The sequence below is a fragment of the Oncorhynchus kisutch genome, linkage group LG24 (genome assembly GCF_002021735.2).
Source record: "Oncorhynchus kisutch isolate 150728-3 linkage group LG24, Okis_V2, whole genome shotgun sequence".
Lineage (NCBI taxonomy): Eukaryota > Metazoa > Chordata > Actinopteri > Salmoniformes > Salmonidae > Oncorhynchus > Oncorhynchus kisutch.
The window spans coordinates 7,971,050-8,109,701 of record NC_034197.2 but is presented as its reverse complement, the minus strand read 5'-3'; the positions used below and the strand labels follow the sequence as shown (position 1 = coordinate 8,109,701).

General features: G+C 42.4%; 3 protein-coding genes across 7 annotated transcripts; 1 reads left to right on the top strand and 2 right to left on the bottom strand.

The window, feature by feature from the left end:
• Window positions 1–5,941: 5,941 nt before the first annotated feature.
• Window positions 5,942–20,260, top strand: zgc:158263 (ceramide kinase family protein). Of its 2 annotated transcripts, none has more exons than XM_031804322.1 (13): window positions 5,942–6,473; window positions 7,436–7,534; window positions 8,661–8,798; window positions 9,147–9,275; window positions 9,492–9,555; window positions 9,836–9,981; window positions 10,254–10,328; window positions 10,967–11,119; window positions 14,977–15,082; window positions 15,926–16,029; window positions 16,316–16,512; window positions 16,720–17,030; window positions 19,792–20,260. In XM_031804322.1, exons 1-12 carry the CDS (start codon window positions 6,347–6,349, stop codon window positions 17,008–17,010), a joined length of 1,629 nt encoding a protein of 542 aa, XP_031660182.1. In that variant the 5' UTR covers window positions 5,942–6,346; the 3' UTR covers window positions 17,011–17,030; window positions 19,792–20,260. The 2 variants fall into 2 exon arrangements, with proteins under 2 accessions (XP_031660182.1, XP_020315202.1); XM_020459613.2 differs by having other exon boundaries at window positions 5,944–6,473; window positions 16,720–17,006.
• Window positions 20,261–29,969: 9,709 nt separating this feature from the next.
• On the bottom strand, window positions 29,970–46,975 carry LOC109869613 (polypeptide N-acetylgalactosaminyltransferase 6). 3 transcript variants are annotated; one of them, XM_020459865.2, is made up of 13 exons: window positions 46,675–46,877; window positions 43,920–44,013; window positions 42,588–42,822; window positions 41,591–41,874; window positions 40,827–40,999; window positions 37,436–37,585; window positions 36,039–36,273; window positions 35,635–35,752; window positions 34,806–35,006; window positions 33,085–33,216; window positions 32,519–32,620; window positions 31,939–32,097; window positions 29,980–30,803 (listed from the first exon to the last, which is right to left on the bottom strand). In XM_020459865.2, the coding sequence occupies exons 3-13, from the start codon at window positions 42,792–42,794 to the stop codon at window positions 30,690–30,692; spliced, it is 1,875 nt and encodes a 624-aa protein (XP_020315454.1). In that variant the 5' UTR covers window positions 42,795–42,822; window positions 43,920–44,013; window positions 46,675–46,877; the 3' UTR covers window positions 29,980–30,689. The 3 variants fall into 3 exon arrangements, with proteins under 3 accessions (XP_020315453.1, XP_020315454.1, XP_020315455.1); XM_020459866.2 differs by having other exon boundaries at window positions 43,920–44,049; window positions 46,675–46,804; XM_020459864.2 differs by lacking the exon at window positions 43,920–44,013 and having other exon boundaries at window positions 29,970–30,803; window positions 46,675–46,975.
• Window positions 46,976–50,689: 3,714 nt separating this feature from the next.
• On the bottom strand, window positions 50,690–130,756 carry LOC109869150 (adenylate cyclase type 6). Of its 2 annotated transcripts, none has more exons than XM_020459062.2 (23): window positions 130,530–130,756; window positions 123,218–123,357; window positions 121,910–122,855; window positions 72,427–72,576; window positions 72,004–72,125; window positions 70,922–71,033; window positions 70,553–70,680; window positions 70,241–70,399; window positions 69,741–69,882; window positions 69,279–69,416; window positions 67,356–67,384; window positions 66,696–66,843; window positions 66,313–66,410; window positions 65,906–65,993; window positions 65,537–65,653; window positions 65,111–65,269; window positions 64,826–65,001; window positions 64,431–64,499; window positions 62,831–62,963; window positions 61,395–61,658; window positions 55,778–55,982; window positions 55,017–55,141; window positions 50,690–53,486 (listed from the first exon to the last, which is right to left on the bottom strand). In XM_020459062.2, exons 3-23 carry the CDS (start codon window positions 122,849–122,851, stop codon window positions 53,349–53,351), a joined length of 3,642 nt encoding a protein of 1,213 aa, XP_020314651.1. In that variant the 5' UTR covers window positions 122,852–122,855; window positions 123,218–123,357; window positions 130,530–130,756; the 3' UTR covers window positions 50,690–53,348. The 2 variants fall into 2 exon arrangements, with proteins under 2 accessions (XP_020314651.1, XP_020314653.1); XM_020459064.2 differs by having other exon boundaries at window positions 121,910–122,852.
• Between the last annotated feature and the right edge of the window lie 7,896 nt (window positions 130,757–138,652).

The following is a 138,652-nucleotide window of genomic DNA, read 5'->3' as shown; positions in this document are numbered from 1 at the left end:
GGGTTTCCAATCTCTCCAAAAGTATGTGGTGATCGATGGTATCAAAAGCAACACTAATGTCTAGGAGCACGAGGACAGATGCAGAGCCTGGGTCTTTGTGCAGCTTCAAATGTCGAATAAAGTTGGAAGTTGTTGCGCCTCCGTCTGTCATTTTCTTCCCGCATGTTTTGTAAGTTGCAATCCGTTTTTTGTTGATACAGTGTAGTCTTTATATCCGAAAATAATAATTTGGGGTATCATCTTTCCAAGGGCTCCATCTGAATTCACCCGCCGACGTTCCTCTGCACTGTCACGCGCAACTTTTTCTCAGCGGGCACAATTTGATTGGCTGCTGTCCGATTCAAACTAATCCGTGAAATGAAGAGTTGATGCGCTGCACACTTTTTTTTAATAGCATCATTTTTAATATTTGGGCTTGGGGAGGGTATCAAGTCAGGTCAAGTCAAAAGGCTCAAATCCAAGTTAAGTCACGAGTCACTGGTGTTGAAGGCAAAGTCGAGTTGCAAGTCATCATATTTGTGACTCGAGTCCAAGTCATGTGACTCGAGTCCACACCTCTGTTCTTTCGGGCATATTTTTTTAAAACTAAGTCGACTAGAGTTCTATTGAACAATATTAATTCAAGCAAATATATGTTATTAGAAGGGCTGTCACACCTTGGTCTTAGTATTTTGTGTTTTCTTTAATAATTTGTTCAGGCCAGGGTGTGACATGGGTTTATTGTGTTGTCGTATTGGGTTTTTTGTAGGCATTGGGATTGTGGCTGATTAGGGGTGTGTCTAGCATAGGCTTGGCTGCCTATGGCGGTTCTCAATCAGAGTCAGGTGATTCTCGTTGTCTCTGATTGGGAACCATATTTAGGTAGCCGGGGTTTCACTTTGTATTTTGTGGGTGATTGTTCCTGTCTCTGTGTAGTTTCACCAGATAGGCTGTATTAGGTTTCACGTTCCGTTTGTTGTTTTGTATTTATTAGTTATTTCATGTATCGTTCCGTTTTTTCTTCATTAAAGACATGAGTAACCACCACGCTGCATTTCGGTCCGACTCTCTTTTAACAAACGAAGAACGGTGTTACAGAATCACCCACCACACACGGGCCGAGTGGCGTGGTAACAGGCAGCAGGAGCAGCGAAGGGAGGACGTTATGGATAGCAGAGGCTTGGAGTATACGACGTGGGAAGAAATAGACAGGTGGGCGGCCGACCCAGAGAGAGTGCCTGAGCCCGCCTGGGATTCGCTGGAACAGTGCGAAGAGGGCTACAGACGAATGGAGTCGAAAAGGAAGACAAGGCGGCGCGGAGCGAAAACCGAAAAGCAGCCCCAAAAATGTATTGGGGGGGGCTCAGAGGGAGAGTGGCTGAGTCAGGAGATAGACCTGAGCCAACTCTCCTTGTTTATCGTGAGGAGCCAAGGAGGAGACCAGAACCAGATCCGGTGTTAGAGGTGAGCGAAGCAGAGACTGTGAAGGAGTTAATGGGGAAAGTGGTGTGGAGAGTAATGAGGGAGTTGCTAGCTTGGTGCTATAGATACCATATTCGTCCGAAGGATCGTGTCGGGGATTTGATGGCACCTGAGTTAGCGCTCCATACTCGTCCTGAGGTGCGTGTTAGTCGGCTGGTGAAGTTGGTGCCAGCCTCACGCACCAGGCCTCCTGTGCACATCCCTAGCCTTGCACGTCCTGTGCCAACACTACTCTCAAGATCTCCAGTACGCCTTCACGGTCTAGCCCATCCTGTGCCACCTCCACACTCCAGTCCTCCGGTGGCAGCTCCCCGCACCAGGCTTCCTGTGCGTGTCCTCGCTCCAGTATCACCAGTGCCAGCACCACGCATCAGGCCTACAGTACGCCTCGCCTCTCTAGCGCTGTCGGAGCCTTTCTCCTCTCCTGCGCTACCGGAGTCTCTCGTCTGTTCAGCGCTATCAGAGCCTTCCTTCCCTCCTGCGCTGTCGGAGTCTCCCGCCTGTTTAGCGCAGCCAGAGCCTTTCTCCTCTCCTACGCTGCTGGAGTCTCCCGCCTGTTTAGCACAGCCAGAGCCTTCGTTCGCTCCTGCGCTGTCGGAGTCTCCCGCCTGTTTAGCGCAGCCAGAGCCTTTCTCCTCTCCTACGCTGCTGGAGTCTCCCGCCTGTTTAGCACAGCCAGAGCCTTCCTTCCCTCCTGCCTGTTTAGCGCAGCCAGAGCCTTTCTCCTCTCCTACGCTGCTGGAGTCTCCCGCCTGTTTAGCACAGCCAGAGCCTTCCTTCCCTCCTGCGCTGTCGGAGTCTCCCGCCTGTTTAGCGCAGCCAGAGCCTTTCTCCTCTCCTACGCTGCTGGAGTCTCCCGCCTGTTTAGCACAGCCAGAGCCTTCCTTCCCTCCTGCGCTGTCGGAGTCTCCCGCCTGTTTAGCGCAGCCAGAGCCTTTCTCCTCTCCTGCGCTGCCGGAGTCTCCCGCCTGTTCAGCGCTTCCAGAGCCTTCCTCCTCTACAGCGCTGCTGGAGCCTCCTGCCTGCATGAAGCAGCCTGAGCTGCCAGTCTGCAGGGAGCTGTCAGTATGCATGAAGCAGCCAGAGCTGTCAGTCTGCAAAGAGCTGTCAGTCTGCAGGGAGCTGTCAGTCTGCAAGGAGCTGCCAGTCTGCAGGGTGCTGTCAGCCTGCATGGAGCAGTCAGAGCTGTCAGTTTGCATGAAGGAGCCAGTGCTGTCTGTCTGCAAGGAGCTGCCAGTCTGCAGGGAGCTGTCAGTCTGCAAGGAGCTGTCAGTCTGCAAGGAGCTGCCAGTCTGCAAGGTGCTGTCAGCCTGCATGGAGCAGTCAGAGCTGTCAGTCTGCATGAAGCAGCCTGAGTTGCCAGTCTGCAGGGAGCTGTCAGTATGCATGAAGCAGCCAGAGCTGTCAGTCTGCAAAGAGCTGTCAGTCTGCAAGGAGCTGCCAGTCTGCAGGGTGCTGTCAGCCTGCATGGAGCAGTCAGAGCTGTCAGTTTGCATGAAGGAGCCAGTGCTGTCTGTCTGCAAGGAGCTGCCAGTCTGCAGGGAGCTGTCAGTCTGCAAGGAGCTGTCAGTCTGCAAGGAGCTGCCAGTCTGCAAGGTGCTGTCAGCCTGCATGGAGCAGTCAGAGCTGTCAGTCTGCATGAAGCAGCCTGAGTTGCCAGTCTGCAGGGAGCTGTCAGTATGCATGAAGCAGCCAGAGATGTCAGTCTGCAAAGAGCTGTCAGTCTGCAAGGAGCTGTCAGTCTGCAAGGAGCTGCCAGTCTGCAGGGTGCTCTCAGCCTGCATGGAGCAGTCAGAGCTGTCAGTCTGCATGAAGCAGCCAGAGCTGTCAGTCTGCAAAGAGCTGCCAGTCTGCAAGGAGCTGTCAGTCTGCAAGGAGCTGTCAGCCTGCATGGAGCAGTCAGAGCTGTCAGTCTGCAAGGAGCTGCCAGTCTGCAGGGAGCTGTCAGTCTGCAAGGAGCTGTCAGTCTGCAAGGAGCTGCCAGTCTGCAGGGTGCTGTCAGCCTGCATGGAGCAGTCAGAGCTGTCAGTCTGCATAGAGCAGCTAGATCCGCCAGTCAGCCATGATCTTCTAGATCTGCCAGTCAACCAGATTCTTCCAGATCAGCCTGTCAACTAGAATCTACCAGATCTGCTAGTCAACCAGAATCTTCCAGATCTGCTAGTCAACCAGAATCTTCCAGATCTGCTAGTCAACCAGAATCTTCCAGATCTGCTAGTCAACCAGAATCTTCCAGATCTGCTAGTCAACCTGAATCTTCCAGATCCGCCAGCCAGCCAGGATCTACCGGAGCCTACTACCTACCTGAGCTTCATCTCAGTACTGGGCTTCCTCTCAGTACTGGGCTTCCTCTCAGTACTGGGCTTCCTCTCAGTACCGGGCTTCCCCTCAGTCCCGAGCTGCCCCTCAGTCCCGAGCTGCCCCTCAGTCCCGAGCTGCCTCAGTCCCGAGCTGCCCCTCAGTCCCGAGCTGCCCCTCAGTCCCGAGCTGCCCCTCAGTCCCGAGCTGCCCCTCAGTCCCGAGCTGTCCCTCAGTCCCGAGATGCCCCTCAGTCACGAGCTGCTCCTCAGTTCTGTGGGGTTCTGGGTGAGGACTATTAGGCCATGGTCGGCGGCGAGGGTGGATTATCCCAGGACGCGAAGGGGAGGAACTATGACATTTATGGAGTGGGGTCCACGTCCCGAGCCGGAGCCGCCACCATGGACAGACGCCCACCCGGACCCTCCCTATGGTTTTGAGGTGCGTCCGGGAGTCCGCACCTTGGGGGGGGGGGGGGGGTTCTGTCACGCCTTGGTCTTAGTATTTTGTGTTTTCTTTAATTATTTGTTCAGGCCAGGGTGTGACATGGGTTTATTGTGTTGTCGTATTGGGGTTTTTGTAGGCATTGGGATTGTGGCTGATTAGGGGTGTGTCTAGCATAGGCTTGGCTGCCTAGGGCGGTTCTCAATCAGAGTCAGGTGATTCTCGTTGTCTCTGATTGGGAACCATATTTAGGTAGCCGGGGTTTCACTGTGTATTTTGTGGGTGATTGTTCCTGTCTCTGTGTAGTTTCACCAGATAGGCTGTATTAGGTTTCACGTTCCTTTGTTGTTTTGTATTTATTAGTTATTTCATGTATCGTTCCGTTTTTTCTTCATTAAAGACATGAGTAACCACCACGCTGCATTTCGGGTCCGACTCTCTTTCAACAAACGAAGAACGCCTTATTTCTTTTTGTATTCGGCTACACCATTGCATTGATGATAACTCTCTTGTCCAAATGTGTTGTATCGTGTGTGTTTGTCTGTCTGTTTGACTATTGTTAAGTACATTGTCCTCAGTTCTTATGGTTGTCTTGTCCTGTCATAAAATTATAATAATCATTAAAAAAAGATATACTAAAATGACTTAAAGTAACTGATGTTGACACAAGATGGAGGAAAAGTTGGAGCATAACTAACAGTTAACAAAAATGTACGCTTAATCCAGTATAAACTAATGTATAGAATTTATTATACAAGAGACAAAATTCACAAATTCTCCAGCTCAAAGGCAGAGTCATGTCTTAAGTGTAAAACTAATAATGACTCAATAGTCCATGCTTTCTGGAAATGCTATATGATATAAATATATTCATCTGAACCCTCATTCTATACAGTCCTTTCCTAAGACTCACTTACTCATACGTGTTGCATGGGCTGGCGCATATGGTAACTACTGTCGCCACACACTACTTGAGAACTGAATAGGAACAGTAAGAGGGACTACAGAATTCACATTTCCATGGTGGTAGTCCATTGTACTAGATTAGGCACCTACAACATTCCACAGGTGAGAAAAATGACACAGTAAACAAGAGAAAGTACAAACAAATGAATTATGCTTTTTTGGGAGGGATAAAGAAAATATGCATGTTCCCGCCAGTGATGTGTTTCCACCAACAACAAAAAATCAGTGCGCGATGAAGTAATACACACAAAATGTCATTTTTAGCTTAAGTTTTCATGTACCGTGGTTAATGTCATGGAAATATAGCTATTGAATGTAACAGGGAAAACTGTGTGACCTGGCGCAAGCAGGATGAGCTACCATAAATCAAGTGCAAATCAAAACTCTCCGCAATCTATGCACAATGCTCATTCAAAAATGGCATTGGCAATAATCAGTGCAATACCAACGTATTATGTTGATTAAAACATGTAAATAGGCTTATTAAGTCAACATCATAGGCAACTTCTCAATTCAATGTGCATTCAAGTTCAGACAGTTTGGGCAATAAAGACTAGACCTGGCTTTATAAAGAAAACAGGCTTATGAAATGTATTAATTCATACAGAGCATTTAAAAGTGGCTAAAGAGTCAAAGGAATCCAATCTTTTGACATGACAATTTATGCGAATGAACCTGCAGTGAATTAACCTGCAGGTTTCAACATCCAATCAGAGAGCAGCATGCAAATGTTGCAGATAGGTGAGAGATGAGGAGGGGTGGATATTTTGGGATATTTCTTTTAGAACAGTAGCCTACCTGTCACAGACAAACTTGTTACTGTAAAGGGAAGGACTTTACAGATACTGAGAAGTTTTGCTGGCGGGTCTAGTTCCCTACCTTATTGGTCTTATCAGAACGTTATGGTATCTGAACAACACTTAAGATGTAGGCCGTCATTGTAAATAACAATTTGTTCTTAACTGACTTGCCTAGTTAAATAGAGGTACATTTAAATAAAAAAGATAACGAGACATTGTTCTTAGAATGGAGCTGTTATCTTGAGAGTTCATCAATTGCATGGAATTATTGGAGTAATGTGTAGAACACGTTGTTTTACCCTTGCCGACATTCTTCTGCGATAGTGAGATAGACAGGATTATAGTTCTCTATATATGTTTATAGAGATACATGTAGTATGGACATAGATCTAGTACGGTTGGAGTCCAGTCTATGGGTCGGTAAGAAACGTTACCGGGCAGCACTTACTGGCTGGCACCTCAACTGGACTGAGCTTGATAAGAAGAACCGCGATAAGAAGACCGGTGAGTGCCTTTGATCCTTTTATCAATCACTTTCATCGTGCACGGCATCTATGCGACTCCCTCTCTTGTTTTTAATGCGCACATTTCATTATATACATTTCGTTAAAATAAAATTGTATATAGGCTAGGCTTATATAAGATTTAATCTGAAATTGCCTGGTAATAACTGCACAACAATCTCTTTCACTCTGAGATTAAAGGAAATAAAAGGAACACTTGAGTAGCCTCATATGGTATGATTCCATCACACCAGCGTTACCAATGCTTGTAAGTAGAGCGAATGTGTTCTATGCGACACTAACAGAAAGTTACCAAACCTGTCTTGGGGACAAGTTATACAGCACCAACACGAAACACAATTTACAGATAATTTAACACGGTCAAAACAAAGAAAACACGTGCACATGCACACACACAAATCAAGAGTCACCATGAGCCTTATTAGGTTAAAGCTTTTTGGGCGACCCGATCAAATTCACATAGAAATATGAGCTATAGATCTGCCATTTTAATTGAAAGCAAGTCTAAGAAGTGGTAGATATGTTCTATGTGTGATATTTCTATGCTTCCCATTCTTAAAGGTGCATTATGCAGAAATTGCTCTGCCATTTCCTGGTTGCTAATATACTAATAGTTTTCCTAATTTCAGTTCATTGTACCATCTAAACCGTTGTGAAATATATTTTCAATAAGCACGTGAATTTGGTAGGGTCACTCAAAAAGTTACCTATTGCAGTAAAGTTTCGTTTTACTTTCGGTTTTGTACACCAGCTTCAAACACCTGAAAATGGTTATGTAAAAGTAATTTCACAGCGGTTTAGATGATACAATGATTCTGTACAAAATTACTGCTTGTTTTGTCACCAATTAAAATTAGTCGAATTAGGCGATTTCTGCATATTGCACCTTTAAAGGCAAAATATCATAATGGTGTGTGTCTGTCTGTCTGTCTGTGATCACAGTTTCAGTACCAGTATCTGAGGTTATTGGTGTGGAGGAAGGGCGTGTGCAGGTTCTACCCCAGAGGTCAGTAGCTAAAGACACAGACAGAGAATTCACAGGTGAGTTATGTTACTACCCCAGGTCAGAGACATGAGCGAGGCCAATATTAAACACAATACAAATTCCAACTAAAACAAGTTCTTTGTAGGGGGGAAAGTCAGTAAAATGTCCATATAAAGAGTCAATGGGATAATCAGTAACAATAATAATCAAGGGTAAAAATAACCAGACAATGGACAATGACAATAATAATGGCATAGAGGACATGTGCAGGTTGGTCTGTCAGACACTGTCCCTCATTTTATGGCAGGCAGCAATGTAGGGCACTGCCAATGCACAGCTCTCTGCATCTTCCCCCAACAGGACAGGTAACCTATTCTCATCAGAGAGGTCTTTGAAACCTTGAATAAAAGCTTTTACATTTGGGGAAAGGACACTAATTGTTTTGTCAGGAAATGCAGCTCTATCTCAGGTTCTACTGTGGTGCAGTGGTTGCACAGCCTTTCTTCTACAGGGAGACAGGTTTTCCCGTGTCTATCCTTCTCCGTGGCAAGGTTGTGCTCACTGAGCCTGTACTTTGTCAAGGTTTTTCTGAAGGTTCTGATCAGTAACCACGGTCAAATGGTTTGCCATGGTGTACTGTCGATTTAGGGCCAGATAGCACAGCATTTTGCTTTGTGCTTGTGCTTGTGTCTCCCAGTCGTTAAGGTACTTTTATTTTGACTGTGTTGTAATTTGGTTTATTTTGATTGATCTTTCTCGCTCTCTCTGGCTGACTCTCTCAATTCAAAGGGCTTTATTGGCATGGGACACATACTGTATGTTTATATTGCCAAAGCAAGTGAAATAGATTATAAGCAAAAGTTAAATAAACAATCAGAAATGAACAGTAAACATTACACCCACAAAATATTATGGCTATGTACAGTGTTGTAACAATGTGCAAATTGTTAAAATACAGAAGGGAAAATAAACATAAATATGGGTTTCATTTGTTCTTCACTGGTTGCCCTTGTGGCAACAGGTCACAAATCTTGCTGCTGTGATGTCACACTGTGGTATTTCACCTAATAGATATGGGAGTTTATCAAAATTGGATTTGTTTTTAAATTCATTGTGGGTCTGTGTAATCTGAGGGAACTCTCTCTCTTTCTCCCCCTCCTGACTGTGTGTCCTGTTCTGCAGTGTTCTATGTGAAACGCAGCAGCAGCGGTAGTCCCTATGGGTTGTTATGGCGCCTGGGCAGGACCCAGTTCTGCTGTCCCAGTAGGGACCTCAGAGACCAGTGGATGACCCAGCTGAGAATTGCCCTCAAAACACACAGTAAGGATAACGTCACTTGTCCCGAGAAAGGACACCAATTAAATCAAATTTAACAATTCAACTGTATTTATTCCCTTAGGTTCAAAGGCAATGCAAGATCATGTCCTCCAGTATTAACATTGTAGTAGGATGTCCCTTGTGGGCATTCGTACTTATCCACTACATATAATCCACTATGTAGCCTGACTTTATGGCTCATAAACACAGGCATACTTTTATTTACACATGCTTATGTAGTGTGAATGTCTGCCTTCTGTCGTTTCTCATGTTTCCTCCTGTCTGCCTCTACTTTTCCTTTAATTTGCTCTCTTTCTACCGATCTGTCCAACCTCTCATCTCCTCTCCCAGGCCCCTCTCGTCCTCACAGGCTGTTGGTGTTCATCAACCCGTTTGGAGGAAGGAAACAAGGGAGGCAGATCTATCACTCTCTAGTGGCCCCACTGTTTGAGCTGGCAGGTATCAGCTCTCATGTTGTAGGTGAGACCCGTGTGAGACAATAGTCATGCCGAAAATTCTGTGACTTACTTCAACTGGTATAACTGGTAGTTAAGTGTATTTTGTGTTTTGTCTATAGAAGGTGCATTGAAAACTACATTGTGTGTTGATATTGGCGTGATATTGGCATGATTATGCTCATACTAACATGGTCTATTGCTGTGTTTCTAAAAATGCTGATTTGTTTTTGTCATTTAGTGACAGAACGCGCCAACCAGGCGAGAGACCACATACTGAAGAAAGACCTGACTGGTTTCGATGGGTACGTCAGATATTACAATGTTGTCATGTAAACAGTAACACTATGGCAGCCAGTCAGATCCACACAAAACAATCTGTTAATAATATTAAACTGGGGGTATGTCCCATAAGTCTACTATTTGGCACCCTATTCACTATATAGTGTACTACTTTTGACCAGAGCCCTATGGTGGGTTCTGGTCAAAAGTAGTGCACTGTGTACGCAATAGGAGGCCATTTTGCACATACCTGGGATTGGATTTAATCACATCACTGACTGTTAATGTTTGTCTCTACCTCAGTGTGGTGTGTGTGGGCGGGGACGGAATTTTCAGTGAGCTGCTGCACGGTGTTATTGGCCGAACACAGCAGGAGGCAGGGCTATCGGAGCATGACCCCTCCGTAACGCTACAGTCATGTGATCTTCACATTGGCATCATTCCTGCAGGTGAGATAGACATTATCAGTTAAAAATTAAAGGCATTTGGTTGATATAAACATTTCTGACTCAATTTCTTGCATCTCTCCTCACATCTTCTCCCACCTCCTCAAAACTGCAGAAGGAAGTGTATGTTCTCTTCGTGTCCTTCTGAAGATTTGAGGAGGCGGAGAGGAGGGAGGTCACAAGGAATCGTGAAAGACTTAAGACTTAAGATTCACCCTGACTATAGAGTTGTGTCCTATATGAGACTGATATGAGTCTGTGTGTTCTCTCCTCAGGCTCTACAGACTGTGTGTGTTTCGCCACTGTGGGAGTCAATGACCCAGTGACCTCTGCTCTGCACATTATCATTGGTGAGATATGATCATAAATGAACACATTTATTAAAACATAATAACACATTTTAGATGACATTGTAGTTGACTTTGTTATACAGTATCTATAGCTCTGGTGTCACTTAAAATCATTTTAGCCAACTAAACAGAATCGCTTTACTGGAGCCATATGCAACCATTTTGGCAGTCATAAGCAGCAGCATAATTTTACAGGGGCAGAGTTGTGATGTTCATGCCAATATTCAAAATCATGATCTAAACTAGGGGTGTCAAACATAAGGCTCGCTGGCTGGATCCGGCCCACAAGGGGGTCCAAACCAGCCCGCGGTCGTTTGAGGAGGGGAAACAAACTCAATATCCTTTAAAATGACTAAAATCTAATCGTATCTGTGCAGAAATTATAATTGAACTTACAGTTTAACTGTCCAGCTCGCTAATAATCTCTGAAAGGAAAGCTAGAGAGTCAGGGAATAATAGAAAACTCCCAAAATGATGGATAGAGACTAGTTATATTTGATTGACTCTGAGGAAATATAACGCATTTTCAGTGCGGCCCTCTGGACCTCGTTGAAGAACGAATGTGGCCCCTGGGGCAAAATGAGTTTGACACCCCTCTAAACCCTCCTTGTCCTTCACCTTCCCACAAACCATTGCAGGAGACTCTCAGCCTCTGGATGTGTGTTCTGTCCACCATTGCTCGTCTCTGGTGCGTTACTCTGTGTCTCTGGTGGGGTACGGGTTCTATGGTGACGTGCTGGCTGAGAGCGAGAGACACCGCTGGATGGGGCCTATCAGATATGACTACTCAGGTACATATGTAATGGAACATTAAAGCAATAATACTTGTTGAGGAGGTTTGCTTTCATGTGATTATTGGCACAATGTGATGCGGTCACTATGTATGAAGCGAAGCTGAGTGTTCTAATATTGCAGACATATCATAGATGGTGCCTCACAGACAGGACAACTAAGTTAAACTGTATATGGAATGTGACTCAAGTATATGGAATGGAACCTAAAACAGAGACACGTCATTATATTGAGTTGTTACTGCAATACTTCTTAAAGGGATTGGTAATTCGGGATTTCATTGAATTGGCTCACGAAACTGCCTCTAACGTCCTTCATACTGGACACAGAGACATAAAATGGGAATCCATGAGTTCATCTGACTCCGGAGAAGTAGATAAAGGGACCTATTGCCAAAATCCCTAAGTATCCCTTTAAAGGATAAGCTCTAAGGAGTAAGTCATGTCTGTTATGCTGTATCAAGACAGTATCAAGCTGTATCAAGACAGAATATTCAAATATATACAGTACCAGTCAAAAGTTAACACACCTACTCATTCAAGGGTTTTTCTTTATTTTTACTATTTTCTACATTGTAGAAATAATAGTGAAGACATCAAAACTATGAAATAACCAAACAAATGTTAAACAAATCAAAACGTATTGTAGATTTTAGATTCTTCAAAGTAGCCACCCTTTGCCTTGATGACAGCTTTGCACACTCTTGGTATTCTCTCAACCAGCTTCATGAGGAATGCTTTTCCAACAGTCTTGAAGGAGTTCCCACATATGCTGAGCACTTGTTGGCTGCTTTTCCTTCACTCTGCAGTATAACTCATCCCAAACCATCTTAATTGGGTGAGGTCAGGTGATTGTGGAGGCCATGGCATCTGATATAGCACTCCCTCGCTCTCCTTCTTGGTCAAATAGCCTTTACACAGCCTGGAGGTGCATTGGGTCATTGTCCTGTTGAAAATCAAATGATAGTCCCACTAAGCACAAACCAGATGGGATGGCGTATCACTGCAAAATGCTGTAGTATCCATGCTGGTTAAATGTGCCTTGAAATCTAAATAAATCACTGACAGTGTCACCAGCAAAGCACCATCACACCTCCTCCTCCATGCTTCACTGTGGGAACCACACATGCGGAGATCATCCATTCACCTACTCTGCATCTCACAAAGACATGGCAACAAAAAATCTCAAATTTGGACTCATCAGACCAAAGGACAGATTTCCACCGGTCTTATGTCCATTGCTCATGTTTCTTGGTCCAAGCAAGTCTCTTCTTATTACTGGTGTCCTTTAGTAGTGGTTTCTTCGCAGCAATTTGACCATGAAGGCCTGGTACCCGCAGTCTCCTCTGAACACTTGATGTTGTGTATGTTACTTGAACTCTGTGAAGCATTTATTTTGGCTAAAATCTGAGGTGCAGTTAATTAACTCTAATGAACTTATTCTCTGCAGCAGAGGTAACTCTGGGTTTTCATTTCCTGTGGCGGTCCTCATGAGAGCCACTTTCATCATAGCGCTTGATGGTTTTTGCAACTGCACTTGAAGAAACTTTCAAAGTTCTTGAAATTCTCCACATTGACTGACCTTCATGTCTTAAAGTAATAATTGACTGTCATTTCGATTTGCTTATTTGAGCTATTCGTGCCATAATATGTACTTTTACCAAATAGGGCTATCTTCTGTATACCACCCCTGCATTCCAGGTGACTACCTCATGAAGCAGGTTGAGAGAATGCCAAGAGTGTATATTTTGATTTGTTTAACACTTTTTGGGGTACTACATAATTCTATATGTTTTACTTCACTATTAGTCAATAATGAAAAAAATTGTCATAAAAAAAAGAAAAATCCTGGAATGAGTAGGTGTGTCCAAACATTTGACTGGTACTGTGTGTATGTATGTATGTATGTATGTATATATGTGTGTATATATATATATATATATATACAGTGCCTTGCGAAAGTATTCGGCCCCCTTGACCTTTGCGACCTTTTGCCACATTTCAGGCTTCAAACATAAAGATATAAAACTGTATTTTTTTGTGAAGAATCAACAACAAGTGGGACACAATCATGAAGTGGAACGACATTTATTGGATATTTCAAACTTTTTTAACAAATCAAAAACTGAAAAATTGGGCGTGCAAAATTATTCAGCCCCCTTAAGTTAATACTTTGTAGCGCCACCTTTTGCTGCGATTACAGCTGTAAGTCGCTTGGGGTATGTCTCTATCAGTTTTGCACATCGAGAGACTGACATTTTTTTCCCATTCCTCCTTGCAAAACAGCTCGAGCTCAGTGAGGTTGGATGGAGATCATTTGTGAACAGCAGTTTTCAGTTCTTTCCACAGATTCTCGATTGGATTCAGGTCTGGACTTTGACTTGGCCATTCTAACACATGGATATGTTTATATTTGAACCATTCCATTGTAGATTTTGCTTTATGTTTTGGATCATTGTCTTGTTGGAAGACAAATCTCTGTCCCAGTCTCAGGTCTTTTGCAGACTCCATCAGGTTTTCTTCCAGAATGGTCCTGTATTTGGCTCCATCCATCTTCCCATCAATTTTAACCATCTTCCCTGTCCCTGCTGAAGAAAAGCAGGCCCAAACCATGATGCTGCCACCACCATGTTTGACAGTGGGGATGGTGTGTTCAGGGTGATGCGCTGTGTTGCTTTTACGCCAAACATAACGTTTTGCGTTGTTGCCAAAAAGTTCAATTTTGGTTTCATCTGACCAGAGCACCTTCTTCCACATGTTTGGTGTGTCTCCCAGGTTGCTTGTGGCAAACTTTAAACAACACTTTTTATGGATATCTTTAAGAAATGGCTTTCTTCTTGCCACTCTTCTATAAAGGCCAGATTTGTGCAATATACGACTGATTGTTGTCCTATGGACAGAGTCTCCCACCTCAGCTGTAGATCTCTGCAGTTCATCCAGAGTGATCATGGGCCTCTTGGCTGCATCTCTGATCAGTCTTCTCCTTGTATGAGCTGAAAGTTTAGAGGGACGGCCAGGTCTTGGTAGATTTGCAGTGGTCTGATACTCCTTCCATTTCAATATTATCGCTTGCACAGTGCTCCTTGGGATGTTTAAAGCTTGGGAAATCTTTTTGTATCCAAATCTGGCTTTAAACTTCTTCACAACAGTATCTCGGACCTGCCTGGTGTGTTCCTTGTTCTGCATGATGCTCTCTGCGCTTTTAACGCACCTCTGAGACTATCACAGTGCAGGTGCATTTATACGGAGACTTGATTACACACAGGTGGATTGTATTTATCATCATTAGTCATTTAGGTCAACATTGGATCATTCAGAGATCCTCACTGAACTTCTGGAGAGAGTTTGCTGCACTGAAAGTAAAGGGGCTGAATAATTTTGCACGCCCAATTTTTCAGTTTTTTATTTGTTAAAAAGTTTGAAATATCCAATAAATGTCGTTCCACTTCATGATTGTGTCCCACTTGTTGTTGATTCTTCACAAAAAAATACAGTTTTATATCTTTATGTTTGAAGCCTGAAATGTGGCAAAAGGTCGCAAAGGTCAAGGGGGCCGAATACTTTCGCAAGGCACTGTATGTATATGTGTATATATGTGTATATATATATATATGTATGTGTATATGTGTGTATATATATATATATATATATATATATATATATATATATATATATATATATATATATATATATATAATGTGTATATATGTATATATATATATATATGTATATATATATATTACATACTAATTATTAGATAAAATCTATCCTCTCTCCCTCTGTGTGTTTCGGTCTCCATGTGTTTACAGTATGAGTTTGAGACATATGATGGCTGCTAACCCTACTCTTCAACCCAGGTGCTATGGTGTACCTAAGTAACAGGAGCTATGCAGGCGTAATTCAGTACCTACCAGCAGACTCCCAGCTCTCCAGCCCCAGGGACAATACACGCTGCCTCTCTGGGTAACTACTAACTATATTTCTTAGAGAATAAAGACACTCACTGCCTGGTACAAAGATTCAAAACAACAAACTAGTAGTTACAGCAGATGAGGCTGATCAAGGGACAAAGGAAAGGATGGTCCTTTTTATCTGTTAAAGAAGTTGCACATGCTCCTCTGATTGAGAGAGTGCGTTCTTGACCACATATTGATAAGCTTAGAATTAACAACTCGCTGATGGTAACAGAGGGGGTTCTGATATCGCTACCCATCTCAAATATAAGGTCCTGAAAGAAAATAATTGCCCTTGATTCCATGGTACCTCAACCATCCCAGTCCAGTGGAGAGAAACTGTTCTGGGAGCTAGGATACATCATCAGAAGGCGAAAGTGACACAGCCTCAATTCACTCAGTTACAGTCACTTCCACCTGCAACAGAGACCTTGGTGTTGGGTGTACATCTGTACCTTAAGGAGGACAGTTTCCATGCCAACGTAGAGCAAGCTGATCTGGAAGAAAGGAGAGACAGCACCTCCTTGGGAGAGGATAGAGACTGTGAAAGAAGAGTGTAGCCTACCTCTGTGAAAGACTATACCCAATGTCTTTTGTCTGAAATAACTGCCCCACGATCTGTGAAGGAGTGTAAGGGACTGTGAGATGCTACAGTACAGGACGCTGGTGTCTTTGACAGACTCTTTTTGTATGTGATTGATAGTTACCCCCAAGGGAGTGCGAGATGATGATACACATATGAATGGAATGTATGGCTGTCAGGAACATGTGCTGTTGTTATATCACTGAGTATATTACACTATACCTATGTCACGTGTAAAACAGGTAATAGTTGGTAATCTGTGTGTTCCAGGTGCAGTGTGTGTTCTAAAGGCACAGAGAGACTGTTCCCCCACTCTCCAGGTGCTAGTTCCCTCTACAGCTCCCACTTCAGTCAATTCAGCAGTGACACTGAGGGTAAGGCCCTTACAAACAGTCTATAAAAAGTCTACACAGACACTAAAGTCTACACACAGTGTACACCCAGTCTACACACATCCGATGTAATGCATGGAGGTGGTTCAATGAACCACACTGTGGTGGTGAGTAACTTTGCCTGATACTGGAAGTCTTATGTTAGCTCTCAGAGTTAATTCCTTGGCTTTAGCTCAGTAGGCTAACAGTCTTGTGGCATGCTGGAGAGCAGGGTTCAAACCCTGGTGTGTCACAGAACTTCCTCTGCTCTCTCTGCCCCGTGCTGCAGGTGAGTGGGTGAGTGTGGAGGGCCGGTTCAGGGCTGTGTCCCTCACCTGTATGTCCAGCTCCTGTCCTCGCAGTCCCCTGGGCCTGTCCCCCTCCGCACACCTGGCCGATGGGACAGGTGACTTGATCATCGTACGGGACACACACCCCTTAGGGTTCCTTACCTTCCTACACAGACACACCAGCACACAGGACCAGGTGAAGACCACCTCAGCGAGGCCACAAGAAATGTAGCCAGACTAAAAATCCAAACTCTGCAGCCATGATTGCTAGCTACATTTCTATTGTACGTGGACTGGCTTGCCAGGCTTCAAGTACTGCACTGCAGTATGGAAATATCAGTTATCTGAGACAGAAATATTTCAATAGATGCATAAAATGTCTTTCCTATCTGCTGTATTTTAGTTTGACTTGCCGTTCGTGGACGTCCACCGAGTGAAGGCAGTACGCTTTTCTCTCCCTACCGGAGAAGAGGAGGACAGGGATGAAGAGTGGGAGAGAGTGAATGATGGAGGGATGACGGAGGAAGGAAAGAGACCAAGCCGAAGCGGTTCCCACAAGCACCTGGTAGAAAGAGGAGAGGAGCGAGGGCAGAAAGACTTCCTGTGTGGTTTGTGCTGCAGTAAGGCTCCTACAGTGTCTGTGTGGAACTGTGACGGAGAGATACTGCCTCACACTGAGATCTCCTGCAAGTAAGGGATGACTCATCAGATCATGTAAATCACTAATTATTGTCTTACCTGACATTAAAGATTCAGTGTACATTTAGTAGTCTGCTTTAGGCATTATCTGGAGACTCTACTACCCCTTTAACCCTCTTGACTCAAAGTCTAGCTCAAACTGTTCAGAGTAGACAGACAATTATGTGAAAAGTAACTATTTTGGCATCCTCTCATGTGTGACAAACACAGGGGCTGACAATAGCCTATCTACCGCATATGCGAACGACCGATAAAGGAGTTTGGACTGTGACGCAGTGGACTGTCACGCAGCCCATGCAAAAAAAACAGGAAGTCTCTAGAGTAAACACACAGGGTTTGTGATCTATTATATTAACAAGATGTTAGACTGACCGCTCTAAAAATTTAAATGTATGTCCGCAAAGGCAAAAGGCAGGCAGGAGGAGGCCAGATCAGGTGGGAACATTCTAGCCAATGAGGGGGCAATAACACGTGTGAACAACAGGTACAACTCCAATATAAAATAGTTTTTCTAAAAGTTACCAGAATGTCATATCAGTACACTCGTAACAAACTAAGCATTATGAAACTTCTATTAAAAAAAATAAGCCTCACCTATCAAAATGGTAATTCACTTTTATCTTGACCAAATTCGACAGTCTCTCATTGGCCCCCATAGTAAACCTCAGAGTTGACCCCTTGCTTAAAATCAAATCAAATTTGATTTGTCTCTTGCTTCATAAACAACAGGTGTAGACTAAACAGAGAAATGCTTATTTACAGGGCCTTTCCAACAATGCATAGAAAGAAAATAAAGAAATAATAGAAAAGGAATAACACGTAATAATAAATACATGGGTTACGATAAATTAGCTATATACACAGGTTGACGTGCAAGGGTACGTTGTAACTTGAGGTAGATATGTACATAAAATTAGGAATAAAGTGACTAGGCAACGTAATGGGCCGTACGCATTACCCACTGTAGTGCCTTGCAGTCGAATTCCAAGCAGTTGCCATACCAAGCGGTGATGCAGCCAGTCAAGATGCTCTCAATGGTGCAGTTGTAGAACTTTGTGGATCTGAGGGCCCATGCATAATCTGGTCAGCCTCCTGAGGGTGTAGAGGAGTTGTTGTGCCCTCTTCACGACTGTGTTGGTGTGTGTGGACCGTGATAGATCCTAAGCGATGTGTACACCGAGGAACTTAAATCTCTCGACCCACTCCATGATCAACTCCTTTGTCTTGCTGACGTTGAGGGAGAGGTTGTTGTCCTGGCATCACACTGCCAGGTCTCTGACCTCCTCCCAATAGGCTGTCTCATAGTCGTCTGTGATAAGGCCTACCACCGTTGTGTCGTCAGCAAACCTAATGATAGAACAGGGTGTACAGGAGGGGACTAAGCACGCACCTCTGAGGGGCCCCCGTGTTACTGGTCAGTGTGGCGGATGTATTGTCGCCTACCCTCACCACCTGAGGGCGGCCCATCATCAAATCCAGGATCCAGTTGCAGAGGGAGGTGTTCAGTCCCAGGATCCTTATGATGAGCTTAGAGGGCACTATAGTATTAAACACTGAGCTGTAGTCAATGAACAGCACTCACACCCAGGTGTTCCTCTTGTCCAGGTGGGAGAGGACAGTGTGGAATGCCATAGAGATTGCATCATCTGTGGATCTGTTGGGGCGGTATGTGAATTGGAGTGGGTTGAGGGTGTCTGGGATTATGGTGTTGATGTGAGCCATGACCAGCCTTTCAAAGCATTTCATGGCTACAGATGTGAGTGCTGCAGGGCAATAGTCATTTAGACAGGTTACCTTGGCGTTCCTGGGCACAGGGACTATGGTGGTCTGCTTGAAACATGTAGTTATTACAGACTGGGTCAGGAAGAGGGTAGAAAATGTGATTGAAGACACTTGCCAGCTGGTCAGCGCTTGCTCTGAATACGCATCCTGATAATCCATCTGGCTCCTGCAGCCTTGTGAATGTTAACCTGTTTAAAGGTCTTACTCACATCGGCTACGGAGAGCGTGATCACACAGTCCTCCGGAACAGCTGGTGCGCTCATGCATGGTTCAGTGTCGCTTGCCTCGACAGAAGGCATTTAGGTAGGTTCACATCACTAGGCAGCTCGCGGCTGGGTTATCCCTTTGTAATCCGTGATAGACGGCGCTGTAGGATTCGATTTTAGTCCTGTATTGATGCTTTGCCTGTTTTAATGGCTCGTCAGAGGTCATAGCAGGATTTCTTAGAAGCGTCCAGATTAGTGTCTCGCTCCTTGAAAGCAGCAGCTCTAGGGAAGGATATACATAGTCAGTTGCACAACTGAATGCATTAAACCGAAATGTGTCTTCCACATTTAACCCAACCCCACTAGCCTTTAGGTCAGTGTGGATTTTGCCTGTAATCCATGGCTTTTGGTTGGGATATGTATGTATAGTTACTGTGGGGACTATGTTGTCGATGCACTTATTAATGAGTCCGGCAACTGATGTGGTACTTCTCAATACCATTGGATGAATCCAGGAGCATATTCCAGAATCACCTCTCCCCCTCTAGTTTTATGTAATAAAACATTATTACGTCAGGACACTATTGAGGGCACTACGGAGCTGAGCAGTGTTGTATTTCTCTGGCCTGGTAATTCATACACCATAGTAGCTGAAATCGTGCTGGAAAGGACTTTGTGAGATTATTTTTTTTTGAGCCAGCACAGTATTGTTAGGATCAGCACGATCCTAACACTCTGTCCTCATTTCTCTTGTTGTCCTGTTCCTTACTTCCCTCCCTCCCTCCCAGGGTTCATGGTCAGCTGGTGCGTCTGTATGCCCGGGGCATTGAGGACGGATCAGCCACTCCCACCAGGAAGTGCCAAGACGGACACAGGAACTGCAAAGGGAGATGTGTCCTCAACAACTGAGGAAGGCTGTGTTAGGGTCCATTCACACTACTTGTAGAGAAAAACACTATGCCAGAGATGACGACATTAATGATTGGAATCAATGATTTTGCCGGGTACGACCAATGAAATGGCTTCCTTTCTGTTTCCAGTGTGAGTATTTCAATACCTAAGTCTTAAGATGGAGGTATGAATATGAAGGCAGTTATAGGAATACTTTTTTCTACATAAAATGTCTTGATGCCAGTAGCCTATGACATCTTCTGTGACGTCTTCTGTTAACATGTTATGTTCACTTAAGCAGTTTTTTGCAGTTATGAAAATGTTGTACACACAACAATTGAAAACCTAATAAACCTTTTAACTCTGCAGAATGTCGAGCTTCCACATGATTTATTGTTTCTCGTAGAACTGACTGGAATCTGGAATCTGTGGCTTTGTATGTATACAATAGGACAAACCTGTTTTTCTTGAACCTTAAGATCATCTCCTTGAAGCACAGTGTTGATCTAAGTAGCAGAGAAGCAGGGCAGATGAACCAACCAACAAATATTCCATTCAGTGCAGCTTGATGAATCAGCCACTGTCATTGTTAAGGTAGTAACATACATTTGGGGTCTTTCAGTCCTTCTCCTTCCTCTGGCCCTTCCAGCCCCAGAAGTCAGTCAGTCAGTCTGTCTGTGTCTGTTTATTGTTGAAATGACTGGAGCAGTGTGTGTGTTGTGTGTGGGCTGTAGAGTGAAGGAATACTCAGAGCTGGCCCATATACCTGGAAAGAGAGGAACAGAAAATAGTGTCAGTCATCAGCCAATCACAGCGGAGCAACTTACGCCTAGAGCAAGCCTGGACTGAGTGATAGAAATGTAGGAACAGTAGATGGAAATATAATTAGTCAGGTTTCTAGTTTAGAAAAGAGTGCAAATTTGGATGGTGTTATCTGATTATATCCCAATATGATTTCATTTTGGTTAAAGACAACTAAGTGATTTTCAAAGGGGGGATATGAGTAGACAGTAGAGAACTTTCTACCTTGCTGGGTCATGGTTTGCACTCTTCCCACCGGGCACAGACGTCAGTTCAACATTTAGATACAATTTTTGTTGAGTTGTCAACTAATGTGAATTCAACATGAAATCAACTGAACATTTCACAATAACATAGGATTAAGGTAAAAGGTAAGGTAAGGTAAAAAAAATCTAAATGCCCTTACTTTGATGAGTTTTTGCAAATCCAATCAGTTTTACACATTGATTCAACGTCATCACATATTTATTTTGTTGACATTACATGGAAACAATGTTAATTCAACCAGTTGTTCCCCAGTGGGTTATCTCCTCTGCTCAGGCTCTCCACTGTGTTTTGGAACACAGCCTCACAGGCATTAACATAGCACCAAGAACCTGTCTGTCTCACGACTTCTGCCGAAGTCGGTCCCTCTCCTTGTTCGGGCGGCGTTCAGCGGTCGACGTCACCGGCCTTCTAGCCATCGCCGAACCACTTTTCATTTTCCATTTGTTTTGTCTTTGTTTTACACACCTGGTTTCAATTCCCCAATTACATGTTCATTATTTAACCCTCTGTTTTCCCCATGGTTTTTGTGCGTGTTTGTTTTCTGTATTTCGGTCCTATTGTGTGGGCTTGGTATTACTACATGTATTTGGTAATTTTGAGTAAAGTTACTTTTATTACTCATCTCTGCTGTCCTGTGCCTGACTCCTCTGCACCAGCTACACCCAGACCTTTTACAGTCTGTCTGACTGTTTCCTGCTTTTCTCGCACTCTTTACCCTTTGTAGTGTGTGAAACTACAAAATGTCTTGCGGCAACCTGCACAATGTTATTACAATACATTATTTTGATACATTGTAAGAAATGCAGTATTTTCCCACACTCTACCCCAGCCAGATGCAAATTGGGCAAGGGACACAACAAATACATAGCTTTGCATGTGTGGCTCCTTGCCACAATCAATCAGTATGGCAAAAATAATCTCTGCTCAGAGGGCCTAGAAATAATTTTGTTAGAGAGAGAAGCTAGTGTGGAAGGAGTGTCTTCCAATTTGGAAGATTAAGATTTTCAGAATATCAGGATCATGTCTCACAATTTGGAGACTGTCAGTGAGTTGGATGAAGAGGAGAAGATTGACCCTCAGCCAGTTCCAGGACCAGCCCATCAGCAGACAGCCCCAGGACCAGCCCGTCAGCAACCAGCTCATCAGCAGCCTGCAAGAGGAGAAATATGGATGTAAAAATAATGGTGAAATTGAATGGTCTTCTTGCCTAAGGAATGAGCCACCCCACATGGATGCCAATGTGATAAGGATGCAACCAGGGCCGACGCGGATGGTGGTTAAGTTCTTTTGAACTGTTCATCGCAGACACCATCCAGATAATCATTCTGGACTGCACTAATTTGGAGGGAAGGCGTGTTTTTGGAGAGAGATGGAAGGAGTTGGACCAAACTAATTTACATGCATACTTTGGGGTTCTTATCCTTGCTGGTGTTTTCCGATTCAATGGGGAATCCACAGAATCCCAGTGGGATTCGCCAGAGAACTTTTTGCATCCCACAGGGATTCCCCATTGGATCTGAAAACTGTCAGAGAACTTTTCTTTGCTACAATGTCTCTGGAAAACGTTCACATTATTTCCAGGACTATCCGCTTTGATAACCGAAACACCAGACCATCTCGGTGGTAGAGAGACAAGCTAGCTGCAATCAGGTCAGTGTGGGACAAGTGGGTGGACCGCCTTCCCCTCTTTTACAACCCTGGGCCCAACATTACTGTTGATGAGCAGCTTATGCCATTTAGGGGCCGCTGCCCCTTCAGGCAGTACATACGGTCTAAACCCGCAAAATATGGAATCAAGATCTGGGCTGCCTGTGATGCTGCTTCATCATATGAGTGGACCTTGCAAATGGGGAACTGGGGAAGTCAGATGAAGGAGCCCCTGAGAAGAACCAAGGGAGGCGGGTTGTCCTGGACGGGACACAGGGACTTCGTAGCCACAACATCACATGCAATAACTTTTTTACTTCGCACAAGCTGGGACAGGAGCTCCTCAAGAGGAAGCTGACAATGGTAGGAACAGCACAAAAAAACAAGCCAGAGCTCCCACTTCAGCTGTTTAATACACAGAACAAGCCTACCAATTCCTTTGAGTTTGTGTTCATGGCCCACATGTCTCTAGTGTCCTAAGTGCCAAAGAAAGGCAAAAAGGTGGTACTCATGAGTATGCTGCATAGGGATGGGAGAATCTGTGGCCAGGAACATAAAAACACAGAAATCATAACGGATTACAATGCCACAAAAAGAGTGGTGGACAATTTAGACAAGCTGGTGACTGGCAACAGCTGCAAAATAACCCTACGCTGGCCTCTTGTGATATTCTTCAACATCTTGGACATCTCGGTGTACAACGCGCTTGTCATCTCACATGGGCTTTCGCCCTTCATTCTGCTTACACATGTCTAATATTTAAACTTATTTCGAAAATCTCCTACAACACATGGCCAAATCTTTTACATTTATGACACTGAAAGGGCTTGTGCACAAAAACTCTTACAGGGTATCTCATGAATCCCAACTTTATATGAGAAGAGATTGACTCATCAAAGATCAGTAGCATGGATGAAGTTAATTTATTTTCTCCGTCCACCATACAGGTCAGTCAACGTGCACCAACCACTCCATCGATGGCTTCAGTTACATCTTTTGCCTTTCTTTCTTGCGCCACCCCAGAAATAACCTCTTGCTAGGCGCCCTGCTACGAACATCTTTACAGGTAACATTCCACTCCGATATCTTTTCGAGTCTTAAAACGCGCTTCTTCTTCTCCGCAGACACAAACAAATCTAAATAAAGACCACTTATTGTGACTCTCGCACTCTCCGACTCCACACTTTTCATCAACACATTCCAGATTGTCCTGGAGACATTAAATGGATTTTTACAAGTAGCATTGATCCAAAACCTTCACTCTGACTAAAAACGAGTATATTGGTTTCCAATTTTCCAACACAGCTTTATTTCTCTTGTTTCCCTTTTTCTTCCCCACTGTAAACCCATTCATTCTCACTTTCTGTGCTATTAGCTTCAATCGACACACTAGCAGTTTAAAACAAAACCTGTTTTCTCCATCTTCCATATTCTTCTTCTGTGGACTTTAAATGGCGGTTGGCAACCAAGGTGCAATGCCACCACCAACTGAACTGGAGTGTGGACCTCATTGCAAGAGAAGTGACAATTTCTCTAGTTAATATTTCTTGCTAACATTAATTTCTTTCAACTAAATATGCAGGTTAAAAAAATAAAATCGTGCAACGATTGTGCTTTTTTCGCGAATGTGCTTTTCTTAAATCATCCCCTGTTTGGCGAAGTAGGCTTTGATTAGATGATAAATTACCAGGCACCGGATTGAATATATGCAACGCATATAAAAAATATGAGTGTTTTATTTTTCATTAACAAAAAAAAAAAAAACGTAGAATTTTTCTTCCACTTGAATGTTAGTTTTGTGTCGAACATTGTGTGTGCTTTCGCCGTAAAGCCTTTTATATTGGGCAGGGTTTCTCTAAACCAGCTTCATGAGTTAGTCACCTGGAATGCATTTCAATTAACAGGTGTGCCTTGTTAAAAGTTAATTAATGCGTTTGAGCCAATTAGTTGTGTTGTGACAAGGTAGGGGTGGTATACAGAAGATAACCCTATTTGGTAAATGACAAGAGTCCATATTATGGAAAGAACAGCTCAAGTAAGCAAAGAGAAATGACAGTCCATCATTACTTTAAGACATGAAAGTCAGTCAATCCAGAGAATTTCATGAGCTTTGAAAGTTTCTTCAAATGTAGTCGCAAAAACTATCAAGTGCTATGATGAAACTGGCTCTCTCATGAGAGAGGACCACCACAGGAAAGGAAGACCCAGAGTTACCTCTGCTGCACTGGATAAGTTCATTATAGTTACCAGCCTCAGAAATTGCAGCCCAGATAAATGCTTCACAGAGTTCAAGTAACAGACACATCTCAACATCAACTGTTCAGAGGAGACTGTGTGAATCAGGCCTTCATGGAAGAAGAGTTTCACTTGGGCCAAGAAACACGGGCATTGGACATTGGACTGGTGGAAATCTGTCCTTTGGTCAAATTTGAGATTTTTGGTTCCAACTGCCGTGTGTTTGTGGGACGCAGAGTAGGTGAACGGATGATCTCTGCATGTGTGGTTCCCACCGTGAAGCAGGGAGAAGGAGGTGTGATGGTGCTTTGCTGGTGACACTGTCAGTGATTTATTTAGAATTCAAGGCACATTTAACCAGCATGGCTACCACAGCATTCTGCAGCAATACACCATCCCATCTGGTTTGCGCTTAGTGGGACTATCGTTTGTTTTTCAATAGGACAATGACCCAAAACACAACACCAGGCTGTTTAATTAAGGGCTATTTGACCAAGAAGGAGAGTGATGGAGTGCTGCATCAGATGACCTGGTCTCCACAATCACCCGACCTCAACCCAATTGAGATGGTATGGGATGAGTTGGGCCTGCAGAGTGAAAGAAAAGCAGCCAATAAGTGCTCAGCATATGTGGGAACATATGTGGGAAGACTTTTGGAAAAGAATACCAAGTCAAGTTGGTGAGAGAATGGTGGCTACTTTGAAGAATCTCAAATATAAATATATATTTGGATTTGTTTAACACTTTTCTGGTGTGTCTAAACTTTTGACTGGTACTACGTGTCTTGTTTTGTGCTTCCATTTATTTGTGAGGGTCTATTTTCTTTTAAACAGTTTGATTGATATGCATCAAGTCTGGTAAGACTTCTGTCATTATGCTTATAAGCATTGTTATTATTTTGTCACAATTTATTACATTTATGGGTCTATAATCAGCAGGGGACTCTTCAGACTTTCCTGGTTTTAATATAATTGACAAATCTGTTTGACACATGGAACTAGAAAGTGTTGAATTGAGTGACATGTAGTCATTTCTGTAAATAGGGGGGCTATTTTGTCCAAACATTCTGAATAGAATTCTATGGGAAAGCCATCCATTCCAGGTGCTTTTGTCCGCGCAATTTTTTTTACAGTATCTAGTATTTATTTGGCGTCACTCCTATCAACTCAGATTGAGAGCATATGTCATTGACAGAAACAACTTGAATTGTTGCATCTCCCCCACTGTCCTCCAGTGGCTAGCTAGCTAAAATGGTCCATTTCCTAAATTAGTCATGGATGGAGATTTGGACTTCTGGTTTTACTTAATTCGCCGTATTGGCCAATAATTATAACGCCGATTACGATCCAACCATGAATTTATACATGGTGCCCCGGGCCTGAGAGGGTGGAAGTTAAATATGTAGCTAGAAATAGAAGTCCAATGTTAACTAGCTAAAATTGCCTATGAATGAAAGTTAGGCAACCTATGCTTGCTCACTAGCCTAAGACAACATAAAATAAAAGCGTGTACTGTATGACAGAGTGATAGACCGTTTTGTCAACATAAAAGAGAGGATGGCGGCATTGGTGTTTCTCTACAAGTAGGTTGAGTCAACATGTTTCGTCTACTCGCACGAACTCGCACACACAGAAATCAGAGACATTGACAGACACATCATATTTAGCTTACTTTGATTGGACAACATTATTTTTGGTGTCTTTTAGTTGTCACTATATAAGACTAAGCATAGATGATTTGATGATGTTGAAATGTTGAAGTTAATTTGATTGACCACGCTGAAGGTTATGTAACTGTAGGTTTGTTACATGTAATATCCTTTGTGGACTTCACCGGACAGAGGTTGCTCTCTGGTTTTGTGATGAAACAAGTTGTGGTCATAACACTGTCATGACCCATATAGTTACACTTGTTGTGATATACAGTGTATTGAGTTATTTTATGGCTGGTTATGACACCTACATAAGGAGTGTCAAAACCTTTTTTTTTCCTCTGCCAAGAAGTTCGCTTTCGTGTTATGATGCTGGGTGTCAAGTAAAGTGTTACCGGTTCCACATCACAATATGTTGACGAATTACGTTGAAACAACGCTGATTTAACCAATATGTGCCCGGTAGGTTGAGATGACAAACCTTGACCAGCATTTAGGGGCAGTCATAAATTAGAATGATGTTTCAGAGACTAGGGACGTAGAGAAGCAGTTTGCTAATAACTAACAGAAAACATCAGACAACACACAAACATCTCACCCACCATAGTGTAGGATAAATATTCTTCTTGGCATGATCTCCCTGAATGGATAGAAGTTCAGACAAAAATGTGCTTATAATGTTATGTTTGAAAGTACTCCTCATATTTTCTGTCTCCTATTGGTGCAGTGAAAAGCATGTACATAACACTGAGTCTGTCACATGAGCCAAGTCCAATATCCAACCAACACATTACCTACCTACTGGAGTAAAACTATAAATTGACCTTAGTCAACGTGGGTCATGTTGTGAGTCGTGGATATGTGGGTCATTTAGACACAACATTGACGACAGTCAAGAAGACTTACAGCATTGCAGCGCAGGTATTTTAAAAATGAACCTTTTAATGCACTCAACTGTAGAGAATGAGGATCATCATTTGTGATAGGCAGACTCACATAAGTGGACAAACATTTTAAGTCCTAAACTTCAGCACTGGATAAAGGTAGATGCAGCACATTTCAGTCAGTGTGTGTTCACTCCCCCTTCTCTTCTTTACCCTCTCTATCCCCCAGTCGGCTTCCTGGCTGTCACCACACTGTGCGGTTATACGTATTCCCTATTGTATCACTGACACACACACACACACAGTTAGTTAACCCCATGTTTGGACTTAAAACCAGATGGAACTATACGAAGAGAGGCACTCCCAATAGATATACTAGTTGGGCAATTACAACAAGCAAGATGCCACGTTTCCATAACAGAACTCACAAAGTAGCCTAAATAGTAGTGTGGTTGCTGAGCAGAGTAGGTCATGCAGTTGGTCTTAAAGCATATCTCAAAGAAACCCTTTTCTTATCAGACAGTGGAATTAGTTCAACAAGTCATTAACTTCCTTTTACATACTGTGAAACCACAGTTATGTTCCAACATTAACACTAGCATACTTCCAGCAATGAAGCAATATGCTGCGCATGCAATCAAAAGATGTGGTATGCTAATATGTGCATTGAATTGTACTTAATGTATCCTATGTGTCTGCAATTGCAGAACAGAAGTGAACACACAGTTGAAGTCGGAAGTCAGTTTTTCACAATTCCTGACATTTAATCCTTATAGAAATTCCCTTTTTTAGGTCAGTTAGGACCACCACTTTATTTTACGAATGTGAAATGTCAGAATAATAGTAGAGAGAATGATTTACTTCAGCTTTTATTTCTTTCATCACATTCTCAGTGGGTCAGAAGTTTACATACACTCAATTAGTATTGGTAGCATTGCCTTTAAATTGTTGAACTTGGATCAAACATTTCGGGTAGCCTTCCACAATAAGTTGGGTGAATTTTGGCCCATTTCTCCTAACAGAGCTGGTGTAACTGAGTCAGGTTTGCAGGCCTCCTTGCTCGCAGACGCTTTTTCAGTTCTGCCCACAAATTCCCTATAGGATTGAGGTCAGGGCTTTGTGATGGCCACTCCCAATACCTTGACTTTGTTGTCCTAACTAATTTTAATGACTCCAACCATAGTGTATATAAACTTCTGACTTAAACTGTATCACAGGAAAAAGGTGCAATTCTGTCATCACGGCACAGCAGACATTGCAAAGTGAGGTAATGCTGCCACCCATTATTGCACAGAAAGAATGTCTGACTTTGTCACTCAACACATTTCCTTATGGATGTGGTTTCCATACAGTTCAGACTTGGCATGAAAGTCAACTCCCAACACATTAGCTACATCTCCACATTTCAACAGGCCTGTTTTTTTTTGTTTGTTTTTTTACCTTTATTTAACTAGGCAAGTTAGTTAAGAACAAATTGTTATTTTCAATGACGGCCTAGGAACAGTGGGTTAACTGCCATGTTCAGCGGCGGAATGACAGATTTTTACCTTGTCAGCTCAGGGATTCGATCTTGCAACCTTTCGGTTACTAGTCCAACACTCTAACAAGTAGGCTACCTGCCGGCCCTTTTCATTTCATCCCAGAAATACATAGGCCTACTCGGTCTTCAACTTCCTTTTTTCATCCTTAGTTAGAGTCGCGGTCTAAGGTGTGAGTTTACAATTACAGAAATAAATCCATGGCTTTTGTTGAACTTTTTCAAGATTAGTCTTAGTCTAATTTGTACTAAGTTTTCATTAATTATCTAAAGGAACAACCTTAAGAGTACCAAACCACTCCTTGCATAAACATTAATATTGCGCAAAACAAATGGTGACCAAGATATTCATTGACTAGCCTATTCAACAGCTCACTCAGTCACACGGAGGAATGTTTATTATTTTTGGAAGATCTTCACTATGTAGGGAATAGGGTGCCATTTGGGACGCCAACAGTCTCTTATCAGCATCTAGCTTCCGATATGAACCAGGGTCTTACCTCCAGAGTAATAAAGTTGGACCAATATCAAGCAGCACTAGCGTCACCGCTGTGGATACGTAGGAGTGTGCACGACCGCACATAATACATACCAGGCGGTGTCAAGAGGAAGACCCCCAAAAATGTCAAAGACTCTCTGCTATCGAACGGCAAGCGGTACCAGCGCACCAAGTCTGGAACCTGAACAGCTTCCACTCCCAAGCCATAAGACTGCTAAATAGCTAATCAAATGGCTCCCAGGACTTCCTGCATTGACCCTTTTTTGAGTGCATGATGTTAAAAGAAAATAAGATCTCTCAAAACGTACTAATTCCATTTCTATCATATGTTTATAGTAATGGTTTTCATTATCTGAGAATATCTCTTTTAAAAGTAAAAGCTATTTTGTGTCATTTAGCAGATGCTCTCCAGAGCGACTTACAGTAAGTAGTGAGTACTTACATTTTTCTACTGGTCCCCTGTGGGAATAAAACCCACAACCCTGGTGTTGCAAGAGCCATGCTCTACCAACTGAGACACACGGGACAAGTCATTTCACTCGTATGACAAATAATCCAACTGTATACAGATAAAACTTTATTTAAAAAAATGGACACCTTTCCCTTTGGCAGTATTGTCACAGAAACAACATTCACTATATCTACATTCATTACCTGACAAGATAAGTTAAGACAAGCAAAACTATGATAAAAAAAAGAGAACACACTTCTAGGTTGAGGTCCTAGTTGTCTGGAAGAGACCTCCTTCCTGCCACTCCAGGGTCGTGTCCAGTAGGGCACACAGTGGCAAAACGTTTTGCAACAGAAAACTAAGATATGTGCTCTTTCTGGATAAGTTCTCCCCGTTTCACTCCATTCCAAAACATTTTCTCCCTACTGAACACAACCCAGGCTGCAGAGTCCACTGTCCACACACTCCACGAGAAGAAACCTTCATTCGTGAGTCTCTATTATCATAAATATATAGTTAAAAGTGGTTATCCTGAGATCCTTCACTTAGGTGTGCACTGCCATAGCACAGTCAGCACTCTATATTCAACATGTCCACTCCACTTAGGTCATCAATGGTCTCCAGTGCAGTATGACTCATGTCCTGTCAGGTTCAGCTAGTACTGGTGCTAGTACTGCCTGCTTGACCCAGAGTCTATAGGTAGATTGGTAGGGTCTATACGTTTGTTAATATCATCTATGGGTGGATGGGCTGGCGGGGTGGGTGGGTCAACGTCTAGTGAAAGCTTCAGTTCTGCTTAAGGTCAGGGGTCGAAGGTTAGGGGTCAACTGAATGCCCAGTGCTGGTTGAGGTCAGCTGCTTTACAGTCGTCCATCACTATCTGGCCCCCTTTCAGGAGTAAGCACTTTCCACTTGGTGGGTTCTTGAGGAGATTCTCCTAGAGGGGGCAGAGGGTTAAAAAACCATGTACTGCAGTGGGATAACACTGGGTCTGCTGTGGACAGATTAGATCTAGAGCAATAACTTCTCTTGTGCGTTGTGAAAGATCGTTAACAGATAGTTACCTAAACAGATTAAATGTACTTCATTGCGTTTATTTCATCAGTCACACATGCTTTACAAAGGCACTCTTCAAGAACGAGGAGTCTAAAAAATGTCTCCCAGCAGATCTAGAAATGTGTATGCGTGTGTGATATACAATGCCTTCGGAAAGTATTCAGACCCCTTCTCTTTTTCCAGATTTTGTTACGTTACAGCCTTATTCTAAAATGGAATACATTGGGGAAAAAAATCATAATCTACACACAATGCCCATTAATGACAAAGTGAAAACAGGTTTTCTAGAAATAAAATACCTTGTTTACTAAAGTATTCAGACCATTTGCTATGAAACTTGAAATTGAACTCAGGTGAATCCTGTTTCCATTGGTCATCCTTCAGAATTCAAAAGGCACTCGCACATCTGACAAATCTTTTTTTGCAGGTGCATGGCAACAGTTGAACAAGATGAAGGAAAAAGGAAACCTCACACTGCTCTTGATAGTATCACTGATCTTTAATAAGCTTACGTATCGGCTTCATGGCCTTCGTCAGATCTTGAGTTTAAAAAAAAAATTGCACCCTTATGTAGACCTAGCCCCACCCACATCCATTCCACACATCGAAAGTGGTTGGAGGTCGAAGGAAAAACAAATAAGTGCTACCAAATATAACAATATGCTTTTCATAAATATTTGAATAAAGTGTGTAAATAAGACGTATTAAACACATCTGTAAAACCACAATGAGGACATAGCAAGTTTTCATTAATCATTGGGTACATCGTAAGAAAAACATCAGAGTGAAAAGGGTCTGAATAATTATGTAAATTAGATTTTTATTTTAATACATTTGCAAAAAATACTAAAAAACTGTTTTTGCTTTGTCATTATGGGTATTGATGATGAGGGGGGAAAAAACTATTTAATAAGGCTGTAACGTAACAAAATGTGGAAAAAGTGAAGGGATCTGAATACTTTCTGAATGCACTGCATATGCGTGCGTGCATGCTTGTCCAGGTGATGCTTCCTTACCTCTGTAAAGAGCCACTCCTGTTGTGGGGCCACGCTAGTCCCTATTCCTTTTAGTGTACAGAGCTCAATCTTAACCTGGTCTGGCTGGGTGTTGGCCTGTAGACACAGTTGCTTCCCTATGTTGTGACGCAGTTCCTTATGAGACGTGTACTCAAAGTACTGGGGAAACAGCAGGAGAGATAAGCATATGTAATCAAACATCACTTTCATATGGTGCTGGGGACTTACTATTGAAGATCATCGGGGTTCACTTGAAAAATACATGTCAATCTCAATGTGATTTAAATAAAAGCTAAACAAAAACTTTGCCTATAAACCTGAATATGAAATTCCAAAAATTGACTGAACATACTGTTGTTGAATGCGTATCAATATCAGAATATCCCTCCACACAACCATAGAGTACAGCGGAGGCTGGTGAGAGGAGCTATAGGAGTGCAGCTCATTGTAAGTCAAACATGCGTTTTCCATAAGTTTGATACCATACCATTCCATTTATTCCATGCCATTACAAATGAGACAGTCCTCCTACATATCCTCCCAACAGCCTCCTCTGACAGTGTGAGTGAATGTACAGTACCTGGTTACCCCCCATATTGTGGCACGAGTACATGATCAGTGTCTTCCCTCCTTCATTTTTCTCTCCCACATCCAGACAGCTCTGAGCACCAGAGTTCTTAATCTGCACGCACACACATTTAACAATGAACACTTATGCATCGCCATCATGTACAGTACTTTCCTAGTCACACTTTATGTAGATGCTCAACAGATGGTCATACTATCAACAAACCATCTGTCGATAAGCAACAGCTTGCTAAGGTTACGGTTAGGTTTAGAATAACAGGTTGGGTCAGTGTTAGGGTCAAGTTTAGGGTTAGTAGATATTTATTTGAAATGTTACTTATAGAGCATCTATAGATGGACTATCCAACACAAAAAAAAGTGTTACCTCAAATACTTGTAGCATTTGTTTTGGCCTGCCTGGCTAAACCCTGCATTTAGTGAGCAGGATTTGCACTTTTGAGACATTTCTATTATTTTCATGGCAACAGGCAAGCTCAATCATGCACAGCTAAAGAATTTCAAAATACTTAAAATAGTACTTGAATCCAGGTCTGTACACCTGAATGCAACAAAACGTACCGCTCCGAACTTGGTAGGGGTGAGGTCTGGCACGAACGCCTCGGGGTAAATAGTATTCAGATACCAGGTGAAGTTCTTACACTGCAGCCTCTCCCTCAGATTCACACGCTCCGAGATGTCACCAAATCCTTTCTGCAACACACACAGAGTAGTGGAAAGGAGTGAGACAGGAACAAGTGACTTGCTCAATCCTGTGCACTGATAGTTAACTTTAAAGTAACTGTCCAGTGAAAATCTGACATTTCTCTAACTCATACCCAAATAATGTTGTTGACTTGTCCGATACTCGTATTTGTGGCCAACGCATAAATTTGAGAAATATATATAAAAAAATAATAATAATAATAATAAAAAATAAAAAAACACTTTAAAAACCCCCACATCAAATTTGTATCTCAAACAGACCATTAAAAAAGTATTGCTATTTCCTCAGAGTATGATGTCATAATCCTGAGGAGGATGAACTGGCCAATCAGCGGTTTACTTGCGTGAATATTTAATGACCGGTATACACCTACACCATTCTGTTGTTGGGGTACGTCCACACTATTCCAACACAGAAAAGCTGCTTTTCAACATACTTAAATGACCATTTCTTGGAAGGAAAACTATTATTTAATTCATATTATAAGTAATTAAAGGTCATATTTCATAGAAATCTGGAAAGACTGGACAGTTACTTTAACCCCATATAACGGTAGTCATGTCAAATCAAAAAGTATTGGTCGTATACATAGATTTGCAGATGTTATCACAGGTGCAGCGAAATGCCTGTGTTTCTAGCTCCAACAGTGCAATAATGTCTAGAAAAAAAACCACACAAAAAACAATGCCACAGATGTCTGAAGTTTTGAGGGAGTATGCAGTTGGCATGCTGACTGCAGTAATGTCCACCAGAGCTGTTTCCAGAGCATTGAATGTTCATTTCTCTACCATAAGCCACCTCCAACGTTGTTTTAGAGAATTTGGCAGTACGTCCAACTGGTTTTACAACTGCAGACCACGTGCATGGGGTCGTGTGGGCGAGCGGTTTGCTGATGAAGAAGTGGTGAACAGAGTGCCCCATGGTGGTGGGGGGGTTATGGTATGGGCAGGCATAAGCTACGGACAATGAACACGTTAAGGGAGAGGTTATTTTCCTGGGGCCACTCTGTCAGGGCTATCACTTCCTCCCAGTAGGCGGTCTCATCATTGTTGGTAATCAGGCCTACCACCGTTGTTGTCAGTAAACTTGATGATTGAGTTGGAGACATGCATGGCAACGGAGGGGGCTGAGCACGCACCCATGTGGGGGGCCCTGTGTTAGGGATCAACGTGGCACAAGTGTTGCTGCCTACAGTATATAGGCACTCATAAGAACATATTTATTGTAGTTTAGCCTATTCCAGATAAATAATAATATCTTATAATAAACAGATTGCAGTATGCGCAGGCCGACACATTTTGCACAGTAGTGTGTTGTCTAACAGTTAGCCTTCATTCAGCCTTTCCTTCTGTGTCGAACGAATGTGAGATTACCAAGTCTGGCAACACAAGATTATCTACAATTATTATGGAACTTGGAGTGAACGAAAACATGCCATAGGCTTAACCCTGTTCTCTCACCACTTGTTACATTTTAGCAGCGTTCTGGTTGCGTCGGTTGTAGATGTTTAATGCACAGCACTATATCTAACAGTACAGTATATGAAACTTTGAGTTGATTGAGAACATAAGCCTACCTCCTTGGCCATCTTGGCAGCGTTACTGTTGCGTCGGTAGTAGATGTGTTTGTAGTCATCCATCCAGACCTCTGCGAGTCGTACCTGGTTCCTTGTGATGACCTCAGTACCTTTAGGGAAGGTGTGGGGTGACTTGGTACGGAACACGTGACCCACCACGGAACACGGAATGATCTCCAGCTGGCCGCCACACTGCCACACCTAGGAGAAGGTTTATTGAAGTTAGCTGGCTAACTTAGTGACCTGCTTTGTCAATGGAGGCACAAGGACACCGATTATTCACTGTTGAATTGTATTGATGACATTCTGTGAACAGTGTGATTCTGTAGCAGCTGACAAAGTTAGACAAAGTTGCTTTGACTTCCTACAAGCATTTTGGGCTGGTGTTTACAGGACATTTGGTGCTGTCTGATTAGGATATATAGGGCCTGTCTCCAAGAGGCCAGATAGACATTTGCTCCGCTTCTGTGCTGAGTGGGGTCTTCTTGTTGCAACTTGTAATAAACCAGATTTTGTTTAACTTTACCTACGGCTGTGGTTGTTTTTGTTCACCCGGAAATTCCTACTACAGATACACATGCTCACAAAAACAGGTTAACAAGATTCCTAAGACCTTTTCTGAGATGCTTTGTAGATACAGGCCCAGAGTCATATACAACATCGAGGTCACATGACACCATTCAACCAATTGAATTGAGGTAATAATCAACTGAATGTCTTTGAGAGAAACCATAATCAGCAAACTCTCTATATATGGCTCTGTTTTAGACTAGCTTTAGATAGATATTCCTTTATAATAACATTGTTCGAGGAAAGAGGGGAAACTAACCCTAAAGGACATCTCCACATTCTCACCCCCCCAGATCTCCATCTTGTCATCGTACGTTCCGATGTGTTCAAAGTACTTCTTGGAGATGGAGAAGAGACCACCGGCAAACGTTGGAGTTCTGAATGAACAGACATGCAGAGGTGAGTAACAGATACTAGATGTCCAATGCAACATTATGGAATATACATAGTCTGATTGCCGAGTAGTGATCTGATACATATTTAAAGTGCAGAATATAACATATGCTGAATTGTAAGATGAAAAAAAATCGGAATATATTGCAAACAACTTCAGCAATCACAGCATTATATTCACTACACATACTCTACCCGAAGGACCTCTCCACTAGCTGTCGGAAGGCAATGTACTCTATGAAACATGTTAGGTGGGTCCTTAGCCCTTACTTGACGGGGTAGGTCTCGTCTTTGCGTCTGTTGCTCTCATGCTCGGGGATGCCTTCCCAGCCGAAGCTGAGGCTCCAGTCAAAGTTCCCTCTGTTGCGGGCCTTAGCGGTGGCTACAGGCTTGTTGAAGGTAAAGTCATTCAGGTTGATGGTAGTGATCTCTGGGCTGACCACGGCTGTTGGCTCCTCCACGATACGAGCCAGCAGGGGCTCCAGCCAGCCATGGAAACACTCACCTGGGGACGGGAGAGGAGGGTAGAGTTCAGCAGGTGTAAAAAGTTTTCAAAGTACAAGAAGTCGGTAGTTGGCAGTTGGCAAACATTGTGAAGCATTACAGATTGAGATACAATGAATGGAGCTTATTTGGCAAACATTGCGGAGTTCAGTTGGCAAACATTTGTGGAGCTGACACCACTCCCAATTCTACACAACATAAAATCCTGTCTATTCTACACAATACTTTTCTACATGAACATTGTGTAACTCTGCATCCTCCTGGCCTCAACAGACCCCCAGGATGAGTCCTGAGCATTCTGTCAATGATGTGTAATCTGTGTTCACAATTGTCTGACAACATCACATTATGCAAACGCCCTTGTCGGGATGACCCTGGGAATTCACAGTATTTGTATATGTTTTATACATCACTGCAAAGCCTTTATCTCCAGTACATTAGTATCTATTGCCTTTCGTCTGTACGTATAGCCCCTCGTCACTCCACTACATTGCATATCTCTAAGCTTACGTGAGTGGAATGTGGTCATACATCTAGTTCTAGCAGGGAAACCCGAAGAGCAGGTTTCAACTGTTCACTGCTTGAAAAAAGAACCGCAGGTAGTAAATCTGTTCTAAACATTTATGCAAATAAAGTTGTAACACAATGGTTGTAATTGGATTGATCACTTGGGAACCATTTTACCCACTCCACCTATCCTTCCTTGTGGGATAGCAAAAAGGGATGGGGGGGGTCAACAAGGAGTTAGTTGTGTTGCTCTGGCCTTGTGAGCTAGCTAGTCACAGTGCATCAATCCATCTCCTATCGTATTGTTTGTGCTTTTGAACAGAAAGTACAGTAAAGGTACAGTAGGAGATGGAGAAGGTCGAGTCAAAGGGCAGAGGGCTGTATTCAAATCCATATAGACTCTGGCATACATCTGTGCCATAGGCCAACATATATGTTTTCCTAGTTGGCTAGCTAGTCACATTGTGCATCCAGAAAGTTAGGTCTCTCCCTGGGCCCCCGAGTATTAATGAATGAATCCATCCATCCCTTGTGGGCTAGTTACTGAAAGTGAGCATTCAGGAAAGTGAGTATATTTCTCTGTGTCCTCCTGGCCCCTAGGAGCTTGGCTGTTATCAGGCACTCATTTATTCATCCATCATGGGCTAGCTACTCACAGTGAGCATCCAGGAAGGTGAGTATCTCTCCCAGGGCTCCCCGGGCCCCCAGGAGCCTGGCAGTGATCAGGCCCTTCCTCTCCTGCTGTCTCACCACCTTCACTATCTTTAGCTGCTTCACATACTCATCCAGCCGAGTCCCCAGGTGTTCTGGTAGAAAGGAGAAAACACATACCTGTTATGACATTCTTTTCTTAAGGTGAGCTGGAGCATCGGAGGGAATCGCTTAAAGGGATAGTTCACCTAAATTACATTGGTTTCCTAACCCTATAAGCAGTCTATGGACAATGTATGATCCTTGCTTTTGGTTTTGTTCACCTGGCCACTCTTTCAAATCAAAATTGTTTATATTTGTGGCACAATCCAATGCAAGTCAATAGTAGCATTTTTGTTCTTCATGTACAAACCTATAAGTAACTTAATTCCGTTATACAATCCATTCTCTTAAACCTAAGGATGATTTGGACATTAAGAGAGGAAATGCTAATATGGGTAGCATTGACTTGCATTGGATTGTGTCACAAATTCTAAACAACATTTGAAACAGTGGTCAGGTAAACCACTACAAAGCATTGATTACAGTCATACCTTGTCCATAGACTGATTACAGGGTAATGAAACCAATATATGTAATTTTGTAATTTGGGTGAACTATGTAAAAACTAGACATCTATTAAACACAAACACGAAACTTCATGTTTAGTTAGGAATGTGGCTGGCTCTTCAGGTAATACAACATTATTTTCATCAGGTGAGGGTGGAGCGGTTAATGACAGGAGGTCAAGACCAGCATCGCTAGGTAACTGACTAACAGAAAGCAGGGGTGTGTTCAGTGACATGTACATAGGAATGTAATGAATAGAACTGACACAATTCTCAATACTGCCAGACAGTCATATCTGTTCTACATATTACATTGCTTTCTAAACGTGATGGGACAGGACGGTAACTATAGTATTCTCTCTGGTATGCAATCTGGTTTCCGCTCAGGTTATGGATGTGTCACTGCAACCTTAAAGGTCCTCAATGATGTCACCATTGCCCTTGATTCTAAGCAATGTTGTGCTGCTATTTTTATTGACTTGGCCATAGCTTTAGATATGGTAGACTATTCTATTCTTGTGGGCCGGCTAAGGAGTATTGGTGTCTCTGAGGGGTCTTTGGCCTGGTTTGCTAACTACCTCTCTCAAGGAGTGCAGTGTATAAAGTCAGACAATCTGCTATCTCAGCCACTGCCTGTCACCAAGGGAGTACCCCAAGGCTCAATCCTAGGCCCCACGGTCTTCTCAATTTACATCAACAACATAGCTCAGGCAGTAGGAAGCTCTCATCCATTTATATGCAGATAATATAGTCTTATAATCAGCTGGCCCCTCCCCGGATTTTGTGTTAACTGCTCTACAATAAAGCTTTCTTAGTGTCCAACAAGCTTTCTCTACCCTTAACCTTGTTCTGAACATCTCTAAAACAAATGTCACATAATTTATAGATCGGCAGGTAAGGAATATTCTGTTAAAGGTCCCCAAAGCACACACATCCCTGGGTCGCTTGTCTTTTTATATCGCTGCAGCTAGCGACTGGAACGACCTGCAACAGACACTCAAACTGGACAGTTTTATCTCAATATCTGCATTCAAAGACTCAATCATGGACACTCTAACTGACAGTTGTGGCTGCGTTGCGTGATGTATTGTTGTCTCTACCTTCTTGCCCTTTGTGCTGTTGTCTGTGCCCAATAATGTTTGTAATATGTTTTGTGCTGCTACCATGTAGTTATGTTGTGTTGCTACCATGCTGTGTTGTCATGTGTTGCTGCCTTGCTATGTTGTCATCTTAGGTCTCTCTTTATGCAGTGTTGTGTTCTCTCTCTTGTTGTGATGAGTGTTTTGTCCTACATTTATATATATTTTTGTTTTACATTTTCAATCCCAGCCCCCGTCCCAACAGGAGGCCTTTTGCCAGGCCATCATTATAAATAAGAATTTGTTCTTAACTGACTTGCCTAGTTAAATAAATGTTAAATAACACCCCCCCCCCCACACACACACACACATCCAGTTATATTTAGAACAGACAAGACCGTAGAGGTCTGAAATTGTGTCACAAGTTTCAGTTTAGTATTAATAACACACACTGTATGCAATTCACTGGCCACAACAGACATCACACTTCTTCCACAGCATATTTTTTTAAACCATGTGATAATGCAGCTAGCTAGTATACAGGCGATTGTTAGAACACAGCGCGAGATTAAACCAAACTATATGGCTAGGAGGTTCCAAGGTCCAGAAGTAGATATTGAACTAGGTGTCAAAGCACATCCTCTTTTAGTCTTGATTAGTGAAGCGAGGCCAATGCAATTTCTTGTTTATTTCAACAGTACCCTTAGTTTCAGAATGACTGACGAAACGTTTCGCTGTTGGTGTGCCCTAATGTACAGTTCCCCTTTGCTTTTCCCTTAGCCCATGGTTAGTATCAGGCTCCATTACCTAGACTGGGTTGCGTCACTGCGTGGTATGGCAACTGCTAGGCATCTGACTGTAAGGCGCTACAGAAGGTAGTGTGTAAGGTCCAGTACATCACTGGGGCCAAGCTTCCTGCCATCCAGGACCTATATAATAGGTGGAGTCAGAGGAAAGCCCATAAAATTGTCAGAGACTCCAGTCACCCAAGTCATAGACTGTTTTCTCTGCTACCGCACGGCAAGCGGTACCGGAGCGCCAAGTGTAGGACCAAAAGGCTACTTAACAGCCTCCATTTGTTTTGTACACCGCTGCTACTCGCTGTTTATTATCTATACATAGTCACTTCACCCCTACCTACATGTACAAATTACCTCAACTAACCTGTACCTCCGCACACTGACTAGGTACCGGTAACCCCTTGTATATAGCCTCGTTATTGTTATTTTATTGTGTTACTTTTTATAATTTTTTACTTTAGTTTATTTGGTAAATATTTTCAACTCTTCTTGACCTGCACTGTTGGTTAAGGGCTTGTAAGTAAGAATTTCATGGTAAGGTCTACACTTGTTGTATTCGGCGCATGTTTACCTCCCTAATCTTACTACATTTGCACACACTGGAGAGATTTTCCTATTGTGTTATTGACTGTACGTTTGTTTATCCCATGTGTAACTCTGTTGTTTGTGTCGCACTGCTTTGCTTTATCTTGGCCAGGTCTGGCCCAACTGGCCTACCTGGTTAAATAAAGGTCAAATAAAAGAAAAAAAAAATGTGTCAAATAAAGTTGGATTTGACTTGATTTAAAGTCATCATGCCCACGGTAGCCATAGAAATATTAAAGTCCATGACGCCACAATGGGTAGACAGGCGGCCATTTTGAGTGAACCCATAGAATTTCTTTTCTCTGTATTTTATTTTCTCTTCACCTGCGGTGCTGGCGTCGTCCACCATGATGATCTCAGTGAGCAGAGCGGCAGGGGAGGTGTGGAGGACACTGTAGACGGTACGCAGCAGGGTGGACCAGGCCTCGTTGTGGAACACTATGATTACACTGGTGGTGGGGAGAGGAGGACAGTGGCGGAACTTACGCTCCACACACCTGGGAAGCAAAGGAAGAGCAAGACACTGTTCGTCATAAAAAGGAAAAACTGTCAATATTATCTGCCCTGTGTTTGAGTTCACATGTGGGGTGTTTGTGTCTACGTAGATGCCCTAGCCTTATATAAATACAATATATAAAGAGCATCCCTTAGCAAATATTCATACATAAACCAAACTGATTGTGCTTTTCATGGCTATCAAGGTTTTGAAATGTTGATTAAATAAAGAAAAAGAAACATCTGCAGCAATACAGTAGTAAACAATAGAGAATCTTGCTAATCTAGGACAAGTCTATTGAAAATGCATCTTTGAACAAGACTAGGAAACCACCCCCAAGAATAATATGATACCCATCCCTTTCATCACCGTGGTTACAGTTAAGACTGAAGCTTTAGGGTGCATCCCAATAATATTTTGTTTCTCCTAAAAATGTGCACTCATTCACTACAAATCTAAAAGCAATAGATTGGTATAGGCATGGGCCAGTGGTAGCTTCCACCATGTTCATTATACCCGTCATTTCCTTTCAAAAACAGTGAATAAGTGCACCTTGTAGGATGAAGGAGAGATAATTGGGACATAGTCTTACTCTGGTGGCCGGGTGTCGTCTCCTAGGCTACGGCTGAGGGAGATCCTGTCGGAGGAGAACTGGTTGAAACAGTTAACAGTCATCCCCTTTTCCTTCTCTTTCTCCTCCTCTGGTGTCATGTTCTTTTTCTCGTAGCCCCTCCCATCGGCCCCAGGCCCTTGGGGGTCCTGTGGGGGCCTCTCCAGGGCCGGCTTCAGCTCTGCCTGACTGTAGTGACCTGGAGGACAGTGGCGGTCTGGGGTGGCCTGCTGCTCCTCTATTGAAGGGGGCTGGGGAGCTCCGATCTGGAATCCCAGGTTATTGTTTCTTTATTTTATCATTTTATTTAGATTTCTTGTATACTTAACAAAAATATAAACAGAACATGTAAAGTGTTGGTCCCATGTTTCATGAGCTGAAATAAAAGAGCCCAGAAATGTTCCATATGCACAAAAAGCTTATTTCTCTTTATTTTTTATCTACACATGTCCAGTTCTTCCATGGCCTACATACTCAGACATGTCACTAATTGAGCATGTTTGGGATGCTCTGGATCGATGTGTATGACAGCTTGTTCCAGTTCCTGACAATATCCACCAACTTCGCGAAGCCATTGAAGAGTGAGACAGCATTCCACAATAAACAGCCTGATCAAATCTATGCGAAGCAGATGTGTCGCGCTGCATGAGGCAAATGGTGGTTACACACCAGATACTGACCGGTTTTCTGATCCACCCCCCTTACTTATTTTTTTTTTGAAGGTATCTGAGATCAACAGATGCATATCTGTATTCCCAGTCATGTCAGATCCATAGATCAAGGCCTAATGAATTTATTTCAATTCACTGATTCCCTTATATGAAATGTAACTCTGTAAAATCTTTGAAATTGTTTAATTTTGCATTTATTTTCTTGATCAGTGTATAATTATATAACAAACAAAAACAATAAAGTCTGTTCATTAACTCCCCCCCCCCCCCAACCCACCCACCCACCAAAAGGACCCATACAGCTGTACCTGGAAGCCTAGGTTGTTGACTGCTCCTCGAACCATCACCAGCACCCGATCCTTGCGTTCCACCAGATCCTGAAACCAGGGGTCCTGGGCAGAGTTGGAGCCGGAGCCCACATCCTTCTGTAGGACCACCAGGACCACCATGAACAGAGTTCCCCCAGCCAGGGCCAGCTTCAGGGGGGATAAGCGCCGACGCAGGAACAGACGCATGGTGGGTCACAATTCAAAATGGCCACCGCTGAGAGAGCGAGATAAAAGAGAGTTCAGTGTTTCCCCTATATTAAATTTATGCAGCGGCACAACTCTCTATCCATAGGGTTAGCTACACTTCCAGGATTACAAGCTAGCTAGCTAGTTAGCTTGGAGGATTTTTTTGTACATATCTTCCTTAGATTCTTATCAGCTAGGGTAAAAACTATGGTGGAAAATGATTTCGGGGATATCAATGTTTTGACCCTTGTTGAAACACTCTTCCCAAAACCAATTAGTCTTTTCAATGTGTAAACTGATTTTTTAAAACCTGCTTTGTGGTTTATGTTGTAAATGTTTGAAACTGTATGCTGCTTTTTTTTGGCTAGGTCTCTCTTGCAAAATAGGTTTTGAGACTAACCTGGTAAAATAAAATGTCATCCTGGAAGTGTAGTCAACCCTATTACTAGACGTATGTTATAATTGTTAGTTAAGATACAGTAACGTAATGCTAGCTAAATAACTTTTGGGTTTAATATAGAATTGGCCGGTGATGTCATTTAGATTAAGGGATCCTAGGAGAAACACTGGAATTATAAATTAACTGGAGGCATTACATAGTAATAGCAGTGAAGAGCTGGAGTATGAGACTATAATTGTCTTAAATAGACACTGGACTCAAACCCGTTTCGGAATAGAACAAAACAAACAGAAAACAGACTCAAATACTTTCTTTACCTGATGCAAAGGTGAATCTATGGAGACTAAGGAGACATTTTAAAATGCAGTTCTACCCAAAACCAGATGACTATAATAACTACATGCCAAATGTCAAAAGGTGTGATCCAGTCAGCTCTTCTAAACCAGCATGTACAGTCCCTGTGTACCTAGCCACTCCCATAACACTTCTCTGCTGTCATAGCTACTCTCCCTCCGTCTCCCTCTCGCTCTCCTGAGTAGAGGTGGAGCCCCAGAGGAATAGCCTCACACACACACACACACACACACACACACACACACACACACACACACACACACACACACACACACACACACACACACACACACATACAGAGGAAGCAAAGTGAAAGAACAAACAGAACACACCTCTCGGTAAACAACTTGGAATATTGCACCTGTATTCACCTTCTCTAGCCAAGAACACACCCGTCATATACCCATCTGTTCCACTCCTTCCCGGATGCACATGTCAACAGGTTGGCCTTCCCCTGTTGGCTGACTTAGCATGACCCACATTCACATTAATGAATGCCACCTTACATAGACACAAACACCAGTAGAATGAGTATGACTGGACTGATAACAAACACAACGGACATATTTCGCTCCACAACTAGCCTGAGTCCCAGATCTGTGTCCCACTCATTAGCGCACATTGAAGTAAAATGTATCGAAACATTTCGCAACAGAAAAGGAAAACAAGCGTTTCTCATTTCTTAAGTTCAGGTGGTCCCTCCCCGTGTCAGCCCTTTCGCGTCCAGTTAGTTCTTTGTGAATACAACCCAGTTTGTGCTGTCATGTGAACTCCATTACGGTCATTCAATGGAGTTGGACACACGTCACAAAACAGATCTGGGACTCAGGCTATTTAACAATGACCTGCTTTATTAAGAGGGATATCAAATCACAATAAATGATACCCTTAGGTGAACACTGCTTAGGGCCTCAAACTCTTAGTTTGTCATCATTAATTTAAGCCAGTCCTCTCAAGGAAATCCTACCTCCTTCATAATTGATCAAAGACACTCTCATGCTTCCAGAGCCCAACAATGGGCACACAGTGCACTCTCCTTGACTCAAATGTCATCTTAAGTTGACAACCTGTTTGGCTTGTTCCTATACTGGGAACAGACATTGGTAATGTGTAGAAAGGAAGACTGGCAGGTGAGAGGCTTGCTGCCTCAACTCTTTCTAGTTCTACCAAATGATATGGAAAATGTTTTCAGAAGAACTTTGGATTAAATGCCATGCCCTTCAATTAAAAATGTAATTAATGTATAATAATGCCATAAAAAAAAGAAAGTCAAATGCAGCCCTTTTTATCTCAATATAAAATAATTTCTGGGTAACAACTAAGTATCTTACTGCGATTGTTTTCAATTAAAATGGTCAAAAAGAAACTTAATAGCTTCTTAGCAAAGAGCAATTTCTGAAAGCAAGAATTTGACTAGGACTGCCTGGGAGTGGTCTGAGCAGGTAGGGGAAAACTGAAAACGAGCTATTATTGGCAGAAAGGTTTGGAAGTCTATTTCTTATTGGTCTATTAACTAATTACCAGGCAGGCCAAAACTCCATCCCACCAAAACAGGCTGAAATTTCAGGCGGTCTTTTCAGACAGCTCTTACACTAATTTGGGCATTATCATGTTTCACAATATTATTCTAACCTCACTGTTTATTTATTTATAAAACACAGGAAAATAACATTTGACTGCACTGGGCCTTTAATATTTTGTTGAAAAGTTTATCGACAAACATTTCTATTTGCTAATAATGGATGGAATTTGTACCATAACAATTCTCCACTTCAAGGTATTCCCTTTATGGCTATCAGTGAATGCAATGCTAAATATAATTTCACTATGCAGTGAGAATAGGAGGGACACCCATAAAACTGGTTTACCAGGTGGAGTGACTGATATTTGTGCATTGAACTTTCTCACTAATTTCACGATTAATTAAGGACTATACGTAATCACCGTAGCATCCACATTAATGTAGAAGTGTTAAGAAACATTCTATTGTTATTTTTTTTTTTAAATTAAGTGACTCAAATGACAAATACATTATTTACCAATCATTTCTATTGGGCACAAAATAATCTGAAACAATCCAAAGAAACAGCAAATGCAGCTAACACATTTCTAGAGTCACAAGCTTGATGTAGGCATTGCGTGCTATGAATATTGGACCAAATACTTAACTTACTACTACTTTAATACACATACTGTATAATTGAATTTGTCCCAATACTTTTGATCCCCTAAAATGGGGGGACAATGTACAAAAAGTGATGTACTTTCTAAGCGGATGAAAATACCCTCAAATTAAAGCTGACAGTCTGCACTTTAACCTCATAGTCATTGTATCATTTAAAATCCAAAAGTGCTGCCCAAATACTTTTGGAGCTCCCTGTATAAGGTCCTTGGACCTTAAAGAGTAATGGTAGGACATGACGTATGAGTACAATCTTGGGCTAGACAGAAACTACACAGAGACACGAAGTGAACATCAAAACCGCAGCAATGTAACACTACTAAACTAAATAGGATTTTGAAAGTAACTAACTACCGATTAATGGAAGGCAATGTATACCCCGAACTGAACTCCAATGAATTCAATTTCCAAGGAAAACGTTGTAGTTTTTAAACGGTCCGTGCCAAAGCGGCTCCTTGGGACCTTAGGGTAGGGACGTCCCAAGGATGCTCATTCCTTGAAACCACTGGCCGTTTTAAAAAAGGTTGCCTCATCAACTAAGAAGATCAGCTCGAGCGTGTAACATGATGCAATTTAACAGGAAATTGTTTGTGACAAAAATATCAGGAAGTATGAGAGTATGGCCGATTAGAAATGACTACAGTTAGTAAATATAAAAAGTGTTAAAATACAGGTGTCCCTTTGATTTACACAATGACAAAAATAACTAGTGTATGACAGATAGGATACAATAGAATCATAATATGTCACGATCTTTATCGTGTATCTCAATTGATTTATCTTTATCTTTATCTTTATCCAGTGCCTCACAGGAAATTACAGATAGTTATATGAAAACGTAAAGGCTACATTGTTGCAATATAAATTCACCCTATCTAGTGCAACAAGAAATAACACAATTCCTGATAAGATACAAGAGGCGCAATGATGCGTTGTCTTCTTACCTGGAAAACTGTTCACAAATTTGAAGACTGCCTTGCTGTGTCTTTGCGACGCTCTTTATTTAGTAACGCGAAGGCGCTAGATGGACGTAAATATTAACTTCAAAAGCCTTTTACCAAGCGCAAAAAGGATACACTAACACCACCAATGATGTATATACACCATAGAGCGCCACCATCGCGGCTTCCCCTTTGAACGTAACAGGTGACATTGCTTGAAAGTATTAACTGCAGTCTCCAGGGTCCTAAAGAGAACCTGTTCGGTCCGAACATTTCAAACAAACATCCCACTGGGCACAGACATAACTTCAACGTCTGTTCCACGTTGGTTCAACATAATTTCATTGAAATGACGTGGAAACAACGTTGATTCAACCAGTGTTGTCCTAGTAGGATGGGCTACTCGTTTTTTTGCCACCAAGAATATAATATAAAATTTGGAGCATAGATTAATTTAACTCCATATCAAAATCACTCTGATTTTCAAGACAATTGAATTTGCTTTTGTCAATGGGAAAAAATATTCACATTGTATAATTAATGTTCAGCACAGAGTACTGTAGCCTAAGTTAACACAACCATTACCTCAACAGAGTTACATTATTCATGTCAAGAGAGTAAATACCATCTCCACGACCGCTGTCTTGAAACCGTAGAGGGATTTATTCAGAGTGGCAACCTATTCCCTACATGGTGCAATACTTTTGACCAGAGCCCACAGGGTTAAGTGTCCATAAGTGTCCATATAGGGAACAGGGTACCATTTGGGATGCAACCCTCAGACATTGAGAAGATACTCTCAAAAAGACACATGCTGGGCTCCATCTATCAGATATTGTCAGAAATCTCAATTTTGATTAGAGGCTATTGATTGTCAAGTTGCTTGTGCAAATATGACATCCCAGGAACAACACAATACCAAAACCATGCCCATGTCTCAAATAGCACCCGATTCAATATGAAGTGCACAACTTTTGAACAGAGCCCAATGGACACGGGTCAAAAGTAGTGCACTGTACAGGCAATAGGGTACCATTTCGGACGCAACTAATGTGATATTTAATGTCTAAAATTTAATTGTTAAAAAATTGCTTATGTGGTCTGTCAAAATTATAAATAAATACAAATGGAAACAATTTATTATTTGAAAAAAGAACAAGAGACAAAAGTGTGGTCTTTCACTTCCCTCCAGTGGCGCTAGCTAAGTACTTCCGTATGGTGTGTTGAGAACAGAGAAATTGATAGAGATCATTAATTGGAAATAACTCGTTTCTGCTTGGAAATTACCATTGAGGACTTGCATTCTTTTAAATTAGTCAACAGGGTTGGACTTCCTATGGGTTAAGGAGGTCATCAGGAGGGATCAGCCGATGAATTATACTCGTGCGGGTTGTCCCGAAGCCACTCCTGCATTGTCTTGGCTGTGTGTTAAACTTCTCCCCAGACTGAGGTCCTGAGCGCTCTGGAGCGCTCTGGATCTCTCTGTACTTTGCTCCGTTCATTTTTCCCTCGAACCTGATGAGTCTCCCTGTCCCTGCCTCTGAAAAACATCCCCACAGTATGATGCTGCCAAGACCATGCTTCACCATAGGGATGGTGCCAGGTTTCCTCAAGATGTGACGCTTGGCATCAAGGCTAAAGAGTTCAATCTTGGTTTCATCAGACCATAGAATATTGTTTCTCATGGTCATAGAGTTCTTTAGGTGCCTTTTGGCAAACTCCAAGTGGGCTGTCATGTGCCTTTTACAGAGGAGTGGCTTCTGTCTGGCCACTCTACCACAAAGGCCTGATTGGTGGAGAGCTGCAGAGATGGTTGTCCTTCTTGAAGGCTGTCCCATCTCAACATAGGAACTCTGGAGCTCTGTCAGATTGACTATCGGGTTATTGGTCATCTCCCTGACCAAGGCCCTTCTCCTCCGATCGCTCAGTTTGGCCGGGTGGCTTTCGAGTCTCATAGCAAAGGGTCTGAATACTTATGTAAATAAGGTATCTGTTTATTTTGTATTTTTAATACATTTGCAAACATTTCTAAAAACCTGTTTTCGCTTTGTCATTATGGGGTATTGTGTGTAGTTTGACGAGGATTTCTTTCCCCTTTTAGAATAAGGCTGTAACATAACAAAATATGGAAAAAGTAAAGGGGTCTGAATAATTCAAACACACTCCCGGTGGTAGTATGGACCCTTTCCGTTTGTTAACCAAATCATTGAAGTAGTAGAAATTGACTACTTCAAAATGGAGATAATCTCAATGGCACTGCCCATGCCCTCAAAGATGCAATAATGGGAAAGATAGAAAGATGTGTCGTCTAACTAAGTCTATGGTTGAGAAATAAAGAACATACATTATATATACAAAAGTTTGTGGACACCACTTAAAATGATTGGATTTGGCTACTTCAGCCACACCCATTGCTGGCAAGTGTATAAAATCGAGCACACAGCCATGCAATTCTCCATAGACAAACATTGGCAGTAGAATGGCCTTACTGAAGAGCACAGTGACTTTCAACATACAGCACCATCATAGGATGCCACCTTTCCAATAAGTCAGTTCATCAAATTTCTGCCCTGCTAGAGCTGCCCCGGATAACTGTAAGTGCTGTTATTGTGAAGTGTAAACGTCTAGGAGCAAAAACGCTCAGCTGCAAAGTGGTAGACCACACAAGCTCACAGAACAGGACTGCCGAGTGCTGAAGCGTTTAAAAATTGTCTGTCCTCAGTTGCAACGCTCACTACCGAGTCGCAAACTGCCTCTGGAAGCAACGTCAGCACAAGAACTGTTCGTCAGGAGATTCATGAAATGGGTTTCCATGGCAGAGCAGCTGCACACAAGCCTAAGATCACAATGCGCAATGCCAAGCATCGGCTGGAGTGGTGTAAAGCTCACCGCCATTGGACTCTAGAGCAGTGGAAACGCGTTCTCTGGAATGACGAATCACGCTTCACCATCTGGCAGTCCGACAGACTAATCGGAGTTTGGCGGATGCCAGGAGAACGCTTTGTGCCTTAAATGCATATTGCCAATTGTAAAGTTTGGTGGAGGAGGAATAACAGTCTGAGGCTGTTCTTCATGGTTCAGGTTAGGCCCCTTAGTTCCAGGGAAGGGAAATCTTGACGCTACGAATGTTCCAACATCTAGTGGAAAGCCTTCCCAGAAGAGTGGAGGCTGTTGTCGCAGCAAAGGGGGACCAACTCCATATTAATGCCCATGATTTTGGAATGAGATGTCCGACAAGCACATACTTTTGGCCATGTCATGTACCTAGGTCTACACTATACCTTTAGGCCTACTCACATCTAGTCTCCAGGGTTGGGGTCAATTCCATTTAAATTCCAGTGAATTTAGAAAGTAAACCTTAATTATAATTCCACATTTTCCTCCTTGAAAAGCATTGAAGATAATTGGAATTGGATTTTCAGTATACTTCCTGAATTGACTGGAATTGAAATGGAATTGACTTCCAACCCTACTGACCCTTATCCACCATCCTGACCACTGTGCGCTCATTTAGTTTCACTTAAGGGACAAGTTCACTTTTTTTTTTGAACCAAATCTGTATTTTGGATGTATATCAAATGTTAAAGGGAAAGAAAAGGGAAATGGGGATTCCTAGTCAGTTGTACAACTGAATGTATTAAACTGAAATGTGTTTTCCGCATTTAACCCAACCCCTCTGAATCAGAGAGGTGCGGGGGGGGGGCTGCCATAATCGACATCGAAGTGTCGACTAGCCCACCAGCGATAGACTTCTCCATTTACATCCAAAACACAGATTGGTAAAAAAAAGAAAAGAAAGAAAAGAAAAGTCATTTAATCCATATAGCGAAACAGAATGTTAGCTCATAGGATCAGGATTGTGGAACGAGGCTAACTCCCATCCTAAAACCAATCTATTTACATAGAAATTCCTATACAGCTATAGTCTTGTTACTGCAGTTATTATTACTGTATAGTTACATAGGTATAGGGGCGATTTAAGGCATGGTACCCATTATTATGAACATGACATTACCAATAGCGTATCCAACTTATTATTTTAATAAAATGTGCATTGCAATGAAACAACAAGAAAAAAACACAGGCCTAGATTGCACATTGATTAGGGGAAGACACTGAATAGTAACATTATAATAAATAAATGATCATCAATAACACAAAACAGTAATGTATTGATTTCGTTTTAAGGGGAAATCAAACCATTTAATTTCTTCAATTCTGCTATATTGTTATTTTTGGAATGGAAAAACAAACAAACAGTATTTTGTTGGCCTTTCAACTCAAATACAGTAAGAAACTAATGGGAAAAGGATGAAAAAAAGGAAAAAAAAAGAGAACAAAACAACTTCAATCACAGATCCATACCTTCCTACACACAGGTTGCTCAGGATCAGCAGGCTCGCTCGTGTTCATTAGGCTCGTGTTCACAGTAGGAATCCGTTTTGCCACAAAAAACCTAAACAAGCCATTTCTTATTTGACAAGTTCAGGTACTGTAGTACCTCCCTGTTTCACTTATTTTCTTCCGTTCCTAATGCACATGACATAGGTCGATGGAAAAAGATAGATAGCCAGAGACCACAAGTCACCACGGTAGGGCCTACATACTGTAACCTACTCCCTGGTACAGTACAGTGAGCCTCAGTATTGGGGGGATAAGTGGGATCAAGGGACATAAACCTTCATTTCTATTCAACAGCAATAGTACTTCACATAATACAGAAGTAGCTCTTTCCACGTCCCTGTCCTGATCTGGGAGCCTGTATTGGCACCATTAAAACTAGTTTTCTGGTCATTTCTTTCAATACAAGCCAGATGATGTTTGTACCACAAAAATAATAATAAGTAGTAGTTTCACCATAGACATACAGTATATTTTGTACATTCATAAGATGAGTTTCAACTACTCCTTTGGGGGGTAAAGAGCATCTATGTGCCAAATACCAATACTATCGGATGGTGTCAAATACTATGGAGTACAGATACTGCCATTATATGTACCTCTTATTTAAAGTTAACAGCTAGTGTTCAACCAGATAACTTTTGTGTATTCTCCTGTGCATGTTGTACTGTAGGCTATAGGCCCACCGTGTGTGGATAACCACCTCCTTTAAACACAATCCAAAATCAATTTGTGGGTTTTTAGACATTAATGGTTGGAATGGAATTGTGATCATATTCACAGTAAAATAAAAGGCATGAAGTAAAGGTGATTTAAATAAAATCAACAAACATAAAATCAGGAATGAACACACAACTCCAAAGTATAATATATAAAAACTACACGCGTAAGCCTTGCAGCATCAATTTGGCACGTGTGCGTCTAAAATGGTACCCTATTCCCTATGTAGTGCACTACTTTTGACCAGGGCCCTACAAAAGTAGTGCACTACATAGGGACTAGGGTGCCATTTGGGAAGCAAACCCACTTGTCATACAGAATCTTTAAAAACCTCACAGTGAAAAATGATGCCCCTTTAAAGATAAAGAACAGCATACACTTAGCCTCACACGCACACACTTATTTCATATAAAACATCTCACAGCAATGAAAACAGTCACTCCGGTACCATGGTAGCGATGCAGTTGTTTGTTTGTCCGTCACTAAAGTTTCTGTTTTGGCTTGTACCCAAAAAAAATACATCTAGAGAGGGAATGTCATTGATGATACATAGGAAAGAGAAACCACACCCTTATGTGGATTAGAATTAGCCTGCACACAATAGAGGCCCTGAAAGGAACACAGAAATCCAGTCCAAGGCTGCTCTGCGTGTGTGTGGTCTGTCTTCGTTCACAGTGCACAATCAAATACAAGATTTCTCAGCTCTCTTTACGTATTAGCAAGCATATCAAAGTCAAAAACAATAATGTATTCGCCGCTATCAAAGACAATGATGTTGTTTTCCGTGGCCCTTGTTGTCAAAAGTGACTAAGAAAGAAAAAGCTGAAAACAACAACAGGTTTGCGGTTGTTCGATCCGCAGTCATTTCAGTTGTTCCTTCTGCAGTCATTTCAAACAGAAATAGGTTGATGTGTGTAGAATCAGTCCCTTATAATAAAACATTTGTTCTTTGGTCATTGTCATCCTTCTCATCCTTGAATATTTCATATAATACATATGTAGCTTTTGTTACAAGGTCATCATGACAACAAAACAATCCATCCATTTCAGTGAAAAATAAATAATAGCTCCGGATGTGAAGTATTTGTTGTGTAGCTCACAACAAAACAAATATAGCCTTTTGTTCAGTAATTTCCTTCTAAGGCAATAGGTCTTCACTATAATTCGCTCATTATATCTTTCAAGTAGCTTCGTGTCAAAAGCCTTGAAGTGAGAACAAAATACCTGGTTTGCGTCACATTTGGCACCGTATTCCCTATACAGTGCACTAATTTTAACCAGGGCCCTAAGGCCTATACAGGGAGCCATTTGAGACCCAAACCTAAAGTAGTGTGTATAAGAATACATGATTGCACACACACACACACACACACACACACACACACAAACACATTTCCTTCAGGGCTTTGAACTGTTCCCTTTTTTTCTCATCTCTCTCTCTCCCTCCTCTCGCTCTCTTTTCTTACACACTCACTCCCCCCTCTCCCGCTCTCTCTCCCTCTCCATCTCTCTCCTCTTCATGTATTATCAGCCAGCAGTAGTCCCGTGGCCATCCGTTAACTCCCCTTGGTACCATTGGGACCGCTGGTCAGGAAGTAGGTGGTCATCTCTCCTTTCCCCTTCACCTTGACCAGGCCTCTGTGGTCCAGCTGGTAGCCTTTGTTTACCAGGACATGGTACAGGTCCGTGGTCACCTGGTAAAAGACAACACAAGGACACGTAAGTGTGTGTGTGCACGTGTCATTCGACACAGAGACACTCCGCCTCCTCTCCACAGACAATGTCAGCCACAGCTACACAGCAACTATCCAATTGTTTTCTGTTCTATCTAGGATGATCAAGGCACTACACTGTGGAAGGAAAAGTATGATGACCATTGTAGCATAGTTGAAGTGGAGAACTTGGTATCAGGTTACAATTCTTGTTCCTTGTAATAAATCATAGTTGCAAAATACTGCGCAGCAGTAGGGTTTTATATACAGCAGGTGGCAGCACCGATCATAGAGGACGGAGGGGACACAATCTATATTGCTATATTGAGTTCATCATATACTATATATATGTGGACACCCATTCAAATGAGTGGATTCAGCTATTTCAGCCACACCCGTTGCGGACAGGTGTATAAAATCGAGCACACAGCCATGCAGTCTCCATAGACAAACACTGGCAGTACAATGACCTTACTGAAGATCTCAGTGACTTTCAAAGTAGCACCGTCATAGGATGCCACCTATCCAACAAGTCAGTTAGTCCAATCTATGCCCTGCTAGAGCTGCCCTGGTCAACTGTAAGTGCTGTTACTGGGAAGTGGAAATGTCTAGGAGCAACAACAGCTCAGCCGCAAAGTGGTAGGCCCCAAGCTCACAGAATGGGACCATCAAGTGCTGAAGCGCGTAAAAAATGTTTTGCCTGACCTCGGTTGCAACACTCACTACCAAGTTCCAAACCGCTTCTGGAAGCAACACCAGCACAAGAACTGTTTGTCGGGAGCTTCATGAAATGGGTTTCCATGGCTGAGCAGCTGCACAGAAGCCTAAGATCACCATGCGCAAGGCCAAGCTTCGGCTGGAGTGGTGTAAAGCTAACCGCCATTGGACTCTGGAGCAGTGGAAACATGTTCTCTGGAGTGATAAATCCCGCTTCACCATCTGGCAGTCCGATGGACGAATCTGGGTTTGGCGGATGACAGGAGAATGCTACCTGTCGAATGCATAGTGCCAACTGTAAGGTTTGGTGGATAACAGTCTGGGGCTGTTTTTTCTGGTTCGGGCTAGGCCCCTTAGTTCCAGTGAAGGGAAATCTTAACGCTCTAGCATACAGCAGAAATTGTTTGTCGAGATCGGTGTGGAAGAACTTGATTGGCCCGCACAGAGCCCTGACCTCAACCACATCGAACACCTTTGTGATGAATTGGAATGCCGACTGAGAGCTAGGCCTAATCGCCCAACATCGGTGCCCGACCTCACTAATGCTCTTGTGGCTGAATGGAAGCAGGTTCCCCAATGTTCCAACATCTAAAGGAAAGCCTTCCCAGAAGAGTGGAGGCTATTATAGCAGCAAAAGGGGGACCATCATCCAATGAATTACATTGACAGATCAATATAGCATTTAAATAAGTTTTAAATGGGTGAACATTGTATGACTCTCAATGACATGTCTAACATACAGTGGATACCAAAGATATGTACAGTAATTCTTAAAAGCAGGCAAAGTAGGTGTACCTGTATGCAGTCTGGGACTCCTGTGCTGTCCATACGACTGGCCACGTTGACAGTGTTCCCCCAGATGTCATACTGGGGCTTCTTGGCCCCAATCACCCCTGCCACCACCGGACCCATGTTGAGACCTGCATGAGGAAACAAGACACAGTCAACCTGCCTGCCTGCATTGCACCACTTCACCCATCGAGAAGTAAGCCTGTACATTTTGTCCTAGATGCCTGCAACATGTGCCGGCTTTTGTTCCAGTACAACATATCTGATTAAAATAGTCAACTGCAGCCCTAACCAGAATTGAATCTTACTCTGTGTGTTGTCTTTACAAAGGGAAACTTTACCACACATGTAATACCACTTCATCTGGAAGTTATTGAAGGAGTGTTTGTAGGTGTACTTCATCTGTTCCCTGAGTCTGATGGCTAGTCCTACTCCTAATACTACTACTACCATCCCACTCCACCCCCATCTTTACTACAGGTCCAGGGACTCACCTATCTTCATCTGGAAGTTATTGAATGAGTGTTTGTAGGTGTACTTCATCTCTTCCGAGTCTCATGGCTAGTCCTACTCCTAATACTACTACTACCATCCCACCCCCATCTCTACTATAGGTCCAGGGACTCACCTATATTCATCTGGAAGTTATTGAAGGAGTGTTTGTAGGTGTACTTCATCTGTTCCGAGTCTCATGGCTAGTCCTACTCCTAATACTACTACTACCATCCCACTCCACCGACATCTCTACTATAGGTCCAGGGACTCACCTATCTTCATCTGGAAGTTATTGAAGGAGTGTTCGTTGATGTACTTCATCTGTTCCCTGAGTCTCATAGCATAGTCTGCCAGAGCCAGGATGTGTGATCGTCCCTCACGGTCGTAGGTAGAGTCGTTGAGGCCAGAAGCAGCCATGTAGGTACTACCGATGGTCTTTATCTTTTCCAGTTGACGGAAGTTGTCCTCACTGATGATCTGGGCGGTCGGGGGGTTATCGGTGAGTTATCGGTGGAAAGGGAGAGAGTTACAAGCAGTGCCAAAATGCACACAATAACAAATCATACTATAATAGCTGGGTCGTTCCACAAATAGGGTACATTTTGCACCCCTGATATTTTAGGTAGAAATTTTGCACCAATATTGAACTTTAAAAGCCTGTTATATTAAATGAATTCCTGACTAAAATAGATCACATGAAACATTCAATAAATTGAGTTTTTTTATATGAATAAAGCGGCATTTTGTCCCTCGTCATGTTTTTCCGACTTCTAAGAAGATTTGAATCCAGTTAACTCCAAAAATTGAAACAATTCCTTTAAAAAAATAAGCTAAAACCCTGAACATATAATATTCAAATCATAGTGTAGGTGAGCTGGTTCTACTCTTTTTGGCAATTTTCTGGTATTTTGAGGTGGAAAACTGAGCACATCGGGCATAACATGTCAAACCATAGATAGATAGCCTAGGGCTGACCCCAATTAGTTGACTGGTCGATTGTTTGCTTGTTAGGCTGTTAGTCAACCAACATTGTTTTAGGTCGAGCAGTAACAAATATATATACAGTACCAGTCAAAAGTTTGGACACACCTACTCATTTTCTTATTTTTTACACTGTAGAATAATAGTGAAGACATCAAAACTATGAAATAACACATGAAATCATATAGTATTTTATATTTGAGATTCTTGGCATCCTCGCAACCAGCTTCACCTGTAATGCTTTTCCAACAGTCTTGAAGGGGTTCCCACATATGCTGAGCACTTGTTGGCTGCTTTTACTTCACGCTGCGGTCCAACTCATCCCAAACCATCTCAATTGGGTTGAGGTCGGGTGATTGTGGAGGCCAGGTCATCTGATGCAGCACTCCCTCACTCTCCTTCTTGGTTAAATAGCCCTTACACAGCCTGGAGGTGTGTTGGTTCATTGTCCTGTTGAAAAACAAACGAGAGTCCCACTAAGCCTAAACCAGATGGGATGGCGTATCGCTGCAGAATGCTGTGGTAGCCATGCTGGTTAAGTGCGCCTTGAATTCTAAATAAATCACCCACAGCGTCACCAGCAAAGCACCCCCACATGATCACACCTCCTCCTCTATGCTTCACGGTGGGAACTACACATGCAGAGATCATCCGTTCACCTACTCTGCGTTTCACAAAGACACAACGGTTGGAACCAAAAATCTCAAATTTGGACTCATCAGGCCGGCCACAGGACAGATTTTCACCAGTCTAATATCCATTGCTCGTGTTTCTTGGCCCAAGCAAGTCTCTTCTTATTATTTGTGACCTTTAGTTGTGGTTTCTTTGCAGAAATTTGACCATGAAGGCCTGATTCACACAGTCTCCTCTGAACAGTTGATGTTGAGATGTGTCTGTTACTTTAATTCTGTGAAGCATTTATTTGGGCTGCAATCTGAGGTGCAGTTAACTCTAATGAACTTATCTTCTGCAGCAGAGGGAACTCTTTCTTTCCTGTGGCGGGCCTCATGAGAGCTAGTTTCATCATAGCGCTTGATGGATTTTGCGACTGTACTTGAAGAAACGTTAAATGTTCCTGACCTTCATGTCTTAAAGTAATGATGGACTCCTCGTCTTTTACCAAATAGGGCTATCTTCTGTATACCACCCCTACCTTGTCACAACACAATTGATTGGCTCAAACGCATTAACACCTGTCAATTGAAATGCATTCCAGGTGTTTACCTCATGAAGCTGGTTGAGATAATGCCACGAGTGTGCAAGCTGTCATCAAGGCAAAGGGTGGTTACTTTGAAGAATCTCAAAAGAATATAAAAAAATACCATATGTGTTATTTCATAGTTTTGATGTCTTCATTATTATTCTACAATGCAGAAAATAGTCAAAATAAAGAAAAACCCTGGATTGAGTATGTGTCCAAACTTTGACTGGTACTGTATGTATATTTGTGCCAGTCGCAGTGATTTAATCCATTGCAGAGGCCAAGACTAAAAGCACATTTTAGCTTAATCTGAAAATGTGGTCGGAGCCTCCGGAGCCTCCAGAATGCAGAGGCCAAATCGAGCTCTGTACCGCCTCCCAAATGATGTTACAATGCCAAGGGTTATGTATAACTCAGCATTGACATGATTGGTTGACGGTAGGTGGGGGCGGTACATCCTGTAGAAAACACAAACTCACTTCCTTTACAACTCCTCCGCAGTGTTCCACAAAGCGAAAGAAGTATGTATGCCCTGACTTCTGCTGAGGCCGTATCACCGTAAATTCTGCATGGCCAATGCAGACATTGGATCGCCCAGATGCACTTCTCTCTCCAGAATGCACTCTTTCCCGCCAATTTGTGCGCATTCATTTTTTCATAACTTCATTAAACTGTTTAAACAAAAATGTACATATAAAAACCATAACTGGCACATAGATCGGTAGAAATGGCAAGATAAATTGGAATTTCACATGAGAAAAGGTTGCAGACTCCTCGTGTAGCCTATTAACGGCAACTTCAGGAGAGTGATGGCAGAATCTGCTAATGCCAGCAGGAGCAGAATAGTTGTGTCAGGTTACATTTTGTTCTTCGATTGGTCGAAAGAACTAGATAAGGCTAGATTTAAAAAAATGTATTTAACATTTTTGGTGAAGTTGCATACAATTGCCCCTTCCTGTTTGCACACAGCAAGTTTCCATTCCCCCAGTGATGGGGATTTATGGCTGATTTAAGATGAAAACCTCAACCCTGTTACTGTCACGCCCTGACCTTAGAGATCCCTTATTAATCTCTATGTTTGGTTAGGTCAGGGTGTGACTCGGGTGGGAAAATCTATGTTTTCTATTTCTTTGTGTTTTTGGCTGAGTATGGTTCCCAATCAAAGGCAGCTGTCTATCGTTGTCTCTGATTGGGGATCATATACAGTGTATAGGTTGTAATTTTCCCTTTGGGTTTTGTGGGATCTTGTTTTCTGTATAGTTTGTTTTGCCTTATAGAACTGTGTGCTTTTGTTTTTGGTGTCATCAATAAAAAGAACAATGTACGCCTACCACGCTGATCACCTTGGTCCGGTCATTCCACAAACGAGAGCCTTAACAGAAGACCAAAAACGGACCAAGCAGCATGGCCAGGATGAGTGGACATGGGAGGTGATCATGAATGGAGAAGGACCCTGGACGCGGGTAGGAGAGTATCGCTGTTCAAGGAGCAGATGGAGGCAGCGAAAGCAGAACGAGGACGATACGAGGAATTAGAGCAACGGAGCAAGCATGAGGGGCAGCCCCAAAAACATAATTGTTTTGGCGGGGGGGCACACAGGGAGATTGGCGGAGTCAGGTTTTAGACATGAGCCAACTCCCTGTGCTTACCGTGGGGTAATGTCTCCAGTGCGCATTCACAGCCCGGTGCGCTCTGTGCCAGCTCCTCGCAGTTGCCATGCTAGAGTGGGCATCCAGCCAGGATGGATTGTGTCGGCTCAGCAGTACTGGTCTCCAGTGCGCCTCCTCGGTCCAGGATATCCTGCGCCAGCTCTACGCACGGTATCCCCAGTTCGCCAGCACCACCCAGTGTGACCTGTGCCAACTCCCCGCACTTGCCGTGCTACAGAGGGTATTCAGCCAGGACGCGTTGTGCCAACTCTGCACTCCCGACCTCCGGTGCGCCTCCACGGTCCAGTGTGTCTTGCGCCGGCTCTACGCACTATGCCTCCAGTGCGCCTTCATAGTCCAGTGCGTCCTGTGCCAGTTCTCCACATTCACTGAGCTAAAGTGAGTATCCAGCCAGGATGTGTTGTGGCAGCTCCACTCACTAGGCTGCCAGTACGTCTCCTCAGTCCGGTGAGACCTGTTCCGGCTCCACGTACGAAGCCTCCAGTGATGATCCATGGCACGAAGCCTCCAGTGATGATCCATGGCACGAAGCCTCCAGTTATGATCCATGGCCCGGAGCCTGCAGTGATGATCCATGGCACGGAGCCTGCAGTGATGATCCATGGCACGAAGCCTAATGTGATGATCCATGGCACGGAGCCTCCAGTGATGATCCATGGCACGAAGCCTCATGTGATGAGCCATGGCACGAAGCCTCATGTTATGATCCATGGCACGAAGCCTCATGTTATGATCCATGGCACGAAGCCTCATGTGATGATCCATGGCACGGAGCCTGCAGTGATGATCCATAGCACGGAGCCTCCAGCGACGGTCCCCAGTCCGGGTCCTCCAGCGATGGTCCCCAGTCCGGGGCCTCCAGCGACGGTCCCCAGTCCGGGGCCCCAAGCGACGGTCCGCAGCCCAGAGACTCCAGCGACGGTCGGCAGCCCAGAGCCTTCAATGGCGGTCGGCAGTCCAGAGCCTCCAGCGACGGTCGGCAGTCCAGAGCCTCCAGCGACGGTCGGCAGTCCAGAGCCTCCAGCGAGGGTTCCAAGTCCAGAGCCTTCAGCGAGGATTCCCAGTCCAGAGCCTTCAGCGAGGGTTCCCAGTCCAGAGCCTTCAGTGAGGGTTCCCAGTCCAGAGCCTCTGGGGACGATCTACGGTCCGGAGGTCCCGGCGACGATCCCTGCACCAGAGGCGTCACCGAAGTGGGGGGAGCCTCAAGCGGAGCAGGGTTGGCGTCCCGCACCAGAGCCTCCAACGAGAGTAGATGCCCACCCAGACCCTTCCCTATAGGTTCAGGTTTGCGGCCGGAGTCCGCACCTTTGGGTTGGGGGTACTGTCACGCCCTGACCTTAGAGATTCTTATTATTCTCTATGTTTGGTTAGGTCAGGGTGTGACTCGGTGGGAAAATCTATGTTTTCTATTTCTTTGTGTTTTTGGCTGAGTATGGTTCCCAATCAGAGGCAGTTGTCTATCGTTGTTTCTAATTGGGGATCATATATAGGTTGTCATTTTCCTTTTTTGTTTTGTGGGATCTTGTTTTCTGTATAGTTTGTTTTGCCTTACAGAACTGTGCACTTTTGTTTTTGCCATTGTTATTTTGCTTTTGGTGTCATCAATAAAAAGAACGATGTACGCCTACCACACTGCACCTTGGTCCGGTCATTCCACAAATGAGAGCCTTAACAGTTACGGTAAACCCTGTCAACACTTACTATCGTACTATATGTTTTTTTTATGACAAAATGTTAAAAATTAGGTGCAGGTTACTACCCAAAATGCACTCTATTCATAGAACGACTCAGCTATATCAATCGCTCTTCTTTATTTCTCTTGGTGACATTGTGGATTTTATTCCAGACCACCCCTTTCTCCCCTCCCACCTCCTCCTATCTCTCACCTCGTAAAAGTCTACGATGATCTCGTTCGGTAATCTCAAAGACTCCATCCCCTCGTTGTCTCTCCTCCCTCCCCCATTCCTCCTCTCCTCCCTCCCTCCCTCCCTCCCCAACCTTTCCCTTCCTTTATTTATACATATTATTCTCTCTCACCTCGTCAAAGTCGGCGATGATCTCGTTAAGTAGCCTGAGACACTCCACTCCCTCGTTGTTGGCCTCCAGCTCCACGTAGAACTCAGAGAAGTTGGAGATGGAGGCGAACATGACGGCCACACACTCACAGGACTGGTAGTAGAGCTCGTCGTTACGCCGCTCCCGCGCCAGGAAGTGTGCGGCCACGTCTTTAGGCAGGATGTTGTGGAGGAGGCGGCGGTTGTAGGCCTGAAGCTCCTCCATCTCCTCTTTCTCCTCTGTAGCCTGGAGGGGACAGACACCGGGTAATGGGGAAATGGTTTGTTAAAAGGGATGAGAAAGCGACTAAATGATTAATAGGGCAACCTCATTGCTGTCTGTCTATAGGTATTGTGAGGAACAGAAAATGCTGATTGGCGTTTAGTATTCCACTGAACGTAGACCAGAGTCGAGATTAAAAGTCACTCTGCTGCAACCACTATCTACAGAGAAAGGCTGAGGTCTGCTGAGTGATGTCACCAGATACAACAACCTGGGGTGCCAGGTCCTACCTAGCTTCCAGAGGAAGTCGAGGCGTGTGTGTGTGTGCGTGTGTGTGAGGGATGTGGGAAAAAAATTCCCAACTGTTAACGACGATGATGAGAGTCGACTCTCCAAAAGAAATTATTCTTTGCACAGACCCCATTTCTGAGTGTCAAGATTCAGTATTTTTGAAACAGAGGAGACTGATTAGTTGCCGTACTGCAGAGAACACAAACACTTGTGTCTTTCATAGCAAGCTAGTGAGGGACGGACAGAGAGGGGAGGGGCACAGTATAGAGAGGTCAGCCACCAGGCAGACAGAGTCAGAACCATGCACAAGGCCTATCTATCAGCAATCAAAAGGTGTATCTCGCAATGGAATGCTGTATCTTGCAATTTCTTGGCTTGCAATGTCTCGCAAGGTCTCGCAACTTCAGTAAAGCAGGGCCTATTATCAATGAATAAGTTAGGATATTTTACACGCAACAGACCGAAGACTGAACACACACTCACACCATTAGCATTAGTGGGAACCAAGACTGTTCTCAGGGCAGGTCTGCAGGTTTTGACGAGCAGAAGTGCCTTTTCGTAGAAAGTTAGGAGAATTTATAAAGCAGGTTAGGGAAACGTAGCATGTTAGCGTGGCATGTTAGGAGAAATAACATGCCAGGTTAGGAAAGGGGTAGCTAAAATTGCCCCAGACGAAGCGACACCCAGGCCATCCCTGAGAACTGTCTTGGTTTCCACTAATGCAATGCTGCCAGCACGAGGGAGAGAGGAGGGGGCAGAACCATGGTGTGCATAGGTCTTGGTAATCTGTATCTCTTGTCTTTTTCCCCCACAAAAATAGAAAAAAGAAACTTTACGTTAAGGATCCCATTTTCTAAACGTTCACAATCTTAGTGAGTGTGTATGTGTGTGGTGCCAGGTCCTACCTGCAGCTTCCACAGGAAGTCGAGGCGTGCAGTGGACTCAACCTGCTGAGCGTGTAGGTACAGAGCCAGGACGAACACCGTCAGGATGACAGGGGTCATGACCTTTAGAGACACCTTGGTCACACTCTCCTGGCTGGGGGGAGGGAGACAGGGAGACACTCAATCAATCAAGCAATGAATCAAGTAATCAATCAGTGGAGGTCCCGTGGAGGAGGAAGGGGAGGACCATTTTCAGAAAATTACAAATAGTGAAACATAAAAAAAAAAGCTAATTTCCATCCTCCTCTGGGTACATTGACTTCAACACAGTAATTATGACAACTTCTGGAGGACATCCTCCAAACTATAAGATATCTTGCAGTATGAACTAACATCTTGTCCATCCAATCATAGGATCAGAGAATAAATCTAGTACTGAAAGCATACCGGTAAACTACAGCTAGCTAGAACTGTAGTGCATAAAATGTGGTGAGCACTTGACTCAAAAAGAGAGAAATAATTATTTTTCTTTTTTAATTAAGAAGCAGCAGAGAGAGCTAGCTATAGGTCATGTTTTTTTTCTTTTTAGTTTACCTTTAGTTTAGCTAATGCAGATGATTTAGCCTACTCAACAACCTGACTCAAACAAAGAGGAATGTTGTTTATGTTAGCTAGCTGGCTAAGGCATCCAACACCACAACTCTAAGTCAAGGTAAGCTTTCAGTTTTATAAATGTATTGCCAACGGGGCCTGCCGGTTTAACTGCTAAACTGCTTGCGCTACATTTACTGCGTGATTTGATAGACGGATTGGATTGTGGGTGTACTAACGCGTTAGTTCTAGTTTGTTGACTATGATGTTAATATGGTGACAATGATGTACGCTCTAGCAGTAACCTTATGGTATAAAGGTTTGGCTCTGAGAGGTATTTGATGGAAAATTTAGAGAAGGAGAGCGCGTAGATGCGAGAATGACTTATATAACGGGCAAAGCAATGATGCTGTATGTGGCTGTTATGAAAGTGAACTGTGTTTGCAGGTGATCAGGGGTATATTCATTCCGCCGATTCCGTTGCAAAAAGTATCTTACTTAAACAGACCTACCTGAATTTGTCCAATAGAATCTCTTGTTTTAGTTGAAAATGGAATGTTTTGCAACTGTTTGGACTAATAATTACACATGCTAGATGCAGGCAAGAGTGTGCAAGGCGGTATTGTTTGTGTCACTGTATGTCACCTTGATTTCTCCAATTTGTCTATCAACCTCTGCACCTACGTTACAAAAGTTCATTTGTAGGCTAGGTTGTAGCAACCCCATGATGGGTAGGTATACTGTAGGGGAACATTTGGTATCATATACTGTAGTAGCCTAAACCTATTGCTGTTACACTGAGCTGGGTGAATGGAATATGAGGCCATGCTCATAAAATTTAAATTGGTCTCCCTAATCTTGATGGGCATGAACTGCCACTGTAATCAATCAATCACGATCCTGGCTGAGGTCGGAGACAGAGGGAGGAGGGACTTAGTCTAAGAGTAGACACGCACACTAACATGGACATGGTAACAGTACATTGCCCAGAATACTTAAAGAGAAGACCAAAAGATAACAATGAACTTACCACATCTCTGTAACTGTTTCATTGAAACTAGGAAACCAATCTAGAGAGTCATTCAAAGGTGTGAAAGAGCTACGGGCAAAAACAAAACACAAATTGATTAAATACCTTCAACACTTGACAAGACATTTGTGCATTGCACACCACAAGGTAGAGGTAGACACAAGTTCACATTGACTAGAATTGTATATTTGCGCTCTTAAGCTTGTAATGTGGACTGCAACGTGATACAACCTGCCTTGAGTACCATATGGTCAGGGTTTGCACTTTCGGGACTATTCCATGCAACTTTATCAACTAGTGCAGCTTAAGTATTTGAACAAAAACAAATACTACTTGAACAAATACTATGAAGTGGGCAAACAGGCTACAGTTAGTGCCAGGGTGTGTTAACTCACAGGGTGTTGGCGGTGAGTAGCAGGTCTGCGTTGTCGAACAGGGCCACCTGGGGCCACTCCACCAGCAGCAGGAAGGTGACCTGGATCAGCACCATAAGGGCCAGCTTGCCTATACTGCTGATGTGGAGGAACACACTGCAGGCCAGCAGGGTCAGGAGAACACTGTAGCAGAAATACTGGAGGAAGAGGGGGGGGGGGGGGGGGTGTAGCAAGTTCTAACAATGTAATTACATACAGTATTCACACCGCACTCACACCACCCACTAGCGTCCCTGCTGGGCTCACCTCAGGGAAGTGGCATGGCATGGGCTGGCTGGGGCACAGGGTCAGTCCGTCCTGTGCCGACTGTGTCAGGTTGTGTAGTAGACACAGAGTCACCAAACTGGAGGACAGGTTACGCTCACGCACCACACAGTCCACCAGGCCCTCTCTGTCACAGGTGAACTACAGGGAGAGATACACATGTCAACCAACAGAGAAACCCAAACTCACGGATGTCAAACTGAATTACTACCGTTGCAGGCACTATCGGAAGAATTATTCACAATGTTCGTGCAACACGGCGCTCTATCATCTTCTACTGATAGCTTGTCACAAAAAAAAGCTATGCCACAGTACTGTACAGCGCTTTAAAAAGGAACCATTTTATTACCTGCAATTCGAACTACACTGTTATTGTACATGAACGGGAAAGCAAATAGTGGTCCCTACCATGTTCACGAAGGCAGACATGAAGAGGAGTATGATGGTGAGGACCCCCACCAGGGTACTATTGGTACGAGACTGGACGATCTTCTTAGTCAGCGTCTGCAATGCAGCCGGGAAGAGCTGGGAGGAGGAGAGGGGGGCAGGGAGACAGAGAGCGAGAGATAAAGAAAGAGAATAATTCATCTTAGTCCTCCTCTTAGATTAAAAGATACAGCCTGGGATCTGGGGAATATGTTTGATGGTCATTGAAATTCTATTTAAACATGGATTCTTGAGGAATATAACGCATCATCCAAACAAATGCCAACTCTTGGCTACATTGCTATGAAAGGGTGATAAGACGATTAGAAAATGGTGGCCCTTGTCCCGTACCTTGATGCAGGAGTAGATGGCACAGATGAAGAGGATGTTGACGAGGATGATGAAGATGCTGATGTAAAGACCCAGCATGAGGGGAGTGCTGCGGAGAAAAAGAAGAAGAATACATCTTACCGGAAGTCCCATACTGCACCAAATTCAATTTACCATTAGGCTACTATTCAGTATATTACTACATGAATTCAGTATGTTGTCTTTGATAGGTTTAATACGGTTAAAAGGGCGGTCCCTTATTTGGTCCATTGAGCCGGCTACCCCGTAGAGGTTCAACCAGACCAACCAGCAGCCTAGTTTAGTTCCATGCAGGTACAATTAGAAAGGTGAATGAATACAAAATAAAATATACATAAAAAAAAAACAATGAGAAGAGAGGTTAGGTATAATTCAAGATATTGACTTACTGGGGGAAAATGATGATCTGGATGAAACAAATGAAGCAGAAGACTAACAGACCACAGGCCACGTAGCCTCCAAAACGATCATCCACCTTCTTAGAGTACTGAAAACATCATCGGGAGAGGGAATAATACAATTAGCGGCCGTGTAACTATTAGCTGCAGCAGCAAGCCGTTAACACAATAAGGAGGACCACAACGGGAGAAAAATCCTTTAGGCTTTATTGTGCTTTCTTTATCATTTTGTAACGCATGTGATGTCTCCTGGTCTGGAGTGGGTTTATATGTATTGTCATAGTCAAATCGATCAATAAATGAATCATTGACTCAATCAACAAATCACAACGCATCATACTGAATTTAAACAGTGTTAACATTTCTCCTCTGACCTTCTTCTCCAGGTCTTTAGTCTGGAAGGTGAGGAGGAACTTCTTGACGTGGTCTTTACGGAGTTGGTCTATGCTGCGGGCGTCAATGGCTCGGCCCAGAAACTCATCCACCTCATCCTCAGGGTTCAGGGCCTCTTGGGCACAGCGGCTACAAACAGGGAGACAGGACAATAGACGGGATCATGGAGACAGACAGACAAGGACAACAGACAGGGTCACGGGGACAGATAGACAAGGACAACAGACAGGGTCATGGAGATAGAAGCACAAATCAAACAGTATTTGAATTCTTAGCCTGTTTACAGATGTGCAGACGTTACACTTTTGAGACTATTCCATTCCATCATAGGCATTGCTCAATCAAGCGTTTTATTGAAAGAAAACAAATACTATTTGAACCCAGATCTACCTCTGTGACAGGCAGTGATTAAGAGCCAATAGGGAATTAGTGCTGGACTGACTCTGACCCTCTAAAACCAACAGTCTGCTCTAAACTTAGCTCCAACAATAACTAACACTGTGCCAATCAGTCCCCAATGGGCCAATGCCTACACTACTACATTACACACACACACACACACAAACTGGCCAATGCCTACAACAACACAGAGTACACACACAGTAATCCGATAACAACTACTGGGCCAAAATAGGACTCACTTGTCTTGTCTGGATGTTTCATCGATACCCTGGGAAAAGTGAGAGGAAGACAAAGAGAGAGAGCGAGAGAGAGAGAGAGAGAGAGAGAGAGAGGAGAAGAATGGATGAGAGAGAGAGAGAGAAAGAAAGAGGAGAGAGAGAAGAATGGATGAGAGAGAGCGATGTTTTAGACACGTAGCCAGTGAAAACCAGTGTAACCAAGCCAGTGAAAAACACATACCGCCAGACTCAGACATCTGCACAGTTAATCCCTGGGAGCCAGACTGACATTTTAATTAATGCTGTAGGATTAAAATTACACCGTCCTCCCCCTGGGCAATACCCCTCAGAAAAGAAGAGAGAGTGAGGGGAAGGGAGGTAAATGAGAAGAGGAGAAAAGAGAAGAGAAGGAGAGGAACAAGATGACAGAAGTTGAGAAGGGGAAGGGAAGTGACTTTGGAGAGAGGGTGAGAAGAAGAGGAGAGAGAAGAGGAGAAGACAGGTGAAGTGTAGGGCGTGAGGAAAGAGAGGGGAATGGAGACAGGAAGAGAAGAGAAATGATCATGGAGATGCAGCCCTGCTAGACTGATCAGATCTGAAGCATTGTTGTTGTGAATCATATCAGAGACAATAACATGTGTTAGGCTAGCTGTCTGCCACTGGCCACTAACTTCCATTGGGTGTTGGGTGGACATTAAAGGGGCAATCTGCGATTGAAACAATAACAAAGGGTACGCCCTGCCACGGTTTTGGTAAAAAGCTGAGGGACGGGCCTGGAGAAATGTAACCACAAAAATTAATAGACAGAGCTATTGATGCAAAGACTGACCATCCAAGATATCGAAATGATAGTTTTATGCATATTTTGAGGCTATACAATGTTTGTTTACATGTAATTTGTTTACAAACATTGTGGTAAAACAAGCTTATATTTTGGGTTATGATGAGTACGACAGTTGAACTGAGCTCATGAGGCATTTATAAGTTATATTCCTCAAGAAGAAATTAGTATATATATAATTAATTTATAACTTAAAAAAATGTATATAGCAATTGTGGATTACCCCTTTAATCACAGCGGAGCTGTGTAACTAACTCCCACTTGTTGCGATGGTGTTGGATCTATACTGATCGAGACATGATTTCAGCTTTCCATTGGCTGTTTTAGAGGCTTGAGGCTTGTATTGCGCACATGATTAAAGCTTAGGTTGCTTGACAAAAACATGAACCATTTTATGTCAGTAAAGTCATACGGTACAATAAAATAAAAAAATCACAACAGCTGTGATGGAAACAGGAAGTTTTGGTACAATTGTATAAATGTCAACAGATAATTTGTTTGTTGGTGGAGTCAAGTGATGATGTGGTCCTCCCACTAACACTCGTAAAACCATGCAGTTTATTAGGCTACGGATGAAATAAATGACGAGCTTCACAGGGTGGTGAAAGTGCACGGTGATGAGCTTGATGCTCCGTTCCGATAAATATCGAGGGTCTTGTTCTGGTTAGACAAATCAAAACATTCTCCCTCTTATCCATAATCATCTCATCATGTAGACTAGCCTACCAGCACTATCTGCAAGCTGTTAGCTAGAGTGCACATACTGAAACCAGAGTAGGCACATATGCTATTTAACGCAACAGTTTTTTGTGACCAAACTATCAGCAAGAGTTGAAAATGCGATGGAAACACATTGAACTTTCGATTTTTTTTATTCGGTACATGTAAACTTAAGCCAAAAAGTACACCACGTAATCACGCACTGATTTTTTAAATCCGCAACAAGTCAGTTTGGTGGAAATACCTCTGGTGGGAAAATGCACATATTCTCATGACGCAGATTTGAGAATATTCACATGCAAATCTGCCGCCAATTGGATGGAATCCTAGCTATATAGAGCAACCATTTGCTCTCAGACCATTTCAGGTCATCAGTTTCTCACCATCTGCCTGAAGACCTTGGAGTCCTTGGTTCTGGAGAACCTTGTGTCGGGTACCCAGCGTGGCATCAGGCCCTCAGTGGAGTTGGCACGTACCCGTTGCATCATGGCACTCTTGGCCATCGCTGCCTTCTCCTCTTTCTGCAGGGAGGGAACACCAATAGATTCACACTGGACATTTGAATGTTGTTACACAGTATTTTTTTATCCCCCGCAAAATTCTATACTATTACCAACATAGATTCTGACAGAGATTTCGAACAATACACATTCTTTTTGATAATTCAATGAATAATTAATGATAAGTACCATCCAGGAAAAAAAAGAGGAAACCAATGAATAAATGGATAACTAAAGGAAATGAAGAATTTCTATGATCTGAAACTGACAATGGACAATAAACTATTATTTTTCCTAGTATAAATGGAAAAACGATTGATTTAACTCGTTAAATAAACAACAGACCCTTTTCTGGCTGCACCCCAGCACCAGGAACGTCTCGATGTTGTTCTCCTTCAGATAGGCATTCCTGTCCCCTCCGAACCCCGGTTCCACCTCATAGTCCCCATTCAGGTACTGTAGGGTGGCCTTGGTGATGTGGATACGCCTAGTAACACACACATACACACAAGGTCAAGGGGTCACATTGACACAGTACATCAGAGGACATTTTGAATCTCGAGGACTGCAATACCAGCAAGAGTGTAATCAATACTAACACTTTATTATGATGCCCCACATCTAGTTAGATTTATTGTATTATCAAGCGTGTTTTATCCTCTATTTGTGCTTAATTGTGATGTGTCTGAGCCATATGCCTGTAAGCCAAAGACAAATGTTTATTTTTTTACAAAAAAATTGACAATAAAGGCTTGAACTTGCATGCTCAACTAAATGGTTAGCAGTAGATCAAGTGCAACCCTATAGGAGTTTTCTATGTTGTGTTGGTGGTGGGAGGGGCTTACCCTGCCGCACCCCCTGCCTCCATGTGATTGGCTAGAGTGACATCGTTGGACCATACGTCAAACTGCCACTTCCTGAGTCCCAGCACTCCACAGTGGACCCGGCCGCTATGGATACCCACACGCATGTTCACATTGACCCCTGTGACCTCTCTCACCAGCCTGCAGGGAGACAAACACACGCACACACACAATTAGACACACAGACACTTGCACAGACACACCGAAAAACCCCTGTTATGATAGATTCTAGACAAGCCAAAATGTGCTTCTTACTAATTCAAAGTAGGTTATTCATTAGTGTGTGTGACTCACGAGATGGCCTCTATCATGTCCACTCCCATCTCCACACAGCAGTGTGCATGGTCGGCCCTGGGTTCAGGCAGTCCAGACACACAGTAGTAGCAGTCTCCAAGGATCTTGATCCTCAGACAGTGGTTCTCCTATAGGACACACAAACATGTGCCGCAAACACAGGTTCAGTGTTATGATGTAGTTTATACGTAAAATGTTAAATGTATTATGGAGCATGACACAACACAAATGTAAGTGGCCAGTAGCTAATGAATTACACGTCATGGGCGATGCAAAATCCAATTTAAAAGTAAAGTGTACATCTAGAATATGTTTGAAATCTGACGAACGGGGTTGAAGTGACTGATTATATGATGTCTAACTGCTCACCGAAGCTAGTTTGTCGAAGCGAGCGAAAAGTTCATTCAGTGTCATGACCAACTCTTGTGCGGTGCATTGTGATGCCAGGCTGGTGAATCCTTCGATGTCTGCAAACAGTATACTGTTGGATGGAGAGAGACGGAGAGAGAAAGCGGGGGTAAGAAAGAGGGAGAAAAAGAGAGAACGAAAGAGGGAGAGAGAGAGAGAGAGAAGAGGGAAGGACAGATCAATAACCCATCATCAGCATGGTCATGCGCCTACCAGCCTGTCTGCTTCCTTCCTCCATCTCTTGTTGAGATAGAGAGCCATTTATTCTGTTCAGCTTTTCGTCTGGACTCATATAGGTCACCTTCAGTCCTCCCTCCCTCCCTCCCCAGTGAAGACATCTCAGCACGATTCTCATTTTCTAATTTGTGGTATTAATTACAAGGAAGAGGAAAAACAACTGGAATGTTGACACTTCTAGTGAAGAGATGACAGATGGCGCTGTTGCCCTCTTGATCAATGTTCTGACTCAATAATAATAATAACAACAACAACAACAACATGATAGAAGACAGACCGATAGAGAGAGACTGTCTGAGGAGTTTCACAGTGTTAATTCAACACATCTTTATGGTGATTGAATAGAGTTTAGACTAATATCTGGGTTAAGAGGCTGGTGGTGTTAGATCAGGTAGTCCAGGGTCCACAAAACATCTCAGAGTAGGAGTGCTGACCTAGGATGAGTTTAGCATTTTAGTTAATACTTAATAAGATTGCATGGACTGATCCTAGATCACTATTCCTACTCAGTTCACTTTGTGGGTATGGGCCCAAGGCATTACTGGCTTTCGTATGCTTGCTTCCTTCATCCTTGTTTCCTCAATTCCTCTCAAAGTTCATTGGAGGAAGCAGTCCCAGGGAGGGACCTTGGATCCTTTCCTTTAATGTGCTTTAAGAGGATTTGAGGAACTGTGGCAGTTTTGTCATTTGAGCCAATACAGATGTGTCACATTTTGACCTCAGCACCACTGTTTGCGGAAGAGAGTGAAATGGTCAGTGTGTGTCCATGGTTACGGCAGAGGGAAAGGGTGTGTGTCCATGGTTACCTGACGTTGTCATGTTTCTGGATGTAGATCTTGTGGAACATCATATCTTCCTTCTTGGCGTTGATATCTGCCTTCATCTCCATGGCAACGTGCCTCGGCAGCACCGACAGCAACAGGCGCTCCTGGAGAATGTGTATGATAGACAGAGAGAGACAGAGAGAGAGACAGAGAAGTGAGAGAAAAGCACTCAACCCATTGCCTTTCATGTGTTTCAACAGCTAGAAACCTAAATGAGTCACTGCCTTGAGTGCCAGTCATTCGTTGGAATACTGCGTGGGAACATGTTGGTAGAGTATAGAGGCATTCAGAAATACTCTATATTGTTGACCCACAATAATTTGAAAATATAGTTAGGTCAACAAGTGTTATGGCTTGTGTAAATGAATGCCCGTATGTGTGTGTGTGTGTGTGTGTGTGGCCTACCTGTTGCTGATTCTCTCTCTGTAGGTAGAGCCGGGCCTGGATGTACCCCCTGGTCTCCTGAAAGGCCTGTCTCTGCGATACCTCAGCGGGGTAGTGGGTACAGATACCTATCATGTTGGTGCATAGGAAGATCAACACGTTGGCACTCAGCTGGAGGGGAGGGAGAGAGAGCGAGCGACATGTAAGGTTACACACTTCATAATGTTATCATCCGTTCCCACTGAGCTAGAGGAGAGAGGGAGAGAGATATTGAATTATGATTGACATGTGGCGTGCTTTCTGGCAACACGTAACTGACGTAGTCGTCCAAGTGGGCGCCCCTCCATTTTGATCGTAGCAAAGGAGAAGCTAGCTAGCTACCTACCACGGAGTCCACAGACCGCAGTGGCTTCACTCAAAGTTAAATCCGAGGTCTACAACGGATAAGCCAGAGACCGCGAGACACCTTGATGAGACCGCGCTTGCTGCCTGCCTGCCTCGGGACTTTTTCTTACCGCTTGACCACCTCCCTCAGATGACCACTCAAGCCATGAACTTTCTAATGACTGTCCATCCCATGATGTTATGTTGTTATTTTTGTGCTTTGAGATTCTTTGAAAAGCGCTACCTTTGAAGTTGAATAAATGTATGATTATTGTTACAGGTTGATTAACTATTCTGGTTCGGATGAATGTTTCTACATGTCATCTATGTCCTGTTGAATTGTTCAACATAGTTTTTCCTGGCAATGCAAGTACTTTTGTCATGCCAATAAAGCATTTTAGAATTTGAAAGAGAGAGAAGAGTGATGGAGAGAGAGCGAGAGAGAGGGAGAGACAAGAGAAAGGGAGGTGGGAAGAGAGAGAGAGAGAGAGAGAGAGAGAGAGAGAGAGAGAGAGAGAGAGAGAGAGAGAGAGAGAGAGAGAGAGAGAGAAAGAAAGAAAGAAAGAAAGAAAGAAAGAAAGAAAGAAAAGAGAAATGTAAGTATACACTGTGGTGACAGAGTGAACCTGGTGTGACCTGGGTGAGGTTGAATACGACATTCACCATCACCATGTCATAAGACTTACAGCACGAAATCTAGACATCTAATCCAGAAATGTCTTGATACACAAATGAGGTATGATATACAGTATATGGTCAGAGAAGATGAGAAAAACCTTGTGTCTTTCCAAAAGTGGACATTCTTGAGATGTCTTCTAGGCTATAATTGGGAAATCGGGATATCTACCCATTTTTTGGGAAAATCTATACAAATCTATACATTCTATACATCTATACATTCCCCTTCATGCTGGTAAATGTACAGATTTACCGGGGAATCTATATATTTACAGGTGTTACTGGGAATTTACATTTCTGTAACTATACACAACCTGGAGTAGAGGGTTAAACCTACATTGACTGTAGGTTACAATACAACATTATAGACCAAGTGTGTGTACCAAATGGTGCCCTATTCCCTATATAGTCTCTGGTATAGCTCTCCCTCCCTTTCTCATACTGTTCATAACCTTATTGTGACTGGCTCAGTGATTAAGTGGACATCAATAGGACAGCATTATGTTGCCTGTCTGTCTGGCTGTCTGTCTGCTTCCCTTATTGGATCTGACAACGCATCAAAACACAACTCATAATCACAGACAATACAAAGACATTGGGTCAGAGAAGGCCCACGCTTCTTCCTTACTCCACTATGCCTCCGTACAGATAAGACACTAGGAACTGATTGAGAGAGAGGATGCTCACTATTTCTCGCACTGTGCAGATAGGCAAATGCTAGTCTGATTTGCTTAAATTCACAGACGCTTGTGTTTTCAGACACAGCGGCAGTGGGGAAGAGACTAGGCGAATGTGAATTGTATATGAGCACACTGCAGCAAAACACAACCGCATTGTAGGCTTATATGCACGGGCTGGCTCAAATGAAGTTTAGAAGTTTAGCCTACAGTTAGACTAGACCAACACAACAGCATTAGGCTAGAAAAGTGAAGTTTAGATAGCCTGCAGTTAGACTAGACCAACACAACAGCATTAGGCTAGCTAAGTGAAGTTTAGATAGACTAGACCAACACAACAGCATTAGACTAGCTAAGTGAAGTTTAGATAGCCTGCAGTTAGACTAGACCAACACAACAGCATTAGGCTAGCTAAGTGAAGTTTAGATAGCCTGCAGTTAGACTAGACCAACACAACAGCATTAGGCTAGCTAAGTGAAGTTTAGATAGACTAGACCAACACAACAGCATTAGGCTAGCTAAGTGAAGTTTAGATAGACTAGACCAACACAACAGCATTAGGCTAGCTAAGTGAAGTTTAGATAGCCTACAGTTAGACTAGACCAACACAACAGCATTAGGCTAGCTAAGTGAAGTTTAGATAGCCTGCAGTTAGACTAGACCAACACAACAGCATTAGGCTAGCTAAGTGAAGTTTAGATAGCCTGCAGTTAGACTAGACCAACACAACAGCATTAGGCTAGCTAAGTGAAGTTTAGATAGACTAGACCAACACAACAGCATTAGGCTAGCTAAGTGAAGTTTAGATAGACTAGACCAACACAACAGCATTAGGCTAGCTAAGTGAAGTTTAGATAGCCTACAGTTAGACTAGACCAACACAACAGCATTAGGCTAGCTAAGTGAAGTTTAGATAGCCTGCAGTTAGACTAGACCAACACAACAGCATTAGGCTAGCTAAGTGAAGTTTAGATAGCCTGCAGTTAGACTAGACCAACACAACAGCATTAGGCTAGCTAAGTGAAGTTTAGATAGACTAGACCAACACAACAGCATTAGGCTAGCTAAGTGAAGTTTAGATAGACTAGACCAACACAACAGCATTAGGCTAGCTAAGTGAAGTTTAGATAGCCTGCAGTTAGCTTAGCGAGGTCGTTGACCTCGAGAACATTCCTCTGCTGCACACACACACCCTCTACAGGCAACAAGCCAGTGTCTGTAAGTGATTTTGTCCACATCCAATGGTTTACACTGAACACACATGACTACAAGCTCTCTCTCTCTCAGCCTGGGAAAATAGCTTGACCCCTGACCAGAGGACAGACTATTTCATCACTAATGACAAAAAGACAGACAGCCTCAGACCCTGGCTGAAGCAGACTGTATAACAGCCAGATGGCCATGTTGTTGTCTGATGGAGATTAATGAAGGAAATGACTTAGAGACTGACTGGTGTGTTCTGCTGTTCTCAGAACAACATTCTAGACCAGTTCCATAGAAGTTCTAAGGCCATTCCTTTTATGGACTCTGCTCTCCTCAAAGTGAACAATAGGGTATTTTTTTTTGGGGGGGGGGGGGCGTATCTACTGGACTATCAGAACAACTAGTTCCATAGAAGTTGTATAGAACTATTGCAACTAAATCAAATCCCACACGGATGGCAAAGTGGTGTGCTCTGTTCTCCTCAGAACATTCTGGAACAGTTGGTCTTAACAGACAAGATTCTAAAACAGCCAGGATTTAGGCTCAACTATTTCCACTAAATCAATCAAATGGCATTACCAAACATGGCAAGTGTGCAGCACTCAAAAACGCAGCGCAGACTCTGCTCAAAGATCAGAGTGTGAAGTGTAATACAATACACTTCAAGTTTTTTTCAATTGTATACTATAGCCGGAGGATAGTGCGCCTCTACTGCCGTATTTGACATTTAATTATCTCCGACATCAGTACCAGCATATGTAAGTCGAAGCTGGTATGTAGCCAAACATGTTTGTGGGTCTGTGCATTCGTCTTGTGTATCTGTGCATTCGTACACCCACTGCATACTTCCTTGCATGTGCGTGCTTTGAAAAGGGGCCATTCGCTTCATTGGATTGCTACTGATAGTGTCTAGTACGTCTTCGTCTACGATTGCGAGGTGAAACAGACGTGTAGCTACTGTAGTGTGACTTTGCTCAAACGTGACTTGTGAAGCACCCATGTCATCTTTATGAAGACTTAATAAATGTTTTTAGAAAGCATATATGAACATAAAGTAAATGGCTTTGTAGAATAGAATAAACACTTGAACATAAGTATAATACAGGAAGGCACAATTTATTGTCCAATATTTACACTTGAAGTCGGAAGTTTACATACACTTTGGTTGGAGTCATTAAAACTCGTTTTTCAACCACTCCACAAATGTCTTGTTAAAAAACTATAGTTTTGGCAAGTCGGTTAGGACATCTACTTTGTGCATGACACAAGTAATTTTTTCCAACAATTGTTCACAGACAGATTATTTCACTTATAATTCACTATATCACAATTCCAGTGGGTCAGAAGTTTACCTACACTAAGTTGATTGTGCCTTTAAACAGCTTGGAAAATTATAGAAAATTATGTCGTGGCTTTAGAAGCTTCTGATAGGCTAATTGACATCATTTGAGTCAATTGGAGGTGTACCTGTGGATGTATTTCAAAGCCTACCTTCAAAACTCAGTGCATCTTTGCTTGACATCATGGGAAAATCAAAATAAATCAGCCAAGACTTCACCATGGGACAACGCAGCCGTCATACCGCTCAGGAAGGAGACGCGTTCTGTCTCCTAGAGATTAACGTACTTTGGTGCGAAAAGTGCAAATCAATCCCAGAACAACAGCAAAGGACCTTGTGAAGATGCTGGAGGAAACAGGTACAAAAGTATCTACATCCACAGTAAAACGAGTCCTATATCGACCGCTCAGCAAGGTAGAAGGCACTGCTCCAAAACTGTCATAAAAAAGCCGGACTACGGTTTGCAACTGCACATGGGTACAAAGATCGTACTTTTTGGAGAATTGTCTCTGGTCTGATGAAACAAAAATAGAACTGTTTGGCCATAATGACCATCATCATGTTTGGAGGAAAAGAGGGGAGGCTTGCAAGCCGAAGAACACCATCCCAACCGCGAAGGACGGGGGTGGCAGCATCATGTTGTGGGGGTGCTTTGCTGCAGGAGGGACTGGTGCACTTCACAAAATAGATGGCATCATGAGGGAGGACAATCATGTGGATATATTGACATCAGTCAGGAAGTTAAAGCTTGATCGCAAAAGGGTCTTCCAAATGGACAATGCATACTTGTCAAACCAAGCATAGTTCCAAAGTTGTGGAAAAATGGCTTAAGCATAACAAAGTCAAGGTATTGGAGAGGCCATCAGAAAGCCCTGACCTCAATCCTATAGAAAATTTGTGGGCAGAACTGAAAAAGCGTGTGCGAGCAAGGAGGCCTACAAACCTGACACCGTTACACCAGCTCTGTCAGGAAGAATGGGCCAAAATCCACCCAACTTATTGTGGGAAGCTTGTGGAGGGCTACCCAAAACGTTTGACCCAGGTTAAAAAATGTAAAGGCAATGCTACCAAATACTAATAGAGTGTATGTAAACTTATGGGAATGTGATGAAAGAAATAAAAGTTGAAATAAATAATTCTCTCTGACATTTCACCTTCTTATAATAAAGTGGTGATCCTAACTGACCTAAGACAGGACATTTTTACTAGGATTAAATGTCAGGAATTCTGAGAAAAACTGAGTTTAAATGTATTTGTATCAACTGTACAATGTATTGTATCAACTGTTCATGTGTTTTGGGGAAGGGGAGATTGGGGGAAAGTGAAAATGTGTAGTATTCAGCACTCATACTGAGTCTGATAGCAGAAGATGTGTGTGTAGCATGAATGTGTGTGTATGTGTGTGTGTGCTAAAGAGTGGAGAATCAGAACAGGTGGTCAGTCCAGTTCAAGTGTTCAGCAGTCTGATGACTTGTAGATAGAAACTGTCTCTGAGACTGTTGGTACCAGGCCTCATGCTCAGCTGACTTAGGAAGTAGAGACACTGTTGTGTCGTCTTGACAAGAGTGGTGGTGTTGTTGGTCCAAGTCAAGCCCTCTGTGATGTGGAACATTATAACTCTACTGCAGTCCTGTTCCCTCCTCTGCATCCGAAAGGTCGACAATCAACTCCTTTGTTATGCTGACGTTGAGGGAGAGGTTGTTGTGGTGGCACCGCAATGCCAGTTCACTTACCTCCTATAGGCTGACTCATCGTTGCTGGTTATCAGGCCTACTTGATGATGGAGTTTGTGTCGTGCAAAGCCACACAGTTGTGGTTGAACAGGGCTTATAAACTGGGCAGTTTGAGCCCTGAATTTTGATTGGTTGAAAGCCATGGTATATCAGACCGCATACCTCGGGTATAACACAACTTTCAGTTTTACTGTTCTCATTACGTTGGTATGTAGTTTATAATAGCAATAAGACTCCTCTGGGATTTGTGATATATGGCCAATATACCACACCTCCTCGGGCCTTATTGCGTAAGTATAGCAGAGAGCTGAGGTCGCATCCGTGGGGGGCCCCTGTGTTAAGAGTCAGTGTCGAGGAGGTGTTGTTGCCAATCTTCACAGACTGGTCTGCCCGTCAGAAAGTCCAGGATCCACTTGCAGGGGTTTGTGTCCAGACCCAGAGGTCTGAGCTTGGTGACGAGCTTGGAGGGAACAACAGTGTTGAATGCTGAACTGTAGTCAATGAACAGCATTCTCACATAGGTGTTCCTCTTGTCCAGATGTGTTAGGGCCGTGAGAACAGCAATGAAAAATGGCATCTTCCATGGATCTGTTGGAGCAAATTGGAGTGGGTCCAAAGTACCTGGCATGCTGGACTTGGTGTCCCAAATGGCACCCTATTCCTTATTTAATGCACTTATTTTGAAGTGGTTTACTCGAGTGAAGACCTTGTTTGTGTGAAGATGGCAGGTTGGAGTGCTCTCCTCTCCACAATATCACTAGACCTGAGAGGAGGTTTACAGTGTATACAAAGAGACAGGCCAGGTTCTGTGTTGTTCCAACAATACAGACAGAGGCAGGCTAACAACCTGACCCAGTACTCTGAAAAAAAGTGTGTGTGTGTGTGTGTGTACTCTGAACAAAATATCTATCTACCATCTCAAGACAGTGGCAGCAAAACCACTCAATATGTCATTGCTGTACTATTTGCTAATGTTGAACCAACCAAATTTCATTTGGGACAATAAAAAGGTATCAATCAGCACTGTTTAACTGACCTGATAATAAGAACTCTACTGTCTGTGTGGTTTGGGCTGTGTCCATTTGAAAATTAATTAACGTAAACAAATGGTTTACATATGTGTCGGACAACAACAAGTCCTGACATTACAGGAAATCCTTCAGATAAACAAGTGTCCTGAGTGGCGCAGTGGTCTAAGGCACTACATCGCAGTGCTATCTGTGCCACTAGAGTATCTGGGTTCGAGTCCACTAGAGTATCTGGGTTCGCGCTGACACGGTCGCCGGGTGCACGGTGCTTCCTCCGACACATTGGTACGGAGGGCTTCCGTGTTAAGTGGGCATTGTGTGGCTTGGTTGGGTTGTGTTTGGGGAGGACGCACGGCTCTTGACCTTCGCCTCTCCTGAGTCCGTACGGGAGTTGCAGCGATGAGACAAGACTAACTACCAATTAGGGAGAAAAAGGGGTAAAAGTAACAACAAATTATCATATTCTGAGGTGTCCAGGAAGGGAGAGCGCTCTACTTCTTCCTTGCAGCATTATGATGACACAGAATGGTTGATAAGAACCAGAGTACGTGAACGGAGATGAGCAAGTATGTAAGAGGAGTTGAGAGGTCGGAAATCCCGCTCATCACTCATGGAGCGGTGCTTGTGCACCATTCCAGCACGCCATGTCCTTTCCAACCGCTCTGCTAAAAACCGAACAGCATTTACAGGGAGGGAGGGGGGGACTGCCTCTTCAAATTTGAGCCATTCATTAAAATCACAATTTTGACCAATACCCATCTATTTTTGTGACTACCATTTGGTTTTGAAGTATTGAAAACTAACCATATGATTTGAATTAAAAGTATTTGAATAAACATGAAAAGATGAATGTGTCACGCCTTGGTCTTAGTATTTTGTGTTTTCTTTAATTATTTGGTCAGGCCAGGGTGTGACATGGGTTATTGTGGTGTGTTTTTGTCTTAGGGGTTTTGTGGGGTGTCTACGTAGTCTATGGCTGCCTGAGGCGGTTCTCAATCAGAGTCAGGTGATTATCGTTGTCTCTGATTGGGAACCATATTTAGGCAGCCATATTCTGTGAGTGTTTTCGTGGGTGATTGTTCCTGTCTTTGTGTTTACACCAGATAGGGCTGTTTCGGTTTTCATACTTTCATTTCGTTAGTGTTGTAGTTTCTGTATGTATAGGTTTTCCTTCATTAAAATATATCATGAATCATCAACACGCTGCATTTTGGTCCAATCCTTGTTCTACCTCTTCATCAGAGGAGGAGATAGAAGAGAGCCGTTACAGAATGTAAGAAACGCTCATCATTTAAAATAGGCTACATGTCATATTAAACAGCATATAAACAGTCTAAATAGGTCAGGAGCCAGACAGGGAGCCTAAGAAGGAACAAAAATGATTTTTTTTAGGCTATAGTATTTCAAGGCTATTGTCTACAAAGAAATACATTGTGAAGCATTTGCGAGTGCGAAACACTAGGCTGGTAGGGAGTCAGGGAAATTAAGCGCTCAGCATTTAAACAACATTTTATTGTATTAAATCATTATAGTCCATAAATTGTGCATATAGTCTGTGACTTACTTAGAATGAAATACAAATTAAACAAAATGCCTTATTTGGCTCAGTCTACGGTGCCTTTGAAATCATTTTTAGAAACACGAGTTTGGCCAGAGTCTGTGGCTTCAGGCTCAAGCGATGGTGCCTAGAGAGCAGGTCAGCAGTAGAAAATATCCTCTCCACACTTGCAGAGCCACTGGGGATGCTAAACACCCTTTTGGCCTCTCTTGCCAGACTGGGCACGGATAGAGTATTATTATTATTATTATTTTCTTTTAGCATGTGCGTAGTATTTTCTTTTAGCATGTGCGTAGTAAGTACATAATCATGCTTTCGGGATGCATGTCTTTTCAGATCCCACAAGGATTCTTTACATCACCACTCTCCCTCTGTTGCTCTTCATCTTTGTAAGTCACCTTGATTTTGCACCTGTGTGTTTGATCAGCTGTTTCTTTCTGAAAATATTTAGCAAACGTCATGACAGTAGATAAAGCAAGGGGCTATAGCAGCACACAAGTAAACTACAAATGCATACTGGGCCCGGGCGTGCCCTGCGCTCGTGAAGTGAGTGCTACTGTAGCAAAATTGGAGGAGGTGAGAAGGCTGAAGCTCCAGACGTTGGGAATCTCGCTCTGTGCTCCAGTCAAATTGGGCACGCTCTGCTCCTTGCTCCTCTCACCTTTCTCAAAGTATTCATAATGCCAGGCTAGTCTAGTAACTGAAAAGGTCGCTGGTTCGAATACCTGAGCAGACAAAGTGAAAAATTTGTTGATTTGCCTTTGAGCTTAATCCTAATTGGCTCCAGGGGCAACGTATTACCAAAGCTGACCATGTAAAACAACACATTTCACCGGACTTACAGTGGGGAGAACAAGTTTTTGATAACCTGCAAAATCGGCAGTGTTTCCTACTTACAAAGCATATAGAGGTCTGTAATTTTTTATCATAGGTACACTTCAACTGTGAGAGACGGAATCTAAAACAAAAATCCAGAAAATCACATTGTATGATTTTTAAGCTTAAATACATGACACAAAATCATCTACCTCCAAAACATACAACTTGTTACCCAATGAAAAGTTATTTCAACCAATCGTTACATAGTGGCCCAATAAATACTATCACCCTAACATGGTTAACCTTCTTTTATACAGTAGGTCTGTGCCATTTGTTGGTACTATAATTATAGTATGACCTTAAAAGGCAAGTAAACGTGTCATCACATCATGGGCTGTATTATTGTTTCCCAAAATGACGTTTTACCAACAATGACCAAAGCATAGAGAATGTCACTCAAGAGCATGAATATCTAGAAACAAAAGGCTTAATTTCACATTTTTCCATTTTGTACTTCACAGATTCACTGATGCTGTACGTTATACACGGAGAATAACAATTAAATACACCAAGCTAACAAATCACTCCAAAAACAAAGCAAATTGAAAAGAGGCAACACAAACACAGATCATTCAATCCATTCTTTGTCGATCAGCCCACGTTTTCATCAACATTTACACTGGGTGTTTTCTTCTCGCAATGCAGCGAGGGAGAAAAAAAATCTCCCTGTATGGCACATTCATGCTTTTGGCAGTCCTCTGCAGTGATGCACAGACAACCGGCAATCATTGCGTCCTAAGAGGGACATCTGGTCATGTGGACCGTAATCATAAACTTTCCACCTGCACGCAGAGAAGAATTCCTCGGTTGGATTGAGGAAATGAGAGTATGGAGAGAGAAATTGCATCATCATTCGTGGGTGGGCTGCAAACCATTCAGTAACTAGACGGGAGTGGTGGAAAGCAAAATGGTCCAATATGACGACGAAGCGGACAAGTCGGGCCTCACTCTATGGTGCAACGCATCAAGAAATGTGAGGAGACGACATGTATTTTATGGGCAAACTGAAGGTATGTGGCAAAGAACACCATGGCTGAAGATCGAGGCACACCAGGTGATTGTTTGCATCCCTTTGCCCTGGCACATGTACGGTGGTCCTCTTACCAATGAGGTTCCTCCCTCCTCTCCTTACTTTTGAAATGCTGAAGTCGGCTTCATCCACATAAATGAATGTATGGGGTGTTGCGTTTGGCTTCAAGCTCCATTATTCTCTCAAATAAAAATACAATAAAAGGAACAATATTTATGTACAGTGCCTTCGGAAAGTATTCAGAGCCCTTGACCTTTTCCACATTTTCTTAGGTCTCATTCTAAAATTGGTTTAAATAAATAAATAATTCCTCAGCAACTACACACAATACCCCATATAATGACAAAGCAAAAACCGAAATAGCTTATTTACATAAGTATTCAGACCCTTTGCTATGAGACTCAAAATTGAGCTCAGGTGCATCCTGTTTCCATTGATCATCCTTGAGATGTTTCTACAACTTATTCTACAACGTATTCAGACCCCTTGACTTTTTCCTAATTTTTAGGTTACAGCCTTATTCTAAAATTGATGAAATTGTTTTTTCCCCCTCATCAATCTTACACACAATACCCCATAATTGCTCAGTTTAGCCGGGGGGCCAGGCCTAGGAAGAATCTTGGTGCTTCCAAACTTCTTCCATTTAAGAATGATGTTGGACACTGTGTTCTTGGGGACCATCAATGCTGCAGACATGTTTTGGTACCCTTCCCCAGATCTGTGCCTCGACACAATCCTGTCTCGGAACTCTACGGACAATTCCTTCGACCTCATGGCTTGGTTTTTGCTCTGACATGCCCTGTCAACAGTGAGACCTTATATAGACAGGTGTGTGCCTTTCCAAATCATGCCCAATCAATTTAATTTACCACAGGTGGACTCCAATCAAGTTGTAGAAACATCTCAAGGATGATCAATGGAAACAGGATGCAACTGAGCTCAATTTCGAGTCTCACAGCAAAGGGTCTGAATACTTATCTAAATAAGGTATGCTTTTTAGTTTGATAAATTTGCTAAAATTTAAAAAAAACTTTTCACTTTCTCATTATGGGGTATTGTGTGTAGATTACTGAGGAAATTGTTTTATTTAATACATTTTAGAATAAGGCTGTAACGTAACAAAATGTGGAAAAAGTCAAGGGGTCTGAATACTTTCCGAAGGCACTGTATTCCCCTTTGAGCTACACCACCACCACACATTTGAATCACAGTTCCTCTATGGGCCACTCTACCTCTCCTTTGGCCTTGCCCTGGGCCTCTTCCTTGGTCCATTCTTGCAAACAGCAACTCAGAGAGAGGTGACATCATGTATGCATGAATAAGGACTGATTGCTGATTGAACCACCATGCAAAGAAGTTTTGCGCACATGCAGAAGAGGTTCACATTCATAGAGGAGTAATTTGTATCAGCCGTGACCAAATGTTTTCATTTTGTTTGTCATGATTTACTCAGCTGAGTTTTGTGTCTTCTGTAGAGTTGCGTTTCCTGTTTTGCAAAAATGTGCTTAGGATTTGCATTGTGTGTGAAAGCAATGAGAAATGACTTACAAAATGTTTGTTTTTTTGCTCTAACATTTGAGAAAAACTTTATTCCCGCACCCAACTGAACATTTACTTAAAGGCCTCCTCCTTAATTCCATCTATTCAAAACACCCCACTAAGCATTTTTCATGGAACGTTTATTTATACAGGTTAGTCTGATTGTGCAAAAATCTCTTGAGAAACACAGACCATCTTTTGAAATGGAGTTAGCAGCTTTGTGGCCGACAGAAGACTTGAACATAATCTAAACATTAGCTTATAAGGTGAGGACCTCCACAAGTTTAAGGAAAGAGAGACGGCGTGATGGAGAGAACACACCCAACAAAAAACACTTTCCCAGGCACATGCGCGCACACACACACACACACACACACACACACACACACACACACACACACACACACAAGCTGCTAATATACTTTATTATTGCTAAAAATACTGCACAATTTAAACACTTTGCTCTCCATATCCCCCTTCCCCACTATGTGTAAATATTGTACTGTCAATTTGTGTGCCTTCGTGTATTCTGCCACACTGATCTCGACAAACCATTTCTGTATGGACCTCGCTTTTTGCACTGGGGTATTGTCATGCTGAAACAGGAAAGGGCCTTCCAAACTGTTGACACAAAGTTGGAAGCACAGAATCGTCTAGAATGTCATTGTATGCTGTACTTTAAGATTTCCCTTCACTGGATCTAAGGGGCCTAGCCAGAACCATGAAAAACAGCCCTAGACCATGATTCTTCTTCCACCAAACTTTACAGTTGGCACTATGCATTCAGGCAGTTAGCGTTCTCCTGGCATCCGCCAAACCCAGAATCGTCCTTCAGACTACCAGATGGTGAAGGGCAATTCATCACTACAGAGAACATGTTTCCACTGCTCCAGAGTCCAATGGCGGCAAGGTTTACACCACTTGAGCCGATGCGTGGCAATGTGCATAGTGATCTTAGGCTTGTTTGTGCGGCTGCTCGGCTATGGAAACCCATTTCATGAAGCTCCCGGCAAACAATTATTGTGCTTAAGTTGCTTCCAGAGGCCGTTTAGAACCCAGTAGTGAGTGTTACAAACGAGGAAAGAATGGGTTTACGCGCTACGCGCTTCAGCGGTCCCGTGCTTCACAATAACAGCACTTACAGTTGACCATCCTCTTTTACCAGTTCAACAAATATCTTTTCCAAACATTACTTTTCTGGCCTACTTTCTCTTTATTTAAATCTCCATTTTGCATCTTTTCTCGTATCTAATTAAATTCCGACATTGTCCTTTTTGCTTCCTTGGATCAATGTAAACTTTTTCTGCCCGTTCTCAAAAGCATTTGGCGATTGGCATGTAGGCTATTTGGCGTGCATACAGTTAGGCCCGAAAGCCCGGGGGGTCAAACTCTTTCCACAGGGGCCGAGTATATGCAGGTTTTTGTTATTTCCTTTCAATTAAGACCTAGACAACCAGATGAGGGTAGTGACCTTAATTAATCAATCAAGTACATTTATATGGTGCGCTTCTAATGTATCTCCCTTCCACACCACCACATCCTAATTGACACAGCCAATCCTTTCTCAAAGGTCTTCCTCCGGATGTGCATCTCTGTTCGTGTTTCTGTGTGTAATAAATACCCCTAAACCTGAATTCCTCATCTCCTCATTGCATACTCACCGATACGCCATGGTGGCAACAGATATCCTGAACCAGTCAGTCCTATAGAAAACATCCTCAAACAGTCCTCTCTTCATTTTAGAATGAGAAACGGCTCATTATAAAGATGGAAAAGTTGCAGTGTAGAGATGGGGAGTATATGGGCAGAGAGAGAGGGAACGAGAGACAGAGGGAGGATATAAAGAGAGACAAAGACCGAAAGAGGGCAGGAGGACAGAGAGAAAGGGAGAGAGGCCCATCCGTCTGTGCCAACTTGGACAGCTTCCATTTCGATGCTGGTCTCTGTTTGTGTAATGGCTTAAAACCAAAATTGGTTTTAAGCGACCTGCGAGCCCATGGAGTAATCTGGTGTGTGTGTGGGGGCACATGTACATTCCACTAGACTCAGCAGATTTAGACTGGAGCCATACATCTGTCAGAACCAAAATGAATGCAAAACATGAGCGCAAGTCTTCCCCAGCTATTCAGGGATTTATTAATAAGTAAAACAAACATAGTAAACATCCTTCTCCACCAGGACCCCCCCTCCCTCCTTTTTAATAGAGTATACACAACTTTCAAATCAGAGGGATTACAGAGCTGTTTTCATATTGCTCTTTTCAGTGGGGGTTTTTGTGCTCGTGTCCAACATCACTCACCCTCACGTTACCTCACTCTGCAACTCAGTTGCCTCAAAGTTAAGCAAACCAATGTTCTGCCTAAACTTAACTAATCGCATTCATTTCCCCCCTCGAGGCAGAGCTGCCTTCAGAACAAGATGGAATAAGGTCATTTCCATGCAAATGGACCCATGAGCAGCAACATGTTGAGCATGTCAAATTGGGTGTCAAATGAAAGCTAAGTCTATATACAGTGTATCTTTTTGTTATTAAAGGCATATGTTTTCCAACCATTTTCCATCCTAAAAATGTGGAATAAGCAATGGCTTTGATTTGGTGTTAAACAGATAGAAAAGGAGTCTTAGAAAACATGTACCAGAAAAGGTTTTCAAAGGTAGATTAGATTAGAGAGTTTAATAGTCATATGTGCAAATGTAGTTGCAGGGTACTGTGAAATTCTTGAGCTTCAACGATGCAGGACAAAGTGAAATAAACCAATAAAAATACATAATAAAAATAATATATACGGTACATATTAACAACTGTGGAAATTATAAATAATAAAATGTCCATTGGGGTGGGGTAGGGGGGATAGCAGACTAGTGGTGGCTATTAGGGGAGTTGGCCAGTCTTCTAGTTTTTGCCATGATGCTCCCATACTGCCCACATCTGAGTGATGGAAAAAGGGAGAAGAGACCATGGCTCGGGTGGCTGGGGTTCCTGATATTCTTGGCCTTCTTGTGACACCTTGTGTTGTAGGTATCCGGTAGGGCAGACAGTGTGCCCCCAATGGTGCGTTTGGCTGAGTGTATCACCATCTGTAGTGCCTTGTGGTTCGTGGCAGTGGAGTTGCCGTACCAGGCTGTGATGCAGCCCGACAGTATTCTCTCGATGGTGCTCCTGAAGAACACTGAGGGCCCTCGGGGATAACTCAAATTTCTTCAGCTTCCTGAGGATGACACACACCACAGTTGGGTCACCTGCTTCTGTCCTCCACTGGCATTCTTATGTTCAGCTGATAACTGTTTTTCTTTCTCTTTCTGTCATCTGGTAGTCAAAGCAAGAGCGCAACAAGTCTGGATAATCCCTCCCCACTGGGCACAGACAACAGTTCAACATCTAGTTTTGTTTTGCATTTGGTTGAGTTTTCAACTAACGTGAATTCAACAACAACAGGAATCACTATGACCACATCATTAATAAGAATTTGTTCTTAACTGACTTGCCTGGTTAAATAAAGGTAAAATAAAAAAATTGGATTTAGGTAAAAAGTTGTGCAAAAAATAGGAAATGCCTTTACGATGACGACTTTTTTGCAAATCCAATCAGTTTTCCACATTGATTCAACGTCATCACATAGATTTTTTTTGTGGTTTAAATGACGTGGAAACAATGTTGATTAAAACCAGTTTTTGCCCAGCGGGCTCCCCTTCACTCTCTCTGTACAGTAGAGTAGAATAAAGGAGTAGAGTTCAGTACAGTACACAGTAGAGCACACCAGAGTTGAGTACACAAATGTACTGTGCTGAACTCTACTGTACTGAATTATACTCTACTGTGCTGTACTTTGATGTCCAAATTTGGTCTTGTTTAGTGGCAGAGCTCAATAAAATAATAGCCATTGTGTAGAACAGTGGTGTAAAGTACTTAATTAAAAAATACTTGAAAGTACTACTTAAGTAGTTTTATAGGGTAGTTTTATCTGTACTTTACTATTCATATTTTTTACAACTTTTATTTTTATTCACTACATTCCTAAAGAAAATGATGTACTTTTTACTCCTTACAATTTTCCTGACACCCAAAGGTGCTTGTTACAGAACATTTTTCCTATTCAAACATTTATCAAGAGAACATCCCAGGTCATCCCTTCTGGCAGACTCACTAAAGACATGCTTTGTTTGAAAATGATGTCTAAGTGTTGGAGTGTGCCCCTGTCTATACGTAAATAAAAAAGAAAATGATGCTTAATATAAGGAATTTGAAATTATTTATACTTTTACTTTTGATACTTGAGTATATTTTAGCAATTACATTTATTTTTGATACATAAGTATATTTAAAACCAAATACTTTTAGACTTTTACTCAAGTGGTATTTTACTGGGTGACTTTCACTTGAGTCATTTTCTAATAAGGTATCTTTACTTTTACTCAAGTTTGACAATTGGGTACTTTTTCTACCACTGGTGTAGAATAATAACCAAATATGCAGGGTATTGCATATTTCTACTTTTGTACACATATTTAAGATGCATAAAACATGTCCAAAAGACTTCTTAACTGCTTCTACCCCCAAGCCATAAGACTCCTGAACAGCTAATCAAATTGCTACACAGACTATTTGCATTGACCCCCCCCCCCCCCCTTTACGCTGTTGCTACTCTCTGTTTATTAACTATGCATCGTCACTTTAACAATACCTACATGTACATATTACCTCAATTACCTCGACTAACCGGTGCCCCCGCACATTGACTCTGTACCGCAACCCTCTGTATATAGCATTGCTATTGTTATTTTTACTGCTGCTCTTTAATTATTTGTTACTGCTACTTTTTTACATAACACTTATTTTTTCTTAAAACGGAATTGTTGGTTGAGGGCTTGTAAAAGTAAGCATTTCACTTTTGTATTCGGGGCATGTGACAAATACGATTTGATTTGATTAGATTGACATTCATATCCATAATTATGCATTTCTGTGTAGTACAGATCTGGGACCTATGATTCAATTATCTTATCGCAATTCTGTTACTGGGTGTATATCCACTTGGATTTACTGCAGTTTCAATAACCAAAAGAGATTTTTTCAAACTCAAGTTTCATTTCATAGCTAACACCCCATTATTTCAGCAGCCATCTTTGAATCTAGTAGTCCTTGTACATAGAGTTGTATGGTTTGTTAAACTTTGAAATCAATGTAGTCTTTTTGGCATAGATTTTAAGTGAAAAATCTTTGTCTCCCCACAATTCCATTACTGTGGAATTGCCCATAAAGGAAAAACTCCAATCTGTGCAAGTTGCAACTCTTGCAGAACCTAAAGAGAGACATCTCTGATATGTAATTTCCCCCTCACAGCTGTGGCATCATGCTGTGTGGGGACTCTTTATGTAGAAGTTAATTCCTAACCTTAACCCTTGCCCTACTGTGTAGTGCTGAGCGATTAACCGAAATTACAGTAATTGACCAATGTCGGTTCAATTATTGGAATCCATCTTTTTCCTGTGAGCTCAATGCGCACATTGCACAGTTTATCTGAAGTCAAATCAGATCAAGCCCGAACTGTGCGGTGTAGTAGGGAGTTAAAGTTTCCAATAGGCCAATATTCTACATAGTTTACCCTGAAAACTACAATGACCATAATCCATTGCACGCCTACTTGTGGTGTTTCTTTAACACATGGGGCTCAATTTTAAGAAACCTAACGCAATGGTAAATCTAAACAACAGGCGGCAACCCTATAGGTTCAGGAGTATTTCAGAAATATTGTTGTTAATTTCATTATTATAATTATTGGCGCACTTTCTGCCATTGGCGCGAAAGAGATGTGTTTTGATGAAAAAACTAGTTATGGGTATGACGGTCTTTTATGTGTATTGCCTTGGAATCAACTTCAATGTTAGTCTGTTATAGTTTGTTAAATGGCTTACAGAAACTAAATCTAATGTAGACATATCTTTGATAAATACGTTAACTTGAACCCATTTGCAATCCACATTGTTCTAAGTAATTATATGGCTTCAATAGCTTTCACAATGATATAGAGGCTAGGCCTACAGTACATTATGTTATTATTATTACATTATGACTGAGCACGGGCATGCCAAACATTGTCAATAAGCAAGATTCAATTCATTTTTGAAAAGGCCTAAAAAGAGAACAAATAATTACAATCAAATTCTAAACTAAACTTATTCTAAAATAGGCTATGTCACACTTACAGGCACCAATGTGAAGAGAAAGGAAGAATGTCCATTCACCGTTATACTGCTCCCAAATATGTTTTACGAAGATAATCTGAACCATTTTACAGATCAGATCGCATTCACACATCTACAGAAGTTACATTGCATGTGCGCCACGGACGCTTTAAACATAAAACCAGGAAGGTGAATCATTTTAATAAGTTTCTAATAATAACAATAATAATTGTTTCCCTGAAATTGTATTACAACCAAATCAGTTTTTTTTGTAAACAACAATAAATACATGTATAAAATGTAATGATATCATAAAATCGCCTGGATAAGAAAAGACAAGAGCTGCCCTGGACAACTGTAAGTGAAAAGATCTAAGAGCAGCAATGGTAGGCCACACAAGCTCACAGAACTGGGCCCTTGAGTGCTAAACTAGCCTGAACTAGCCTTTGTTACAGGTTATAGATAACTTCTAAATACGAGGTTTACCGGTATTCAACGAGGTTATCATCTCTAATTTCATGATGGGCATGGACACGTAGCCTACATCCTGGTTTTACGCACGTCCAAAACGGGACCTGCATGGCTAAAATAAGGTGGGACCGCCTACAATGCATAGATACAAAGGGAATGTCAGCTCGCTGTTTTACTCCTCTCAAACTTGGTGGTTAAGATTTATTTCCCATCGGTCTCAGGAGCCAATCCCTTTGTCAACAGTCTTGACTATTTCGCAATTGCATTGGGCAGGGGGGCTATAAACATTAGTTTTGTATGTTTCTTAATACGAAATATACAGGCACCAAAAGCACATTAGGCTACTCTTGTTTCATGCGCATAAGGGCAGTGTGCGCCACGGCTGGATAGGCAAAGTTTCAACTGTCACAATTCATGCCATAACCAACTGTGCTACTACTAAAACCAGGTTTTGGTTGGTCTTAAATATCCCGACCAGCGCTACCTGAAATTAGCACTTTGGATCACGTTAAGGTCACGCCTAAAATATTTCCAACCCATCCCATCTGAGCGCAAGTGTGCTGATGTTAGACAGGTACATTGCTGAACCTGGCATTAGGGCTGGAAATGCCAGTGACGAAAATGAAAACTACCGTGCGTATGACACTACTGCCGCCTTAACGGCAGCCGAAAATGTTTTGGCCTGTGTTGTTACAGCATTCAACTCACATAACGCATAGTGCTTTTCATTGTACATTTTTTAATAGTTGAAACCGAAAACCGTGATTATTTGTAATAATTGAACCCAAACCGAACAGTCATAAAAAGCACTAGTTGCTCAGCATTAACACATGCACGAAAGCAATTACGTGCATGCACACGAGTGTACACACTGAACTCAGGGTTCAGCTGCAATTACAGTTCTGTACCGATTGCAGAAAACAAGCTTTCAATAATTATCCAGACAGGTGGCTTGTGGCAAACTTTAAACAACACTTTTTATGGATATCTTTAAGAAATGGCTTTCTTCTTGCCACTCTTCCACAAAGGCCAGATCTGTGCAATATACGACTGATTGTCCCACCTCAGCTGTAGATCTCTGCAGTTCATCCAGAGTGATCATGGGCCTCTTGGCTGCATCTCTGATCAGTCTTCTCCTTGTATGAGCTGAAAGTTTAGAGGGACGGCCAGGTCTTGGTAGATTTGCAGTGGTCTGATACTCCTTCCATTTCAATATTATCACTTGCACAGTGCTCCTTGGGATGTTTAAAGCTTGGGAAATCTTTTTGTATCCAAATCCGGCTTTAAACTTCTTCACAACAGTATCTCGGACCTGCCTGGTGTGTTCCTTGTTCTTCATGATGTTCTCTGCGCTTTTAACGGACCTCTGAGACTATCACAGTGCAGGTGCATTTATACGGAGACTTGATTACACACAGGTGGATTGTATTTATCATCATTAGTCATTTAGGTCAACATTGGATCATTCAGAGATCCTCACTGAACTTCTGGAGAGAGTTTGCTGCACTGAAAGTAAAGGGGCTGAATAATTTTGCACGCCCAATTTTTCAGTTTTTGATTTGTTAAAAAAGTTTTAAATATCCAATAAATGTCGTTCCACTTCATGATTGTGTCCCACTTGTTGTTGATTCTTCACAAAAAAATACAGTTTTATATCTTTATGTTTGAAGCCTGAAATGTGGCAAAAGGTCGCAAAGTTCAAGGGGGCCGAATACTTTCGCAAGGCACTGTATATATCTATATATATATATCTATATCTCTATCTATATATATATATATATATATATATTACATACCGTGATATGATATATTGGCTATGGTATTTTAGGTTTTTGAAAAATAAAAGTTCTAAATTTGCTTTATGAGTAGAGCTGACCTTAGGGTGGCAACACACACTTTATATACAAAAGTATGTGGACACGCCTTCAAATTAGTTTCAGCCACACCCATTGCATAAAATCGAGCACACAGCCATGCAATCTCCATAGACAATAATTGGCAGTAGAATGGCCTTACTGAACAGTCCAATTAATTTCAACGTGACACTGTCATAGGATGCCACCTTCACAACAAGTCAGTTTGTCAAATTTCTGCCCTGCTAGAGCTGCCCCGGACAACTGTAAGTGAAAAGATCTAAGAGCAGCAATGGTAGGCCACACAAGCTCAGAGAACTGGGCCGTTGAGTGCTAAATATCACCTGTCCTCGGTTGTAACACTCACTACCAAGTTTCAAACTGCTTCTGGAAGCAACATCAGCAAAATAACTGTTCGTCGGGAGCTGGCCGAGCAGCTGCACACAAGCCTAAGATCACCAGGAGCAATAACAAGCGTTGGCTAGAGTGTTGTAAAGCTCGCCGCTATTGGTCTCTGGAGCAGTGGAAACATGTTCTCTGGAGTGATGAATTACGCTTCACAATCCTGTTGTGCAACGGACTAATTCTAGACGATTCTGAGATTCCAACTTTGTGGCAACAGTTTGGGGAAGGCCCTTTCCTGTTTCAGCATGACAATGCCCCGGTGCACAAAGCGAGGTCCATACAGAAATGGTTTGTCGAGATCGGTGTGGAAGAACTTGACTGGCCTGCACAGAGCCCTGGCCTCAATCCCATCGAACACCTTTGGGATGAATTGGAACGCTGACTGTGAGCCAAGCCTAATTGCCCAACATCCGTGCCTGACCTCACTAATGCTCGTGGCTGAATAGAAGCAAGTCCCAGTAGAAATGTTCCAACATCTAGTGGAAAGCCTTCCCAGAAGAGTGGAAGCTGTTATAGCAGCAAACTAAATATTAATGATCATGATTTTGGAATGAGATGTTCGACAAGCAGGTGTCCACATACGGTTGGTCATGTAGTGCATGTGGCTGAATTAATAAGGTGACGGGGGCATCATATTGTGTTAGTTTTCTGCCGTGTTTGAGAAGTCGAAGCCCTTTGGATGAGTTATTAGTACAGCTGCCACTGCTTTCTTGATTTCCTTGCATTTTGTTTCCCTCTCCGTTTTCAGCCGTCTGCTCCTCCCCCCTCTTCTCCGACCAGGTAGGCCCGTTGCCCTAGCGACTCCAGACTCTACACATACACAGTGTGTAGACCTGCTGCTGGAAAGCCCATACTGCATGTGTCAAAACTTTGTTCATTTGCACAATGTCTCTCGTTCACATTAGCTTGTAAAATGTCCAAACTCACCAAAATTACATTTGGTAGCTTCAACATATATGTGTATAACATTATGAGCTGGACTGCCTTTCTTTGCAATTTTTTTTATTTTAATTTGCATATTTAGCTACCAGCCTCCATGGAAATTCGCTAAATCCAATGGGCTTTTTTGCAGTTTTTTTTTTGCCCCCCCTTGTGTACTAAGCCGGTAATACTGTAAATCCCGGGATGAGAGAAGGACGGAATGACGATATGAACATCTAGATACCGCCCAACCCTACTATAGATGCGTAAACTGGAGCATTGGTACATTGTGGGAGGCAACCTGTCTGTCGAGAGAAAATACTTAATAAGCAGTCAATAAGCATTTCTCTTTTCAATAAATTGTAAAATGACTTAGAAGTGCGGATAAAAACACAATTACTATGAATTAGGGGATGATGGTCTGTTTGAGAGTGGAAGGCTCTGGGCTGGAGTGTTTTGAAAGGTTGGTAACAAGCAATGAAAGGCTGGCTAATCTGGATTAAACCAGAACGAGACCAATGATATCATGAGACTAGTGTCGTTAAAGGACAACTGACAATGTCTTTTGTCAACATAGACCAAGAGACTTGTTTGTTTTCGTCATGACAAAGATGACTGTTGTTGATGTTCCAAACCCAGGGGCCCAAGAAACGCACGCAACACTATCAAGTGTAGGTCATTATTGGGGATGGCGCCTGCCTGTAAGAGGATAGGCCTACATCCAAAAGTGTCACCCTCTTCCTTATTTTAGTGTCCTACTTTTGACCAGAGCCCTATAGGCCCCGGTCAAAGGTACTGCACTACATAGAGAATAGGGTGCCATTGCAGACTGGGTAATTTAGCCACAGTCAGTCAGAGTGACATTTGACAAGAAGGTCAGTGCCATTGATTCACCCTCACTATAATCACAACAGACAGATCCCGATGGAACACAGCAGGAGACTAAAGTGAAAACTGTCTTCAAAAGCCTTGGGGCTTAGCATCCCAAATGGTACCCTTATCCCTATATAGTGCACTACTTTTTATCACGTTCCATCCTGTTGGCAAACAGGCTCCGGCCAAAAGTAGCGCACTATATAAGGAATAGGTTGCCATTTGAAAATGAGCCTTGGAGCTTGGCGTTCCATGATGGAGGATGGGGATCAACAGTTAACACAGCGCTAATGGAGCTCAGTCTCCCACCGCCATTCTCATCTAAATCCCTCTATTTACTTTAGTACAGGGGCCTGGACCGGTCTTTAGTGCAGTGTCCGTCAGACCTGGGTTCAAATACTATTCAAAATCGTTCAAATAAGTGGAGCGTTTGCTTTAGCTTGCCTGAAGTGCCAGATGGGACCGGTTTGCACTTGAGGGAGTGTTCTGCTGGTTTCATTACACCAGCCAAGCTCAATCAAGACTATATAAAGTATTTAAAAGAAAACAAATACTACTTTATTTTCTTTACACTGCTGAATTTAGCTCCCAGGGAGGACTTGATTAATTATTGTGAAGATCTAGATTATAGACTACATTTCTTGCACATACCCTTTTCATATAAAATTGTTTACATAGTACAGAGCACATACAGTACATGCTTAATACAAATTGACGGTACATTATGTTTAAAGTCATTTAGACCATGTTGCTAATAATAATGAGGATAATGGATCAAGAGCCTGTTTAGACTTGCATTTCTGTTATATTTAGCAATATTTCCCTTTTCCCCCACCCTAACTCATCAAGTCTGCTAACTTACATTTAAATGTCTGAAGGGGTCAAATGTTTACTTATTTTATGTTTTGCTTTCTTTCTTTCTCAATACCTTAAGGCCCCCCCCCCAAAAAATATGCTGCTTAAAAGAGATTTTATATGTAAGGCTGCCACTCACCGTTACATGGGGGACCAATGGGGTGGGGGAACGACCAATGCGTGGGGAGTTTCCCTGTGGGTCCTGCTTTTTGTATCACATCCATGGGCTTATTAACACTGAAGATAATAATTACATCAATAACAATACAGGTATTTTCTCTTGGAAAGACCTAAAATGTCCCATTAAACATTCCAGCTGTCTTGATAACCTAGCAAGAAACCATGTTGATAGAGCAATTCTCCAAAAGGACACACATAGAATATAGAACCATTTGTACAAACGGACTGCTTTTTCCATCAGCACCGAACAAAACTAAAGGTGTAATCATAAAGATGCATAAGAAACTAAAAATCACCATCTTGGGTAAAGCTGAAAACCAAGAAGGCAGAATCACTTTGTTTAAATGCATCCATAATGGAAAGAAAATCAAATCAAAGTTTATTTGTCACGTGTGCCGAATACAACAGGTGTAGACCTTACAGCGAAATGCTTACTTACCGGCTTACTTACCGGCTGAACAATAGATAAGTAAAGAAATAAAAACAACAATAAAAAATACAGAAAAATAACAGTAGTGAGGCTATAACAGTAGCGAGGCTATAACAGTAGCGAGGCTATAACAGTAGCGAGGCTATAACAGTAGCGAGGCTATAACAGTAGTGAGGCTATAACAGTAGTGAGGCTACAGTTGAAGTCAGAAGTTTACATACACTTAGTTTTGGCAAGTCGGTGAGGACATCTACTTTGTGCAAGACAAGTAATTTTTCCAACAACTGTTTACAGACAGATTATTTCACTTATAATGCACTGTACCACAACTCCAGTGGGTCAGAAGTTTACATACACTAAGTTGACTGTGGCTTTAAACAGCTTGGAAAATTCCAGAAAATTACGTCATGGCTTTAGAAGCTTCTGATAGGCTAATTGACATCATTTGAGTCAATTGGAGGTGTACCTGTGGATGTATTTCAATGCCTAAGTTTCACTTCAACTAAGTGCCTCTTTGCTTTGACGTCATGGGAAAATCTAAGAAATCAGCCAAGACCTCAGAAAAAAATTGTAGACCTCCACAAGTCTGGTTCATCCTTGGGAGCAATTTCTAAACGCCTGAAGGTACCACATCCATCTGTACAAACAATAGTACGCAAGTATAAACACCATGGGACCACGCAGCCGTCATACAGCTCAGGAAGGAGATGTGTTCTGTCGCCTAGAGATGAACGTACTTTGTTGCGAAACGTGCAAATCAATCCCAGAACAACAGCAAAGGACCTTGTGAAGATGCTGGAGGAACCCGGTACAAAAGTATCTATATCCACAGTAAAACGAGTCCTATATCGACATAATCTGAAAGGCCGCTCAGCAAGGAAGAAGCCACTGCTCCAAAACCGCCATGAAAAAGCCAGTCTACGGTTTGCAACTGCACATGGGGACAAAGATCGTACTTTTTGGAGAAATGTCCTCTGGTCTGATGAAACAAAAATAGAACTGTTTGGCCATAATGACCATCGTTATGTTTGGAGGAAAAAGGGTGGTGCTTGCTAGCCGAAGAACACCAACATTATGTGGATATATTGAAGCAACATCTCAAGACATCAGTTAAAGCTTGGTCGCAAATGGGTCTTCCAAATTGACAATGACCCCAAGCGTACTTCCAAAGTTGTGGCAAATGGCTTAAGGACAACAAAGTCAAGGTATTGGAGTGGCTATCACAAAGCCCTGACCTCAATCCTATAGAAAATTTGTGGGCAGAAATGAAAAAGCATGTGAGAGCAAGGAGGCTTACAAACCTGACTCAGTTACACCACCTTTGTCAGGAGAATTTAGCCAAAATTCACACAACTTATTGTGGGAAGCTTGTGGAAGGCTACCCGAAACTTTTGACCCAAGTTCAACAATTTAAAGGCAATACTACCAAATACTAATTGAGTGTATGTAAACTTCTGACCCACTGGGAATGTGATGAAAGCTGAAATAAATCATTCTCTCTACTATTATTCTGACATTTCACATTCTTACAATAAGTTGGTGATCCCAACTGGCCTAAAAAAGGGATTAAATGTCAGGAAATGTGAAAAACTGAGTTCAAATGTATTTGGCTTAGGTGTATGGTAACGTCCGACTTCAACTATATATATGCAATGAGAGAAAAATATTTAATTTTAGAATAAGGCTGTAACGTAACAAAATGTGGAAAAAGTCAAGGGGTCTGAATACTTTCCGAATGCACTGTATTTCGTTCCTTAAATATAACCATTGGCAGACCATTAACAGAACGCTCAAAACAATTCAATCCGACCTCAGTAGATGGACTAACATACCAATTGCTGTAACCGGAAGAATATCTATAGTCAAAATAAATATATTGCCACGGCTGACTTTCTGTAGTTCAATGCTTCCCTGGGGTCCCCCTTCTGGCTGTAGGGATCAAATTCATGTATACATTTTAAAATGTATACATCAAGTAAGCAATCCCGGATAAAGTTACCAAACTTACAAAGAGGGACAGACATAGGTGGACTAACAATCAAATCAACGTTTATTTGTCACGTGCGCCGAATACAACAGTGCATTCCACCTATCCTAAATTGATTGAAACATGATTCTTCCGCTCCCTGGCTGAGTGTAGAGAAACATGGCATATTACTCTGGAAGAAGTGGCCTTTACTGATATCTCCCTTAAACAATGCAAACTACTCTTTGGTCCTATTATTGCTCACACAATTACTATTTGGTACAATTTCGAAAACAATGTAACTGGGAATCAATAATGCCTTGCGATCTGGATGGCGGCCTTTTGCATCCCCCCCAATGGTCAAAATGTAGAATCCGTATCCTTTCTGATATCATGGACAGTAATGCTTAGAGAAAATTTCAAGATTTGCAAGACACACACATTACCAGGCAACTCATTTTGTCTATATTATATTAACAACAACTTATGTCAGCTATGCTGGCCTATGGAATCCCTTGGGAAACCCAACTACCAAACCATACAATAACGTGACTTGTAAATAAATGATCTGGGCTTCCGAAAGGACTGATTTCTATAATATATAAAATAACAAAAATGAAAGCTCATATTCTGAGCTAGCCATTCAAAAAGTATGGTCCACAGATCTAATTGAATATTCTAAAAAATATGACCTTGGCATTCCGTAATCTCAACCATTAATTTATACATTTTAAGTATGTTCACAGACTGTAAGGAAAGATTTTATGATGAAATTAGCTCCCAACTGTTCACCGTGTGCTATAAATCAGGTAGGCACATTCTTTCATATGATGCTGCATTGCCCTGCAGTTAAATGCCCCTGGGACAAAGCTACAAAATTCATTTAGAAGTGCATGAATGTAAATGTTCAATGCTTTGCATCTATCTACTATGTTACTTAACAATGCGAGCTCCTTGAATCTCTCAATCAGAGAGATAACTATTGGTAGCCAGCACTGCTGCAAAAAATGATGTTGGCTCTTAGATGGCAATCACCTCACCCTCTCTTAATTCACCAATGGATACAGCTACTATTAGAAGTTAGGACATAACTATCGACAGTGAGAATGAATGGTGCTACTAAAGGATCAATTGAGGCATGGCCAAATATACAGTGATGTAAACATTTTCCGAGTTGACAAGCAACCTGGATGTCTTAAAGGGGTGGGAAAATAGCTATTTCCTGTGCTTGGCCCTCTTTTGGCTCCCTATCCTCTGGATGTGTACCAAAATCATTAAAAGTGCCAGTAATAAAGCCTTTCCTGAAATAGTTTTAAAAAATCTGGGTCAAAGTTTGGCTATAATCAAATCTCCCATTCCTCTCAAATATTTTAGAAAAATAAGTTGATCTGCAACTCACTGCCTTCCTGAAGACAAACAATGTATATGAAATGCTCCAGTCTGTTTCTAGACCCCATCATAGTAATGAGACCCCACGGGAAGGTGGTAAATGACCTTTTAATGACCTTGGCATCAGACCAAGGCTTTACGTCTGTCCTCGTTCTCCTTAGTGCAGCTTTCGACACCATCGGTCACCACATTCTTTTGGAGTGATTGGAAACCCTAATTGGTCTACGTGGACAAGTTCTTGCCTGGTTTAGATCTTATCTGTCAGAAAGATATCAGTTCATCTCTGTGGATGGTTTGTCCTCTGACAAATCAATGGTAAGTTTCAGTGTTCCTCAAGGTTCGGTTCTAGGACCACTATTGTTTTCACTATCTCTCTCTCTGATTTGGACCTAGAATATCTAAGCAAAGCTGGAGGCAAGGCTTTAACCTATAGAGCTCAATTTCTATGGAATGGTCTGCCGATCCATGTGAGAGAAGCAGACTCGGTCTCAACCTTTAAGTCTTTACTGAAGACTCATCTCGTCAGTAGGTCCTATTATTGAGTGTAGTCTGGCCCAGGGATGCAAAGGTGAACGGCACGGCACTGGAGTGACGAACCCCCCTTGCTGTCTCTGCCTGGCCGGCTCACCAAGACCGAGTTTGGGAAACCCTGGCCTAAATTGTTTTGTATCTTTGTTTTGGTGCTGATCCAGTTTCTACTGTTCTGCAGGTCAGCACATGTTGACTGGGTAGGGTTGAGGGTGGAGTACCACTTTTTAGTTTATTTTCCTTTTAATACTGAATGTACTATTACTTAATATGTGACCCGTTTCAGGAAACTAGGCGTATGTCACGAGTTCACAGGAGAGCCATTTGAAGTGTTGTTGTTTTTTATATCAAAATGCCGTTTTTTTGGCAGAAATGCCTTCTGGAACATGTGAACTTTCATGTGCCTTAATAACAAACTTGTATGCCATCTGTAAATAGAAATAAAATAGTTACATTATGAGCCTTGTTGGTTAAGCCACAGAAAAGAACAGCAACCTTCCCACTAGCCATGATTGGCTGAGATAATGAGTGGGCTGGACATGCCGAGAGAGGAGTTCAGTTTGGTCTTCCATATAGCAGGCTTCTGTCTATTTGAGCTGGTCAGTCTGTGTTGGTAATCCTGTCGAACGCAGCTTCATTTTTTAATGTATCGTGTAGTGTTGCTCTCCACTTTCTGGAGGATCGAGTTTTGAAATCAGTGGAATTAGAGTATGATAGCTAAAGAGATGGAGAAAACACCTGTCTCCGGATTACATCTTCAAACTAAGGGCAACTGTGGCATGGTATCCGAGACAGGGAGACATCAAATTTTTACAGAAAGTGGTTAATTTCAAGATAAAGTGTACTGTTAGCTAGCTAGCTAATGTTATCTGGCTGGCTCCCTAGCTAACGTTATGTGCATGATGTTATTGTTCATATCCCAGAACCGTTTGCCTTGCTAGTCAGAGCTAGCTAACATTGAACCTGGTTTTGTTAGCTCCCAGCAGATTCATGCAGAGTAGTAACGACATGATTTGGCACTATGTTCATTGTTGTTTAACTATTCTAACGTTAGCTGGCTGACTCGTTAGCTAATGTTACGTGACGTGTGTGATCTTACACCTTGTTTACCTAGCTAGGTTCATTATTTACCTAGCTAGCTAGCTAGCTACATGTCTTCAGCTAAAGTGTACTGTTAGCTAGCTAACGTTAGCTGGCTGGCTCCCTAGCTAATGTTACGTGTATGACGTTATTATGCGAATTCCTGAGCCGTTTGCTTTGCTAGTTAGAGCCTATTGTTAGCTAGCTAACATTGAACCTGGTTGGTTAGCCCCAGCAGATTCATGCAGGGTAACATTAGTAATGATATGATTTGGCACTATGATCATTGTTGTTTAACTAGCCAACATTAACTAGCTGGCTCGTTAGCTAACATTACACAACGTGTGTGATCTTACACGTTGTTTACCTAGCTAGGTTCAGTGTTTACCTAGCTAGCTAGCTACATGTCTTAAGCTGAAGTGTACAACACTCGTTGAATATGACCAGTGTCAGTAAATGTCGGCAAAAAAGCGTAATGAAATTGTTGCCAGCAGAGCTGGTTAGGCTGTTTTCATGTTATCTAGAGGTAAACAAATCATCGGCCAGAGCATCAAGTGTGCGCTCTAAATGCTCTGAGAGCGAAACAAGATGGGTGGAGCTAAAGCTTAAGACGGTGTGAACGATGCTGAATGGGTGTCGACAAAGAAGAGCTCTTCACTAGATACCAAAACATTCAAAGGCCATTTTCTCAAAAGTGAGTTTACAAGTTTATCAACTTTCGAAGCAGAATGACTTTCGCATTGTTCCTCAAAAATGTATGATATACAATTTTGTAGCTCTGAGTCTCTACTTTTAACCAATGTAAAAAACACAATTTCAAATTTTGCTACATAATACCAAATCCAGGTGGTGAGTCATATATAGTGGGGAGAACAAGTATTTGATACACTGCCGATTTTGCACGTTTTCCTACTTACAAAGCATGTAGAGTTCTGCAATTTTTATTATAGGTACACTTCAACTGTGAGAGACAGACTCTAAAACAAAACTCCAGAAAATCACATTGTCTGATTTTTAAGTAATTAATTTGCATTTTATTGCATGACATAAGTATTTGATCACCTACCATCCAGTAAGAATTCCAGCTCTCACAGACCTGTTAGTTTTTCTTTAAGAAGCCCTCCTGTTCTCCACTCATTACCTGTATTAACTGCACCTGTTTGAACTCGTTACCTGTATAAAAGACACCTGTCCACACACTCAATCAGACTCCAACCTCTCCACAATGGCCAAGACCAGAGAGCTGTGTAAGGACATCAGGGGTAAAATTGTAGACCTGCACAAGGCTGGAATAGGCTACAGGACAATAGGCAAGTAGCTTGGTGAGAAGACAACAACTGTTGGTGCAATTATTAGAAAATGGAAGAAGTTCATGATGATGGTCAATCACCCTCAGTCTGGGGCTCCATGCAAGATCTCACCTTGTGGGGCATCAATTATCATGAGGAAGGTGAGGGATCAGCCCAGAACTACATGGCAGGACCTGGTCAATGACCTGAAGAGAGCTGGGACCACAGTCTCAAAAAAAAACATTAGTATCACAATACGCCCTCATGGATTAAAATCCTGCAGCGCACGCAAGGTCCCCGTGCTCAAGCCAGCGCATGTCCAGGCCTGTCTGAAGTTTGCCAATGACCATCTGGATGATCCAGAGGAGGAATGGGAGAAGGTCATGTGGTCTGATGAGACAAAGATAGAGCTTTTTGGTCTAAACTCCACTCGCCATGTTTGGAGGAAGAAGAAGGATGAGTACAACCCCAAGAACACCATCCCAACCGTGAAGCATGGAGGTGGAAACATAATTTTTCGGGGATGCTTATCTGCAAAGGGGACAGGACGACTGCACCGTATTGAGGAGAGGATGGATGGGGCCATGTATTGCGAGATCTTGGCCAACAACCTCCTTCCCTCAGTAAGAGCATTGAAGATGGGTCGTGGCTGGGTCTTCCAGCATAACAATGACCCGAAACACACAGCCAGGGCAACTAAGGAGTGGCTCCGTAAGAAGCATCTCAAGGTCCTGGAGTGGCCTAGCCAGTCTCCAGACCTGAACCCAATAGAAAATCTTTGGAGGGAGCTGAAAGTCCATATTGCCCAGCGACAGCCCCGAAACCTGAAGGATCTGGAGAAGGTCTGTATGGAGGAGTGGGCCAAAATCCCTGCTGCAGTGTGTGCAAACCTGGTCAAGAACTACAGGAAACGTATGATCTCTGTAATTGCAAACAAAGGTTTCTGTACCAAATATTAAGTATTAAGCTTTTCTGATGTATCAAATACTTATGTCATTAATGCAAATGAATTACTTAAAAATCATACAATGTGATTTTCTGGATTTTTGTTTTAGATTCCGTCTCTCACAGTTGAAGTGTACCTATGATAAAAATAACAGACCTCTACATGCTTTGTAAGTAGGAAAACCTGCAAAATCGGCAGTGTATCAAATACTTGTTCTCCCCACTGTATGAGCGAAATGAGCGTTACTTTGAATTATGTATAAAAATAAATAACATGTTGTCCAAAGGTAAAAGAAAAATATGGAAAATAATCTATGAAAGTTTTATATGAGCTGAATATATGAATTTGAATATTTTACCTAAACCTAAAATGTGGTCCACCCAAAAAATACAAAAATACTACTTGAACCCAGGTCTGGTGTCTGTTATTAGAAGTTTCAGCAGTGTTAGCCTATCCTCAGTCAAATTACTATTCTTAAGTCTCATCAGTGGTGTTATTTTATGTGCAATATTTATGTTATCGCTTATCCTGTGTTATGTCCCAAGTGACACCCTATTCTCTACTTTTGACCAGATTCCCTATATGGTGCACTACTTTTGACTAGAGCCCTAAATAGGGAATAGGGTGTTATTTGGAACTCCTCCCACCCACTAGTATGGTGCACTGTAGAGTTATCCAGTATTGTATCACTGTAGTATCACCCTTCTAGGCTGTAACACAATGACAGGATGAGTCACACACGTGTGCGTGCGTGCACGTGTGTCTGTCTCACTCGCTCTCTTACACTGTGTATCCCTAGGTTTCTCTTCTCCCTCTCTCTCGCTCTCTCTGTATGTCTCACTACCTCGCTCTCTATCTCTTTCTCAGCTGGGCTCCTGCATTTCCATAATCTGAGCCAGTGTATTATAGGCCTCCAGGGTTTGTCTTTCCCTATGGACTTGTTTGGCGCCCGTGAAATCTGACGAAGAATTCTCACCGCCATTAGCCAAGTCTGCTGTACTGTGTTAAAGACAGAGAGAGAGACAGATCACACAGTCCACTTTGCTGAGCCAAACCAAGCTCTACTAAGCTGGCCTCTACTAAGCTGGAAAATACAATATCCAAGCCAACACAGTTCGGTCTGGTTCAGTACGATAGTGTAAAATGAGTACCAGTTTACTGGGTTGATCAATGATCCCATAGCACAAAGGGCGCAGTAGGACCCTGAAGACCAGAGAAGTGAGCAAAACAATATTGATCTGCATTTAATGGAAATTAAGCTCTCCTGTGCATGCTAACTGCTAACTCTGTGAGGCTGCCCTCATTCACTCTGACTGGGGTAAATGTCAGTGGGCCATGCGTCACAGATTGGTCTCCCTCATACAATTAGAATGAATAGAAGTACCAGTCCACCCATTATGGCATACTTCATTTACTTGAACAGGACCCCGTTCTACTAATTCTATGGTCTACCTAACACTTACCACACAGTGCGAGCAATACACGCAGAAGTGAGGTATTTTCTGAGCAAAAAGTGTGGATAATCAGTCTAAGGTAGATAGTGTGGTGATGGCTGGTGGTTGGTTGTCAGGCCGTTTTCTTACGTAAGGAAAGAGTTCTGCCCTAAATGCATTATGTACACCTCTCAGACTGTGACAACTCATTGATTGGTATCTTGTTCACCACTGGTGTGCAGAACTGGGTGTACATACTATTCAAAATCTTTCAAATCCGTTAAGCATTTGCTTTAGACTGCCTGGAGTACCAGGTGGGCAGAGTTTGAACTTTTGGGACTAGTCTAATGGGTTCCAATCAACAGGCAAGCTCAATAGAACACAGCTGAAGTATTTGAAATGTTTTGAACAGTATTTGAATCCAGGTGTGCTAATGTGCACCAGGAGGATCAGTATGTTATCTTTCCACTGGGTTGACCTGCAGACAGCGAGTTGAGTGACTACACAACAAACTAATTCCACAGAAACAGGTTTTTCCACTAGCAGCAGCACCAGGTCTAAACAAACTGCAGACACAAATCATGGTCTATATGTGCAGTCAAATATATTGGCACCCTTGCACAATTCACAATTTCTTCTAAAATAATTAGACACTTAAATACATGTAATAAAAAGCTGTTGCACAGGACCAACAGCAAAAAAACGGCCTAAAATGGCCTAAACTAAAAAAAAATCTGATTAATATGTCAAGAGCCAAGTGATCTTGTTTACTGTGTAATTTATCTCACCTGTGAAAATGTTTAGGTGCCTACAGGGTAAAAAAATAACTATTCAACCAGAACAGAACATTCTGCTCCGTTGCACTCCATTAAAAAAGGGCAAGAGTGCCAATAAATTTGACTGTCTGTACTCTAGTACTACCACAGACTACCATGTACATTCTGTAGTTCCTATTACTGTACCTAAGTAGTGTGTAGCAACTGTTGCTACCATATGCGCCTGCCAGTGCAACAAGGATGAGTAAGTGAGTTGAAGGAAAGGTCAGTACAGAATGAGGGTGAGATTAATATACTTATATCTAAACACATATTCTATATAGACTACTCCATAGTGCTTAAAACGCTCAACAGACTAAGCCCTGTCTAAGTCGGGGGGGGGGGGGGGGGGGGGTTCTACTAAGCTATATGGAAAGGTTTTAAAGAAAGTCATACCAAGGATCATTTAGCTATTTGATTTTGAATTGTAAGACCCCTTGGACTATATATATATAAAAATATATATTTGATAAAACACTGGGGGACCATCAGACGAGTCTTGTGAGGCTTCATACATGTACAGTGGGGCAAAAAAGTATTTAGTCAGCCACCAATTGTGCAAGTTCTCCCACTTAAAAAGATGAGAGAGGCCTGTAATTTTCATCATAGGTACACTTCAACGATGACAGACAAAATGAGAAAAAAAATCCAGAAAATCACATTGTAGGATTTGTAATGAATTTATTTGCAAATTATGGTGGAAAATAAGTCTAAGGGGTTAGTTAATGTTATTACTAATGTGTCACGCCCTGGCCATAGAGAGGCTTTTATTCTCTATTTTGGTTAAGCCAGGGTGTGACTAGGGTGGGCATTCTATGTTCCTTTTTCTATTTTTTTGTATTTCTTTGTTTTTGGCCGGGTATGGTTCTCAATCAGGGACAGCTGTCTATCGTTGTCTCTGATTGAGAACCATACTTAGGAAGCTCTTGCCCACATGAGTTTTGTGGGTAGTTGTTTTCTGTTGAATGTTTGTATTCTGCACCAGACAGAACTGTTTCGGTTTCCTTCGTTCACTTTGTTTTCCTTTTGTATTTTCAGTGTTCGATTCCTATTAAACAATATGAACACGTACCACATTGCACCTTGGTCCTCACCTTCTTCCACCAATGGCCGTTACATAATGTAGTAAACTGTGTCACCACAGCAACATGGAGAATAGCTACAGCTAAGCAATAACTGATGCAGTATATCACAATAGTCCATATCATCTCAATATAAAACACTATAGTCAACATATCCAGTGTGTCCAACTATCAGGACTTTTCTTTGAGATCAAAGAAAAAAATGCCTTCCTCACCATCTTAAATAAGCATGCCCCATTCAAGAAATTTAGAACCAGGAAAAGATATAGCCCTTGGTTCTCTCCAGACCAGACTGCACTAAACCAACACAAAAACATCCTATGGTGTTCTGCATTAGCATTGAACAGACCCCATGATATGCAACTTTTCAGGGAAGTTAGAAACCAATATACACAGGCAGTTAGAAAAGCCAAGGCTAGCTATTTCCAAGCAGAAATTGCTTCCTGCGACACAAACTCAAAAAAAGTTCTGGGACACTGTAAAGTCCATGGAGAATAAGAACACCTCCTCCCAGCTGCACACTGCACTGAGGATAAGAAACTCTGTCACCACTGATAAATCCACTATAATTGAGAATTTCAATAAGCATTTTTCTACGGCTGGCCATGCTTTACACCTGGCTACCCCTACCCCGGTCAACTGCACTGTACCCCCCAAAACAACTCGCCCGAGCCTTCCCCACTTCTCCTTCTCCCAAATCCAGTCAGCTGACATTCTGAAAGAGCTGCAAAATCTGGACCCCTACAAATCAGCCGGGCTAGACAATCCGGACCCTTTCTTTCTAAATGTATCTGCCGAAATTGTTGCAACCCCTATTACTAGCATGTTCAACCTCTCTTTCGTGTAGTCTGAGATTCCCAAAGATTGGAAAGCAGCTGCGGTCATCCCCCTCTTCAAAGGGGGGGACACTCTTGACCCAAACTGCTACAGACCTATATCTATCCTACCCTGCCTTTCTATGGTCATCGAAAGCCAAGTCAACAAACAGATTACCGACCATTTCAAATCCCACCGCACCTTCTCCGCTATGCAATCTGGTTTCCGAGCTGGTCATGGGTGCACCTCAGCCACGCTCAAGGTCCTAAACGATATCTTAACCGCCATCGACAAGAAACAATACTGTGCAGCCGTATTCATTGACCTGGCCAAGGCTTTCGACTCTGTCAATCACCACATCCTCATCAGCAGACGCGAAAGCCTTGGTTTCTCAAATGATTGCCTCGCCTGGTTCACCAACAACTTCTCTGATACAGTTTAGTGTGTCAAATCGGAGGGCCTGCTGTCCGGGCCTCTGGCAGTCTCTATGGGGGTGACACAGGGTTCAATTCTCTCTTCTCTGTATACATCAATGATGTGGCTCTTGCTGCTGGTGAGTCTCTGATCCACCTCTACGCAGATGACACCATTCTGTATACTTCTGGCCCTTCTTTGGACACTGTGTTAACAACCCTCCAGATGAGCTTTAATGCCATACAACTCTCCTTCCATGGCCTCTAACTGCTCTTAAATACAAGTAAAACTAAATGCATGCTCTTCAACCAATCGCTGCCTGCACCTGCCCGCCCGTCCAGCATCACTACTCTGGATGGTTCTGACTTAGAATATGTGGACAACTACAAATACCTAGGTGTCTGTTTAGACTGTAAACTCTCCATCCAGACTAACATCAAACATCTCCAATCCAAAGTTAAATCTAGAATTGACTTCCTATTTCACAACAAAGCATCCTTCACTCATGCTGCCAAACATGCCCTCGTAAAACTGACCAATCCTACCAATCCTAGACTTTGGCGATGTCATTTACAAAATATCCTCCAATACCCTACTCAATAAATTGGATGCAGTCTATCACAGTGCCATCCGTTTTGTCACCAAATCCCCATATACTACCCACCACTGCGACCTGTACGCTCTCGTTGGCTGGCCCTCGCTTCATACTCGTCGCCAAACCCATTGGCTCCAGGTCATCTATAAGACCCTGCTAGGTAAAGTCTCCCCTTATCTCAGCTCGCTGGTCACAATAGCAGCACCCACCTGTAGCACGCGCTCCAGCAGGTATATCTCTCTGGTCACCCCCAAAACCTCTCCTTCTAGTTCTCTGCTGACAATGACTGGAACGAACTACAAAAATCTCTGGAACTGGAAACACTTATCTCCCTCACTAGCTTTAAGCACCAGCTGTCAGAGCAGCTCACAGATTACTGCAACCTGTACATAGCCCATCTATAATTTAGCCCAAACAACTACCTCTTCCCCTACTGTATTTATTTATTTTGCACCCCATTATTTTTATTTCTACTTTACACCATTCCAGTGTTTTACTTGCTATATTGTATTTACTTCGCCAACATGGCCTTTTTTTGTTGCCTTTACCTCCCTTATCTCACCTCATTTGCTCACATTGTATATAGACTTACTTTTCTACTGTATTATTGACTGTATGTTTGTTTTACTCCATGTGTAACTCTGTACTGTTGTATGTGTCGAACTGCTTTGCTTTATCTTGGCCAGATCACAATTGTAAATGAGAACTTGTTCTCACCTAGCCTACCTGGTTAAATAAAGGTGAAATAAAAATAAATAAATAAAAACTTGCTAACTTCATGTCCACTTTCTAACTTCATAAAAGTTGGCCATATGTACTGTACTCCTGATTTGGATGCACTCCTGGTTTGGATGTGTCTTGTCTTACCACTGTTACTAGGGACAATGGCGCACAAACAGCCAAGGGGACAGGTGGTCCACTTCATGAGTTATTCCCTCAGAGCTAGTTGGTCTCTGTGCTGTCAGTCTGTCTGGGCGAGGAGTGTGTGTTCGTGCGCCTATCTGTCCCAGCCACAGTTTGAGCACACGGCGCCAGCCACCAGGCTAGGCAAGACCACAGCAGTCAATACTCAGAAATCCCCACATACACTCACAATGACCAGGACATATGAGAGCCATATATCTCTATCTATAACCACATTTCCATCCATTCGTTTTTATGCAAGTAAAGTCATACCGTATTTAAAAAAAAATAATCACGATAGCTGACGGAAATAGGGCATGTTTTAGTCATGTCTTTGGTCACCTTTGCATGGGTCAAACAAAAAACAGACTAATGATTGGTTTTACAATAGAGCCTCCCACAATGCAGGCGATGGCTGCAGGATGAAGTTGAAGAGCAACTGCAGAAACTTGCAGTCGACTGCAGTGAACACTTCATGACCTTAGATAACATGATTTTTGTCCATTTCATGCAGTCGACATGTACTCTATGCACAAGTTGGACTATTTTTTATCTCCATAATGCAACACTCTTTGAAAAGTAAAATTGTATAAATGCCGACAGATCATTTGGTCATTCGACATGGTGGGATCTTTTTGTGTCGGTATTATGCGAGAAATGGCAGTGGAAACACTTTATGTGCAAATATTGATATAATAACCATCATATCGAAGTAAACTTAGAGTCACGCGATGATATGGTGTGGTCCTCCCACTACGACTCAGGAAACCATGCAGTTAATAGGCTACAGATGAAATAAATGATGAGCTTCACAGGGTGGTGAAAGTGTACAGTAATGAGCTTGAAGCGCCTTGAAGTGTCATGATGATCGATACTTGACTGCCGTTTCACAAATACAAGTATTCTCCATAATAATCTCATTATGTAGGCTAGCCTAACCATACAGTCTACCCACACTTTACCTGCAAGCTGTTGACTAGAGCTCACGTGCCAAGAATTTAACAGTTTGAGAAAAGTTTCAGAACAGTTGAAAATGCAATAATGGAAACGCATTGAACTTTAGATTTTATTCAGTACATGAAAACGTACGTGAAAGAGTACATTTTGTGTGCACTACGTCATCACGCACTGATTTTTATACGCAACAATCTATTCTTGCTTGCAGATATTCCAAAGCTCTGTTAAGCTAGATGGGGAGAGGTGGTGAACAGCAATCTTCAAGTCTTTCCACAGATTTTCAATGAGATTCAAGTCTGGGCTTTGGCTGGGCCACTCAAGGACTTTCACATTCCTGTTCTGAAGCCATTCCAGCGTTGCTTTGATTGTAATGCTTGGGGTCATTGTCATGTTGGAACTCTTTGCACTCTGAAGCATACCAGTCTCCCAGTCGCTGCCGCTGTAAATCATCCCCATAGCATGATGCTGCCACCACCATGCTTCACAGTAGGGACGGCGTTAGACGGGTGATGAGCTGTGACTGGTTTTCTCTGGACATATAACTTTGCATTCAGGCCGAAGAGTTACATTTATGTCTCATCAGATCACAATCTTTTGCCTTATGATCTCAGTCTTTCACATGCTTTTTTACAAACTCCAGGCATGCTATCATGTGCCTCTTTTTCAGATGTGGCTCCCGTCTGTCCATTTTAACATAAATTCCAGATTGGTGAAGTGTTGCAGAGACTGTTGTCCTTCTGGCAGTTTCTCCCATCTCAGCCAAGGAACACCTCCCTGATCAAGGTCCTTCTTGCCAGGTTGCTCAGTTTGGTCAGACGGTCAGCTCTAGGCAGAATCTGGTTAGTTCCATATTTTTTAAATTTCCCAATGATGGAGACCACTCTGCTCTTACAAACGTTCAACACTCTAGAAATGGTTTTATACCTTTCCACAGATACATGGCTCATCGCAACTCTCTCGGAAATTATGTCCAAACAATTGAATTGGCCACAGGTGGACTCTAATCAAGTTGTAGTGAGATCTCAGGGATGATCAAAGGAAATTGGATGCACCTGAGCTCAATTTGTAGTGTAGAGGCAAAGGGCTGTGAATACTAATGTTAATGAGATATTTCTGCATTTCATTTTCTAAAAACATGTTTTCACTGTTGTTATGGGGTATTGTGGGTAGATGGTGAGATAAAAATTATATTCTATCCATTTTGAATTTTTTTCTGAAGGCGTATATATATATATATATATATACTACCGTTCAAATGTTTGCCGTCACTTAAACACTTCCTTGTTTTTGAAAGAAAAGCACATTTTTTGTACATTAAAATAACATAAAATTGATCAGAAATATATTGGTAATGTTGTAAATGACTATTGTAGCTGGAAATGGCAGATTTCTTTGTGGAATATCTACATAGGCGTACAGAGGCCCATTATCAGCGATTTCTCGCATGGAATAGCCTTCATTTCTCAGAACAAGAATAGACTGACGAGTTTCAGAAGAAAGTGCTTTGTTTCTGGCCATTTTGAGGCTGTAATCGAACCAACAGATATTGATGCTCTAGATACTCAACTAGTCTAAAGGTGGACAGTTTTATTGCTTCTTTATATCAGAACAACAGTTTTCAGCTGTGCTAACATAATTGCAAAAGGGTTTTCTAATGATAAATTTACCTTTTAAAATTATAAACTTGGATTAGCTAACAACGTGCCATTGGAACACAGGAGTGATGGTTTCTGATAATGGGCCTCTGTACGCCTATGTAGATATTCCATTCAAAAATCAGCCGTTGCCAGCTACAATAGTAATTTACAACATTAACAATGTCTACACTGTATTTCTGATCAATTTGATGTTATTTTAAATGGGCAAAAAAAGAAGCTTTTCTTTCAAAAACAAGGACATTTCTAATTGACCCCAAACTTTTGAATGGTGGTGTGTATATATTTTTTTGGGGGGGGGGGGCTCCTGTAGGTAGCGTTAGTTAGCGCTAGTCGGCAGTACCTGCGCAAAACCTCTGGCATTTTTCATTCTATAACTTGTTCTCCATCTTTAAAAAAAAAAATAGCGAGCAAATATGTTCAGCTATTTTATTTCCCTGACTGATCAAAAAACACTTCTCATGCTCTATTTTGTGTCTGCAGCAGACACAGTGAGCAATATGTTAGGAACATCAAAATATCAAATCACAATAGATATAGAATTGTGAGAATCGCAAGACATATCGTATTGGCATCTGAGTATGGTGATAATATTGTATTGTGAGGTCCCTGGCAATTCCCAGCACTACTATTTAGTGCACTTGTTTTGACCACAACCCTTGGGCTGCCATTTGGGACACGGCCTATGGTTCTGGGACACGACGGGTGCAGGTGACCTAAAACAATAATAAATTAAATATCCATGACATCATGTGCCATCTTTAATACTGACATGCATGTAGGGCTTAGGTGTGATGTAATGAGATTAAATCAGATGTAGGCCTATAGATGAGGATGGATATGTGTAAGCAAAGGCTTTACCACAGTCACATGCCTCACATTCAGCTCCTTTCTCCCTCCATGCGTCTGGTCAGGTCAATATCACTGGTCAGGTCAATATCATTTGGTGAGGAACGCACAGACAAATAGTAGCTATGTAGATATGCCTAAATATCCATTCAAGTTTTACACTTCAAACAATTGTTACCCACAACTATTCAGCGTGTAGCCTTCATTTTGTGGTCTGCATTTGTTGAATGGCACTAAAAAGTGTCCCGTTTCTGAGCTCTCCAATCACTCTAAAGAGTCCGCCCCCTAGAGAATTGGTATGTCAATTATGATGAAATGTCCATGTATTAGGTTCAGCCAAAGCTTTTCAGCCCATGGCCTTGCTTCTGTAGTCTCGATTACTAGCAACAGTTGTTTTGCATGACAGTAAAGTTTCCTGTTTCTGGTCCCTCCACTCTCTCTAATAAATCGTTTTTTTCCAGAGTACCAGAACCTCTGAACCTCAGCTCGTATATGGCCCAAAGTCTGAATGAGGACCTTCTCATCCAGCTCTGTGACTGAGACAAGACCAAGACTGACATCAAGGGACAGAATAAGTGTCTCTCTCTTGAGAGCCGGTTATCTATCAATCTTCATCGGTCTGCTTTCATCAGAGTGCCAGCCAGGCCAGGGCTCAGCCAGGGTGAATCGAGATGTAGCCCAGACCGAGCGAGCCAAGCCCAGAACAGAGAACGGGTCACAGAGATCTATTGGAAATAATCCTCAGAAGGTCCGTCAGCTCAATCTCATTCTCAGCAGAGCAAGAAATAAAAAGGCCACTCTGTTAAGGCAGTCTTTGTGGAGAATAGAATTGTGTGACACACACACACACACAGAGAGAATGAAAAGATATACGTGCTGTCGTTTTTCAGGTGGATGAGTCAGCCTGGTGCTATTTCACACACTCTCCATCTCTGTCACCACCCTCTCCGAGTCTCTTTTTTGTCCCTCCTATCAACAGTCTCTCTCTGCCCCTGATACTTCATGTCCATTTCCAGAGGGAAAATTCAAGTAAGGGGAAAAGCAAAAAACATAGAAGGGGGGAGAGAGGTTTGTGTGTGTGTGGAGAGAGAGAGAGAGGTTTGTGTGTGTGTGTGGAGAGAGAGAGAGAGAGAGAGAGAGAGAGAGGTTTGTGTGTGTGTGTGGAGAGAGAGAGAGAGAGGTTTGTGTGTGTGTGTGGAGAGAGAGAGAGAGAGAGAGAGAGAGAGAGGTTTGTGTGTGTGTGTGGAGAGAGAGAGAGAGAGGTTTGTGTGTGTGTGTGTGTGGAGAGAGAGAGAGAGGTTTGTGTGTGTGTGTGGAGAGAGAGAGGTCTCAGAAGAGGAGAAGAGTTTCCCAGATTAGGGATGTCTGGCCATATGATGCCAAGGGGCCTCCCAGCCTCCCTCCCTCCATCCCTCTGGGCTGGCTAAACTGAATGGGGCTCTACTGTACATTCACAAAATCACTGGTGGCAAATACAGACAGAGGCTGACTGGCAGATTGTTCCCCAGAGAGAGTGAACAATTGTGCACAGTACTATCATTCACCACTGACTCAAAGGGAGTACGTACAATCATCATCACGCTAATTTTTTTCAATTTTAATAAAGTCACATAAAACCTTTTAGATATTATTTACTTTATGTAACTCAAGAATGTCGTAGAACTAGTGGAAGGAGCGCTACAGCAGTGTCCTCCCTCCCTCCCTCCCTCCCACCACTAGAGCTCATGTCCCTGTCATTGATTGCTCATGGGACTGGAACTTATTCCCATGGATGGGATGGAGAAAGGGAGAGAAACCCGCACCAAATGGCACCCTATATAGGGACACAGGCACAGTCCCTGCCAGACATTCCCCCGGGCCTGTTAACACCCATGCATGGCCAGTCCAGTCCCTACAGCCCCAGGCCAGTTCACAGTCTATCAGGAGGCCATGATCACCAGACCAGGCTGGCCAGCCACCCTTCTCTGCCAAAACCAATCAGGCAGCGAGCCTCACACAGTCAACCACTGGAGACCACAGACACACACTCCCTGGATCCCAAATCGACCCCCAGCCCCTACCCCCATAGGCACGTGGAGATCTGACAGGATTGGATAGGTGTCTGCAATCAGAAGGTAAATTGAAGCTTTATATTTCCAGAATACAGTTCTTCATCTATCCAATCCTCCCAGATCTCCACAAGTACCTAGGGGGTAGGTGCTAGTGGTTGAATCAATGATGTACAGTGCCTTCAGAAAGTATATATACCCTTTGACTTATTCCACATTTTGTTGTGTTACAGCCCATTCAAAATGAATGTAATATTTGTTTTCTTACCCAACTACACACTATACCCCATAATGATAAAGTGTAAACTAATTGAAAATGAAATACCTAATTTACATAAGTATTCACACTTCTGAGTCAATACTTTGCAGAAGCACCTTTGGCAGTGATTACAGCTTTGAGTCGGCTTGGGTATGTCTGTATCAGCATTGCACATCTGGATTTGGGGATTTTCTCCCATTCTTCCTTGCAGATTTTCTCAAGCTTTGTTAAGTTAGATGGGGAGCGGCGGTGAACAGCAATCTTCAAGTCTTTCCACATACTTTCAATGGGATTCAAGTCTGGGCTTTGGCTGGGCCACTTAAGGACTTTCACATTCTTGTCCTGAAGCCATTCCAGCACTGCTTTGGCTATATGCTTGGGGTCATTGTCCTGTTGGAACATAAATAAATCTTTGTCCCAGCCTAAAGTTGTTTGCACTCTGAAGCAGGTTCTCAACAAGAATTTGCCTGGATTTGGCTCCATTCAAAGTTCTCTCTATCCTTACCAGTCTCCCAGTCCCTGCTGCTGAAAAACATCCCCACAGCATGATGCTGCCACCACCATGCTTCACGGTAGGGATGGTGTTAGACGGGTGATGAGCTGTGCCTGGTTCTCCAGACATCGCGCTTTGCATTCAGGCCAAAGAGGTAAACATTTTGTCTCTTCAAACCACAGAATCTTTTACTTTATGCTCTTAGTCTTTTACCTGCCCTTTTGCAAATTCCAGGGGTGCTGATATGTGCCTTTTTCTCAGGAGTGGCTTCTGTCTGGCCACTATCCCGTAAAGTCCAGATTGGTGAAGTGTTGTAGAGACTATTGTCCTTCTGGCAGGTTCTTCCATCTCAGCCAAGGAACTCTCTAGTTCTGTCAGAGTGGTCATTGGGTTCTTGATCACCTCCCTGACCAAACTAAGCCCGGTTGCTTAGTTTGGTCGGACGACCAACTAGGCAGAGTCTGGGTAGTTCCATATTTTTTCAATTTTCCAATGATGGAGACCACTGCGCTATTGGAAAAGTTCAACACACTAGAAATAGTTTTATACCCTTCCCCAGATATATTCCTCATCACAATCTTGGAGATCTATGGACAGTTCCTTGAACTTAATGGTATAGTTTCTGCTCTGACATGTACGGTCAACTGTGGGACCTTATATAGACAGGTGTGTATCTTTCTAAATAATGTCCAGACAATTGAATTGGCCACAGGTGGACTCCAATCAAGTTGTAGTGACATCTTAGGGAGAATGACAGGAAAATGGATGCAACCTGAGCTCAATTTGGAGTGTCATTTCTTCCCCTTCTAAAAACATGTTTTCAGGTCATTATTATGGGGTACTGTTTGTAAATGCGTGAGAAAAAAAACATAATTAATCCATTTTGAATTCAACATGTAACAATGTAACAACAAAATATGGAAAAAGTCAAGGGGTATGAATACTTTCTGAAGGCACTGTGTATAAAACACTAGATTTCTGATGCTATTTTTTGGCCATTGAGAACCGGTCAGACATATTGGCACTCCCCAGTAAAAGCAGTCCTCCATAGGAATGAATGGAATTCTACAGTGCTTCAAGGACAAAATCAAATCAATTTTTTTTGTTGTTGTTGTAGTGGGGACAGTAACATTAGTCATCAAAAAAATTATACTTTAAGATAAATGTTTTTGAATGTTACTGTTTATCTTAATAGAATTTAAAAGTATGCATTAAAGTGTCTGTAATAGAATAAACGTCACCAAAAAATGATGTAGACATCAATAAATGCATTTCTATAGCTTCCAAAATGTATTTTTAGCAATGATGGCGGAGTGCCAACATGGAGGCTTCAACATAGTGTACATATAGTGTCAACCAGTGTACATATAAGTGATTGAGTTGAATGCTAAAGGGTCGATTTGGGATTCAGTGTCTGTCTAGGGAGGGAGTGGGGAGTGGACAAGCAGAGCACCAGACCACTGAACCAGTAGTAAACTGTGCCATGTCAATACGGTCCCATTCATGGTGGTTGTATCTACAGATTAAGGATCTTACATTTGAGCCAATTTACTAGAGCAGGAAAAGAATCCTGCAGCAACAGGAAATGTCAATTATTATGTGGATTATAATCAAATGTACATTTTTGTAGGGGGTTAATACATTTTTCATTAGGGCAAATCGAGTCGGACATTTCAAAGTGGAAATGACTAACTTCAGAAGCCTTTTTAAAACAAATACAATACCAGTTTGAATTTCCTGCTTTCCAGGATCATTCTCAGCAACAAAAGAGTGATCAAATTAGGATCCCACGTCTGTATCATACTACACTGCATACCAAATGGCACCCTATTCCCTATTTAGTGCAGTCGTGATTTTAAATGGTACTGATCTAATGGACATGTCAATAACTTGTCATACCAAATAGTATCATAACTATAAATCGATATGTTTTGATAGACTCTGTGTAGAGCAGAAGCTACTGCTACTGGCAATTTGTCAAGAACTCTTTATCTGAAGTGTCAACATTAGTAAGTAAAGTTTAGGCAGTTTATATGCAATAATCATTCATAATGACAAAATAATGCATAAATCTAGTAAGAAAAAAGAGTTTGGGTCAATCTCTTCCTCTATTTTCAAGCAATGGATATTCAGTTATGTTCCTTTGTCAAGTACATTGGACTATCAGAATCCTCCCCAACGCCCCCATCCGCAAAATATTCCCCCACCCCTTACACAAAGCCACAATGGCATCCTTGTCTCAGTGAATTGAGGCTTGAATATGAATGCTACTGTATTATATTATCATGATATTCCTTCAAAACACAGCTAAACAGGCTCATTCAATCCAAATGACCTTCTACAAACTCCAAAAGGAGCTTCTGATCGTCGCCCTGAAGCTGAAAACACACACGCACGCACATACCGCTTCATTAAAAATAACATTTTAAGGCGGCCAACACTTCACTATCCCATCTACTTTTAGTAAGGCACCTTTGACACCACACCATGGGAGAATGGTGAAAGGAGTGTGGGTGAGTGTATGCGTGAAATATAGAGTCCGTACACAGTTTATCCTATATTAATGCAGAGGGAAGAAAAAGTAGGTTGCCTCAAGCCACGGATAGTCATGGGTAGTGGGGCCTGATTGTAAGAGGATAAATAGGGGGCCCTGGCTGAGAAGGAAGAGGTGGAGTGATTTTGTATCTTTCTTCTCATGCCAAAAGTGTGTTCCCTGAAAAGCTCATTGAAGTTTAGCTACACTCTATCTAGCAAGAATTTGGATTGAGCAAGACCTCATGACCATTGTTTTTTTTAAAGTTAAACGTACAGTGGCAAGAAAAGGTATGCGGAGCCTTTGGAATGACATGGATATATGCATAAACTGGTCATCAAATCTGATCGGATCTTCATCTAAGTCACAACAATAGACAAGCATATAGTGTGCTTAACCTAATAACACACAAATTATTGTATTTTTCTTGTCTATATTGAATACATCATTTAAATATTCACAGTGTAGGTTGGAAGAAGTATGTGAACCTCTGGGTTAATTGGAGTCAGGTGTCACGTTCTGACCTTAGTTCCTTTGTTTTCTCTTTTTGTCTATGTTAGTTTGTCTATGATTTTCTATTTCTGTGTTTGGCCTGGTATGGTTCTCAATCATAGGCAGCTGTCAATCGATGTCCCTGATTAAGAACCATATTTAGGTAGCCTGTTTTCCATTGTGTTTTGTGGGTGGTTATTTTCGGTTTAGTGTTGTGTTGCACCTTACAGGACTGTTCGTTGGTTGTTTATCGTTTTGTTTTCAGTGTTCATCAAAATATTTAAAATATGAACACTTACCACGCTGCACCTTGGTCCTCCTCTCCTTCCCCAGACGACAAGCGTTACATCAGGAGTCAGCTAACATGGAGTCCAATCAATGAGACGAGATTGGAGACGTTGGTTAAGAGCATACTTTTTTTTTTACTCACAAACTTTGAGTTTGCTATTCACAAGAAGCACTGCCTGATGTGCACCATGCCTCGAACAAAAGAGATCTCAGTAGACCTAAGATTAAGAATTGTTGACTTGCATAAAGCTGGAAAGGGTTACAAAAGTATCTCTAAAAGCATTGATGTTCATCAGTCCACGGTAAGACAAATTGTCTATAAATGGAGAAAGTTCAGCACTGGAGTGGCCGTCCTGCAAAGATGACTGCAAGAGCACAGCTCTATAGTGTCAGCTACAGACTTACAGAAAACATGCTAACGTCTCTGTTGAGTCTACGATACGTAAAACACTAAACAAGACACCATGGAAGAAGCCAATGTTGTCCAGAAAAAACATTGCTGCACATCTTAAGTTTGCAAAAGTGCACCTGGATTTTCTGTGCTACTGGCAAAATATTCTGTGGACAGATGAAACTACATTTGAGTTGTTTGGAAGCAACACACAACACCATGTGTGGAGAAAAAAGGCACAGCACACCATCATCAAAACCTCATCCCAACTGTAAAGTATGGTGGAGAGAGCATCATGGTTTGGGGCTGCTTCGCTGCCTCAGGGCCTGGACAGCTTGCTATCATCGACAGAAATACTAATTCCCAAGTTTACCAAGACATTTTGCAGGAGATTGTTAGGCTACCTGTCCGCCAATTGAAGCTCAACAGAAGTTGGGTGATGCAACAGGACAACAACCCAAAACACAGAAGTAAATCAACAACAGAATGGCTTCATCAGAAGAAAATACACCTTCTGGAGTGGCCCAGTCAGAGTCCTGACTTCAACCTGATTGAGATGCTGTGGCATGACCTCAAGACAGCAGTTCACACCAGGCATCCCAGGAATATTGCTGAAACAGTTTTGTAAAGAGGAATGGTCCAAAATTCCTCCTGACCGTTGTGCAGGTGTGATCCGCAACTACAGAAAACATTTGGTTGAGGTTATTGCTTCCAAAGGAGGGTCAACCAGTTATTAAATCCAAGGGTTCACACACGGTGTGTTCAATAAAGACATGAAAACATAGAATTGTTTGTGTGTTATTAGTTTAAGCAAACTATGTTTGTCTACTGTTGCAACTTAGATGAAGATCAGATCAAATTGTATGATCAATTTATGGAGAAATCCAGGTATGAGTTCACATACTTTTTCTTGCCACTGTATATATTTTTTACGTACGGTTACATGAGCCGAGCCCTATTCTACATACCTGGTTTGTGGCGTAATTTTGGTCAAATGAGCTTAACTCGGGATAACTGGTACCCCGAAAATGGCTCACCTTTTAGCCAGGTAAATATCTATGGCACCGAATCCTTCAGAACTCCATTTAATCCTGAATGAAGAGTCTGAGTCGCAAGTTGAGGACCAATGAAATCAGATTCCGTCCCTATCGCAAAGAGTGCGCCATCATCCCCTTCATTTAAATAGAACGGACTAAATATTTTATCAATCAAATGTTTGTTTTTTTGCGTGTTAGAAAATAGTAGTTATTAAAATACCTATCACATTACACATTCAGTAATGACAGAATGCAATTGAAACTTCAAGCACAGTATAACTTTTATATGACTTACTAAAATTATTCTAGTGATAGGAGTGGGGGAAAAAAGGTGTTTGTGCATTGATAAGCACACCAAGGTCGGCATTAACGATAAGCAATAAAATAAAGATTACACTTCTAAAAGCCTATTTCACACCATAGCCTGCTGAATTTGCAAGATAAGTTTCATTTTGATTTTGGCACAAATGAAAATGTGGCACTGTCTCGCCTATGGATTGATGCTTCTCAATGAAGATTTCAGTGTTCGACTAGCCACGTGCGACATGCACGCGCAGTTAAAAGCTTGCTAGAGTTAGCAGCAGGCGGACAAGCAATATCCACAGTCATAATACAGTTGATGCCTGGGCAGGAATGTGAAGCTTACTGATGCAGGATAGCTCTAGAAAACCCTCTGTAGGTCTAGCTTGAATCATAGTATACCCCTCCAGTCTTCAAGCTATTCTCAATAAAGCAATGCACATTTTCAACCAATGCACAGACAAAGATGATTATTGTCATCAAAATCATACAAAACTTGCTGAATAGAGTGTAAAGCCATGTAACGTCAACACTTTCCTACATTACTGTATGTGTGCAAATGGCAAGTAAATTTCCCCATGACTCATAATAAAGTTAGACTGTGTATCAAAATGGCCACCAGCTGAATAAGATTAATTGCATTGTATTAAAAAGTGTTGATTGTATAATCCTACCCGTTTCCAATAAAGTTGTATGGGATCATATCATGTTGACTGTAGAGCCCTACCTGTTTCCATAGGAAAACATCATCCTGGTTGAGTTGCCATGCGGTGATGAGGTGTATGGTAGACAGTACCCCTCCACTCAGCACTGCAGCTCTCATCCTCACTGGCAACAGCGTATAGATTATGTATATAAAGAACACAGACCACCAGATCCCCTCAGAAGCGCTTCGGGGGGCAACCATCAACACCCCAAACACCTGGACCACCAGCAGCACCCCGATCACCAAGTAGCTGACGATCCACATGTAGTCCTGGTGGAAGCCGTTCCTGTTACACACCACCATCATGGACAGGAAGAGGGCCATGGCCACGGAGAGCACCGAGGCGTAGGCTACGTCGGGTGGAGCGTGGACACAGTGGAAGGCTAGCATGACGCCGCAGACTATGACAAGGACACCCATCAGCATAGTCAGAGAGCTCTGGTTGAGCCTGAAGAAGTAGCGCTGGTACAGACGTTCCAGTTTCGCCGACGTGAACTTCTTCGACTGGAACACTCGTACAACGCGCATCCAGCACTCCGCGGCTGTGAAGGCATTGCATGTTCCTCCATCCTCCCCCATTCCTTCCCCCAAATCGTCCTCCCCTGGACCTTTCCTCCCTGTCAGGTCTCCGTCATCGAACCCCAGATCCACGGCCTTCAACCCCAGGTCTCCCGCCGCCCCGGTCCGTTTCCCATAGTGGTCCTCCTGCCAGCCACAGCGCATCCCAAAGTTACCCCCTCCGCTGGGGCCGGATCCCCCTCCTCCACGGTGGTAGTGCTGGGGGGTGGGAGGGGTGGGATCCAGGTCCTCAGCGTCCCGCAGGCAGCTCATGCAGCGGGGCTTGCAGAGAGATGACCCTGAGCAACCGTTCTTCCGCTTGTTGGACTTTCTGCCATTGCGCTCCCCCCACGCGGTCTTTCGTTCGTCCACTTTGGCTACGAAGAAGCCTCGGACCCACGACATCCTACTGGGTGGAAGATAGCAGGGACAGATAGACAGGGTTAGACCAAGAGACCTCAGTACAAGGTCAGAGACAAGACTGGGGTTACCAGGACTACAATAACACACAGTTAGGGACGGACATGAAATAAAACTGTTTTTTTATCATGGTTTCAATATGGTTGACATTGGATCAAATTATAAAGTAGAAACAAACACAGGGCTCAACTGTTTATCATTCAGTTAATTCCTAGCATCTTCATACACATCCATAGTACAGCTTCTGTAAAATCAGTAGATATACTTGACTCCGTAAAAGAGCATAAGTCCTCCTATGCTTCTTACAAAGTAAAAAGATTAATGCAAGGTCTGACAGTCCGGTCCCCTCACCTGTGTAGGCTTTGTGGTGTGTGCCAACGCTGCGATCCTCAGCCAGGCCACTCATTTATCCCACTGGTCCCAGATCAGATCACACAAGGACTGGACAAGGACACATTGGAGGAGTGTGTCTGCCTTGGAGTGGCCCACTACTGTCAAAGAATTACAGTGTCAAACACCACTCATTTATCACATTTAGGTCACAGGTCCCATCACAACACAGCGGGCTCAGACTGGTCAGGGAAAAATAGGATTCAGGAGGTGTGTATGTCTGCCTTGGAGCCGCTCACCACTGTCAAACAACCAATCACAGTGTCTAACATGATTTCCTGAAACACAACATCTATTACTATGCAATTAAAATGAATTTACTAAAGTACAATGTAACATGGTAATCCATGTTATTAGTGTATTTACAACACAGGTATAAGAGCTACTTATTACGAAAGGGTTTTCAGTTGTATGTTGTTCAGTTGTTGACCGTAGCCTAAATGTGAGGATAGCGTGTGCAGCCAGACAATACAGAACTCCAACTCAAAATGTGGCCGTGTGTTTGTTCTAATCAACAACAGATGAGCTAAATTGTCAAAGTACATTTCCTCCCCCAGTCCCCAACCCTACGCTTTGGCAGTTTCACCCAGAGAGACGGCCTTCAAATGTCCTTATGTTTTCTTTACTAATATTCAAGTGTGACTGCCCTATTATTGACGTCTTACACTTTTCAGTGCACAATCTTGTATACAGGTTAGGGTGTCCACCCACTCTGCTATAAAATACTTTTTTTTTACCAAGACAAACATGATTATTCCTGTTCTGAATCATTCAGTGGGGTCTTTCTCTAATACTTAATTAACATTATATCGCAAAAGTCAGACTTCATAAACCTAATACATCCGCTAAAAAGCACTGAGCTCTGTTGACATCGTGGTGCAGGTTTCTCTGAACAACTTTTGAGGATTTCGCATTTTGCGGTTGTCGTCTTCAAAGATCGCAAAAAAAGCTAAAGCATGACGAGCTTAATTAAATGTAAAAGGCCGACTTGAGTAAGACATTTACGCGTGTTAACCCTTGCAAGGCTTCTGGCCCAGAAGGCATCCCAAGTCGCATCCTCAGAGCACGCGCAGAGTGTTTACGGACATATTCAATCTCTCACTATCCCAATCTGTTGTTCCCACTTGCTTCAAGAAGTCCACCATTGTTCCTGTACCCAAGAAAGCGAAGGTAACTGAACTGAATGAATATTGTCCTGTAGCACTCATTTCTATAATCATGAAGTGCAGTGAAAGAATAGCTAAGGACCATATCACCTCCATTTTACCTGATACCCTAGACCCATTACAGTTTGCCTGGACAACAGGAATAGCTATGTGAGAATGTTCGAACTACTACTGGTGCCTTCAACACCATAGTGCCCTCAAAGCTCATCACTAACCTCAGGGCCCTGGGTCTGAATCCCTCTCTGTGAAACTGGGTCATTGACATCCTGACTGGCTGACCCCAAGTGGTGAAAGTAGGCAACAACACCTCCCCACGCTGGTCCTCAACACAGGGGCACCACAGGGGTGCATGCTCAGCCCCCTATAATACTCCCTGTTCAGCCATGACTGTGTGGACATGCACGTCTACAACTCAATCATCAAGTTACTGACGACACAATATTACAGAGAGGAGGTGAGTGCCTTGGCGGAGTGGTGCCAGGACAATAAGCTCTCACTCAATGTGGACTACAGAAGACAGTAGAGAGAGCACACCCCCTACCACATCGACGGGGCCAGAGCGGAGAGGTTCAAAAGCTTGAAGTTCCTCAGCGTGCACATCACTGACTACCTGAAATGGTCCCTTCACACAGACAGTGTGGTGAAGGCGCAACAGCGCCTCTTCAACCTCAGGAGGCTGAATAAATTAATCTTGGCCCCTAAGACCCTCACAGACTTGTACAGATGCATTATTGAGAGCATCCTGTTGAGCTGTATCACCGCCTGGTACGGCAATTGCACCGTCCACAACAACAGGAATCTCCAGAGGGCGGTCATCCCACCGCATCATCAGGGGCACACCGCCTGCCCTCCAGGACAGCTACAGCACCCTGTATCACAGGAAGGCCAAGAAGAAAAAAGGACCCCCAGCCACCCAGAGACAGTACAGCTGCAGCAAAGCTGGGACTGAGAGACTGATAAACAGCTTCTATCTCCAGGCCATCAGACTGTTAAACAGTCACCACTAGCCGGCCTCCGCCCAGTACCTAAACCTCAGACACTGTCACTAGCCGGATACCACCTGGTACTCCTGCACCATAGAGTGGTCACTTTAATAATGTTTATACTGTTTTATCCACTTTATATGTATAAACTGTATTCTAGACATGGCTCATCCTATATAACTACAAGTATACACACTTTTGCAAATTGGATTTGTTCTGATATTTCTTAATTTCTTTCTTTTTACTTTTTGGATTAGGTGTGTTTTGTTTTGTATTGCTAAGGTATTTCACTGAGACACTTGTTTTTGTGAGAAATTGTTGAAAAATAACATGAATTTTTAAACATACTACGTCATGTCTCAAAATCGATATCCATCTTACCTCTATTGTTTTATGTCCTGCGGAGTCGAGAAAAAAAGATGACGAGTTCAACAGGAAAGTGAGCCTGTCTGGTAGCCAGTAGCCTTAATTTTTCACAGAATTCAGCCTAGCTGACACGATGCTACATATTTTTTACCACTTTTTTTCTCTGGCCTCCATTGATTTAGTCACTTTCACATTCTGACCTTTATTTCCTTTGATTTGTCTTTATTTAGTATGGTCAGGGCGTGAGTTGGGGTGGGCAGTCTGTGTGTTTTTCTATGTTGGGGTTTTGAGTTCAGCCTAGTATGGTTCTCAATCAGAGGCAGGTGTCGTTAGTTGTCTCTGATTGAGAATCATACTTAGGTAGCCTGGGTTTCACTTTTGAGTTGTGGGTGTTTTTTTTCCGTATGTGTGTTTGTTGCCACACGGTACTGTTTCGGTTTCGTTCGTTTCACGTTTGTTGTTTTGTAGTGTTCAGTTTATGTCTTTAAATAAACGTTTTGGACACTTACCACGCTGCGCCAAATTCTGGCCACCCCACTAGGGTAAAAAAACCTCCAGTAACTTATTAACTTATTAACATATTACGATAGAGACATGAGGTAATTCGTTTTCATAGAGGATTATCTACTATTTTACCATTTGGTCAAAAGATGCGTTTTGTTTGGACACCTGATACAGATGTACTGTATGTATATTTCTGCATTTCAATATGGTTCCTTCCATTCCAAATACACTTGGCCTATACAGTTAAACTGCTGTATGGATTACGTGAACATTTATATCATGCCTTGTTTAGGTAGATAACAACAACCTGAAAACCCAGACAATTGTACATTTGTATAATGTAATTCAACTCTCACCAGCCACTATTGGTATAATGCCTCCAACTAACTCCACTAGTCCCATAAACTTACAGAGAGACACAGAGAGAGAAAGCGAGAGAGAGAGAGAAGTTAGCTAGCTAGTTACATTATATCAATCTCCCCATAACATCAGGGCAGAGTTGGGTTTGCCCTATTAGACAACAAAGCTCCTATGAGTGGGCAGTTAGCAGCCATCACAGATGAAACACACACACACATGCCGCACGCACACAGAGATGAAGTGCCCTCCAATCCAGATTAAATTGTACATGTTTCCTCTCCCCCATTAGCCCTGATGACTCACGGCTTGTGTCCCAAATTACACCCTATTCCCTATATAGTGCGCTACTTTTGACAAGGGCCTAGGCTTGCTTCCGGCTGCATTCAGCACACGTCAAGGACATAGGTATATAACCTCTAAACTTAATAAAGACTAAATCTCTCAGTCAGGGAGAATCTGTAGAACAAGAACACAAGAAAAATAATAGAGATGCAGTGTTTCTGCGTGCGTGTGCCTCGACATTAGCGCTTGTCGAGGACAACAACAACAAATTTCAGACAAAATTAATATATACTATACAAACAAAAGTATGTGGACACCCCTTCAAAATTAGTGGATTTGGCTATTTCAGCCACATCCGTTGCTGACAGGTGTATAAAATCAAGCACACAGCCATGTAATCTCCATATGGGTGAGGCGGCAGGTAGCCTAGAGGTAAAAACGTTAGGCCAGTAACCGAAAGGATGCTGGATCGAATCCCCGAGCTGACAAGGTAAACATCTGTCTTTCTGCCCCTGAACAAGGCAGTTAACACACTGCTCCCAGGTAGGCCGTCATTATAAATATGAATTTGTTCTTAACTAACTTGCCTAGTTACATTTTTTTTTATATAAAAAAATTGGCAGTAGAATGGCCATACTTTCAACAACTTTAAGTGCTGTTATTGTGAATTAGAAACATCTAGGAGCAACAATGGCTCTGACGCAAAGTGGTAGGCCACACAAGCTCACAGAACAGGACCGCCAAGTGCTGAAGTGCGTAAAAATTGCCTGTCCTCAGTTGCAACACTCACTACCGAGTTCCAAACTACCTCTGAAAGCAACGTCAGCACAAGAACTGTTCCGTTGGGAGCTTCATGAAATGGGTTTCCATGGCCGAGCAGCCGCAAACAAGCCTAAGATCAACATGCGCAATGCCAAGCATCGGCTGGAGTAATGGAAAGCTGGCACACATTGGACTCTGGGGCAGCGGAAACGCACTCTCTGGAGTGAGGAATCACGCTTCATCATCATTTTAAAGTCACTATTGGTGTAATTAATAACTTCACCATGCTCAAGGGGATTTAAAAAAAAGTTATTTATCTTGCTTTGAAGTAGCCTACTTTAGCCAATTGTTCTCTGATTCATTGAATGGGGAAATTATTTCATAAAGACAAAAAAGTACTTTGGTTGTAATTTTTGCTACATTTTATAGCCTATGAAGGGTAGCCAACCATCCTCCAGGACAGCCTTAAAGGGACAGTGTTGTATTTTTAGACAGGCTTGAATATGCAAAGAAGTCAATAGGCAGAGAGTAGCCTACATTTTTTGTCTGATTCTCTGTATGGTAATAGGCGTAATAATCATAATAATTTGTTTTTTTTTGTAAAGTGGTTCCTTGCATCATATGACTCACTTTTAAGTCACCTTTTTGGCCCATAGCGTAACATACCTTTTTTGGGGGGACAAGTGACTTGGCAAAAAAGTTCATGTCAAACCCTGGTGTGTGTGTGTGTGTGTGTGTGTGGGCGGGGGGGGGGGGGATTGTGGCAAATGTACATTTATCGACATTGACAAATAATCTATTATATCATATTTGAATCTATTCAAATCTACAGTACATGCCTGGCATGCCTTTTTTTTATATTCAAGAGCAGTAGCTATTGATAGAAGTTGCTTCATAAAATAAACCTTTGGAACTAACTGAGGGGCTGGCAAACAGAGAATCCTGTTCTGTGGTTTGTTATTTCAAATACAGTTAGTTCAAAGCTGTACTACCATTCTGCCAATACACAACATAGTATTCTGTCTGACATCAGTAGCCTAGGTTGTATTCAGTGCATTATTTAAAAATGTAATTTCCAAAACATGTAGCCTACCTTTGCTTATTTTATCATTCCTAACATTTCACCTATAATAAGTGGTTTCTCTTTTTATTTTCCTTTCCCCCTATAACCATACCACAATATCTCTCCATTAAAGCAGGTTTAAGGACAAATATTAACATTGAGTTGATGATTGGAACGTCGGATATTCTATTTTAAATACAAATATTAAAACAGAAAATAGCACGATATGCAAATGACATATTTAGGCATCTGATCTATGCACTAATAGATTATTCAATGCTCCTCTAGGTCAGACTGGTAATCAAGCATGTATTCACCTCTGGTGCATTCACCGCCGTACAGACACACAGCACGAGCACACAGCAGCATGCAGCGGTTATGTAACAGAAACAGAACAGCGCATGCATGCATTTACAGCAGCATCCGCTCGAGATATCATAAAATAAATAAAAAATACGTATTTATATTCTTACTGATTCTGGTTAAACCGGGAAAACAGTTGTCAACGTTGTAAATTAATATATATAGGGTATATAGAGTTTGAATGTATATTATCTATATGCAGGACTAAAGACCACATCATTCTCAGGATGTTTGCGATAAATAGGCCTCTATGATATGTGACATGCAATCAACTATCTGCATATAGCCTATTTGGTTGCAAGAAGGCCAGCCCGAACACACTGATTACATCGGAAACACCGTGTGTATGTGTAGCCTGTTAACCAGCCTTTACCCTGCCAGACTGCTGACATTTCGTTGCAGTTACGGCAAGTATCCTATACTTCTCAAACATTGCTTAGGCCTATATAACGGGGTGTCTGTTTCCTTGCACTGACACGTTTGTTATCTATTTAAGACCCCATAGCCTTACCATTCGATGCCAGAATTTAGGTCAGAAGTAACGTTAATCATTTAAAATCTCTCTACCAACTTCTTAGATAAACTCTAGACAAGTAGTATAGCAGGGTTTCCCAACTGGCGGCCTGAGCAAAATAACAATATATATATATATGTTTTTTTTTTTTTTACAATTTTCATTGTTGTACATCATACTTTAAAAAACACCAGAAAATCAGCTCCAAGTCATTTTAATTTTTGAAATCTGTTCCCAATTATTCCCACGCATTATAGAGAGACACCTGATCGTATAAAAATATAAGCAAGGTTTGAAATTATTATGTTTTAGCCAAATACATGTTTATGCTTCTTGAGGTCAATTTGCAGTCTACAAATTATTTATAATTATGTTCCGGACCCCCGACCACCCACTCAAGAATACCTAGTTAATGATCCCTGGCCTACAGTATTGGCAAAGTCATGATACCGTAATACACCTTCAAGCATATTTTTATGGTGAGAGAACATGATACATGTCCTAAACCGGATTCTTCTTGGTAAGTCCCTTCTTGTAAATGCACCTAGAATGTCTCCTTATTTAGTAAAGGCCTCAACAAATGTATGAAGCTTACACATTGCCTATGGGCTTGTTATTAGCTACATGGTCGATAGTGCCAAGTAAAACAGTGCAAATACAGAGCAAATACATTGCAAATACCTGCATAACATAACATGCCACCTTGAGACTAGGCTACAGGCTACTGCAACACTTTGCCATAAGAGGCCGACTCTCAACATTGCAACCTAGGATGTTCTGTTGACATTTTGTAGCACTACTGTTTTCTATAACTACACTGATAATAGTCGACTTGCTACTATTGTAGCGTTGTTGTAGCCTACAAAACAGTTGGTCAGAAGCCTAGGACAGCGGGAGAGCTTGTACTTACCACATTGACTGACACCCTTGTACGAATAGCGCGCAATATGGACTACTTTTCTCCCTCTGTGTTGGTAGACATACTCCGCTGTCTTCTCGTTTCAGATGAAAACGTTTATCAGTCGACGTCTGTAGGCGACAATCGAAGGGAACGGCTACAAATGTACAAATCTCTCGTTCGCGCTTTGCTCTTCTCAACGCTCTCTCACCCTCATACATTCTCATTAACTCAGTAAGCCCCCTAGAGGTAGCTCCAGTGTGTGTGTGTGTGTGTGTGTGTGTGTAGGGAAGTACTTCTCATGAACTAATAATAGGACAACAAATGGCAACACAAATACAGTGGTGAAGAAAGTACCCAATTGTCATACTTGGGAAAAATCAAAGAGACCATAATATAATAATAATAATATATTAAGCAAACCAAGCATAGTTTATTTTAGTTGTTTTTTTTTTTATAGATTTTTTACAGATAGCCAGGGGCATGCTCAAACACTCAGACATAATTTACAAACATGTGTTTAGTGAGTCCGCTAGATCAGAGGCAGTAGGGATGACCAGGGATGTTCTCTTGATAAGTGTGTGAATTAGACCATTTTAGACTACCTCCAGAAATGGTCAGGAAGATTTAATCACAATAAAATCTAAAGATGTCTTTGAATCCTCTCTACACGCCTGTTGAAAAAAATGTGGCCACAATGTAGAATGTGGACAAGATCAGGACAAAGTGGTCTCAAGAGAGTGACAATGTTGACTGCAGCTAGCCAAGATATACCATTAAGGAGTGCAGCCTACTACTTTAGCGTCCAAGGACCTTAGTAAGTAAGTCGCTTTGCACAAGCATTTCTCCTGTTTCTGTAGCATGAGGCAGTTTGATGTACAAGTACACCCACCAGACAGGACACTAGTCTACTGCAGGGCCTTATCCCCAATCAATGGCCTTAATGCTGAGTGCCAAGCAGAGATGCACCTCGTCCCATTTTTACAGTCTTTGGTTCCAATCTCAGGACAGACACTAACCACGAGGCCACTGAGTTGGTTATATATGGGCACAATCAGAATGTGGACAAGATCAGGACAAAGGGGGCTCAAGAGAGTGACAATATAGACTGCAGCTAGCCAAGATGTACTGATAAGGACTGCAGGCTAGCCTACTACGTTAATGTCCAAAGCATATAACCTACAGGTAACTGACAAAATAAAGGAAACACTAAGTAAATGAGGGATACAAAGTATACTGAACAAAAATATAAATTCAACATGTAAGGTGTTGGTCCCATGTTTCATGAGCTGAAATAAAAGATCCCAGAAATTTCCCATACGCACAAAAAAACGTATTTCTCGCCAGTTTTGTGCACACATTTGTTTACATCCCTGTTAGTGAGCATTTCTCATTTGCCAAGATAATACATCCACCTGACAGGTGTGGCATATTAAGAAGATGATTAACAGCATGCTCATTACACAGGTCTACCTTTTGCCGGAAGCTCTGGACTGGGAACTGTCGCCGGAAGCTCTGGACTGGGAACCGTTGCCGGAAGCTCTGGACTGGGAACCGTCGCCGGAAGCTCTGGACTGGGAACTGTCGCCGGAAGCTCTGGACTGGGAACTGTCCCGGAAGCTCTGGACTGGGAACTGTCGCCGGAAGCTCTGGACTGGGGATCATCGCAGGAAGCCTGGTGCGTGGGGCCGGCACTGGTGGTAGTGGACTGGTGACACGCACCTCAGGGCGAGCGCGAGGAGCAGGCACAGGACGCACTGGACTGGGAAGGCGCACTGGAGGCCTAGTGCGTGGAGCCGGGACAGGTGGCACCACACTGGTAACACGCACTTCAGGGCGAGTGCGGGGAGCAGGCACAGGACGTACCTGACTGGGAAAGCACACTTGAAGGAGAGTGCGAGGAGCAGGCACAGGACGTACTGGACTGGGAAGGCGCACTTGAGGGAGGGTGCGAGGAACAGGCACAGGACGCACCGGACTGAAGAGGTGCACTTGTTGCCAGAAAAGTGGAACCGGCACAGGTTGCACCAGACTGCTAACCGGATCCTCTGGTCGGATGTGGAGCAGAACACACTTCACAACATCTCTCTCATCTCACTCTCTCCCAACTTCGCCATTGCCTCCCTGACAGTCTCTGGTTCCTTCCTCTGCTCAGTCGCCAGCTCCATGTGCCAAAATAAACTTTGGGTTATCCTTGGGCTTTCTGTAGCCGCGAACCCTGTTGTCGTCGCTGTCCTCCATTATCTCCTTTAGTCTGTCGCCAAGGAAGGGTTTCGAATCTCCCCATCACTTCTTCTCATGTCCAGAAATCCTTCACCTGGTGAACACGCTGCTTGGTCCTGGTTTGATGGGATATTCTGTCATGTACGTTCGTAGAAACGGACCAAAGCGCAGCGGATATTGAGTTCCACATTATTTATTAGAAAGTGAAACTTAGCAAAAACAAATAAACAGACGTCTCAAGTTGAGGGAGCGTGCAATTGGCATGCTGACTGCAGGTATGTCCACCAGAGCTGTTGCCAGGGAATTCAGTGTTAATTTATCTACCATAAGCCACCTCCAACGTTGTTTTAGAGAATTTGGTAGTACATCAAACCGACCTCACAACCGCAGACCGCGTGCAAACACGCCAGCCCAGGACCACCACACCCGGCTTCTTCACCTGAGGGATCCCAGACAGCTGATGGAACTGAGGAGTATTTCTGTCTGCAATAAAGCCCTTTTGTGGGGAAAACTGGGTCTGGCTCCCCAGTGGGTGGACCTATGCCCTCTCAGGCCCACCCATGGCTGCGCCCCTGCCCAGTCATGTGAAATCCATAGATTAGGGCCTAATTAATGAATTAAAATGGACTGATTTCCTTATATTAACTGTTAAATCCTTGAAATTGTTCCATGTTGCGTTTATATTTTTGTTCAGTGTATATTGAAAGCAGGTGCTTCCACACAGGTGTGGTTCTTGAGTTAATTAAGTAATTAACATCACATTATGCTTAGGGTCGTGGATAAAAATGCCCAGTTGCTCATTACTTTTGCTACCATGGCTAGAAGAAGAGATCTCAGTGACTTTGAAAGAAGGTCTCAAATGATCATAGGGGGTTTAAAGGGTGTGTGTGTGTGTGTGTTAGTGATGCACGGGTCAACTGTTTGTTCACCCACACCCGCCCGCAATTGCCTGCACCCAACCCTAGCCTGCAAATAGGCCGATAGGAAATGCGATGTACAGTCAGACAGCGGAACAATTTCTTTGACAGGGGGTGAGGGATTTCGTTTTTTACATCTAATTTAGATATGTTTCGGCATTATAATTTCCTACATTTTGGTAGGCTATTTGTTAGACAACATGTCTAGAATTAGATACATGCGGCTTATCTTCTGTCATTACTGCCCTAGAAGACTAAATAAACCCTTGCTCACCAGAATAATGTCATAAATCGATAAATCCTTCAATCTATTTGACATCAGTAATGTTTTCTCTTTCATCGGTGCTTCTCTCACGCAGCAGATGTTTAGGGACCGGACAAAAGCCTATGAAAATATAGAAACAGAAAGATTTTCAGAGCAGCATTTCCAAATGACATCAGTTTGACCGGTTTAATATGGAAATTAGAAGCAGTGAAAATGACCCAACATGTTCCCAGTTATCATTGAGCACTCGGGAGGTGGGCGTCCCTCCAGAGTGGTCGAGCACCTTTGAAAAAGATTTGTGGAAAAGTACTGTAAATTATTATGTGTGTGCAAAATATATCAGATATCGAGGGCCAGTCCTGGTCACCTGGATCCACTGGTGATGACAAAAATCAAATCCAGTCAAATCAAATGTTGTTTTCATGTACTTGCAGGCTTCTCACACAGTGCAATGGCAACAAAAGCAACATAGGAAAGTAATCAAATTAGGGCCATTGTAAATATATAACATTTGAATAAACATACTAAATAAACCAAATCAAGTACAAGTGGCATGCGGATAAAAGAAAATAAGATATAATTGAAAATAAGATTTTAGAAAAGCAGCCTAGGATCTTAATTTGAACCAGTTTGCTACGGCAGGAAAATAATCATGCAGCAACAGGAATTCTGAATTATTATGTCGATTATAATGAATATACATTTTTGTAGGGGTTGATATATGTTTAGTAAGGGCAAATCAAGTCTGAAATTTCAAAGTGAAAATTACAAACTTTAGAAGCCTTTTTAAAATTTTTATCTAACAATGTGGTTTAGGAGGCTGGCTTTGAGACAGGTAGAGGGAGACTTGATGTTGACCCTTCACAATCGGAGGCCCCGTTCAGGGTGACCTGAATCTGGAGCCCTTCATCAGTGGCATCCTGGGTTGCAGGATTCTTTCCAATGGCTCCTATACACAAACAAAAAACACTGAGTTACATTTGAATCGCACATGGTCTTACACATTACAGGCACAAACCTAAGCTACAAAATGCAAGAAAGGTCATTATAAATTACACACTTGTCGTGTCTTTGGCTATGCCGGATTAACTGATATGACATGCTATTCTATAAAATCCTTTCTCTGTAATTAATATTACCTGATTGCACTAATCATGTAAATGTAATTAACTAGAAAGTCGGGGCACCATGAAAGAATATTTATAGAGCAGTTATCTTCCAAATAAATTCTTAAAGACCTAGTAATATTTTACATCAATAGCAGTCAATATTAATCGTCACCTTATTTCAGTCTCATCTGAAAGTTGTAAATTCTTGGTTATCTTCACGAACCCTGGCTAACAAGTTGAATCAGAAATACAAAATTGGGTTTAATCATTTATTTACTAAATACCTAACTAATCACACGGAATTACATGTACACAGAATGAATCATACCTTGATTACAAATGATGTCAAAGGAAAACGTCCCTAGCGGACAGAACAGATATGACAGCTAGTTACCCAAAGGAAAGGGGGTTTGGGTTTGAGTGAAAGAAGACTGAAGAACAAAGGTGAGAAGCTGTGCTATCGTAAATACAATATCCTATGCATTCTAAATTACCGCCCATTTGGAAAAGGAAAATGGAAAAAATATTTACTCTAAGCTGCGCAACAATAGGTTGGTGGTAGATGGAAGGCCATGTTGCCCAACAGAGTCCTTTGTCCTTTGAAGAGTGTCTCTGGTGGTGAACGGGATACGTTGTAGTGTTGTCGATGGGTGGTAGACGGGATACTCTGTCTGTTCTTTCCTAGGCCAAGTTTGCAGCTGCTGTTGCTAACTCAACGGCTAGGAGGTATCACTTCTTTAGTGAATAAGAGTTCAAAGTTCATACCATTTGCAAACAAAGCTCACGCTGAGGTTGGCTTCGTTCTGTAGTTATTACCTGAACCATTCTGACATTGGATCATCATCCTAATGTACCCGGACCAGAAGGTTACATTTTCGTCGAGACTTTAGATAGCTAATTAGAGGTGGTCGCTGGAAATATGGCTGTGTGGGAATCGTGTTGAAAAGGTGTGTAGTAATTTTACCTTTCCTATTTAGAAAATCATTTTCTCGATGATATATGTTCCAAAGGTTTCCAAAACAGTATCGCAAGCAAGGATTCTTAAAGTGTAGACAGAGCGTCGGGACTGTTGTACACATTTGCTGTGCTGCCGTCAGCGCTTCAACTGAGAACGAACGAGAACTAGACGGCGTCTAGTTTCTAAACTCGCTAATTCTCCCACTCATAGACAAAAACATTTGTACCTGAATATGACTTGTGTAATAGAGCTTGGAGCGATATGGACCAAAAGTGAAATGTAAAAAAACTATAAATACAATGTATTTGTTCTTTTTTTGTAATGCACAGATACATTACATAAGTGGCAGGGCGCTAGACAATTTTTTCCCCAGTTCCAAGTAAGAAATGAAATGGTGACCTATGAACCCCTGGAGTCGAAGTCCGCGCCCCCGTGCGGAAATCTAATTAGTATAATACAAAAATGTAATCAAAATCTGTCGGTTTGAAGTGCGACTGAACAAATACAACAACTTCTCCTTTAAAAATGGCCTATGTGGCATCGGCATGAGTCAGAAACATTTACTCTGGTGTCAAAATTGACTACAAAGTGTAAATAGGATAATTTGGTTATAAAGTCAGTTGTCCATTTGCAAGATAATTAGAAACAAATTGTATGTCACAGAATGAAGGGTACCATAACAGTTTTCCTTGGGGTGAGTATACTTCAATCCTGCCCACAGCTGCAGCATCCAAGTAATCGTAAATTTGGAGCGCAGCTGCATGGGACCTGATCGGTCACGCCCTGACCTTAGTATTCTTTGTTTTCTTTATTGTTTTGGTTAGGCCAGGGTGTGACATGGGTGATGTATGTGTTTTTGTACTGTCTAGGGTTTTTTGTAGGTTTATGGGGTCGTTTACTATCTAGGTGTTTATGTATGTCTATGGTTGCCTAGATTGGTTCTCAATTAGAGGCAGCTGTTTATCGTTGTGTCTAATTGGGAACCATATTTAGGCAGCCATCTTCTTTGGGTATTTCGTGGGTTATTATCTATGTCTAGTTGCCTGTGTCTGCACTAGTATTATTATAGCGTCACGTTTGTTGTTTTGTATAGTTAAGTGTTCTTCGTCTTCATTAAAAGTATGTATTCATCTTACGCTGCGCCTTGGTCTCCTCCGCACAACGAACGTGACATGATCATAATGCCCATGGTCAATTTGGTTTGACATTCGATAACCCTATGGGGCTAGTTAGGGGCCATCAGTAAATTACACAATGTACATGAGACAATGTTTTGTAAATGCCAATAGCTCCAAATTTCAATGACTTAAAAACCTCAAACCAACTAAATTGAAGAAATTCAGATTTGAAAACATTTAATGAGACAACTAAATGGTGTGCAACATGAAAATAGTCACATTTACATTGTACATTGTAATTTATTGACGTCCCTAACTAGCCCCACAGATGGGCTATCCAAAGTCAAACCAACTTAGCCACGGGCCGGCTGAAGTTAATTGGCGAAAGATGTTGGCTAGCTTTCTAGTTAGTCCAGGCTACTTCCAGACACCAAACCTGGTTAGACTGTTTCAAGTTATCTAGAAAGCTGAGTGGCTGTAACTGTGTACTGTTTTAGCAGAGTGAAAGTACAAAGCTTCCCACTTTCGAACACACACACGAGATAATGTTAGTAATTTGATATGTAGACGGACGAGTCGGTCAAGGATCGATTCAGACAAGGTGGTAAATTGTATGACAAGCTACAGTTTATTCAGAGTGAAGATATCTAGAACAGCGTAATTACGGCTCTCCCGCTGGTTCGTACGGAAGCGCAGACGAAGAAGAGACCGTTACAATCAGTACACCACTATTATATAGGAAAGAATGTAGGTTGATTCTGGAAGATCGGATCTTTGGATTGGTTCATCTGGGGTGTAGTCTGTAGTCTTCCGCCATTGGCTCAGTAGTCTGTCCGTCATCGTAGAATCCTCTTCGGGCATTCAACGTTCAGCTACAACGGAGATCATGTGTGTGTGCGCTGGTTTTGGCCATTAGTGTAATGCGGGAGCTATCCTGTAGGGGACCCCACAGGCTCAACTCTGAGTTGTAGCCCTTTATCAACAATAGTTTGGTCACCTACATAAGAATTAGCATTTCTCTACAATAACCACATCAAAGCATGCATCCGAGACCCAAATCTCATTCTCCGTTGCATTTCCTAATTAGGAGTATTGAAACCGAGGCTAAATCAGGAAGTGCAGCCCCCTTTAAGCTAGAAACTTTTTTGCATGGGGTGCATCTCAATACATTGCATCCGCCGATGTCAGGAGACATCCTGAAAATCTGTCTTCCCATGAAAACGTATGAAGAGTCTGAACGGTTTGGGCTTGAAACTACTTTGACCCCGCTATGGAAAGCTATAACTTACACAAACATGTACATGGTGGTTGTTTTGCTCTACGAAGCCCACAAGCTTCACAAGACTCGTCTGAACGTAACCTGGCACCGGGCCGAAAAATGTATGGAAGTGAATATGGTGTTACCACGTCAAAGGTATATGGGTCATTCCAAGGAAAACATATTTTTAGATACAAACATGTTTGGCTTAGGTTTACACATTCCTGACTCATTGCAATTCATAGGAAACACACATCATTGTTACTAACTTAAATTTAGGGAATACA

What these genes read in the sequence shown, in the direction of transcription:
- LOC109869613 (XM_020459864.2), bottom strand. Translation starts at nt 42,794, where the DNA reads ATGCGTCTGTTCCTGCGTCGGCGCTTATCCCCCCTGAAGCTGGCCCTG. An exon ending in TCAACAACCTAGGCTTCCAG is followed by an intron (nt 41,875 to 42,587) that starts GTACAGCTGTAT and finishes CTGGGATTCCAG; the next exon opens with ATCGGAGCTCCCCAGCCCCC. An exon ending in GACGAGACCTACCCCGTCAA is followed by an intron (nt 35,753 to 36,038) that starts GTAAGGGCTAAG and finishes CTGTTCATTCAG; the next exon opens with AACTCCAACGTTTGCCGGTG.
- LOC109869150 (XM_020459062.2), bottom strand. Translation starts at nt 122,851, where the DNA reads ATGTCGTGGGTCCGAGGCTTCTTCGTAGCCAAAGTGGACGAACGAAAG. An exon ending in GAGGCAGGGGGTGCGGCAGG is followed by an intron (nt 69,883 to 70,240) that starts GTAAGCCCCTCC and finishes GTGTGTTACTAG; the next exon opens with GCGTATCCACATCACCAAGG. An exon ending in TGGGGTGCAGCCAGAAAAGG is followed by an intron (nt 69,417 to 69,740) that starts GTCTGTTGTTTA and finishes CCCTCCCTGCAG; the next exon opens with AAAGAGGAGAAGGCAGCGAT.
- zgc:158263 (XM_020459613.2), top strand. Translation starts at nt 6,347, where the DNA reads ATGGACATAGATCTAGTACGGTTGGAGTCCAGTCTATGGGTCGGTAAG. An exon ending in TGCTCTGCACATTATCATTG is followed by an intron (nt 10,329 to 10,966) that starts GTGAGATATGAT and finishes AAACCATTGCAG; the next exon opens with GAGACTCTCAGCCTCTGGAT. An exon ending in AATACACGCTGCCTCTCTGG is followed by an intron (nt 15,083 to 15,925) that starts GTAACTACTAAC and finishes TGTGTGTTCCAG; the next exon opens with GTGCAGTGTGTGTTCTAAAG.